At 43.3% G+C, this 144,179-nt stretch overlaps 6 protein-coding genes across 7 annotated transcripts; 2 read left to right on the plus strand and 4 right to left on the minus strand.

Moving 5' to 3' along the window:
* Positions 1 to 28,551: 28,551 nt before the first annotated feature.
* On the minus strand, positions 28,552 to 29,223 carry LOC131288203 (NADH dehydrogenase [ubiquinone] 1 subunit C2). The gene is made up of 3 exons (XM_058317318.1): positions 29,035 to 29,223; positions 28,793 to 28,936; positions 28,552 to 28,698 (listed from the first exon to the last, which is right to left on the minus strand). Exons 1-3 carry the CDS (start codon positions 29,183 to 29,185, stop codon positions 28,649 to 28,651), a joined length of 345 nt encoding a protein of 114 aa, XP_058173301.1. The 5' UTR covers positions 29,186 to 29,223; the 3' UTR covers positions 28,552 to 28,648.
* A 1,414-nt stretch (positions 29,224 to 30,637) lies between these two features.
* On the plus strand, positions 30,638 to 32,916 carry LOC131286199 (lipid storage droplets surface-binding protein 1). The gene is made up of 5 exons (XM_058315122.1): positions 30,638 to 31,026; positions 31,099 to 31,303; positions 31,798 to 32,354; positions 32,493 to 32,558; positions 32,726 to 32,916. The coding sequence occupies exons 1-5, from the start codon at positions 30,661 to 30,663 to the stop codon at positions 32,855 to 32,857; spliced, it is 1,326 nt and encodes a 441-aa protein (XP_058171105.1). The 5' UTR covers positions 30,638 to 30,660; the 3' UTR covers positions 32,858 to 32,916.
* A 1,551-nt stretch (positions 32,917 to 34,467) lies between these two features.
* LOC131289872 (chloride channel protein 2) lies at positions 34,468 to 40,689 on the minus strand. Of its 2 annotated transcripts, XM_058319211.1 has the most exons (10): positions 40,455 to 40,689; positions 40,234 to 40,421; positions 38,503 to 38,610; positions 38,120 to 38,285; positions 37,415 to 38,045; positions 37,238 to 37,339; positions 36,937 to 37,171; positions 35,235 to 36,581; positions 35,069 to 35,165; positions 34,468 to 34,991 (listed from the first exon to the last, which is right to left on the minus strand). In XM_058319211.1, exons 1-10 carry the CDS (start codon positions 40,687 to 40,689, stop codon positions 34,717 to 34,719), a joined length of 3,384 nt encoding a protein of 1,127 aa, XP_058175194.1. In that variant the 3' UTR covers positions 34,468 to 34,716. The 2 variants fall into 2 exon arrangements, with proteins under 2 accessions (XP_058175194.1, XP_058175193.1); XM_058319210.1 differs by having other exon boundaries at positions 38,503 to 38,663; positions 40,227 to 40,689.
* A 21,101-nt stretch (positions 40,690 to 61,790) lies between these two features.
* On the minus strand, positions 61,791 to 65,989 carry LOC131286177 (heterogeneous nuclear ribonucleoprotein H3). The gene is made up of 5 exons (XM_058315096.1): positions 65,470 to 65,989; positions 64,717 to 64,861; positions 63,258 to 63,388; positions 62,962 to 63,195; positions 61,791 to 62,823 (listed from the first exon to the last, which is right to left on the minus strand). Exons 1-5 carry the CDS (start codon positions 65,987 to 65,989, stop codon positions 62,033 to 62,035), a joined length of 1,821 nt encoding a protein of 606 aa, XP_058171079.1. The 3' UTR covers positions 61,791 to 62,032.
* A 1,878-nt stretch (positions 65,990 to 67,867) lies between these two features.
* LOC131288028 (small ribosomal subunit protein mS23) lies at positions 67,868 to 68,488 on the minus strand. Its single transcript, XM_058317125.1, has 3 exons — positions 68,445 to 68,488; positions 68,215 to 68,376; positions 67,868 to 68,150 (listed from the first exon to the last, which is right to left on the minus strand). The coding sequence occupies exons 1-3, from the start codon at positions 68,486 to 68,488 to the stop codon at positions 67,868 to 67,870; spliced, it is 489 nt and encodes a 162-aa protein (XP_058173108.1).
* Positions 68,489 to 70,399: 1,911 nt separating this feature from the next.
* On the plus strand, positions 70,400 to 104,153 carry LOC131286488 (allatostatin-A receptor-like). The gene is made up of 4 exons (XM_058315448.1): positions 70,400 to 70,960; positions 94,315 to 94,584; positions 96,203 to 96,361; positions 104,052 to 104,153. The coding sequence occupies exons 1-4, from the start codon at positions 70,400 to 70,402 to the stop codon at positions 104,151 to 104,153; spliced, it is 1,092 nt and encodes a 363-aa protein (XP_058171431.1).
* Positions 104,154 to 144,179: the final 40,026 nt, after the last annotated feature.

A 144,179-nucleotide genomic window follows, 5' to 3' on the forward strand; every position in this document is an offset into this window, starting at 1 on the left:
CGGATGAAAATGCAACGAACAATAAATGGGGAATTGAAAAAAAAACAACCCATCCCAATTTGACTGACCTTTTTTCCCCGATTGCATGCCAACTTTGAGGGTAGCTCCCGCAATCCTCAAACCCGCCCCCGTTACGCTTCGAGTTGCATTTGGATGAGTTTCGTTTTCCCGACCCACGGGGTTCGCATTGCCGAACGTCGTATTTATCGTGCTGTCAACAATAAACTATCATGATTCGGGCCCCATCGACCCCCGTTTTGCATCCTTTTGCAACGCAACATTTGCGCTAAGTTTTATGAAAAAGCGCGCGAGAGCAAGAAATACAGCCCGTACCATCGACACAATCAAATTATAAGCTAACGAACTTGATTGATTGCCTTTGCTGGAAATGCATATTCGATTCGGGCGCATTTCGGTGGTTATTATTTGGTTGGCCGGCGATCGCTGAAGATCGCTGAAGACCAGAGGGTGAGTTTGCAAAACGCGCCGACCGGCCGGATGTCGAACGAGAAGGTTGGAGCTGGGCCGGCTGTCGACGATAGCCGTTCGATGCCGAGGGATGAATGGAGTAAAATGGAAAATCACCAAATCAAATCGATACTTTTGGGCTCTTTTGATGGCTGATGACACCGGTGGTATTTTGAGGCCACAACAGTTTTTTATTTGCTAAGCCATTATTCGCTCCGTTGGCGTAGTTTCATCGATTGATTTCGGGGGTTTTAAAATTGATAATTTTGGAACAAGCCAATATTACAATTTATTTATAAATATTCGTATACTGTTAAGAATTATTTTTCCTGCACATAAAAATAAATCCAAGAAGAAGAAGAATCCCCTAACGTAACACTATTCAATTTACCGTTACTTCTGGAAGAAATCAAAATTCCATCTTAACGTGCGAAAAATCTCGTTCGCTAACTACTTAGTTGCAACCACAAGCAAACGGCGGGTGTTAAAACGCCTTTAATGCTGTTTTCTGTAGCTCTTGCACCATCTCCATGCACGCCCCCTCACAACCTTTCTTCGGGGAAAAAGAGGCCCTTCAACCCCGATCGCTTGATCCCACTCTTCTCCAAGTGCAGCGAAAGGGATGAGATGGGCTTAATTTGTCATTCCCAATCCGGTTCCCGCACGGAGTGGGTCTGAATCTACACAGAACCGTGCGTCTTGTCCCCCGACAGTAACGGCTCTTGCGCTTTCCACGGCCCAGGGCTTTAAAGGTCCCATTATGGATGACATTCCCGGCGTACATTGTATCGTAAATCTCTGCAATCAGAGTTGCTTCAAAACGTTAAATCCATCACTCAATCAAAGCGCTCCCAAAGGAATCGCATGAAGCCGAACCCAAAGGGGGTGGAGGGACTCGCGACGGGAAGGAGGTCCGATGACATGTGGAGGCGCAAGTGGACACGATCACGATCCTCGACTCCGAAGGGGAAGAACATAAAAGGTGACCAGAGCACTTGGGCGAAGAACGCATACGTACGAAACCGTGATCCGCACGGCCTCGGCTAGCGAATGTGTGTCCCTGTGGTGTACGGGAACAATGATTCTTTCCCGTCCCTGCCATCGCCCAACCCGCCCCTTCGATGATGCGACAACGGAGGACTCCGTTCTTTTGCCCAGAACTGACCGAAGGCAAGCCGGGACGCGTCGCTCCGACGTTGATAACAGCAATAATGGCAATAAAAATAATGACAATAATAATAACAATAACGTGAAGCCATCATGTGGGCCGTAAACATTCACACGGATCATTTCCATTGGTCGACGTTTGCGAGGGTAGGACGGCGAGGCGAGGATGATCCTGAGACAAAGAAGGATGATTGTTGACGTCCGCGTCCGTGGACTGGACGCAATCGCGGTCTGTTGCACGACACGCTGCACGATACGTTGCCGGATGCTGTGAGTGAGCCACAACTGTGAGCTCGGTGAGCTGATGCGAGTGAGAAGGAGCAGTGAGCGCGAGTAGAAAGTACGCGGAGAAATGGCACACGATCGTGCTGCGATCGCGATCGATCCGCGAATCCCGTGTGCGGATGAGTTTCGAGTGAGCGTGAGCAGCGAATGGGAAGATGGCAACGAGCAAAACAAAAACAAAGAACAGAACGATCGGAGAGCCCGCGAACGGTCGGGCGCTGCCAGCGGGTGAACGACCGGTCAGGGTGGATGACTCTTTGTCAGGCGACCGCGCAGAACGACGCACCGTTTGAGGTCCCCGGTGCACCCTTCCCTTTCCTCACCCAACCGCTCGCCCTCTTCAACCACTCGATGAGACGATCGCGGAACTGTTGCGTGTCGCGATCGTTACGTTGCGATCATGCTCTACCTCGCGCTTCGTTTATATTTCTTCTGGCTCACCGCACCGCCAGAAGCCGCTATCTGTATGTGCGTGCGTGTGTGTGCATTTATGTGTGTGTATATGTTGGGGTGCAAATATAGATGGCTGCACTGCTTTTACTACCACCCTTTTTTTCCGTCACCCCACCAAGCAGCGGAAGGTTGACGGTTTACGGTGACAGTTTGGTTTCTTTAGGCTGCTCTATGCGATCTTTTGCAAAAAAAAGACAAATTACTTTCCCTCGTTGCCTTGTGTGAGTGTGTGTTTCCTTGAACACCCACACCCCCACTAACCCCCACTTCCCTGCCTTCGCTGCTACCCTTCCAACCACCCTTCGGACAAGGTTGAAGTTTTCTTACTTCGAACCACCACCTTTCGTCTTGTTAAAATGTTTTCTTTTCGTCGCGAACCAGAAGCGAGAAGACAATCAAGCGCGCACGCGTACCGGGCACACGTACAATCGCGTGCACACTACCGACTTTCTTCGTTCGGTTTGTTCTACAGTTGCGTTTGTTGTTTCGTCGACCGGAACGTGTTTACCTTTCTGACGCCGTCCACCGCGAAGCGATCTCATGCTTAGGTCTAAAACCCGCCTGTTGACTTTTCCTATATTTCCCTCCACTGATGAAAATCAAACAATATGCTGGGTTCTTACACTTTTTCTTTCTTTTTAGTGCGTCATTTGAATGTTTCCATCATTGAAACCTTCTACAAAAGTGCGTTCGTAAGATGATATTTTAAAAATTGGAGACCTTTTACAACTTTCTTGTTCAAATTTCTTTCGAGAGTAAAGTAATCGATGTTTGAATTCCGTTCCGTGAGAGTATCCTTTGTTCTGCCCATTTCTTCTACGACAAACACAAAACCTTCCCGTCCATCCATTTACCACTTTCAAGATTGTTGTTGTTCATTTCTCTTCCCCCGGCGGTTTCGCTAAAATCGAAACGCTTCCGATAGGCGGCAACCGTATGTAGGTTACGTTTTATGCAAATGGGCAAAAGACAACGAACCGTCGGCAGCGTCGAAAATTGTGCGTGAGCTTCGGTACTATACGAAGGAAAGTGTGTAAGGAGTGATAGAACAAATAAAAACCTAAAACACGAGAGCCGTCTTAAGATTGTCTTCAAATCAGTGCCGAATGAAAGCCGCAGAAGAAATACGCCACCGACGTCCGGGATAACTCCCGCGATCGTGCCCGAAAGTGGAAACCCATTTATGAGCTTTTATATGAGCAGGAAATTCGCGCGCCCCTAATCGCCGGGACCGACGTTCCCGACACGCAATGCTTAGTCTCGAATCGGGATCACCGGGACCACGGCGCACATGCGTAGTTTGCATAATTTTGTGCGTGCCATTAGTTGTGGCACGTTCGTAGCAATCGACGGCGGGAAGATTCGCAAACCCTCAGCCTTTTGTGGCCAGACGTTGATTAGCGATTCAGGAATGGCGCTGCAAATGATCTGCTTGGGCGTTGCAAATTGGCCAAACGATGGGGGAATACTAATTTCCCGCAAAATCGAATCTGGTTGGGGAATTTAGCGGATGGGATGTTTTGGCAATTAAAAGCATTTTGGGGCAGATTTTAATTTGCACCCGATAGCCAAACAGATTATTATTGCTAATTGATGGAGTGAGTAACTGTTTGTTTTCTGTATAAATGATACGATTCAGATAAAGTAAAACAATTTAACGTGAGAAGGAAGTCTGTTAGAAGAACTAAATTAACGATAATTTTCCCGTGTTTGGAAACCAATAAAATTCTAATCGAAACAACAAGCCCTCTAAGTTGAATTGAAATCTTCTTTCGCCAACGCAACTCTCGTTGTTCTACGCCACGAAACATAAGTCCGACATGAGCATTCGCATTATATTCCACAACATTACAGGCAAACGAACCGCGTCCTACAATCGATGGTACTAGAAGCAAGAGCGAATTATAAATTCATCGCTGAAACAGCAGGACATGTTTGCTTCTCCTGTACTCGGGTGAGGACGCGGGAGGCCCCGGCATCCCAGCACCTTCTAGCGAACCCACGAAGAGTAAGGTTCATTGGCCCTCCGTTCGGTCCGCGAGCGACCGCAAAAGGCGCGAAAGAGCGTTGGCCTACAATCGATGGAGAAATCTCCATCCTAGAAAGCCCTCCGGCGACGACGCCGTGCCGTGGAATTAATGCCGTTCTGCGAAACCTGGCGGCCGCGATGGGTGCGAGCGGAGGACGGGGAGAGGGAAAATTTAAAGCCCATTTTCTAGCCGTCCGCAGAGGGCTCTCCCTTCCTCGCCATCGCAGTCACCGGACAAACCAGCACTCGAGTCGTGAGCCACAGCATCACAGGATTGGATTTTCCTTGGCGTGATTCTGGCACAAAAGGGTTGGCTCTTTTTCTTTGCGACATCTCAGGGCTTCTTGCTGTCTCATTCCGTTGGCGGTTTGTTTTCTTGGAAGCCTACAGTAGACGCCAAGCACGATCGACGCTGGGTAGCTTGAAAAAGAAGCTTATGTTCAATTTAGAAAAATAAACAATGGAGATTATATAATATTTTGAGAACAACTAAGAGGCTAATTTAAGACTTCTTTTGGAAAGGTCGATACATTTTCAGTATATTTTTATATGAAAGCCGAGATTCAGAGGCTTTTACGGCTCTACGGAAGTCTAAAACAATCGAGCATAATTTTCCTCTCCGTTTTATCTCCCGAAATTAACTTCCGTCCATTCGTATATCCTTTCGCAAACCCGCCAAGTAAGAAAGCAAAACTAAAAGATCGTGCACGCGGCGTGCCAGATGTCATCTCGCATCATGATGCTGGAAGGAATTCGATCGCCATCGATACCGATGCGCATCGAATTTTGAAATCCAACCCAAAGTCCCGCGCAAAACCAGGATGGGGAAGTTCCACCCTGTCTTGAAGGAAACTGTACTGTGAAAAAAAAAGTCTAATCTTGCGCGTTATGTTGCCGTTTTTTTTTCCTTTCTCTCGTTTCGATTATCTTCTCTTCTATCGTGTTCCTTCTTTTCCTTCCTCTTCCTGCTACCATCCATTCTTCCATCGCCCCCACCATCCATTTGTGAAAGTTCGTTGACTTTTCTATGCTCGGACGGTGACGGGCACACATCCTTTGCCTAGCGAGATGTTTTATCTCGTCCAAAACGCTTATGCCCGGGAGTCTCGTTAACGTTCTCGCATCCGGACGCCGCCCGAACTCCAGCGTATCATGAAATGAGAAAATTACAGCCGAACGGCACGTCCCATTTTTTTTTTTTTTTGTGGCCGAAGATTTGCGATCTTTGGACTTAGGATTGTGAATTGATTCCAGCGGCCAGAGCCGAGGCAAGCGTGTGCCAATATGGTGACGTAACGCGCCATATTGCGGTTTGTGTTTCGATAGGTGCGCCGTTAGCCGCCTGTTTGTTTATGGGCACGTTACATTCAGGGTGAGTTTTAGTTTGTTTTTTTGTTTTTGCTGCCAAATCCAGACTTTCTATCGACCCAATCGACTCACACTGAACGGTGTTTGTTGAACGTTTGAACCCGTTTGGCAAAACGAGGGAAAAATAAATATCTATTAGCGCCATCCTCGCGCCCGGGAACTTCGCTTTCACCCGACGTAGACTAAATAGAGAGTGTTGGCGGGAGGATTAAAAATATTTTCAGCCCCGAGGACCACTTTCAACTCCAGGTGAGCCTTTGTCGATTATGGAGTGAATAATGTTTTATTTATGAGAGAAGCAAATTTCCAGAATCGATGTGAAATTGATTCAGGTTGTAGTTGAACAGCTCGGGTGGTCTTTTTGAAACCATATATTAAATAAATAAACACTGGGTGGTTACATAAAACGGAATGTGAGAAATGTAACAACAGATCATCAAGAAAAAAAATCCCAAATCCGAAGAATTTAAATTGATTTCGATTCTATGATGGTTTGCTTAAACAGAACCAGAGACCAAAACAGAGATTTTGATTCTACGATGGTTTGCTTAAACAGACCCACACGAAAAGTATAAACAGATTTTCTTTCGACTCAAAAAAGAACTCCCCAGTTGTGGCTTGGTTTGATCGTTTGCACAGTCACGTCTGTATAGACTTTTATTTACTCTATGTCTCCCTTGGCAGGAGCGACTAAAACGGGCGAACAAATCGATAAAACCATAAGCCCACCGAGAACCGTTATTGTGCAAATGTGCATTCTTGACCTTACGCCTTATCTAGCGGCCAACGATGCGCTGTTTGCATACGAACGTACTTTCCCTCGAGCATAAGACGAGTCAACCCTAGGGGGAAGGGTGGACAATCCATACTAAGAAAAAGAATAGATTGTATTCTTTACGCGTACCGTGTCGTACGTCAGCTCGGCAGCTCCTCTGTACTTTATTTTCCCCAAAGAGAGAGGAATGAAGTGATTTCAGCGTGATGCGGTTGCGGAGTTGGTCTATGCTGTGTGTGCAGCATAAAAACAAGACCAAACAAACGAACGCCACACAACGGATGGGAGCGTTTGTTTTTGCGCGCGGACGTCGCATCAATCGTGCACTTTGTGCATACGCAATTGCGCCGCCAGCTTTGTGCCAATTCTTGCCTTTCTAGAGAAGCGGCGCGCGCGCGTGTGTGTGTGCGATTTTTGTCTTACTTCACCACTTTTCCTACCACTTCAGCGAGTTTCTTCCCCGTCGTTCCGCTAAAAGAAAGCATCCAAGCGATGCAATGCAACACGGACGATTACAAACGACCGAAACCGCCAACATCCTTTTCCTTTGGTCGCGAATAAGCCGTGGCGAAACAGGCAAGCAAAAACAAAACTATGTTTCATGACCTTCTCAACCGGAGACTCCATGCACGGTCGTCGTGGCAAATCGCGGTACAACGAACCCGATCCCATCTTCCCCACGTACAGTGGGTTCCATCTTGTGCATCTGATGCCAAGGGTTTGAAAATTCAGCCCCGTAAAGTGCAACCCAACTACGCATGCGGGCTGTAAAACGCCGCAAAGCGTGTCGAAAACAAGACGGTAACGTTTTTATTTCCTTACACCGGTCTTACGCCACGTACGACTGCAGATCGGTATGAAATTATGGACGATACAACGTGTCGAACGTTTACGGTTATTTTCTGCAATTTGGGAACCCATAGAAAATGGTGTTATTATGAATTTTATAGTATGAGAGAGAGTTAGATCCAATATACTTTTCCGAACCTTGAGGAGAAATCCATCCCAAAGGGTCCATCCCATGTAAGCAACATTAAAACCATAGAAATTCGAACAAAATCCTTACTTTAAACTAAAAATTCAATCGAATAAAATTCTCAACTTTCTTTACGAAGATCTTCCTGGATGATCATTCAACCAACATGCACCTCGAAGGGTTGGATTGGTTTTGGTGAAAATATTACCAAATATTAAACAAAAATGTTGCGCAAATATTTGCCCCATCGTCTTGGCGAACACGGAAGACACAAGCAGCCATCAGTCGTTGTCGGATATAAGTGCTTTGACTCGTGCTGGACCGGTGCCATCTAACGGGAATTGCGCAAAGGTTCGAAGGTGCGAAGAGAATAAATGAATGCCGAGTACATTGGAAGCGGTAAAACTAATGAAGAGGTGATTAAATTCTTCATCCAACAAACCGTACGGGGCAGAAGAAACGTTAGTGACACAAACAAGGCGTCGCCGGCCCACTTCGGGCTGTGTTTGACGACGATGGAAAACATGCGCCCTGGAAAGTGTGGCCCCGAAAAAGCAAGAAAACCAACGAAGCAGGTTATTCTAGGAAGGGACGCGAGGCAAAACAAAAAGTGTCACCAAGGAAAAACATCCAAATGATGATGATGGTGGTGGTGGTGAGTCTGGAAGAGGGTGACGTGTGAGAAGCGAAAAAGAAAACTTCTCGTTCGAAAACAAGCTCGCGAAACACAATAATAATACGCATCACGATCGTCAAATCTTTCTCTCACATGCAAATGAAGGGAAAATAGTGGCAAACAAAAGCAAAACATTGGAAGAAAAAAAAAAGAAGGGAGGCAGCAGTTCAACATCCCGCAGGAGGTGTCCTGACACCCGTTGTGTTGTTCTTAGGAGGGCCTTCGGGAGACGCACGAACGAAAGGGCACAAAGGTGGCAAGACGAGGAAGGGAGGGGACCTGGATGATTCTGCTCCTGAAGTGGGGGAAGGGGGGTTTTCCAGATGGAAACATAAAGGACGGCTTCATCCCCCCGGGGTGTGTAAGAGGTGGAGTGGATTGGGTTGTAGTAAAACGCGAACACGCGATCACTTGCGAGCAGAAGAAGAAGAAGAACGCAAACGAAGCCCAAACAATAAACGAACGCTAGATAGAGAGCGAGAGAGACGAAAGAAAAAAAGATGCCAACAAACCGTGCGCAACCGGTCCAACGAAGAAGAGGCGAAAGAAGGAGCAAAACGTAAACATCACCCCAAACGCGTTACCCCCGTTACGAGAAAGGGCCCGGGGGAGTGCGCCCTCCCCCCATACTACGACGGGGCGATGGGGATGAAGAGGAACACTACACAACCGCCCGAGGACAAGATGACGAGCGTGATTGTGAGGATGCGGTTTTTTTTCTTCCTTAGTTTGCTGAAGAAGAAAGCTAAGCAGCCAAAGCAAACGGAGAAGAAAGTAGGCAACTAACGTAGAAAAGACCAACAAAAAGGAGGAATGGACGAACGAGACGAGGAGCAACGCAAAAATACAACCAAAAAAAACATCATTTGACAAGGGCGCAAGGGCGGCGGCGGCGGTAGAAGAAGATGATGCGAGGCGCAGAGAAACGTCAACAAATGCACAAAACGTACGCGGAGCGCAAGATAAGAGCGTACGAAGCAAGCATAGAAGGAGCAACCAACCCAAACGATGCCAACGCGACTCTGGCAGTGAAGTGGGAAGCTAAAGGGCCCATGCAAGAGGAAGATCGCGAGGGATCCGGCGGAGGGTAAGAAAACAAAAATCAAAACAACGCTCCACAAATCCGGGGGGACGGTAGGCAAAAGTTTCGCGGTTCTTTCGCGATCACTCTGGGCAAGGACCGGAGTTGCTGTCGAAGGATTTCAGAGGAGTTGTGAAGAAGGTCTTTGTTCGAGACACTGCAGGACAAGCACAAGATTGTTGGCCATCAAAGGGAACGTTTCAAATAGTTGTTAAAATTCGTAAAAAAAACAAATATAAAATGGGAAGTGTATTTAACTCAATGATTTTTGTTTAACCGTTCATCAAAGGGCTTAAAATAGAGATCAGCATACATCAACTAAGAAGTAAATCTAACATTATCATAAATTGTTCCTTGTCGAGACCATATTTAACTTAAAATGGTACTTAAATACTAATTTGATGCTTAAAATACAGAAAATTCTGCAATTCTATATGATGCAAATCCTTTCCTGAGAAGCATATTTGAATTTAAAAAAAATCATATAGTTTAGCTTAATTTTTAACTTTTTAAAAATTCTTAAATCATAATTCTATTACTTCATGACTCTAATACTATACTCATACTACAGTTAGTAAAATATACTTTGCTTGCCACAAGATTTACATAACGCGGGCAGTAGCGAAGTCGAATGAACATGTCACATTGATTAGTTTGAATAAAATAGAATCTCCCCAGATTCTATAGTATTCGTTTTGTAAAATTCAAAAACAATACATTTGCTTAGATGGGTGAAAACTCTAACAAGACATCATTAATAGCAGAAAATTACGTCCAGTTATGTCGAAAAGGTTAAGTAACAAAAACCCACAAAGTTCCCTCGTGATGCCCACTGTGCGAAGGCTCCAATTTTCGCAGGGGTGAAGAGAACGAATAAACAGGGATGAAACGGAACGCGACGCGAGACCTGCTCTTCCTTCCTTTCCACACACAACCCTTCCCTTCAACGCCACTGTAGGATCCAATCGTATCTCCCTCTCCCCTCAGGCTTCGCTCCCATTCTGAGCCTCGTTCCTGCGATCGTCCTTGCACGACACGTCGCCCGGCCGAGACGCTCCCGGAGAGCAGGTTTGTGTTTGTGCTGGGATTGTGTGGCGATTGGACGCGCGAAACCGACGCCAACCTTTGCTTCGTTTAACGGATAAAATTCAAATCTTCGACCCAAGCGACGCGCGTGCTCTGATGTGGACACAACTGAGTTTTGCGTTACCCGGTTTAGGTTTTCCCTGGCTTTGCTTGAAAGCAGTAGGTATTCGTTTTATACACAATCTGCTTCCGTTTGGAGAGAATTTTATATATTGCTTGGCAAGACTTTTTTTAATTTCATCATAAGATTTATGTTTTCATTCATCTTGTATGAAACCAACTTACTTAAACCTCTGTTACGACTCTCTTGGATGGATTATTTGTCATCCTATGCCCGTTTATTTTCCATCAAATCATCCGTCGGCCTCCACCGCAAAAACAACCGCCTTAGGGCAAGCCGCAAACGCAAACAGTTCCGCGTTGAAATGATCCACGAAAAAGAGGTCAACTCGCGCGAATACTACGCCATGCCTGCGGCAGCACGCCACTCCAGGGCCAAACCACGCCACGCCATCCGTATGGCACGCCATCTTCCACACACCCTCAGCCCCATCCCCACCGCACGGAACCCTTATCGCGTCACACTTCTTACAATCGTACGGTTTTCTCTGTTCCTTCCTTGCTCGCTGCCGTCATTCTTTGCCTCCCCCTTGGCGACATTTGAAGCGTCACATTTGCGCATTTACGCCATGTTCCAGTATGTTGCGCATCGTACACATATATCCCACACCCCCTCCCCCTGCCTTTATCTTTCCCTCCTCCGATACCACCCAATGTTTGTGGCACGCGGACAGAGTCGTCGCCGCCGCCGCCCGTCGGGTGAAGAAAATATTGTCTACATGAAGTTGTAACGCTACTACGCTCCGTACAATATTCTGTTGCAGCTTTACGACTGTTTGTGTCCTAACCACCTCATCATTCTGCTCCTCCTCGCGCCTCTCGTCCTAAACCGCCGGGTGCGAAGAGTGGAGCCAATTGAGGCCCGCTAATTGCACTCGACTGGGTGCATTACCAACCACGCTGCAGTTTCCCTCCCTGCTCGAGCCGGGATGGAGGGATTGTGTGGAGGGGATGAATTTATGATGGAATGATTTATTGTCCTACTTTCGACTTTGGCAGCAAAATAAAAAACCCCCACATGCAAATGGAAGCAAGGAGTGTCGAGCGTCTGATGTGAGCTGAACGGTCGAAAGGTTTCTATGAGCAAATCCACCCAACATGGTCCAAGTGGGATATTTATATTGATAAAATAAAGCACAAGTTGCAAAAAGTTACTTTTATTCTACATGGGATATCAGTAGAAAGGGCGATTATGTTGTCGGTAATCGGGTTTCTTTAAAAAATGTTCTCAACAATCGTGTTTACTTTATGCAAAAGAGGCACAAAACAAACATCATGGTGCAGCTGGGATTTCAATCGTAGAGTATACAATTCAGAGCAACAAAGCAAAACAAAAAAAAACAATGTGCTGCGTTAAGTGTGCTAAACATTGCTTGGAGCTACTTCACGCCTGTTTTGCGCCATAAACTGTGACGAATGATTCATAAGCTCGTTAGAGACATGCAAACAACAGTAGTCAAACGGAGATACCTCAAAGCCGTCTTCGAGCGAGTTCTTGGAATGAGCTCAATGTGATGTTGCTACAGTTGTTTTTCTTCTGATGTCGGGCACTTTTCGCCCGGCTGCAGCATATCTTGACGATGTTATGATTCATTTATATGAATTAAAACAGTTTCATGTTCAAGTTGTCAAGAATGTACAGCACACTTGTACTCCATTTCGTAATTTAATCACGACAACCCAGCTTCGATCAGCAAGATGCAAGACGGCCACGAAACTGTTCTTGACCTTCATCTTTGCAGACGCCTGATAGCGGGGACCACAACGTTAACCTTATCGTTCCGCCGGAGTACACAGCTGCACCGATACGGTTGTGTTTGTAATTGTGGTTGACCGTGCCCTGGCTGCAGCATATCAGCAATGTCCACCATAACAACGATGCCCTAATTTGTTTGTATATTTTCGTCCACCGCTTATCTCGAACAACCGACACGTTTGCATCTCTATTGGATCGATTGGAAGAGACAGTGATCAAGATAATTTTTAACGCTTGCGGGGAAACCTTGCGAACCGAAGCGTATCGGGATTAGAGCCCTGCCATTTAACGATCCTATGATTTGTGGTAAGTCGAAACGACGTTGCTTCTGGTGTTGAGCAGAAGCCTCCCAGACGAGTCGTTAAAACTGAAAGATCATTACTTTGACAGTTCGTTCGAGTAGGAAGAAGGGTTTTAGTGTGGTCCTAAACCTGCGTCTGTCTACCTAAATAACACACGGTGGCATTAAAACGAGGGCAGCTCAAGCCTAGATTCGTTAGACTTGTGGGTTCCTTCACTCCAATCCATCTTTTTCTTCACGTCAGCATCACCGACAGCTCCGGAAGAAATCGAGACAAGAACGGACCATGCAAAAGGAATGGTCGAAAAAGATGGTCGGGTGGTGATAAAAATTAGATACGCCTGATCCCTTTGCTCGCGGCTACCGGAATCCGCGGGAAACCCGGGGGCTTCCACGGGTTTTAACCCTTCCTTCTCCTCCTCCTCCCATAGAAAGAAGAAGGTGCGATCGGGCGAGACAAAAACAACGCAAAACAAATTCGCAACGCGCATCGCGTCGCAATCGGAAGCCGGCAGAGGATCTTTGTCGAGCTCGGAGGAAAGAAGAAGATCGCATCCTGGCGGAGAGGCTTAGGCTTTTTATTTTCCCCAGTCTTGTTCCGCTGCCCGCCTTCGAACAAATCCTTAAAAGGAAAAGCAATAAAGGAGACCTAAGACGGCCGAGAGCCAACCCACACCGTTGGACACGTTCGCGTACGCATTACGGAACTTCGCAGACGGAAAGCGTGTGGCGCGCGCGTCTTCATCGACAGTCGGGTGAGTTTTGGGGTTATGTTTTCCCTGGAGTTTACCCGGCCCTTCCCTTCCATTCCTCCCGAGTTTGCCGATCGGTCGAAAGTCAACATTCGAAACCGTTTCGTGATGTCGGTCCTACGCAAAACCAAACCGCAGACGCCGTTCTACCGGCCCTTCCTCCTCCTCAGTTCTGCACCATCAGTGATTACCGAATTTCAGCCCCTTTGACCCCCAATCCACTCGTGTCCCTCGTGCAGGCGTAACCCGTTTCGCTTAATGTATGAAGTGCTTGACAGTTTGAATGATTAGATTAATATTTAAATTTTTCTTCAACCCCTTCTTCGGTGGGGGGGGTCCTTCCGGCGAAAGGACGTAGGGAAAGGGACCCCGGGGGTAACCGATGTCAAATCACAAAAGGGCTCCAAAGCCGGGGCCGGGTAGTGCTCGGTGCTGAGCCCCAGCAGGAGGGACATCGATGCCGGAGAAGAACACTTTTAGCGGAGAAGTTATGGCCAGCCGTAGGTCGTATGTTGTCCCTTCTTTTCACAGCCGTTCCCGAAACTGAAAAGGAACCTAAGAAAAGACTGTACCTGTATGGTTTTGTTCCGCTGATCTGAGGTTCGGGGATTGGGATGGGATCAACTTTCCACGCGAGTCGATAAAACCCGAATCTTTCGCGCAGTTTGTGATGGATTGTTGTGGTGGACGGAGGATCAGCGATCTCCTGTCCTTTTCTTCCCGTTATTGGACGATTGCCTTCTTCACTAAACATGGCATGGAAAGGTATTGTGCTTGGAATTGTAAAAGTTTAGGTGACTGACAAATATTTGGTTCGAAAACATCCCATAGTAGATTAAACGGAAATAAATAAAAAGCTGCTGCAGGCAAACATATGAAAGGAAGAAAAACCTGTTAAAACAAAACAAATTGTGCAAGAAGTTTTAGGTCGTTTTCTTCGTTCGAGAAAATTATAAGAGAAAAATTGACGCCTGGATATATTGTAACAATTTGAATAAACAAACACCTTCATCCGTTTCGTACCCTTTCTGCACATAAATTAATGCATTAATCATTAATTCGAAACTCATTTTTAGCCTCTCGATCGTCTCGTGCACACCATTCTCACGACAATTTGTTTCTTCGAGGCAATAAACACTTTGCGATATTACATGGTTCGCTGACGATTCGCAAAAAAACCGGGTATTACACGAACGTTTGATAAGGAGCTTCAGCACCAGCAGACAATCTGAGTCGGTTACTGATCGATGGCAACACACGCACATGGCGGTCGTAAAGTTATTCATATTTTTCCACAAGATTAATGTATACGCCACCGCTTTCATGCTGTCGACCTTTCAGCGCACGAGGGGATCAATTTCATACCGGTCGGCAAAACCTTCGTAGCCACAAATAATGCCTGTTTGTACAGCATATTTGCCATTCCCCCCTGGCCCCGTGTTGGAGGAAGTGGCTATTATTTGCTCCGGTAGGCCCGACTTAGGAAGACTCTTTTCCTTTTTCCTACTAGGGCAAGCTTTCCCGACGATCTCCACCTCGTGGCGCATTTAAAAGGCGGCGTACGCAAGCGTGGCGGATCGTCCGGTGAGTTTGTGATGAGCATTAACCCAAAGAAGAAGCAATTCATCATGCAATAAAGCGCCTCCGAGCAAGATAATACCCTCGACCGCGGGTGAGGATAAGCCGGTGTGTGGCATTAGCCGGACGAGACTTTGTGGCCCGCACTCTATCATAAGTGTGAAGCGACGTGGAACGACCGTGTCTGGTGGAAGAAAACGCTTGCCTTTCAGCCTATGTACCTTTAAATGTGCCGAACGTTGGGGGTAGAAAACAAAATCGCATTAAATCCAACACGTGCACCACTTAAAAAAAGGTTAAAATATATATCTGTCCACACCGCAGGCCGGACTTTCACGAAGCCCGGAACGACTTGGCCAATTGCGGAAATGATCGGCAGCGTAACGCTCGGTGGGACACGAAAATTACCCACGATAGACCCAGCCTTATGTTATTAGCCCTCAATTACGGACGTGCTAACCCACCGTTCTGTGTTATTATCGTAAGGTTAAAGCGCTCGACAGACGGAAATACCATCCGAAAACTTCTCAGATTCCAAGAGAACTCGTACCTCTAGGGGATTATGGAGGGATCGGTGAGCTACCAGTGTCTCATGTTACGCGACAGTGTAAGACACAGAAACACACATCATGAACCCTTTGCCAAATCAACTTAGATCTACAGTGCTTTTGGGTGCGGTTTTTGGGTCGATCGGAGTTCCAGGATCTTCAGCATAACCTTTTCTGTTGTGCCTTTACTTGACAACATCAAACTTCCCGGAACATAACCCATAGATTGCCTTCTTTGCCATCGAAGTGTGGAAAGAGATGCAGCCGATTGTCTGCCGAGCAAAACCCTCTGAGTCACAGATGTCTCGACCAATCTCGCAGACTCGCGTGAGTCCGATATTGGATGCGTTGGGTCGTTCCGTTAGTCCACCCCTACGGTCTTCAACCCGCTTGGCCTCAACCCCGCTGGATGCCCGGTCCTGGAGTGTCGACGCAGCAGGAGCATAAATAACTAATGATACTTTGTTTAGCGAAACACCCAATTAATCATTGGGCTGTCGGGTTGCGTTTCGGACTCGGGAAGGGTTTGCTGCTGGCAAACGGCGAGGATATCCCTCGGTCGAGCCGAGTCGGGACTCGGTGACAGCCCAGACCCGATGGGATCCCAACGAGTGCAGACGAAGCCTTTTGCCTTCTTGTTGCCTTCCGTATATCTTAGCATCGGTAATGGTGGCTCTCCGGAGACGCTTTATTGCTCCTTCAAAAACCCACGACACATCCTCCGAACGATCTTGGCCCGTGATGGATCGCGTGGAGTTGGGTAGCGTCGCCTCCGAACGTGTTTCCAGAAGCCTTTTTCAGCGATCGTTATCTTCCGAGCGGAATGACAACATTGTTGCCCCACGTTGGAAGGAAGCAAAAGTGTGCTGAAGACGACAAATCGGGAACGCAAAATTGGCGCGAAACGAGGAGGTCGCGTGAAAAATGGTGAAGGCACATTTATTTGATTTCGGATTTCCATCATGCTGCTCCGCATGCTCCGGGGTTCCTTGGCAGTATATTGCTACTGTTCCGAGAAACAAATACATGGGAACAAAAGGGAAACATCCATTGTGTTCACAGGTGTACACAACTCCCAGGACCTGCGGACTCGGGGCAACAAATTTGTCTGGGATGCGATCGGATTGCGATTCCTTCAGCTCCGTCCTTCCGGGCGTGCCAGACAGCAGGAATTGCATATTGTGCGTTGGCGAGCGAATGCAGCAGCTAACGATCGCTCACCGGGAGAATGCACAAAATGCGTCTGCACTGAACGGCACGACCCAGGATCGTGCCAGCATAATGAGACGGCGATGCTGCCGGTCGGTGCCATTGTGAAGGTTGCATTCGGATGCACGGATTTGACGGATTTGAAAGGGAACTAGTTAGTATTTTAAATTAGGCGTTGGAAAGCAGGGTCAATTGTGAAATGAGTTTTGAAAAGAATATTTAAACGGTTCGTTACTGGACGATTTTTCGTAAGAAAAAGATTGAAGCTGTCAGCATGTTGATTCATTTGTATTATATTCTATATACAATACAAAATAATATGAGTAATATACTGAACTTTTCTTATACAAAATCTGGAAAGAAAAAATTTTAAAATAAATACAACCAAGTGTATAGAAATCTTTTTTTCCAAACATAATACACCTTTTGAAGCACTCTTTCTCGAAAGAAAATGAGGCAATCGAATTGGTTAATCGATGGAAATAGTGGAGGTGCTAAATTCAAATTAAGCTAATCTTTTTTCAGCACTTGAGAAAGGAAGTTTCGCGTTAGTTCAACCGACTAGGTTTCGCCCGGTTCCTCCAAATTTGATCTAGATGCGAAACATCCGGTATTATTACCGCATCATCCCGAGGCGATTTTCGATGCACTTCAAATTTCTATTACCGCACCACCGACCGATAGTTCCCAGAGTCAGGAAAGAGTGTTTTTGACCCCCCCTGAAGTCTAGAAGGTGAAAGAACTGGCCGGGACGGTGGGAGGAAGAAAAAATCTTGCAATTTCGCGCAAATTCGCGGTAGCCTTTCTCGCCGGCGATGCACGGAATTGTAAATTGCTACCCCATTCGGGCTATCGGCGGGAGCTTCTTTGCGGTTGGGTTACCCTCGAACTAATTTATTTTTTCTCGGTTACCCGGTTTCATCCACCCGGTCTTGATCGGCGGATAGTCGCGGACGTGAACGATCCGATCCGTTGGCCTTGGGACCCACCGGGTGACGATAGGAACGGAAGGAACTGCGGACGGTTTAAAACTAAAGAAAATGATTACGAAAATTCCCCAAGGAACAATCAAGCCAGTAAAAAAGAGAACGATTCTTTAGCAGGCGCGCTCGGCCTTGCTTTCTTGAGTCTTCGGTATGGTTTCGTTTAGGTGGGTTGAAGCAGAAAAGTAAAACCACCCAATGGAAAGGAGATCAGCTTCATCAGATTGTAATAAAAAGTTGTGAAGAGAGAAAGAACAATACCAAAACGTCACAAGGGGAGCCTTGAAGTTAGGAACAACAAATCAAACCAAACATTTCAACGAGATTAAAATAAGAAAAAATAACCTAAAACAAAAGTGTAAACACAAAAAAATCGTTCATCAACCGCCCTCCGGGTGAAACTTTCAAGGGTTAGAAGAAAACTAAAAATCATCCAGTGGAATGAAGCAACCTGGCTCTGGAAGATAATTATTTTCTCCCGGCAAGAGTCCCCGGTAAGAAAAACAAAAAAAAACGTAGGCTTTCTAAAGTCTCCCGGCAACTGGACGGCAGCAAACGGTCAGCCTGCCGAGGGAAGGGAAAATAAGAAGCTCGTCCCGAGCCCTCGGAGATAGTACGCGAGCACCCGTTTTTCGCGGCATTTGTGTGGCTGCAATTTTCGCCTGCCCCTATCGCTGAAACCCATTGTAGGGCGTTGATGGCCGGAGGGCAATGATAATCGAAGACGGCGTTTTTTTTTTGCGGCTTGGTTTTCTCCGTCCAGTTCTTCAATGCTGGATCATCTCATGGTCGATCAGTTTGGTCACTTGATCACCGCAGGTTGCCTTAAACTCGGGTGGCATGTTTTGGTTGCTTCCTACTTGGGAGCCACATTGGGTTGATGGAAAAGTTTATCATTTATTATGCTGTTTAAATCAGGTTTAAACTTTTTTTCTTTTTTTTTATTCATTTTGATATTAGAGTTATTCAAGAGTTGCCAATAACGTTAATTGACCAAATTTTACATAGAAACAGTCAAAACAAATGGTTAACGTAAGAAATATGGTTTACAGGTTAAAACAAACTGAAATATTCCTCACTAAACTGTGTTTGCAATAATAAAGATGTCAATAAAAAATGTGTGACAGAACTTATTTCCAAACCAAATCAATCTCCTGCCAGCCAAACCACCAATATGAAAGGTCTCCGCGACGGATTAGCAATTTTCTCTTCGGCAATCGCGTTGCTTCTGGTGTTTCATATTTGGCGTGCGGTTCTGACTTAAGCCACTTCGCCCGAACGCCCCGGATCAGATAATACCATGTAATGCCAACGCAAGAAAAAAAAAATACAGAAAAGAAACATGAAACCCTTTCGAGGGAAAGAAACCGGGGAGGAAAAGACGAAAAATAAACCCTCACGGAAAGGGCTGGAAACAATCGTCCAAGTCCAAGCCGCCGCTAACAACGCCGCTCAGGGTCACTGTACGGCTTGTGGCCTTCGAGATTTTCCTCTCCCGTTTTCCGGGCCCTTCCGAAAGGCTCTCGAAAGAGGGGGGTAGGGTTGCGTGGGGTGCACCGGGATGAAGTCTGCAACCTGTAACTTATGTGTTTCTGTGTTCCGTGGCTTTTTTCTCCCCGACTGCCACAGATAATCGAAGGGAGTGCGAACCCTTTCGAAGGGAGCGTTAGCGGGGTGGGCGAGGGGGAACTGAGGTGAGGGGTGCAAGGGCAGCAAATAATAGGCCGCGTAACGAACCTCGCAGCACCGCACAGCCCTTGAACGGCGGGACGACGCGGGGAAAATTGGGTGGGAAATGAGGTTTCTCAAATTGCCTTTTCGCTTTTCCGCTTTCCGCCTCCCTCCCGGAGGTTCCATCAGGCGGGAGGCAGCGGGCAGTGGTGGGCAAATGGGCAGCGTCGAACCGAAGCCCCAACCGGTGCCCTTCGAAAGCCCTTCCGGTCGCGGTGGAAGCGTGAGTTGCGGAAAGTGGAACCACCGGGCAGGTTCTCGGAGTCGGAGTTGTGGCCATCGCGTTGACAAACCATGCGCAAACCATGGCGTGACCAGGTGGGCAAATGTTTGCGAGTCACCCCAGGAGGAAACGGTGGGATGTTTCCCTCCCGGGGAAGGGAAGCGGAGGGGTTTGAGCTCAAAACCGGTAGCTTAATCGCTACCACCGGCTTAAGAGGCACGAAACGGAACGGAACGCAACGATTCGGCTCGAGCATGGCGTCGAATTTGTGTACAGTTTGTTGTTAATCTCCTTCCCGTTCGGAGCGACGACTCTTTCACGTCGCGTTCGAGTGTTATCCTGAAGGTACGGCAGCGAGAGGCAAGCAAAGTGAAGAGTCAGAAAGACGAGAGACAAAACGAGAGACAGAGGAAGAGAACAAAACCCTCCAAATGGAAGCGGAATCCTCGGCCTTGTCCTCGATGTCCTGTTCGCATCTTTGCATTTACAGTAGCCTTCAAGTTTGAAAACATTTTGGGATCAAACAAATCCAAGCTGTACATAAAATTATAGTTTATTTTTTATTCACTTACATAAAGTAATGATTCGTTCTCTAACTGTTTAGTTTGCCATATTGTTTTAAATCAATATAATATGGCTGATATTTCTTCTCCACTTTTGAACCACACTGTAGGTTCATGCAACGTAACGAATGGGATTTCGTCTCAAGATTTACGTTACTGCCAAACCAGTGCAATCAATGCTGGCTTATTGTAGTGTTGCGTTTCTCTCGCGCTGGCAATTTGAGCAATAAAAGAACGAAAAACATGCACATCGTGAAGGAGATCGGACTGTTACATATCATTCAACGGTGGAATTCGAATTCAAACCAGCGCCGTTGATTTGCAGAGGGAAGAATTGCTTGCGGGGGTTTTTTTTTTTGTTAACTTTTCCTTCTTCAACGCATACGAATTGCACCCTAACGACATAGAAATAAATCCTCGTCACAGGATCTGCCGCTTGCCCGACACGCGGGAAATGATTATGCAAATTCCTAATTTTATTGATTTCCGATCGTATTAGTTTACCCGCAAGTCGGTGGGGATCTACCGGGAGGTGGGGTTGGGGGGGTTGAAAGTTGATCCTCAAGGCTGCGCATATGTCCCATGGCACAAAAATACGTATCATTTAATCGTCCAGTCAAACCAGACAGAGGACTTATGAGGTACCTTTATGATCATGAAACGCCATTTAATGTGTTTGTCGTCTTCTTTGGTCAGATGGAAAACTGTCGGCTTTGGGGAGAAAAACATTTTCGTAAAAAACGGACACTACCAAAGCGAAAACGATATAATTTTAATAATGCTTTATTTATTTGATGATTATTCATGTATGATCGAATTCAATTTTAGACACATTCTTGTTTGAAATAAAAATTGTAATATCTTCGCAGACTTCTTCTACACTTATTTCTGACAAGATTTGAAAACAAACCCAGCTACAGTGACCGGCAGGAAAAAGTGCCCACTTCGAATTTTGTTGATTTTCGCTCAATATTTTTTTCTCAATCCAACTAAATATACTGCAAGTATTTTTAGTATATTGATTTACATATTTCATATAAGATCCACTAATGAGCAAGCGAAAACAAACATATTTTGATTTTGAGAAAAAAATAATAAAAAAAAGTATCTAAAAAAACAGTGACATGAAAAAGTGCCCACTTTGAAATTTCGAGTTTTGCATAAAGTTTTGCATTGAGGGCTAACCAATTTATTGCGTTTTAATATTTTTTAGGTTTGTTAGCACTATTTCTGACATTTATACACGTATGAACACGTTTTTAATTCATGTTTGGTTGTAAATATACAATTTGTTTATATTAGGTTTATCTCATTAATTTGAGTGTTACAAGAAATTAAATAGCATAAAATATGTTTTATGGCACTTATCTACATTAAAGTAACTTATTCAAAGCACGAAATCCACAACGCAGCGGTAGGAAAATTCATAGTTACATTTTAAACGCACCGATCGGTGGAGGATCGCCCTCGTAGAGGAGACAAGCGCAAAACAGATGCGCGCATGGACGCTAAGATCATTCGTGAGGTCAAGAAAAATTCAAAAGTAACTGTCAGGGAGATCTTGGAAATACTTCAGCCATCAGTTTTTGAAAGAATTATCCGTCGCCGGCTTGTTGCATACGAGTTCAAGAGCAGATTTGATAGGAGGCGCCCTTATATCAGCAAGGCCAATAAGGCCAAGCGTCTTAAGCTCGCTGAGGAACATGCTGCTGTGCCTCTAGACTACTGGATAACGGTTCTGTGGTCATACGAATCAAAATTTGAACTTTTTAATCGAAGATGGCATGAACGTATACAGTGCAGATCGAAGGAGGCAATGCTGCAGGTTCGCCACATCCAGGGCACAGTATGCCATGAAGGAGGCAATATGGTGGTGGAGTGGGGAGCCTTGGGAACATTAACGGTGTTAAGCTTACAGATTACAACATAAACATAAACATCCTGCAACAAAATCTGGAGATTTCACTGATCCTGACGGGCCTTGAAGAGAAGTTCGTTCTCCCGGCTGGGGCAAGTTCCACGCAGCCCGGCGGGGCCAAGTTCAACATACTGCCAAGAAGACGAAGTCTTTCTTCCCGTCTTGTCGGACAAAACTGTTGAAATGGTCTCCTCAGAGCCCGGAGATTAAGAATTTGTGGGCAGTTCTCGATGCCAGGGTGGACAAAACTGATGTATCGAATAAAAATGACAATTTTGAAGCTCTAATGCGCGCTTGAGAAGAATAAAGTCCCCAAAAACTAAAAATCCTAGTAGAAAGCATGCCAAAGCGCCTTCAGCAGGTTGTAAAAGCTAAAAGAGAACACATAAAATATCAAATTGCATTTATTATTTCTTATTTTTATGTATAATAATGAATAACTGAAGTGGGCACTTTTCCTTGTCACTGTTTTTTTAGATACTTTTTTTTATTATTTTTTTCTCAAAATCAAAATATGTTTGTTTTCGCTTACTCATTAGTGGATCTTATATGAAATATGTAAATCAATATACGAAAAATACTTGCAGTATATTTAGTTGGATTGAGAAAAAAATATTGAGCGAAAATCAACAAAATTCGAAGTGGGCACTTTTTCCTGCCGCTCACTGTATACCTGCTTTTGCTAAAACAGAGTTTAATAATTTAGCAAACATATTGATACCAAGTAATTTGTTCTACGCGTGATATGCGTGAAACGTATAAGCGTGTGATACGACAGGATGTTTGTTTTGTGATTCGATAATTATCAAGTACTTGGTGACCACATGGCTTAAGCTCCAGCCAACGGGGCCAACAACTAGGTCAAGGAAATTCCGCTCTGCTTTTCTCTCTCACCCCATCCATCTTCTAATCTACACACTCAGTGCAATTGGATTGATTCTGCAAATGATTCTCCTATTCCCCATTTTTCTGCCCCATCCATAGGTCAACAAACAAACACACTCCCTGGAAGCAATTAGCGATATTTCTTACACACATAACAGACACTAAGGAAACCCGAACCAACTTGATGTTTGAAGTTTGTTTATCGACCGCCACACGAAGTGAAAGTAGAACACGCGAACCCCAAAGGCGTCTTTCTTGGAGGTGGTTTTACTTTTACACGTTCGATTTTTTACCCATCCGCCTGCGCTGGCCGGAGGTTCTCATAGATTTTCCTAGGTTCCGACTCGTGCTAATTGGTTGCATACACACCCTGATAAACACATACATACACAGTATCAAGAGACCATGAGTCAATCAGTTGGTTTCCGGCGCATAGCTTGTGGCACACTTTCTCGAAACCCGTCCGTCAGATATACGACCATACATGCTGCCCAACGTAGATGAATGGGAGCGGAAAGGTTTGCACTGATTTGCATGCACGCCTGCTGCACGATTCGTCAAATGCACGAATTAGAATGTCCGTTGGCCTTGATTTGATGTTTCAACTCGTTTCGTTGATTATAAACAAAGGAAGAAAGGGAATAGTTTTGGTTACCAATCTCTTCCCATAACGTTCAAGACTTGGGAACATATTGAATTAATATCCCTGTAATGGGACAAGTTGTGTTAAACAAAAATGTGTTATATATGTAGGTGATTACGATCAGTCATAAACTTCTTAAGAGAAGTGTGATCATGGTGGGTGTTTGGAATTCGGAAACTTAACCAGCTCTAAGACATTACCTTTGGCTCCTATCTTAACATGTGGCAAACGATAGCTAAGTGTTTCTCAAACTATCTTTCTTGTGCTTCCATTGTGGCCATATAACATTTCTTATCTTAAAGTCCTGCCGCAAACGATCGCGCTTCATTTTTATGAAATGCCAAAATATCCGTTTTTATTAAACCTGCCTCACCTTCCCCGCCCGAGAGACACATTAAACGCGTCCTCCCGCGGACGTTACCATGAGGCTTATGTATTTCGGTAGCCAGCGACGTCTTAATGATCACATTCATTAGCACCGAATGGTGGGTCGTGGATCAAACCTGGCCCGTCTGCAACGAGCTGTGAAACCTTCACCCGCCAGACGGGGAATACCGAACGTAGGCGTCCTCTCGGAACCGCAGGAATAACACCACAACGCAGCCCCGAACCCAAAAGGGTACGCTAACGAAGGGGCAAGAAAACCTGTGCCCAGCTGCCAGAAGTCATACAGGCAGCGGAAAGAAAAGACAAAAAAAAAGTTACCAAAATTAAAACCCAGAAGCCAACGCCGAAAGACAGCACAACATCCCTAAGCCTCTTTCGGCGCGACTCGACGCTGAATTCCGGTAGCGTCAATAAATTAGCGGATTTCGCATTTGATCACCCCACGTACCCAACGACTCCACCCATCGTCCAACTCTCGACCCCCTAAATCCTGTTGGTTGCACGATTCGAGGATCCTCGCAATGGCCGTTTGAAAAGTTGTGCCTCATTTAGGTTAATTTGGTTTGGCCACCCGTCCATAGCCGGCATAACTTAAACGAAACACGGGTTTCGTCCAAGGTAGTTGCTAGTTTTGAGAAGATGTATTTAAATTTGGAGCTATCATTTTCGGGAGAAAAATTCGATCGTTAATATGATAAGTCCTGTAAATGATGTTAAAGATATTGGAGAAGTCGAAACCGACCGGTGCGTATATGATCCACTGCCCAACGAGACTGGTGAGTTAGGAAAGCCGCTTCTGAAGGTGTATTTTACAGAAAGTGAACCTCTGTGTTGATTCTCGATAACCTTCTAACCTTTAAAGAAACGGATATCAATTCCCCTTTATAAAACCAACATCAGAACCACGCTGAAATCCATTGTCCGTAGGTTGGTTGCTTCGATCCAGTCACGACGGAATCTGAGCCCCATTCCCTCTCGGCCAACCGTTTTCGAGGTTTCTACGAGGAATTTCTAGCCAACAGAGCCGACCTTTAGCCAGTCGCGAGCTGCAGAACTGACACGAACTCAGCTAGCAAGAGTCGATGATTGCAAAAAAAAACCGCATATGCTAGAAGCAAGACACGCCTGTAACCTTGAAGTTCGCGTTCCATCCACTACCGTGGGTGGTTGGAGGCTGAAAACGCGACGGCGAAGCCGAATGCATTCGTGTTTTATTTTTCCTGCATAAAAAATATGCACGCAAAAATTGCAGATAAACGGAGGGAAGAAACAGTATCATCTTGAGTCTATTTTTAGTTGCACGCGCGTGTGCGCAACAACAGCCCTGGATTCCTCGGGTCCCGACTAGTAGGGGTCAGAAGATGGCTGGAATTCTGCGGAGCGCGTGGGCCTCCCAGAGTTCTGGCGACTCCAGCTGAAGCCATTACCATGCTCGAATGGCTGCAATTGCAAATGGCACACACGTTGGATAGCCGACGGAACCAGAACCCGCGATCGGTGACAGTATTCGGATCATGAATAATGGAATCGTTGTCTCACGATCTCTTCAGCGCACCAGGCAGGCTCGTGTGAATTATGATGGCGTGAGGCCGACACCATAAATTAAGGAATTACTTCCTCGAGATCGGGATTAGACCGGGCCGGAGGGCGTTTGGAGCGTGCGATCGCGATGAAGGCGCCCGGTGCATGTGCACGTCAGCAAGCGTATCCATCAAGGTGCAGTGAAGCGCGGTAGACCCCCGAGCGGCGGCCAACGTAATCCGATACCGAAGTCGGAACCGGATCGAGAGCTGTCCGGCGTGTCGCTAATGATCCGTCAGCGATCGCCTATCGCTTACGTGCCTTCCGCGACCCGGTTTAAGGTTTCAGCGCTCGGAAGGCGACCGTTTGGTGGCGTTGTAATTTACTCCTAATGAACACCGCTTCACCATAACCGCAAGTGAAAATATGCCAGAACAATTTATTCCAGCCAACTAAATCATGTTACCCCCGTTTTTTGTCCGCTAAAACCACATGCAAGAAAATCTAAATCGTCCTTGCTATTCTGGCAGCAATCCATTGGACAATATATTTACGACCAAAGGTCACAACAGCCATAGCAATAAATTGATTAAGTGATGGCTGCATACGGTGCTTCTAAAAATATTCTAAAAATAAACCAGTTCCCTACGTTTCGAACCATTTACACGAGAAAATCAACGAATCCCCGGTTCAGATTCAGAGTCAGCGACATCCTCGCAGCATTTCGCCTGCGTTGCAACTTCTAGTGCCCAAGAAATGTGATGCATTTTTCATCACAACAGTGCCAATTCTCGGAGGGAGTTTCCTTTGGAGTTGGCCAGATCATCTGATGCTCGCTCCAGGGAAAAGATTGAGGGAGGTACTCGACACCCGCTGTGTTGAAGTCTGATGATGAATGCTCTCTAAGAAGAGCAGCGCGTTGAAGTGCGCACTAGGGAGTGTTGCCCTTTATGGCATCGATGCAAAAAGGGAAAAGGGGTTAATGCTGCCCGGGGGGATAGAGGTTGGGGTTTGATTTATTTTTAACCATTAACCCCACCGAGCTCATTTGGAGAGCTTATGTGCCATATCGTGCTCCACACACACACACACACACAGAAGGTTGTCTCGGAAGGGATTGGCAAGCAAAGGATTCGCGGTCTAAGAAGCGATACAGTTGGATGCAGTTGAATCTAGATAAACTGGCTCGTTTCCAGCGAGACCTTCGAACAAACTTCTTATTCGAGAATCCGCAGCTTTAAACGGGTTTATATAACAGCTGAACCAAAACGTAGCTATAGGTGGAACCAGTTCTAACGACGTCATTGTGTATTGATTGATAGTGTTTTTTTAAATAAATTAATTATAACCATATCCCTGTCGAACGAGCATAAATTATCCAAGGTAATTCAGAATTTAAGGTTAAAATTATGAAGTAAATAGTTTATCTGTCCAATAAACGCCACAATTGGTAAGAAGTCTAAATTTATGATAAGATTTAAAATCTAGGTTTATGATAAGTTTAGCAAACTGCTAAAAGCCTTTACTGCCAGAAGATAAGACGGACCAAAGTGGTTCACCTTGAAATTCTCGCTTTCTTCGCAAGATTAAACCCATAACTCCCGCTCGCACGCAACCGGCATCGATCGGTCGGTACGGGATGAAGTAAAAATAAAATAAACGTGCATGCAGCAGCAGCAGCATTTATGAGCCTGTCCAGTAATTCTATTTTATAGCGTTCGCGGAGGTTTTAAATTGTCGATCCACTGTGTACGATTTAATCGCACCGATGGATCCGATGGAGCAAGTAATCTGCTTCGTTTGATGTAAGAAGAGTCGATAATTGTTCCTTACTTCCACGTCCGTTAAATGAGACGGTTTGGCGAATGGATGTGGGGTTTTTAAAAAAGAAAAAATGACGCACATGATAGGTTTTAAATTTCAATTTCAACCAAGGATGTAAAGCTATAATTGTTGTGTGCCGTTCCCGCTAGGACCATCGTTCGTGGCGGCCGCACAATAAAACAGCATCATCTGGGTAGAAGGCAAAGACCGTGGGGGAGGGGGAGGGTTCCGCGGTCAGTAACATCTTTCGCGTTCGCTTCTACCCGCCGGCCGGGTTCATCAACCGGTGAGCGCGTTGGGCGATAAACTGGGAGGCTGGGTGGCGTCCCTGGTCCAGCTGGAACTAATCATGTGTACATCTTGCAAACGGGCTTGTGCGATCCGCGATCCAAACAGAGAGAATATGTTGAAGGAGCAGGAACGCGAAAGCACCTCTAAGCACCCCGAAGCTAAACGCACGTATGGTGGATATTCCAAGCAAACGGGGAAAGACGGGGTGCGAAAAGAGTGGGAGAAGGAACGAAACAAAAATCTGAAACACGCACCCGCGGGCGGTGAATTGTGCGTAGAGATCGCGAGATCGCGCACGCACCCGACGGACACTGGAGTGGGCCGTTGGAACGTGTCTTTTGCTAAGCGAAGACAGAATAAAAGTAACCGCGGATAAGAAGTCCCGTCCGGTCTTGCCAGCCCCTGTTGGTGACCTGATTGATTGGATAGAGTCCCCCGAGGCGAAAGAAAGCATTACGCATTGCGTTCCGCTAACCGAAAACGATCGTTCAAGCATTCCGGCAAAGCACACGACGCGTTCTATCCAATCGCCAGTCGGTGTTAATGATCACGTTTATGGTCCTCGTTATTATTGGTTTCAGGTCATTGCCTCTCACGTTTCTGTTTTTTGTTTGCTCCATGAGAAAAAAAATAAGAAATGCGATTTTTTTTAAACAAAACCGAGAAAAGCGTTCGTACGTTAGCGAATGGGAAGACGCCCTTCCACGAGGGGGGAAGGTTTTTAATTGTGTACTTCAGCAATTAGAACAATCACTTGCTTTCACGCGACCGTAGGCCGGCAAAAGCAATCGTTTGTGCCGTCAATCAAACCGAAAAGTTCTCCCGATCATACCCAGCAAGATCGTTATCGCGCGGTGGCAGCAATTTTTAATTTTTCTTTCCTCGACGGTTCTTTAATACGTAACTTCTACGCGGAGCGCAAAAGACGTTCTGGTCGACTTTACTTTTGATTTTTGTGTATTTTTTATTTACATTCACGCTACACAAAAGCCACCACCAGCACGACGGTGCGGTTCCATCGTTAACGGGCCAATGTAATGAGAAAGTTTACCTAACGAATCGGCTGCCAGTGTTCAAGCACATCAGCGAACTTTTTGCGTTCTGAAACAAACCAAGAAGAGAATAGTGGAAATTAAGTCACCATTTTAATGCGAAGAAAACCTCCTCTTTTTAACCCATAGGCCTCTTCACTAACCGGGCGTCGGGAAATCCTCGGGATGCAGTTGGATGTAGTGGCGGAGAGTAGCATCTTTTTCGGCAAAGTGGGCCTCGCGCCACTTGTCCACCATGGTGGCCGTCGCACCGACCGCTAGCGCGGCAAGAATATGCTTCTGGATACCTGCGGAACGGGGTAAGAATCGATAGTTTGATGCGAACTCTTTTCGAAACCTATGCGTTACATCACAGCCACAACAGCACGGTGTGTAAATACATTACCGCTCAATGGGGGACGACCGGTGCCATAGTTCACGTAGCAGGCGCCAAGGAATCCGAATACACTGCCGACGAGCGGTGCCCACTTATCGTGCAGCCAGGACTTGGAAAACGATCCCGACAGCAGCTCCTGGGGAGTTTTTCCGCCGTACATTTTTGTTTTTCTCGCGAACGATAAGCAATCCGGCGAATGAAAACACACGACTGACAAGCTGCCAAGCGATTGACAGCTGACCAGGCCGTGCTATAAACCGTGTTTAGAATGAAGAGTTGAGGTGTTACACGCAAGCGAAACACGAAAATCACGCGCAACACGTTCAACCCGTTTGAATCGACTGTTGAATTTTTAAGAAAATGTGATTGCCATTTATGAACTAAGATATAAAGAAACTAAATTAGTACTTGAATTTTTCTTTCTCAGACTGAGTTGATGTATTCAAAAAGTAAATATTTGTCAGTTTAATACACGAAAATACCAAACGAAAGTTTTCAATTATAAAATAAACTGAACATTGTCACCCCAGTTAAAAAGCCTTTTCAACAAAACTCTACCTTCGCTAGAAATTCAATACACTTTCTGAAGCCATTTGTTATGAGCTCATACAAAAATCACGGCAATGGTGTTTAAAACAACATATCTCAAACCTACATTATGTATTAAAATCAATCATCACCATCCGTCTTGCTGAATACTCCGTACAATGTTTTAGGTTTTTCATCCTATCAAAAACTCTGGCTGTAAAATGCATCTACTATCGGTCAGTATGTTGAAATAAAAATAAATCAAAACGTTTTACTTTTTTTCACCGACGGGAAAAGGAACTGAGATTGGACCTTGTAACCTCGCAGCTTTTCAGATTCGTTTCACTGCATTCCACTCGCGATGCAATTCCATCGTGTATAGACGGTGCTTATTTCCTATTGGTCACAAACAATCACCTACCAAGATTCCGATTTTCCACTGGAGTCGTAAAAAATAAATTTAAAAAAAAACAAGTGAATATTCTTTATCAACACGATTTGAGGAGATGCGCCGGTCGCTAATCTAGGGAGCGCACTCTACTCTCCACGATGGGGAATATCGTGGCACTTTGGACCCAAGTCAACCGACAAAGTGGTACTGATTCATGCCCAAGATTACCGCCGGCCCCACAGAATCCCCCTTGGATCGGTTCCGGAACTTGACCTTTCGGTACGGTCGCCCTTATAGAGGTTTTGTACATCCGTAAGTGGCCGCCGCTCAAATCGGCGCTTATCAATTTAATTAGGAGTAACTTCTGGAGGCCCGTTGCACGCGATAGTGGATGATCGTTTGCCATTGCTCTGGGATGCCAGTCGTTGTTGTGCATCGGTTACGATCGGTCGATTCTGAGGTTTCGTTTTCGTTTCGTGAAGTCGGCAGCTAGTGGCGCCCCTGAAGTAGTACAACGTTCCGATATTGTGGTGCCCTTCTTTGGGTTTCAAATTATTAGTCCAGTTGACGGGGGAGCAACCTCCTATAGTGTCTAGTGTAGTAGACAAAACATAAAAGCGGCTAGCTGTCAACATCCAGCCTCCGAGAGCGATGGGTCAGTCTGAAGGGTGGGGGGCAACAGCAGGTGCCATTCACGTGCACGTGCCCGTACCGTGATGGTGGTGATACGTAGTACGGTGTTCTTACTGTCGGTCAAATTCATCGTTTCAGTGCACCGTCAGCTGAAGCGGCAACACTCGGGGCTGCCCCAGATGGAGTCCCTGTCGCGGTTCAGCAGCATTCCGATGGTGGAGACCGGCATTAAGACCGCCGGCACGGTCTACAAGCGCGTGAAGACGAGCAACGGGCTGCTGACCTGGGGCTTCGAGACGGCCGAGTCGATCACTTACGCGCTGCTCGATTCACTTCGACCAGCCACCAAAATGATCGAGGGTCCACTGCACCAGCTGGACAGTATCATGTGCAAGAGCCTCGATCTTGTCGAGCAGAAGGTGCCTTCGATGTATCTCCCACCGGAAATGGTACGTACGATCATCGTACGATCATCATCCTACGTCGATCGCTATCATCCTATTCGCTTCACCGTTTTGTAGATGTTTTGGAACACGAAGGAGTACATGAACGATCATCTCATGAAACCGGTGCTTTCGAGGGCCAACTCTATGAAGAACCTGGGCCATGCCGTACTCGAGTCCCGTGTGTCGAACCGTGTGGCCGACCGGATCGACGGAGCTCTGGTCGTGTGCGACAAGTACGTCGAACGGTACCTTCCGACCGAACCGCAGGATCTGCCCGATTGTAAGTATTTTCGATGAACCGAGACTCTTGCTTCACCCATCACGATCCTCGCCTCGTTCGTGGCCCGTATACTTTCTCCCTTATCGCCGGTCTGTTGGCACGTCCCGGCCAGCACGCAATCATTCGATGTGCTGCCAGATCAAAGCACAAGCTTTATACCGGTGACCCTCGTGACCCCTGACGCGATGATTACGGGCACCGTACACCATCAATCAATACTGTGTGTTGATTGTCATGCAATCATTTTGGTCGCCGTGTTTCGACCAAACATTTTCATGACGAGTCTGATTATTAACAGATTTTGTTTGCTGTGTTTTCATTGCTTGTTTTTCCTTTTTTTTGCTGTCCGTTTTATTATTTTTTCTAATAAGTTTATGCATTCCATGCACTGGAACTTATATAATACGACGATCGTAGTCCTTATCTATATCAACATGACCAGAGAGACACTTTCGACTGACCAAACATCTATTTCTATCTGTCGAATATTTCAGCTGCAACCTGCACCCCCGCCCAGCCGAAAGACTCGAACGAAATGCACGTCGTGCAAACCTTCCATCGTGGTCAGCAATTTTCGCGCAAACTTAAACGTCGCCTTACGTTCCGCACACGCCAGGAACTGAGCGCCCTCAAGAAACAGAGTACCGAAGCGGTGCACGTCGTGGCGTACGCGGCCGAGCTGATCGCTACCAATCCCCGGCTCGCGATGCAGAAGGCGATCGAGCTATGGCGTTACCTCAGCAAAGACGAACCCGAAAACCAGGCCCGCCCACAAACGCTCGAACAGGTGGCCGTGCTGTTGACGCGCGAATCCGCCCGCAAGATGGTGCACCTGATCAACTTTGTCACCAACGGCGTGACCCGCGTCCCGAAGGCGGTCCGTGCGCAGACACGTGAGCTGGTGCACCATTTCCTGTTCGCGACGGAGCACCTGATGAAAACGGTCCATCTGGACAAGGCAAAGAACGCAACGCTTTCGGAGACGAGCGGTTTGGTGCATCGGATCCAGCATACGTACGACGATCTACAAAACCAGACGAACCTGGCGCTGGTAAGTGGAACCGATTCGTTTGAACTAACCAATAGTAGGTTCCTTCACTAATGCTTAACGATTTTTCATTCGAAATTTTAAACATACAAATGTTTCCCATCTTTTCTCACTTAAACACGAAACATTTTCCACCTTCAGCACGGTCAGCTTTCGCTGGCAAATATTGATCGGCATGATTTTATCCATTGGCTTTTGTTAAAAGTGGTAAGTAGCTCGAAATTAGCGGCAAAAGTAACAAATCTCTAGAAGTCTTACACTTAATACTAAACGGACTGAAATAAGTATAATTTAAATGAAAATTTATCCCATTACTCGATATGATAACTTTTTTGAAATACTATGTTCTTCCATCCTTTCCTTCTTTCTTCTAGGAACGCCTGGCTGTATTCCTCTCCGGACGTCTGGAGGCGGAAAAGATCACCACCAGCGGAAACCCTCGCCGACGCATACAACCTCGACCGAACAGCAATCCAATGAACTCGAACATAAACGGCGTTTGCTAGCAAACAGCTTGAGTTTGCGTGACTTTTAGTAAACCGAGAAGTTCTCAACTGATGTCACGCCTAGGCTTATAAAAATCCGAGAGCTGATCGGAAGTAGTTTCTTAAGTAAAGTGTTTTGTTTTTCACCCTACTTGTCCTGAATGTTTAAAACCGGCAAACGTACCGATAAAACCGAGTTTCTTTTTGTTTGAATGGTCGTAAAATATGTGTCTTTTATTTTGGTTCTCATTTTACAACTTCCTTATGGTTAATAGAATAAAATTACAATCGTTCACTAGACGACCATCGAATGGCCAACAAGGAAACCCACTTCCTTTTGCTTTTTCCTCATTTTTTGCTTACTAAACGCACAATTCTGCAGTTCTGCCAGATTATGGGAGAAGAGATATAATCAACATTGTTAACAAAAAGCAAACGAGATACGGAAGAACGGAAACTAGAGGAAAATGAATCCCATACAACGGCTTACAACTCTGATCCTGCAGCATCTTGCAATTTGCTCCCCTTTGGGTCACTGATTCTGACTAATTTTTGGCACTAGATTCACCACAACTCTGACTCGTATCGCTTTCGATAGGCTCTCGCTCACTTGGCCACCCGGAGCAATGGGAAAGCTCGATCCATGGCGTTCGATTATTTGATAATCCTGAACAGCACTACTTGTAACACTTAAAATATAATCACAATGAAAGAAATCTTAGCCCGAACTGCGATGCACCGACGACGGACGATCTGGTTGAGGTCACGGTGGATGGTGTTAGTTGGTCCTTTCCAATGCCATCACTAGAATCGATTCTTTTGGGAGGCAAATAAAGAAACAAACAGTTAAAATCAGTGTACGCTCTTTTTACACATAAAAAATACAAAGTGCTTTCAAACGTAAGCTGAAGACAAACGGTAATTTAGCGTTATGTGGGTTAACCAATGAAACACAATTAAAAATGACTATCAACCGTGCATTCGTCATTGTTGGGTACGTTCAAAGTTAAAAAACATACAATTTCGATGAGACTAAAGATAAATTGGTTTGGTGTTTTGGGTTTTCAAAGTTTTTAAAATTATTAATCTCTTTGCTAGTTTGTTCGAAAACAATCTTTCGTTGAGCTTTGAGCTCGCGTATTGCTGTTCCGAAAGGATTTGAATTATTTTTTTCTCTATTTTTTAACTTTGTAGTAACAGACCAGCATACACATTGTTCTACACAACGACAGATAAAAAAATAGATGAAACAAGCAAAACTAAACTCAATTTGCAGAGCTTTTAGAGAAGCGCGAGAGCAAAAACCAAGAAATGACCAACCTTCATATTGGGATTTTCTAATGACGCTGTTCGACATCCGACCCTCTCCGACTGTACTCCCAGTCGGAGTCGATGAAGAGAATTTTGCGTATATCCCCGGGGGTGCCAATTGTTATCCGGTGCTTGCAATAGAGTGCAACGTGGTGGTGGTGTGCGATGAAGGTAAGTGTGCAGTTGTTTAGTGGGACACTAACAAATCTTGCTGTGCAGAACTAGTAGAAAACACGTGCCCACGCGTGTACAAACCCCGATAGTGATGATCATGGTGAACATCCTTAGAGAATCGCACCGCTCGTAGACGTTTCTGTGTGTGTCTATGTGTGTGTATGTGCGCGTGTACATGCCCTATTTGAGCGAAAAGACACGTGACACTCGTTGGACACAAAACATTGCTTCCGGACTTCCCACGCTTTACGGCGTTCGAGCGTTGATAATAAAACAACGACTTATCACTCCAGCTTGGCTCATACTATTGCTACTACTCATACTACTACTGTTGCTACTGCTACTAGTGTTTCTTTTGGCCAATCTCTGTTCCTTATTCACAACCGTATCCGCCACTATTGCTGACGCTTTCCGGGATGATTGTTGCTGTGATGTTGCTTGTTAGTGGCAGTAATACTCGCAGCATTAGCAGTAGTAGTAGTTGTAGTACTAGTATCGCTTCGCTCGTTGTTCATATGGTCTAGTTCGATGTCGGAACAGTTGTCCGAGTTGGACAGTGCCGAGTCCATCGAGGTAATGGTATTATTTACTTTTTTGTCACTAAACGTGTCACCGGTTCGCTTCTGCAGCAGAGGATCTTCCGCCGAAATGCCATTATTGTTTTCCGTCTCTGCAGGGGAAAAATGAAATTTATTGTAGTTAGTTAATCGCCTGGATCGACTTTCATCCTCCTTTCCGATAACTTACCTTTCGCTGCTAGGGCACGTGCTTCTTCCTCCTGCTTAGCTTTCACGCTTTCCGGCGTCAATGTCCCACTGTTAACATTCTCGATTGCTGTACGAAGCTATGGGTATAAGGGTAAAAGTAATTAGTGCAAGTGATCAGTATCCGAACCTACCCTGCATCAACTTACCTCCTTCAGAGCGACCACTCCAACCAACCGGCCAACATTGGTCACGTACGCGTGGTTGATGCCGACCATCGAGAACAGCGAGTGTACCTTCAGGATGGACGTTCGCTCGACCAGCTGGAACGGTGCCGGATCGATATGCAGATGATCGACGTCGATCGACTTAGCCATCTCCTCCATCTCCCATGCCTTCTGGTCCTCCGGGGACATGTCGATCACACGTTCGCGCGGTAACTGAACCTTCTTCGAGATGCCGGGCGTAAGCGGTGGACCCTCGGAACCGACGATGCTCGGCGTTCCGATCGAACCGATCTCCGGGTCGGGCGTGACATCTTGCAGTGTGGCCGACTTGCGGAAGATGATATCGAACGCGGACCGTATGCGACTCTCCGTGCCGGTGATGGTCGTGTACGGTGTGTGCACCGGGCTGTGCGGTGACAGTGGGCTGAAGCCCTTCAGTGTGAACGAGTTCGTCTTCTTGAGGATCGACTTCTTCGGTTGCGTACCACCAAACACTGGTCCAACCGAAACGGACGAGTTCGATTCACGGCGAGCCAACGGTGGCAGCATCTCGTTGTTGGCACGCTCGCGAAGTTTCAGAATGTCCGGCGCGGGTACCACCTCGAAACGGGACGGACGACGCGTCTTCTGCGCCTCCTCTGCTTCGCGCTTCTGACGCTCCTGCTCTTCACGCGCCTTCTCCTCCGCTTCCTTCATCAACTTGGCGGCCACTTCGAGCCGCTTCTCGCGACCAATGTGCCTATCGATCATCTTAATCAGCTCGTAACGCTGCACGCTACCCAGCAGCACCCGATTGTCCGGACTGTCGACGATCGGCAGACTGCGCAGGCCTTTGTTGGCCTTCAGGATTTCCTTCAGCTGCTGGTACGAGATTCCCTTCCAGATGTAGCGCACGTCGCGCACCATAAAGTCCTCGACGTAGATGTTGTACATGCCGGAGCCGGACGGCAGCAGATCGGGCAGGTACGGAAGCTTCTTGATCAGGATGATACTGTCGTACATCGACGGCTGCAGCAAGGCGGCGACGGCGTTCGAGATCAACGCCGCTATCATGACCGGCACGATGTGCGTAATCTGACCCGTCATCTCGAACACGATCACGCCGACGGAGACGGTGTGCGTGACGGCGCCGGAGAACGCGGCCGCCCCGACCACCGAGTAGCCGCCGGGGATGATCGGGGCCAGCATGCCCCCGTAGCGGACGCCGTGCGGGAACGACAGGTGCATCGCTTCGCCGATTATTCGACCGAATGCGGCACCAATTTTGAACACTGGTATAAACATACCGGATGGCACGGGAATGGTTGAGGCAATGATCGACAAGAAGAACTGTGAGTTAAAAAAAGCAATCAAGGATTAGATATTTCATCGGTGAAGATAACAAACTTTGTTTAAAAATATTTCAATACAAAAATTAGGCATAAAAGTGACAAGATCTTGCTTTTTATTAGTTAGAAATGCCGTTCAAATTATTTTAATTTTACTCTTTACATAAAGTGTGTGGGAGTTGCTGCGAGTATGATAAGGAAACTGGTGATGATAACCGATTTCAAAATAATCTTACAGCACGTGCTTCAACGTAACAACCCCGGTATACTTGCAGTAAAGTGAAGTGACCGGAACAAGTACCCGAACCCGATTTAATGGCCCTCTCTCGACGATGTACAAACAGCTTGCCACTCACCGTGTACAGTAAATAAATAGTGAGGTTGGTAAACACGTTCGTGTCTACCGTGCGCCAGTTCGACACGATGGCCGCCTGCTCGACGGTCAGATCCTTCTGCGTCCAGGTGAAGTTCGAGAACAGCTGGTGCACCTGGTCGTGCGTGCTCAGCTCGCCGGCGATGTACTTGCCGAAGCCGTGTGGAAACGACAGCGTGGCCACAATCAGTGCCACAATGCCGGGATACAGGAAGCGGCTAGACGAAATGGAAAGGTGACGCTTTAGTGAATGGAAAAGAGGGATCCGCAAGTACAGTGCTTACTTTTTCTGAAGAAATTTGTTCATCTTTTTGTTGGAACGCATGAAGAGGACATACTTTCGGTGCACCCATACGTACAGCGCGCCACCGAGTCCACAGACGAGCCTGAGGAGCATCAATAAATCATCGGTTAGTAGTGGGATTTGTTTGGGAAAAAGGTTCCAAGCCCTCCGCACCTACCCAATGAGCGCAAACACAAACAGCTCCTGCGGATCGAACGGAAAGTCCGAGGTGAAGTTGGTCGAGAACATGGCGGTGACGGTGTCCGCCTTCTGGAACCAGACGGCCAGCAGCCGGAAGACGGTGGCGCCGCACACGGCCGCAAAGAAGCCGCGCCAGTAGTTGCGCACGGCGAAGTACGTCGTGGTGACCTCGATGCTGAACAGCACGCCACCGATCGGGGCCGCGAAGCAGGCGCCGACACCGACCGCACAGGCCGCCGCCAGCATCTCCGTGTTGCGCGACTCGTTCTCGTAGATCGATTGGAATGATGTTATGATCTTACTAAGCAGCTGCGATACTATACTAGCTATATGTACAAACGGGCCCTCCTTGCCGAGCGGCATGCCACTGCCGAGGGTCGCGGTCAGCCCGATCACCTTCGCGACCAGCGTCTTGAAGGTGAGGTACTCCTTCAGCGCGACGCCGCGCAGAATCGTCTTCATCTCCGGGATACCGGAACCGATGCTCTGCGGCGCGACCAGATGCACGAAGCCGGCCGAAAAGAGGATCAGGCACACCGGGAGCGACACCCAGGCCAGATACTGCGCCACCGGGTGGTTCGTGAGATCACGATACAGCCACACGCGTGCTGGAAGAAAATGGAGGACGTTCTAAATTAGTTTGGACCGGCCGGTATCCATTTGCCACAATTTGAGTACGTACAGTTTGTGCACATCGAGATGCCCTTGTCCATCACGTAGGATAGCAGCGCCATGATGATGCCCAGCAGGGCGAGGAACACCCAGTCCTCGCCGAGCCGGGCGAATGTGTTGCGCCACAGCCAGGATGCCCCCCGGAAGAACTTGTTGTCCCGCACGTCCAGCAGTTCCTGCAACGATTTCCATCTAGTTGTTTTATAATTTTTGAAATATTGTTCCATTCTCTGCCGCGTGTGGCACTGTTAAAGCGCTGGCGGCCATACATTGGCCGGTTCACTACCAGCAAGGTGTCAAAAAAAGGTGGGTGAGATACATTTCGTGCCTATTCGCTTTCTAAATCGCAAATCGGTTCTGTTTGCGACTGGACAGCGAACGGCGCGCAGTTACCTTGTTTCTTGCTTTATCGTCTTTTTTTCTTCGTCGTTCAAGAAGCCGGAGTCTTCGCGCTTCATCTTTGGCGTACTCTCCTAGGTCCTTCGTGTAGCGACCATACATCTGGGGAGCGGAAGTGAAACGGATTAATGTGGAAGCATAAAAAGGAGGACGCACTGATCCATCATGCCAGGCCATCATGCTGCGATACGTTTGGTTTTACTTTTTACAATTTTGTGACAAACAAGACATGCAACGGAAGCGGCAATTCATTACGAAAAAGATAACAAAAGAAGCGAAGAGAAAAACTTATGTACAAAAGAAAAACAGATTTAGTTAGTTTCTTTTCAACGTGAGGAAAATAGACATAAATTATAAAGCAATCGTTTATTTTATTGGTCAAATGAACAAGTAGTCGTGAGTAATGTAATGGACAGGACGCATTAGCGATGTTTCTTAAACTTAAAATAATCGTTCAGCAATCACCTTTCACACCTTACACTGTATTTCCCTTCAGCCTCACAATTACGCGAACCAGACGTGACCCGCATCATCGTCGCGTCTTAAATATCACCAGTAATATGACTGATGGCGGGTATCAGGCACCATTTAAGAATGGTGTCGCGCCTGGGAACTATTCGTCGGGTGGGTCAGTAGGCTAAGAATAGCATTAAAGAGCATCATTACGCCGGTGCTTTCTTTCATCGCGCCAGCATAGGCACATCGGTCGGTTCAGAAAAGGACAACCCAGCCTGACGGAAACCGAACCGATGTCCGTGGCGTAATCTTAGGGTTAGCGAATAATGTCAGACAGACGGGTGTGAACCGACGGCGTCCCTTTTTTCACCGATAATTAATTGTTACACATTGCCCTTGAATGTGTGGTGGTCACTAGTATACCGGCCGGTTTGAGGGACCGGCGAAGAGGTGGCGAGTGCATTCCTTTGGAACGAAGAATTCAAATTTTGTTGCAATTGACGTCAAACGCTGTTGGAGCGAAATTGGCATCGATTTGGTCACATGGTTTGATTTATTGTCTTACGAATATGTATTTAAATGGCCACAAAACAGATTAATTTAGTTTTTATTTGAAAATGTGCTGAGAATCGTGTTACCAAAAAACAGTAACTGTTCTAATAAATAAAAATAAAATGTTCTTAAAAAAATAAAAAATTGGGATGAAAAAGCAAAGAAAAATAACACAACAATTAGCATTTCAAAGAAAACTTATGGAGCAAATATGTAAATTGTACAGTCAATCAACACATGGAAGGCTGTCCGCGTAAGACAATCCCGAAAATTCGTAACCTTTTCCCGATATTGGGCGACAGACGTCACGAGGTCTGCCGTACTACGAAGAAGCATGTGTCGAAACATCGGAAGTCACCGACAGGACAAGGGTATACGAGACGAATGGCACATTTTGTTGTACCGAATGTTTCGGCTGACAAGTGTACGACGGGACAAACAAACATAGGAACGGCAGGGAAAAAGGAATGACGCGCAACGAAACAAGCAGGATAAATATTAGCTAATCGAAGCGAAAATAAACCGCCATTTTAGATTTGTTTCACACTCCATAAAAAGCCGTAAGCGGTCGGAAAGCTACATATGTTGGAAAATAATCTGAACGAAATTCTTGATTTTCATGTTGGAGTTCGCGGTGTGGTTCTTTGGGAAAAACTATTTGTTCGAGTGTATCTGTTTCTTGTGTGCGTGTCGGTTTTGCGATGATCTACGACTTACGTAGTAAAATTCTTCAATTTCGATGTCAACTACGCTACGCCGAATTTCCGCCTTATCCTCCGGACCGAGATCGTCCAGTGCGCTCCCGGGGGAACATTGATCGACCGGCGATCTGACCCACGATCGGGTGCTGAGAGCGATTGGCTCACACTCACCGCCACTTTGGGTCATTGCACCATCACCGCCACCTCCACAATCAACGCGAATACCACTAGTCTCACCTCCCCCGCAGTCCACCACGTCGGAAGAGGATCGCCGATCCTCGAGTGCACCGGAAATGGGCAGCGTTTTCGCCAGCACATGCAGGGTGCTCTGCTTGAGCCGCTTCCGGCGGCTGTTTAGGCGCTTCTTGTGATATTTTTCACGCTGGACGTCCAGCGAGTCCTTGCGACGCAGAATGATTTCCGGCTCGAACGAAAAGTCCCGCACGTACTCATCTTCGATCGGAATATTCATTGACGAGGAAAGGGTGCAGGGGTGGATCGTTCCACGGACGTTCGTTTTAAACTTGCTCGATTTCGTTGATTACTTATTTCTAACAGGGATACCTTGATGGTGAACAATTTTCCAAGATGGAAAAGTTATAATATTATCGATCGATCTGAAGAAACAATCCGTTATTTAAAGTTTGGCTATTTTTTAAATACAATTTCTTTAGCAATCGACGCGTTATAGTTAAAAAATGTCTACGTCACAAAGTGTGACTCACCGTTCATTCAAGTCTAAATCCTTATACCGGTTTCGCTCTCTTAGTCAACAAATGGTTCAAAACGATGCGATGGGTAATTTGAGTCCACCGCTTACACTCCTCCCCATGAAAACCCTTTCCAACCCAGTTTTCTGTAAAGCTTCCTTCAAGGAAAATGCACATTCAAGGACTTTCCTCAATGAAAACCCACGATATAATAACAAGCTGCACACGGATCCCACTCGTAACGCGCTAGTTTTTTAGTTTTCCCGATTGTTGCAAAATATGAAACAAACACGCGAAATACAAAAAGTAAAAACACCGCAGAAAAATGTCTCGCTGTGGAAAAGATGTTGAGCTCGGGCCAAAAACAAAATAAGACAAAACCAGATAAACGTTCTTCCTGTTTAGCTAAATTTTAACCGCACCGCAGCAGCCGCCGGGACTAGAGGTTTCCCGAGGTGACTCACGCGGATTAACGACCCGCGGAGGGCATTTTTATGTCCCAGCAACTGGTGGTGGCGAATGTGGCCAAACAATGCCATCATAAATATCTCAACGCTACAGGAAAGTCTGGATCGAAAAAATTTAAATCGCTACTACGATCTTCAACAAACCGATCAGCTAAAACGAAGCCAAGAAGCGTTTATTCAACAAAATCTATCTACGATGATTAGAGAGAAGAAGAAATCAGCTTCGAAAAAGGAAAATTACAAAAGTAAAATAAAATCTAAAACAAACTAAATAAGAACGCGAAAAAAAACGAATTTCAAATTGGTTAGATACTACATTGAGCAATGTTATTTTACAACTTAGTCAAACTGATGCGCCAACGTCGTGCAACTACTGTTTGTCATTTCCTGCAAGCAAGAAATTCTACGGTAAGTGTACGCGCCGAATAAAAACACGTTTAGGTTAGAAACATTACAGTGCTGTGCGCATTTTTCGCAAACAGCGGATCACAACGATCTGAAAATACAAACACACACAGACACACGCAAGTGCAGTGCGATGTCGTTTAGAGAAATCTAACTAATATGTCACCACGGCAAACACATGACAATTGGGAACACGGCGGACTCACATAAATCAATCGTTCGTCAGTTTGTTTTTTTTTTCGCGTGTTTACGATGGGTTGAGGATTTTTTCTAGATTCTTACACAAATCGTTGGCAAATTTTATTTCCACCAACCGTCGCCACCGCAGTGCGTGGGAACAATTAGGTTCCGTTTTGTTAAAACCTTTGATCTCCGCCCATTGCCATTTTGTTTTCTCACTCGATCACTTTCATTTCCCTAGACCGTTGCTAGAACGCTCTAATTTCCCAAACTAAAACACACACTTTTCCTTCCAATTATCAACTACGGAACCAATTTCGTCGTTTATATTGCACTAATTTTCATTTGGCACCATTTTTTGGTTTCCTATACCTCGTACAACGTGCTCTCGACAATCGCGATCGGTTGCAGTTTCCTGCCAAACAAATCATCCGGTGGATCGCTACCTGAAACAGCTCAATCTAAAAGCGAGAAGGAACACGAACATGAACACCATCACCATTGTGTTTTCACGATCATCTCGCCGTATGTCGTCACCACGGTCGATTATGTTCGTCCGATAGGAAGGGTATTACACTACAATTGTCGAATGGGTTACGGGGGGTTCGAGGGCGGATTATGATGTTCGAACGAAGGTTGCAGCTTTCGCTTTTCCGTCAATTCTTGGCAGACGACACACCTAAGGTGAAACACTGCCCTGTGAAGGGAAGGACTTCGGAGTTCGGTTCCATCAGAGCACCTTCCCCGACTGCCAACATTCTGCACATCACTGTTAACAGAGACACTGTCGATCCGACCATCTGGTGACTCGGGGACCGGTAGGGTACTGGGCAAGAAGCTCATCAACTCGAGTCCCTGAAATGTATGCTTGCTCGCCGGACGCGGTTTATTTTTACAGCGACACCCCGCATCCCCCGCACTCATCCGCTCGGGACACTACTACGGAACTGACCGAATGGCCCCAGGAAAATACTACGCGGTAATGATGTTTCAAGAGCGAGTCAGCGAGAGCCGGGTCTCGGGAAAAATTTCTTCGTACTCGAACGTCTCGAAGACGCTCGTTGGCGTGTATCTCAGTGTCTTGTTCGTACGCTTTTGTTTGCACTGGTTCATGGGCGCACCGTAGTGTCGAATTTCATCAAATTTTCCGCGTCCTTCATTTCCAACGGGCGGAAAAACCACTTCACGGTGCCACCCTGCCCTACGCCAAGATCAAGTTCACGTTCTAGCGGCCGAGGTCGAGACGATCGTTTTACGCTGACACATGGGGTTACTAGTGCATGAGGAGAGGATAAAGATTTCCCTTCCGTGCTATTGACCCTTGGCGAGGGGTTTTATGATGGATCGTGGAAAACTTCTGCTCTCACACCTGGCCATCATTACCTTGTAAGAATTCGCACCGGAAAGAAAGGGCAATCGCATACACACACTCGCACTTTCAAACCCGTTACATATTCGTTGCGAATTTGGCGCCTCGCGACGACGGCAACCGGAAGGGGGACGGGGGGGGTCCCGGGTGGCGTGTCCGACAATAGCGAATAATAGCCCCGGGAGAATCGCGCACAACGTACGTCCGTCGGGCGTACAACAGCAGCCCGGGATGACACTCGCGAACCGACTGACGGGAAAAAGTGTTTGAATTTTCCGACTGACCACAACCGACCGCCAGCGGACCTCCCCATCGGACTTCCGCCGGTACGCGAAACCCGCGCCCATTACAATACATCCGCCCACCGATCTCAGGGGCAAAAGGGGAGGAGGGAGGGGGACGGAAAAACGGTACGATGTTTCGCACCCAAAACAAACGTCCGTCCCCGAACCGGCGGGGTTCCGTCGTGTGTCGATCGTATGGCGTTTATTGCTTCACGAATTTTCACGAGAGCAGTGAAGGAAAAAAAATCCAAGAGGGATGGGAAGGGAAGGCTGAAAAGTCGGCAAGTTCACTGTCACTCACGTGTGGCGCGACGCGGAGGGGCACGACGCCAAAAAGCGAACGTCTCGCGCAACGGCGACACCGGCCATTGTTCGAAGGAACGCCGACGGTGACGACGGTTCTACGGTGAGGCCTGTTTCCCGCGGGTTTTCCTCGCGTGCACAGGTGTGCGCGGTTCGGACGTCATCGCAGGCGCTAGACAATTAGGCGGGAGGGACGGAAAGTGCCTAGGGATCTGTCTTTAAAGTTAAGTCACACCGAAAACTCGGTCTACTTTCTTATACTAACACTTGCACTTTAACTGCACAATTAAGACTTTCTCGGGAGTTTTCCCAATAATTCACATAAAATTACTTACTTAATAACTCACAAATAACCTTAAATAATTTCAAATTGTTTGAGTCGCACAATTGTAAATTATTTGTTAATAATTGGTTGTACTTCTTATGAGATATTTTTTTTTATTTAACTTGATCAAGTTATATGTTTCAAACGGAAAATGAATATTAATTTTAGGAGCAAACAATAACATAGAAAATTTAAACAGACCAAATCTAGGGTTTCATAAACTCAATCTAATACGTGTTTATAAGAGTTGTGTAATTTAGATTCAGATTCATGAATCTGAATGATTCTTTGTGTCTTAGAGATTCTTTCAATGAGAGATTCATGCATCCCAAAAAATCATCAACTGGTAAAAACTGATGAGAAAAAAGGGTAGAGTAACCCCCTGTTTTTTTTTGTCGCATGATCCAGGCCAATGATAGAATCATTGAGATTCGATAAAGATTGAAGCAAGATTCATAAACGTTTGAAGTTTCGAATCCCAAAACATTCATGAATACATCTGAATGAATCTTAGGTGAAAAATTCATATTAATGAATCTCGCCAAAAGATTCATAATTTTTGTTAACTAAAGTTTTTATTATTCTTAAAATTATATGTATCGTTTCTACTTATTTTCAAGTTCCGAATTTGTTCTCTCCGAAATGATATCAAAAAATTTAAATTAAATTTCACTTGGTTTTGAACAACCCCACCTCTTTATGGTTCACCCCCCCAAAAGAGCATGAAATGAGATAGTACGTAGTGACTGAGCAAAAAAACAGCGCAACAAATTACTACTTTTGACTTCAATTTAATTAACCGATACCTTACGGTTATGCACCATCAATACCCACGGTCTCCAACGGTCAATAAACGCCCTACGATCCGGGGGCGAGGGGCGCGGTAGAAGTTCCCATCTCCTCCATCACCACCCGCCCACAAGCAGCACGAACAGTTTACTACTTCCTGCCATTTTTGTGGACCGATTTATGCATCGAAAACCGGCCCGGGGCCGTTCCAACTCAATCCGAGCTCGCGGAATCTATCAATCATCAATCGCACTGCATCTGTTGCAACGCGGCGCAGCCCGGTGCTGGGACGGATGGATGCGATGGCCGGTTGCGGAACGGGAAGAGCACAGCCACACATACACACACATCCCTCCTCGGGGGACGGTGCCACTTTGGCTCATCAATTCGCAAGCATGTGTATATATACCCGCCGGGACCAGCTGATCCGCCCGAGTTTCGTTTTTGTTTATTTTTGTGCCAGCCTACATCCATCCAGACTGTTTACGGTCGATTTAAATGTGTTTGTTGTTCTTGCTCGTTTTTGCTTGTGTTTTGCTAGCTTTGACCAGGAAAATGATTTACGAGAGGACCGTTGGGAGCCGAGATGGGGGTTTTTTCCCCCCACACCGACTTGGAAGTCGGTTTGACATTCTTTATGACGAGTAGAAATAGCTCAGAATGAATTATACATAGCTTATAATTAGAAACGGCGAATAACAAATTGGAGAATGCAAATAAGTGCCGGATTGCATTTGTTATGTATTTAGGAATGAATAAGAAAACAGTATTAAGTAGTGTTTCATATGGAAAATAATTGGTTACAAAGATATTTATAAATAAAAAATATAGAATTTTGTATAAAACCAAATAGCTGAAACAAACACTACGTTCTTTTCTAAAAAGGACTAAAGATCTAGTTTTAGCAGTTAAGAAGATGATTTGTTTCAGACATGTGTATCTACGTCTACTCTTTACGGCATGCAAAAGAACATTCAAAGGTATAGTAACCATCATGCCCCCGGAATAATTGTTCCGCCAACATGGCAGACTTGACAGATGTTACCCCGGACAAACGATCTCGTTGTGATGATAAAAATGAACTATCTAGTGGTTGACAGATTGCAGAAAGCAACCACGCGACATGCTCGCGGTGCACGTGCACATGCAGCACCACTCGGCGGGAGTTCATAAAATGCGCGCTTACGAGTGTTCGAATGTAGCCATCCTCGTCCGTCTCGTACGCCTCGTCGCTGCTGCTGACGGAGCTGCTGTCCTGATCGTCGACCGTGTCGCTCATACTCGGCATCGGCATCGGGTAGAACGCCTGGGCACGCCGTCTGCGCGACGACTTCTTCTGCCGCGGCAGGTTGTCCATCGACGCGTTCAGCAGACGGCGCTGGCGGAACTCCCTTTGTTGTTACCGGACGGAAGAGGAAGCGCATCAAAATTCATCGTGGGATTTATTATGGCACACTTGGATAAGTCGACCCCACATATGGTATCCCGAAATACCAGATGTAACCTAACCCGAAAGTTCCAGGCGCCCAGTATTACCTCAGAACCCGCTCGAAGCTGGCCCATTCTTCGTCGACCAGCTCGACGTTTTCCTCGCCAAACTCTTCGTCGTGGAAGATCCGCTCGGTGTAGTCGGTGCTGTTGGCCCGCAAGCGCTCCAGCCCACCTTGCGTCGACAGGTTAGAGCCGCGGCCCTTACCGGTACGGGTCGTGCCCGCCTTTCGCCACATTTTGTCGTTCAATCTTGCAAACTCACAGACCGGTTCGCAATTCGTTACTTCGTATGACGTGTGAGGCACACAATTTTTCGCACAATATTCATCCACAAAATGATCTCCAGAGAGCGCACCAAACTCCGGAGCCCTGGTTTAAAACGTATCCCGCTGCACAAAGGACTCTGGCACCGGGCGAAGATTGAGTAAGATTAGTGATCGAGTAAACGAGTGACGTCGGTTGGCTATGAAGCCAAAGGCCGGCCCGTAAGCGACCCGTCGCTCGGCGATAAAAAAGCAGGAACTTATTTAATTCGGTACAATTTACTCTCAATTCACTGCGTCGTCTACATGGAGCAGTCACACAAACGGCGCAAGAGTCCAATGTCTTGACAGACTTCGTCTATCTCTCAAACTTCCTAAGTCGTCATCCGGTTAGGAGCTCAGATATAGGTCAACTCGCCAACAGGCGATTGATTCTTTGGTCAATCACAATTTAAAGTGATCTTAATTTTTGTCAAAAAGTTTGGAAACCCGGAACCGCCACTTAATGAAACTTTCTCTTCACAGATTCGATCTAACACACACTCGATTTGAAGATTTTAGGAACTCTTGGTATACAACTTCGTCCCAAAACTATACGAAAAATGCCATCGCCCGGCTGCACCGGAAGTGGCCACTTGCACTTGCTGCAAAAAAACTGCACGACACAGGTCACCGAAACCGTGGCGCATGCGCCCAGATCGCACGAAGTACGGCTCGAAACTGATCTCTCGAGTGTGACTTTCTTTGTCACCGGTTGGCACACTCTGGCAACGGCGGTCGGGGTCCGGTGGTAAGATTTAAATTGATGGATTTTAATGGGAAAATTAGCGGTGTCGGCCACGACGGAGGAACAGACACTTGAGGCCGGCAACGAACGGTGCGCATAAGAGGAAGTGGCTAGCGGGTTCAAGAGTTACCTCAACCGTAGAGTACTGGCTGTCCCAAAGCAGCGGATGGTGGCGTCTGGTGCGCTCTTTGCTGAGCGTTTCCGTGCGACCCATCGTGGCGTGGACTTCCCGGTTCCAGCGATGGTTCGCACCGGAACAGCTCCACGACGAGTGGTGAAAACTTAAATTTTGCAACCAATTCTAACTGCCCCTGCCGGGGGGTTTTTATAGACTTTGGCCACAGCCACGCCGGACGTAAGATGCGATCCACGACTCGATCTTATCGAAGATTCAATATTTGGGCTAAGCCGATTTTAATTAAACTTGCACGCGCACGGCCGGGATGTCCTCGGTCGCGCTAATTGCGTCATCTGAACGCACCGCGTGCGATATTTGGATAGGAAGGAAAGTCCACGATCGCAAAGAACCGTTATCATCTTTGGTCAATAACAGCATGCGTTTTGATTAAACATGGTTTAGAACAGGCAACACCGCTTTTCAATAATACATGGCTTGATTAGTATAGTTTTGTTAAAAAGATCGTAACATCATTTCATTCTATCGAACGATTGAAAGTGTTCAAAATGGACGTTAAAACCAGAAGTCTATCAAAAGTGAGAACTCAAACGAGAATTAATGAGACACAAAACAAGGTGTATGCACAACATTGACGAAACTACCACAAAAACATGTTATTATTTAATAAGGTAATTTAACAAAATGTTTAGTGATATATAACCACCTAGCATTTTATTAAAAATTACATTTTAATGATCTTCCAAAAGGCACAACCATAGACACGAAAACAGAACGATTATATCGTTAGATTGGGACATTGTACCGTATGAGTAATTTGCCCTGCCAGTTGTACAATAACCAAAGCGCGGCATGAGATATGAGTCCATTAAACAATTACAACAGAACCGTGGAAACGGTCACGAATACGAAATCGGGATGATCTCGTCTTGGCTGGCTGCGAGGCACGATCATCGCTTCCCTTCGGTTCGCGGCCTCATGGCCCGTCAACGGTGTTGTGGGTGGGTTTGACATGCAAATAAATTTCCCTTTCGTTCGCCTGCTGACGAACGTGGCCTAGGTCGGGTTCATCGTTTGGATGCACCATTGGGGTGTCCGGGCACGGGACGTATCATGTACTTGGGTACAAACGGATGTGCGATACCGATGTTTGCTAGGCCGGCAGTCTGCGTGGTATAGAGGTTCATTTTTGGCATCAGTTTCGTTGTTGTCGAACACGTCGTCATTGTAGCCGTACGTCTGGGGATTGATTTGGCAAGGCAGTCGAAAAGATCGCTGCATCATTGCGGGGCAATTATTACGAACCACATGACTTTTTAAAAGCAAGGTTTTCCGTTTTTTTTATCACTTTTCGTCGGTTTAAATGAGTCAGCGCAAGCAGTAGCAAATTGCAATTTTGTAATATTTAAAACATTGTCTACTTCAATTTATTTGTTCCGTTCTAAAATGTTGTGTAAATGTGTTATGTTGTACAAATTTCAAAAAAATGTAGACAACATTAACAAGATTCTACCTATCATCTGGTAACATGAGCAAAATTAGAGTTGTTAACGATTTTCACAAACATCGCCAAGCAATCAACTCTCGGACGATCACCACGAGGGCACGCGGAACGGATTTTAATGGTTCGCGAAGGCTAAGAAAAAATAAAAAAAAACCCAACCCCTCTTAATCCACGATAGGTTGGTTTAATTTTTCGCCAAACTGCTGATGAACTCGTAGCGCACGATTGCGAGCATGTGCGTGACCCTCGGGTTCCGTCCCGGTAGCACAAATCAAATCGGATGGATCACCATCTTCTGCCCGGGAAGACCTCCGCGGCAAAGGGGGCCATCCTGATAAGCGACCACCGAGCCCAGGCCACAGTGGGCTCGGTATCAAGACGTTAATACTTTTATTGACTTAATTAGTGAACGGACCTTAATCTCGGGCTTAGCGGGCACCTCTTCTTCGGTCGCGCGGTCAGGTTACCAAAACACACATTTATTGCCATGTTCGTAAATGCTCTGTTTGATATGGAGTCCCAACCTGCTGGACAGGTGTTTCACACACAAAAAGAAAATACATCAAACAAATGCACGAAATAGTAAAAGGAAACATATTTCAAATATTTTGCCACCGATTGATTGTAAGTGGAATGTACCAAGACGATAAAACATTGCAAACAACGGAGTTATTTATTGAACCACAAACAAGTAACTTTTCTTTGCTCGTCACCTGTCTCAGCAGCTTAAGGTGCCACCTGTTTGTCCAACCTTGAAAGGGCCCCATTCAAGAACCTAGATTGTGTACCGAGGGCCAGGGTCTATCATTTTTCAATGGCAATAAAAAACGTTTCACTAGTAAAAATGGATAAAAATAAGTGTAGAATGCAATGTTAAAATGTCTCGTAGGAATAACGTAAAAGGATAAGTAAGTTTTCACTTCTTAAGCAATATACACACTTATGTAAATTTATTGAATGAAACTCAACTTGAATCATATTTCAAAACAAGATTTTTTTTGTAACCCCATGTTATTGAAACTTATTCTTACGCTCAATGTAGACGAGTAAGCTTCCAATTTAGTCAACGTATCTAAATCGGTTTCTTACATCATGTCGTTTTAATTAAACAGCTTGTCGCTTATTTTTAATTCCATGAAGCAACACCTCAACCGAGGACGGCATTACAGGTGCGATATGGATTTGATCAAGGTGTCGTATCAATCGCAAGCCTTCAATCGGTTTTTGCACCGGATTGAGGCCATCAGCGTGAAGGCCATCGGACGGGCGCCGCCTAAACCGAGGACTGCCCGGAACCTTACGCGATACGCAAACGGCAATCGCAATGGCCCGGTGCAGCGCCGATGCACCGCGAGCTGCAGTGTTTGTGCGTGTACGACAAATCGTAAACACCTCCACACCAGCGCACATGGCGTCTTTTGCGGCGATGGTGGTGGTGGTGGCGTAGGAAACCGGTTGCAAAATCGTAACTCCAAGACGGATAGCATTTTTAATTCTTTATGCAACGATGCGACCGGAATGATCGCATGTGACAAACTCGTCCCGGGCGAGGAGGGGGAGGGGTGGGGCTGTTGCATATTTAAACGCGAGAATGCAGTCACGTGCCGGCGCTGGAATAAATCGCTTCCTTCCATGTCGCTATTAACATTTGGGCACTTCCCCGTTTCGTCACTCCAGCAACAAATCTGAACAGTTTCATTACACGCTTCGTTTAACAGAATTGCCGCCTTCCAGACGGTTTTCCCCAAACACACACACACGCAAACACTCTGCCTTACCGTGTTTTCGTTGCTGTCCTCGCCATCCCCGTGGCCCTTGTAGCCGATCTCGTGCAGCAAGGCCGTCGTGTACCGGTTCAGGCGCCTCGGATGATACTCCGGTTTGCCGTCGATTTTCATCGTGGCGTACTGTGTTCGCAAATTTTCCACCACAACCCGCTTTTCACCACCGTTCACAGGGAAACCAAAACCCACTCGGGAGGCAGCATAATTCCACCAGGGCCAGCGCACCGAACGTTACTGTAGTGACCGTGGGGCGAAAGTGAATTTCCATCGATAATTGATACTGGCCCTCGCAGGAGCCCGTAAGACACCGGACCCGCAAAATTTCGATAAAATCTAACCAACGCGCGGGGTAAAAGCTTTTCGATGCCCGCGGATGGGCGTGAGAAAAAAAAATGGAAGGAAAGATATCGCCCCACCGGTTCCGTTCGATAGCACGGGCATGATTTTTTCGGGAGGACTTCGGAGCCGATGACTCGATGCGGCAATCTGGGGCGGAAATCAGCAAAGGTTTCGGTCAGTGGCCACTTTCTTATCGACGGCGGCATCGCGTGTGATGGGAACGATCGTGCGATAGCGCACGAGAGTCGGCGTTATCCTGCCCTTGTCCCGGAGATTCCCGGTACGGGAAGCGATTGAAGTAACAGTCCAGTGTCAAGTTCAAGAGACGATGGCCGTCAGTGAGGAGAGGAACTTCCCAGAAGTGTGAAATAGGTGATTTCATCCTTTTCTGGAGAAGTGAGTTCATTTAAATCAGAATGTCAACAGGTAAGAAATAAAGCTAACTTTTATTTAATTTATATTTGAATAAGTTAATTTACACTACATTATAACGAATTTAAATTACGTACTTTCTTACGTATTAATCGGTGAACATAGAAAAAAATCACGTTAGACAAAGAAAACATGTTCAAACACACCCACGTACTAAGATCCTCGATAAACAAAACGAGGAAGTACAATAAAAATTCGACGTATTTTTTATGATTTCATTGTTAGTTTTCAGCGCTACCGTTTTGTGCGCAACAAGCCAATAAAACGGTGCTATGAACTTAGCCAGATAAGAAGCTTAGCGCGCTTGTCAATTCATTAGCAAAGCTGTGTTTTGACTAATTTCGGAACTGGTTGAAATCAGGACAAAGCGGTGAAGAAATGTGATAAGCGTTATCTTTTGCAAGATAGTCTCATCGCCGTGGTGGGATTATGTTTTATTTTCTTTTCCGCGGAACCGTGGCCATATTTTATCTACGCTTGACAACAGAGCTCACGTTTTTCGTTCCAGAAAGCATGCAGGTTTTGTTTTGCCTGGCCGCGTCTGTTTTGCAACAACACATAAATTTGGCCAGTGCCAAACCATAACAGGTTTTGCCGGTATTCAATTAAATCATACTTCCTATCGGCTTAAAAAAGCTGAAATCCATCCGCGAAGCAGAACGGTATCACAGGTGACCCGATTCGATGGACTGGCGGCGTCGTCGTACCGGTCCTATCGATATTCGCCAAACATCCAGCCAAACAGATAGCGACCCCGCGAGGCAAATATGAACCTGATACCCTTATCGACGATGCATGGCATGCGGCTGCGACGCGGCAGACTAGGGTTTCTATTTTTAAGTAAACCATTTACTCCCCCGTCATGATTGGCCGCGATATGTGACAACCTCAAATTTGGCAAGTCAAGTGCACGGTGAACCGTTTAGGAGCGGCAGGCTGGCGATGCATTTTCGGCCGGCCAAGGTTTGGAGCCAAGGAAAAATATATTACTAAAGGTATTGCCCTTTTTCAACAGAAAAGAAGCTTTTAATTTAATATAATATTTTGCAGCAAGGAATATGTTGTACTTTATGGAATAAGGAGAAAAATTTAAGTGAAGCACCTGCAGTCGAAAATTATGCCACCCAACGAATTAATACCAGTAACGCATATTAATAACTTTATCGAAGACACGGAGGCGCAAACGACGCGTGCGGCCACGTACGTGAAACCTTCGCCCAACACTTCGACCGACGCTGGTGGTTTTGGTTTGCCTCAAGCTTATAGTATTTGCTGGTCGCTGTTTGGTCACCTAAAGCTACCGTCAACAATGGGACAGCTTGTTCAAACGCATGTCGAGCCACTTAACGCATGGCGGGTCGAGCATGTTTGCTTGCGGCAGAAGTTAAAAGGAGCTGCTCCAGAAATTCTCCGCACCACGCGGTCTATCTTTTGTCGAACAAATAGTAAGCTTAAACCAAAAGCCAAATCGGGGACTGCCAAAAATATATCCGTGTCGCAGCATGATGGCATGGAGATGGGGTTACGGTTCGGGGCCGACCGAAGCGTATACTTACCAGCGTGTGTGTATAGCCGAGGCCCGGCTCCTCGTCGTCGATTTGCAGCTCCGCCAGCATTTGCTTGACCGGCGTGATCTTCGTCGGCACCGTCAGCAGATCCATCTCGGCGCCGACGCCCGCCATACCCAATTTCCTGTTCTTCATCATGCTCACAGTCACGATAGTTTACGTTATGGTTATTACTCCACGAATGTAGTGTTTTCGCTGTAAATCATTGAGGCTGGATATTTTTGCTACGGCGAACAATATGAGCACATCTGGCCCGCGACCGGACGACGTCTGCAACGGAATAGAAACAAATAAACAAGATATGAATAAGTAAAGAATGGAGAAGTACAAAAAAAACCGATTCTGTCAATCAGATCGGTCAATAATGAGCAACACGTGATGCAATCCGAATGCTGACGTCGCCTTGTATCAGATGATAACGGGTACATAGTTGGGTGATAATGAAATATTCAAGCCAGTACGTTTAGCGACCAAGTGCAATACATTTTGATATATTCTACCAATTAAACCCTCTGAAGTTATCAGCTATTAACTCACGAATTGCTGAATGCTTTGGAAAAAAAATCTTCCCATTCCATTTCTCGTGGTTCTGACATTTTGATTAATTTGATATCACGATTTTAAGACTCGAGAAAAAGTAATTAAAAATGCGTGATTTGTTAATAGTGTCAAATACAATTAACATAAAATCTACAACTTCCTATTTCAACGATTTCCCAGTTCTAACAAACCGGAACATGGAAGGCAAGAATATAGAATGATAATCGACCTCGATTGAGTGATAATTACCGCAAGATTAAGGACGTTAAAACTAGAGAGGATTCTAATGGCTCACGCAAACATGATTTAAATGTAATCATTTTAGGGAATCTAGTATCGTGATCAAAGCTCACCTCAAGCGTGATCCACGGAGGATTATGAAACCTAAAGCGGGTTTCGTTTCAAATGGCACGCGAGGGGGTTTTAATTTATCTCGGCGTCAGTTGATTGCCATCCGATTGCCGCATGTGAAAGGTTTGCAATTTGCTACCTTACTTAACGGTGGATTTATTTTCCTCCGGGAAAAATTCCCTCCATCTTGCTTAAAGGACTCCCTATTGCCTGCATGTGTCGTTTAGTTAAATGGTGGCGTGATTTTTAGTACGATTAAAAAAAATCACAGAGCGGCATTACAATTTTCCATTGCAAACAACTTTGAGGGAGTTTTGTTAAAATTACAATACGCTTAACATATTTAAGGCAAACTGAATTGAACTCTATGGTTAAGTACTTGTTCTTGTTTTTCTCTAGTTCTGTGTCCTACGGCCCTGTTCGGCCTTTGGCTAAACGTCTAGCGTTGTAGACGATGACAACATTTTGTAAATACCTTACTTAGTATTTAATATGCATCACACCCTTCATTGAATCTCTTCTTCTACAATCGCTTTAAGCATGGAGCCGCCCAGCTGGAGACACTCAGATAAAGTCGTTCGTGTGTGGCCTCCGACAAGGGCAACCATTGATTGCATATACCACCCGGCCGTGCACATCAGACCCGGCAAACACACAGCCTCGCATTCTCCGATAGTGCAACCCTTCACCAGTCCCCTTCGTGGACGCAGTCCACAGCCCAGAAAGGAAGGAAAAGCTTTTCTTCCGCACAATCGTTATGCGCACCCGCGTTCGCGTTCGCGTGCGTGCGTGCGTGCGTGCGCCCATCGTCCCCTCTTTACCCGCCGACCTTTACCCGTGTGTGGGGGCTGTTGGGTGGGCAGGAACAAAAACCCTATCTTCCACACCGCCTTTCCCTCCACGCCCCTCCAAAGTGTGCCACCGGTAGTGTATGGGTTAATTCCTAATAGCCGTGAATGGTCCGGGGCAATCGGTTTGACAGATAAGATACCGGCGTGGTCGGCTCGGAGGTTGTTCTATTGTGTGTCGGGCGTTTAATCTGTCACCCGTGCGTCGCCTACGGGGCGCAATGTGGTTTAACACCAGCCCATTCTTGTGTTTTTATTTATTTCTTATTGCTCTGTATCTGTGTGATTGATTGCACTATTTGACATCTTCCCGGTAGCGGTCCCGCCCAATGATCCCAATCGCCCAATGATAAATGTGCCTTTTTTTTGGTAATTTTACAATCGCATCAAAACACACCTTGAAACCGGTCGATCGCAGTAAGTTCCGGAACAAAATCTACAAAACAGTAGCAAATACCGTCGGGCAACAGTACTACGGTAACCTAGATACCAACGCTGGAACCGGAACACAAACACACACAAACACAAACACACACAAAATAACAATAACAAAAGAAACTTTCCAGCAGGAGCTTCAAAGGCGTCCGAGCGCGATAACAATATCGGGATGCACCGACGAAACTTTCACCCGCGCTCGATCAAACGTAAAGATCACCATCGACGGACGCAAAATAAAAGTAATGCACGCAAAATAAAAGTTCGCAGAAATCAACACAGGACGGTCGAAATAAATAAAACAAAAACACCACCACACCGAGTGGCTCGCGATCGCGGAAGATCGCACACCGGGCGACACACAACACCGGAAACCGCGAAGCCCGCGATGTTCTTCGAGATCTGCTCCACACGCCGTCAGCTGTTGTTGCGCGCTCCACCGACACCGATCGACGACTGACTGAATGCCTTGCCTGAATGCCGCCCGTCTGCCATGACGGATGGGACGGACGGACGAGTGACGAAGTGGCCGATTCCATCTGTTTACATCGTCGCCCTTGCCGCGGCCCCGCTGCGCCTCGAGCCCAAATAGCCCACGCATGGCACCGGGCCGTGACCGTGTGTGTATATTGGCAATTCCGCAAACTTCGGGATCAGCCCTTCGACCGTGCGCGTGCACCGTATCGGAAACCGCTTTCCAGCCGTGCTCACCAACACACGGGTTGGGCGGACGCGATACGCGAAACCCTGCGCGATCGGTCAACCCCAGGGGTGGCGCGGGGTGATACGGCGACGGAGTGTGATTAACACATTCTAATGACACACAGACGCATCATAGACACGGCCGCCCGTCCTTCCCAGCCTGCCCTCTTGTCTGCTCGCAAACAGACCAGAACGTACCACCGGTGAGGCTCACGAGCATCTGTACGGCGAGTTGCCTTTTAGGTTGACACAAGAGTTCATTATTCATGCAAATCATGTTACCGTTTAAATTCTTTAATCACTAAAATTCTGTCAACCCCCTTGATGTACTCGATATTTAAAAATGTGTTAAATAAACCTTCAACTCAGGCATAAATATGCGGGTTTATAAATTTAAACATTTCGCTTTAATTACCCTCGGTTAAACCTTTGTAAATCATTGGGATCGAATGCCTTTTTCGCACTTGTATCGAACGATAATCTGTACTTGGCTTACTTTGCCGGCAACTCAACGATCATCCGGAATCTAGCTAAAACCTTAGCTAGGTCAACACACACACACACTCGACCTCAGATGTGATAAGAAAAGCGAGAGAAATGAGATGAAGCCTTATCTGGCCAAAGGCACCGTAGACCTCTCTCGCTGAAGCAGTAGACAGACATTTAGAGCAGCCGCCGTTACGGTACCGTACCATGGACAAGGACACGTTTGTTTACCCTGAAAGATCCTTAACACTGCCGACATCGGCCTCGAGACCCACTCGGCATCTTCCGCCTAAAGACGTCTGTGGTAATGATCCGAAAAAGCATTGGCGAAGAAGTGTGAATATTCTTCTTCTTTCGGACCATTTCTCCCCGGCGCCAACGAACAGTGATTAGATGTCTTCGTGCGGGAAGGTTGCTGCTATGGGACGGTGGCTTATCTTTCGGCTTCGAGGATCACACATCATGCACATCTTCCAGCAGTAGGTCAGTAGTGGCAGCTCATCAAGACAGTTAAATACAATTACTTAATGTTTTTTTCGCTTCTCCAACAGTGGATTCCTTAGGAAGATCGAAACAAGAGATATCATCATTTTGGTGTTTGATTTCACGATCTTCGGCTTTACAACATTTTTGAGGTTGGGCCCGGCTTCTAACCGGTTTATTTGCCACCGAAAGCCGTTGTCCTTCCGATACGGACCGTCGGTGGACGGCCTGTTGGTATGGGTGAAATTTAATCATATCAACACCGGTTCGTCCTTTACGATGCGACCGCCCGAGCAATGGCCGACATTGGAGAGTGGAAGGACCACTTCTTTCGTCAACACCTACACAGCGTGAGAACTACGATTGACGTCATCGATGCGGTTTACAATACATTATTCGACCGGTATAATCCGGATTCGAGTCAGATTTTTTTGAAATTTTATATCCGCGACAAACCAGATTGGGCTAGATGAATGTGCAAAATACCGGATTGAGGAACGCTGAAGGAAGTATCGAAGAGGAAGGGCAGAGCCCACAGGTAAGGCTGGGTCAATCGTGGGGAATCACGTGATGCAAGCAAGAAGAATCAAAACACATGTAAACAACTGCCGATCCGGGGAAGTCCACTGAAGCTTGTTTTTCAAAAAACCATATCCAAGTGCAGTATCCAAACAGAGGTTTCAGTGGGTTTCACCAACAAGTAGGTAGCATAAAAGAGAAAATAATATAAAAATCCCCTCAAATTAATCCAGGCTATAAAGTTACGCACAAACTGTTCATATTTCATACTAATGATAATAAACAAGGGTGCTCGCTTAAGATACCCTATAACCCTAATGTGTATATAACTCGGAAGCTTCCTCTGTCTCGTTATCAACCTCGCAAAATTAAAGTCGTTAAAAACCAGACCGTTTTTTTCTTTTTGTTGCTTATTTTTCGGTATGAAATCAAGTGAAAATTGCTCGTTACGATTTGAGTAAACAACGCATGATAAGCGCATGTTTGCAAGAAGAGGAAAAAATCAAGCACACTAATTTTATTGCTCGTTACACTAACAAGTAAAACAACAGTTCTAAAGCATCGCACACAAAGTGTTACATCACTGTGGCTCACGTAATGATTACAAACGGGCGAGGTACAAATCGCCAGCCAATTACCGTAATCATCTTAATTTATCCACTATCATCTAAATCGAGCGATAAAATACGGCCAATTATAACGTTGCAAATCAATCGTGCATCAACTCTTTAAGCTACCCCGGCGCGTCTGATCTCACGCTATTTGCTAGATTATTTACTATCGTATACGTACTACATTATCTTGAAAAAGATAACAACGATGCGATCACGTTTATTTCGCGGCATAGAATGGTAGCATTTTTGAATTCCTTTTGCAATTCACATGGTGTTTGTGTAGTTACTAGTATTTTCCTTACAATGATCATATTGTGCAATCCGCCCGGAAGCTCGGCGCAATACTCGTGGGTTGCGAAACGGGGTGCGACCACGACTTATCGCCATCGACCAACCAAGTGCCAAGTAAGTGCTGGCAGATAAAGGCCGCCTTCGGATTGCGTTAGGCGCATTTGAAAACTATCGATATGGAAAGACTTACCTCGGTGGAATTAATAATAATCGCCAGCACGCCACCGCTAGACCCCGGCGGCCAGCGTTGCAAACTGTGACGCAATCCGCAATTCGCCAACAGCTCCAAGTCGACGACACTTCACTTCACGGGCGACGAGAACCGGACACTTTTCAAACCGCTGGCGCGAAAACGTTTTGGAGCGAAATGTAGGACCGACCACCAGTGGCCTCGCCGGCTGGGGGAGGGGGCGGAGATTGACAAGTTCAGTGTCACACGATCGCGCGGGTCGCAGACGGTGTCTAATTGCTCCGCACTCCGTCGAGGTGGAAGGGATGGGAGGGTTTTGAGGGAAGATAGTTAGCGATCCGGTTAACGGATATGCACGTTTGTGTGCCGGGCGCGGATGGGGATCGATGGAGAGGGGGGAAATGAGTGCGATTTTCGCTTATTTGCCAGTGGGATTGTTTCTATGTTTCTTCCTTCACGCCAGCTGACTGAATGTAACGAAGCGATCGTGTTCTGCAGGGCATGCGGTACAAACGGTAGAATTTTATTACCTGTTCCGGTTCACCTTTCCTTACTAACGCTCAAACAAACCCGAATCGTGCGGAACGTTTGATCACTTCACCTTTTTCGACGTTCTGTGTACAATATCCGGAAACGATCGTTTTAAGGAAACGAAAAAAAAACACACTTTTTGTATGATCTTCTACACAACTTCATCCTCCACAAACGACTCTCGCGGTAACGTGACTGGACATTTTCATCTACCCGGCAACGTACGAACCCGGCTACTGCGCGTTTGCACTGAACTACTTTCAGTTTGGCACGTCAGGAAAACTATTATTTGCAGCCGAAAAATTCCTTCACGACCAACGCGAAGAAACTCAAAACACACGAACGATGCGATGCGCACAACGTCACGCTGCAGGCCGTGTGATCGTTGAAAAGATCGAACAGCGTAAATCGCCCGGCTTCCTTCACCACCGAAGGAGACGAGGCGGGCTGCTAGCGGAACTCAGGTGTACCGGCGGCGATCAAGCGCACAAGCGGGACCCGCGCATTTTTGCACCGAAAAATCGGGAACGTTTGAGCAAATGCGATCGAACCGATCGAATCGAGGTGCAGCGGGCGACTGATTCTTGAATGATCGGCGCAAACCGTCTCCGGCACGTCATCGTCTTGAGGACGACTGGTGGTGGTGGAAGCGAGAGTGCGTGAAACCGTCGATCGTCATCGGTTCATGGGGACCCCCGGACAGGCGGTGGCAAACGCGTTAGGGAAACCGGAACGATGAAAGGCAGAAGCGACGTAAAAACGACACGACAAAAGAGACCAACCCATCGCGAGGTAAAAACGGTAGCAACGGTGTTAATATCTTTCTTTTTTTTCTCGACCCGGTGGCGCATCGGCACATCTCAACCGCGCAGACGAAGCGATGATCATTGGCGAAGATGAAAAATAAAAGAGGAACAACGAGATTCGGAAGAGATGATGGAACAAGAATAGCCGGGCTGGAAATCGGTGCTGACCGAATGCGAGGAAAAGGCACGCCCAGCGAGCGCTCCGTGCGGTTCTTCGTTGGCAAAACATGATTACATGTTTGCATGCCATAAAATGAAAGAAGAAAAAAGGTATAATTATGTTAATGAGATGTATAAAAGAATTTTTTAAATTATTCTACCAACTCAATGAAAATTGACAATGCAATTTGAACGTTTTTGATGAAAAATGTTAGTGTTAAAATATAATTGGAGTTGAACAATTTCGTTAGCAGCCCGGCCAAATAATTATATTATGAAACCAACATATAATAGTGATAAAAAATCATTCTCTAAAATGGTCAATACGAAGATCCGACTCAAACAAAAGTCCCTTCAAAAATACAACATTCCCTCGTCCATCAAAAAACGAAATCCAATCCACACCAGCCAACGACGGCAGGTTCAAATTGCAACCGCATGAGATGGACCGCCGGCAAAAACCATCCGACACACCTTGCTAAATAGTTCACACGTGTAGATTTCTTTCCCGGAAGAGGCACCAAAACCACCACCGGACCGTGGCGGAAGGTATTTTGTTTTGGAAAACGGAGACGGTGTTGTGTGTGTTTGTGTTTCAGCATATTTATTTCTGTCGTTTTATGTCAGCTTCATCTCGCCCTTCTCGTAGCTTTACAGAATCGTACCCGAATCTTGCGAAAATTGCGGACCAAACGGCCGAGTGTGGGAGCGTCGGTTGCATCTCATTAATATTATCATTGAACCATCATAAAAGAAAGTGTCTTATGTGGAGCGACGCGCAAAAACCGGAAGCTAGAATCGAACCACTTCTCTTTCGCATAACTTGCTGTGAGAAGGTCTCTTACCAATTAGTAAAAAAATGGTTAGTATATTTGTGTTTTCGTTTAGCTAGATTTTGTTTCGTTCGTCATTAAGTGTTTTATGTTTCTTTTTTCTTGCTTTCTCATTTTCTTTCGCTCTATCTTGTACTTATCCCATATGCTCTCTCTCTCTCTTTCCGATAGTAAATATGAGTTTTATATCGTGCCGTAATAATAATTGAGTTACTTTCTCTTAACCACGCTACTAGCAGCTACTATTACGATGCTCATGCTTCGGAAAAACATCCAGTCATCTCTCGGAGTACGTTGGATTTAAATCTCTCCCACCCACCACCACCACCACTGTTTATCGATTATCATTAGCCTAGCGGCCGCAAATGTTTCGCTTGCTCACCTATTAGTTAGAACAAAATGGGTTGCGAAACACTGCAAACCTAAACCAACCGCTTATCTTCAAATCCGAAAGTCAATATAGGGGTGTGTTTATTATGTTACAATTTTTCTCTGATTATCGCTTCAATATGCTGTGTCATAATGTGTTCATTTAAATTTAAGAAAGGAAAGAAAACGAGTGTTAAGAAAGGAATATGTATAGGAGGGCGCACCGAAAGCGAGATGCGCGTGCGTCAGTTCAGATTAAAAGGCTCAGAGTGAAGGGGTTCCTAACGCTAAATGGGTCCATGTTGTGCCCTTCCGCTAGTTGGCACACGAAGTCCAAAGGAGGGGAAAACATGGTTCAGACGGATCGTGGGCCCGGAAGTGCCCTTGCACGGGACGAAAGTAGCATGTGAGGTATTGTTGATGGATAGTGAACTTCGAAGACGAACTTAAATCTCTTGCTTGCGTGGTGCGTCTCCCTTCCGTGCCCGGGAATGGCCCCGGGAAAAGGGGATCGGCCGAAACTTAGTTGAAGTACTTCTTGGGGAACGAGTTGACGCTTCCACCGATGCTGCCGCCCATTCCGCTGCCACCGCCCCCGACGCCACCCGCCGCGAAGTTGCGCTGGCCGGCGAACAGCTCGATGTAGCGCGTGCCCATCTTCTCCTTGTCCTTGCGCATCGCCTTGATGGCTTCCTCCTTCGTCTCGAAGTACGCGTCACCCTCACCGGACGGGCGCTTGCGGGTGTTCAGCTGGATGACGCACTTGATCGGCCGGAGCGGCATGAAAAAGTCGTAGATATCCTGCTCGTCGCAGCTGAACGGCATACCGCGCAGGTGGACACAGTACAGATTCGGCTCGTCGCTCGAGAAGTCATTGTTGGAGTAGTTGTTCATGGAACCGTACCCACCGCCGCCGCCACCGCCGCCTCCCCCGACGCCGGAACCGTACCCGTAGCTGCTGTTGTACGAGCCCATGCCGGAGCTATTGCCACCCATACCACCGCCGCCCATGCCGCTGCCTCCACCGGACGAGTAGCTGTTGTAGCTGTTCGACATCGGCCCCGACGAACGGTAGCCACCACCACCTCCACCGTTGCCACCTCCACGGTCCATGTTCATCATCATGTCACCACCGCCAACGTTTCCGCCCGAGCTGTATCCGCCTCCGCCGGTGCTGTAACTGTTGATGCCCACGCTTGCACCACCGCTACCAACTCCACCACCACCACCGCCGCCGCCACCGCTGCTCATGCCCCCACCGGAAGGACTATCGCCACGGCCCGATCCATAGTTTGTGCCTCCACCTCGCTCTACTTGAGCAGAACGAAACCATAGCAATGGAAAACAATAAATCATCAACTCAATTTTCTCAAACCTTAGCCTTAAGCATAATCAAACTACTTTGCACGAACGACAAACGGCCAGGAATCGACTGAAATGGAAGTACTTACTTAGCTGATCCTGCAGCAGGCGCAAGATGTCGATGTTGCCCAAATTGTTCGACAGTCCCGAATTGTTCGGGCTGCCATTGTTGTTGGACGAGTACATCGGACCAACGCTGCCGGAACCGTTGTTCGACCCACCGTTGTACCCATTGCCACCATTGCCGTACCCACCGTCGGAGCGGTCGTTCCATCCACCACCCATTCCGCCACCGGATCCTCCCATCGGGCTATCGGAGTAGTCTAGAGAAGAACAGGTAAACATGAATAAACCAAACCTTGGGGCAAATTTATCAATCCCTTACCTTGACCATAGTTCTGCGAGTAGCCACCGCCGCTTGAGCTGCGATCGTTCCGTCCGTACGGGGTCATGCGTCTCATCCGTTTTTCCGCGCGCTTCATCTCGCGCGTGTTGCTGCGGAATATTTCGATGTATCTGCCGATGGAACCCGGCCATACATTGTTCACCACCAGGACGGGGAGGGGAAGGAATGGTCGCAAAAAGGAAACATAAATGTTGTGGGATATCACAACAACACACGGGACGGGTTGGTGAAGGAGAGGGAGAAAAGAGAATACAAATAAAATTAGACGATCCGACCAGTACAGCGTTTTTAAATCGTTTCCATGAGCGATGGGTTTATCATTAAATCCGTACAGATGTACTCCTGTCTTCAATAAAGTGAATCAATTTGTGGCGAAAGTGAACGGCGTTTTGCTGGCCCACGGAAGGAAAATGTTTGTTTCAGGTATCGGATAGCGTAATCTGCTTTACATTGCCTCCAAAATTAAAAGCGCGACTATTAGTGTCGATACGGTACTATATTGGCGGCACTAGACCCTCTGCAGTTTATTGTACCAGTTGCGAAGAGAGGAAAGAAAAGTGACGTTTCTTATAGAAAATTAATGCATGCAAATAAAGCCATTTGTTGATGGTAGTTGATGGAAAATCGCTCATTTTTATCTCGCTCGTACGCTGCGTGATGATTATATTGTGATGTGATATGTAAGTGAATTTTAATTGAAAATCGCACCGTCTAACAAAGCCAACCCGTGTTTCACCAGTGTTATTAATCACAAATTTCCACTCGATCGGTATCGACAGTTCCCTTATTAGGTTTTCCAACAAACAAACAAATCCAACGTTCCACCGACAATTGATGCCCACTTCCGACGAGCGCTAAGTGCGCACCCCGATCAGCAGCCCGATACCCGGTGGAAACCAGCAGCTGCAGCAAGCGAACCTTTTTCCCTCGGAACAGGAGAAATAAAAAAAACACCCGCGACACTGGCGTGTCCGGCATTGTAATGTAAGCAGTAAGTACCGGGAATCAAGGGGGTCGCGCAAGTGGAGCGCCTCAGTAATTATGCAGCGTTAAAATGTCGTTAAAGGGACGAAGGGAAAGAACGAAAATTTTGAGCACATTCGCCAGGGAAAAAACCGATAAATTACTTAAGGGTGTGCCAGGAAATTAGTACTCTCTTCCCAAGATGTTAAAAAAGATGAGAATTTAAAAGGATTCTGTTCTGTAGTAACGTAAAAAATGACCGCTAGTTGGTTAAGGCCGCGTTCGAAATGTAAACCCAGAGGGCACGGTATTTTCTTAATTATAAATTAAAAATTTTCGCAAGGACACTTATTTACTAACTACTTCCTTCAAGGGTTTGCTCAAAAGCCGGTATTGGTATTTGTTGTAACTTCATTTCTTTTCCTGTTGTTGTTTTGTTTCAATTGATAAAAAATAACAAAAACGAACCACCCACCTGTTCCCAATCTTCTCTTTGTGCTTGCCCATGGCCGTTTCAGCATCGGCCTCGGATGCAAACTCAACAATCGCCTCCCCAGATGCCCGTCCCAGGTTGTCCAGTAGTAAAAGTATCCCATTATAGCCATTCTTAATCGTCAACCCTGTTGGAGTGTGGTTAGTTTTTTTTTCACGTTGATTCTGTTTGTTCCATTCATATCTTGATAATTGTGTATATGGGATCTATTTTGGGTTCGGAAAGGATGTGATGATCGGGAGGGGCCAAAATTTCTGATTGTTTTTTTTTCGTTGCAGGAAAAGGGAATGGGATGAGGGACAGATGCTGGAACAGAGGAAGGAATCGTTCGGAAGGAGATGCCCAGATGTCCCTCCGGCAGACGAACCGATGCCCATGACAAAGCTCACGCTCATATGTGTGCGAGTCCACTTCGCAGCCTTATCCCACACCCACGAGCCCATCCACACCCTGGCCGCCGCCGACGCCGCCGAAAGCCGACGAGGCCCAAGAAAGACCCCGCGAATAGCCGGCAGTAGATGGGTGAAGGAGGTGGTAGTGAGAATGTTTTGGGTAGGGTGAGGACAACAGCGGACGACGTGTGTGTCACCTCCAGTCCTACGCCCATTTAATGGGGGGGGGGGAACGTAGTAGAGTGTGAACGGTGCATTTGTTGATGGGTGGAGGAAGGCCTTTGGTTGTCGGAGGGTTTCCGGTCGGTTTCGGGCGACACGCAGAGTGGCCCGCCATACTTACCGCAGAAGAACATCTTGATGTCATCCTTCGTGGCGGACCAGGGCAGGCCGCGCAGCTTCACCACCGGCCCACCGTCTTCGCCATCGTCCACCTCCTGCAGGGACATCTCGAACTGCTCCTCGGTGACGTTGAAGATCTCAATGTACCGGTGGCCAATGTTCTGCTTGTTGCGCGAGAACGTGTTGTTGCGATCCTGGACCGAGGCGACGCGGATGTACGCGTCCCCCGTTTGTCGCTTCGTCTGCGGGTTCACGCTGATGTGCACGTGCAGGATGTTGACACCGTGCAGAAAGCTGCGGATCTCCTCCTCCGTGATGCTCCACGGAAGCCCCCGAAGCCGCAGACAGCACGAACCATCCTCGTTCACGGGCGGGCCTCCTTGGCCTTGGTCGTAGCCGCTCATGTTGCCGACACCTGCTGCACTGCCTGAACCAGCGTCGTCGAGACCAGCACCACCGCCACAGTCACCGGCGTCGAAGCTGCTATTGTCCTGTTGCTGTAGATTAGCGATATCCGTCATTTTGTGCTGTGTGTGTAGATTGTAAACAGAAAACATTCAATCCCAAAATACAACCCCGCGACGACGCGCTTCCCGCGCCGACGACAACCGACGAAAACGGTGAGAAAAACAAAGCGACACTAGCGCCGCCAACGGTGGCCACGGGAAACTCTCGCCAGAGTCCCGCCTGCCGGTACTATGAAGAGGAAAGGAAAGAGAAACGTATACAAGCCGCTCTTTCGCGCTCTTTTTCGCCCACCGCTCGCCTACTAAAACAGGTAACCCTCGAATGGACGCCATATTGGCGCTGGCAAACGGCGAAGCCCATGACCTACGATTGTGAAAATTAAAGTTCTTCACAACAAGAGGAAACCATCGAGTTCAGATATTCTTCCAACATTCACTTTCTGCGCGTTTCGTGATGCTTGCGATCGCCTAAACACAAACCATAAATTCGAGGGGAAAGATGGACAGACAAGCAGGCGTACTTTTCCCTCGTCATGCCAAGCATCCGAAGATTCGGGGCACAATTGCAACACGTACCTTTCGGCGTCAAATCACAGATAACACGACACGTTTTCTTCACGCGGGACGCTTATGCCGTGGGTTAATCGAGTGTTCGTGGATTCGTGACGAAACTTTCACTTCAAACTACACAATAAGCGCACTTTCGCTCGGTCTAACGCGCTCCGACTTTGCAGTGAAGCAGTGAAGAAACCTGTGTGGGAAAGGGATAGCACCAAAGAATGAAGGGATCAGAACCAAGGTGTTATGGGAGAAGGTAAAGCCATCCCGTTACCATGGCAGCCATATTGAAATAAATTTTTGGGTAAAAGAGTAAATGAGGCCCCGGCCGCCATGTTTTCGATCGTGGGTACACCTCTTGTAGACGTTTAAACTGAATGTATGCAATTGGTGATACATTAATTCGTTAAATTCAACCTACGAGTATTTGAATCGTAGTGTGTACCGTTAATTTCGGCTACGCAATCAACCTACGGGTGCGGTATGAGGGGGGCCCACGGGCCCCCCTTATTTCTCAAAACTATAACAAACTCTCTTTTTCGGTAGACCTAGCGCAGTCCGCTCGCTTCGCTCGCTGCGGGCGCGCCGCCGTTTCCAAATCATTTCTTCGGCTAAACTCATTGTTTCATGCTGTCCATCATGTGTGGTATAGTTTAGTTACTAGTAACTTACAGTAACTTAACATGTAAAAGTATATTAACCCGCATTCAACCTCCACTGCGTGATTAGTTTAAACCGTTATGTTCTTTTAAGCGAACCGTTAGCGATCAAATATTTGAAAAGTATGCATGCGTCGTGCTTTGCATAGCTTCAGGCGCTTAATGTGAACCAGTAGGAAGAGGAGAATCTAGCCCGGGGCCTCATTTACTCTTTTACCAATTTTTGACTGTCACTTTTGATATCTTTTTTATTTGACCAAAGGAAGAGAATTGAACGATCTTTTATTTGATTGAATTTTATATTTCTCTAGTATGCATCATGCGTACCACGAAGATGAAACGCGCGATTTTTCATTGTCGATTCAGCATTCTTGATTAAGACTGAATCACTCTACCTCCCATTTAAATGAACTTTGACGAATGCGCATGGTTTTTGGTTTATAAGTTTTGGTTTGAAGTTTCAACTAAATGGCTTCAAACTAGATTGAAGCTGCTTGAGGCAGCTTCTTTAATCCCGCTCAAGCATCCAAAGGCACATTGTAAAATGTGGAACAATAAATCGAGATAGTTTTATCTCTAATTTTAGTAAATAAGAAGTTATTCTGAAATATTTTGATGAATGTAATAGCGTACGAAAGTAAAATGTTTCAGCGACAATAACCCTTTTCAACACAACCTGCCGTGAATAAGATAGAACTACGATTTATTCTTCGATTTAATCTTTAAAAATATCCTGCAATTTTACCGTATTATCCGTATCTGTTGGTGCAGTAGTTACAATAGGGTCTTGAGGTGTATTTTCTGCAGAACGTTTCTCTCTTTGTTGACGCATCTTGTCTTCCAGAAGGTCTAACGCCGTCTCGAACACCTTTTGTTCGTCCAGTGCACCCTGACTGGCCAGGCTTTGATAAATTTCAATGAACTGTTGAGTTGCCGAACGATTATTGTTATCCAACAGGTTTACAGCAAACAAGGCTTTGTTTGTTTTGTGAAACTTCCTACGAGGGGACAGCAAGATGATTAACACGTGAAGAACAATACATTCCTATTCCCAAAACTTACGCTCGGATAGTATCTTCTGCATAGAAAATTGGACGTACAGACACATTTGGAGCCGGACGATCGAACCGGGGTTCGTCTTTCGGAGGAAAAGCCGTCACAACATCATACCACAACGGCCGCTCGTCGAATTTCAATGCACCGGACTTTAGTAGACCCTGTGTTCTGTGGGCAGAAAACAATGATTAAGGTTGGTTTTAGACATCCTGTGTTAATGGAACGTTCATGTTTACCTAGTGATTATTGTTCCGATCTTTTCAAGCCTGCTGTTTGCCATTTTCGTTAATTTCTACACCGATGTTCAGCAGCACTGCTGTTTCAGCTCCCGGCGTATTGTGTTATGAAACCAGAATGACAACAACGTTGTTTTGGTTTTCCATTTGACGGACAATTTGGCTGACAGTTTATATAGTTGAGTTGAAGCGGAATTGAAACTCCAAGCAAGCTTTAATTTCTGACGGTAATTCAAAGTCCACCATCTAAATCAACATAGGGAATGGAGTTTAGTTCAAATTAAGTAAATTAAGTTTCTAAAAGCAAGGCAAAGTTTTGCCTGAAACAACTAACATATTGTTTCCCATTAGCTGAAACATAAATTTGACCAAAAACATCAAATATCCAGATGTTTAGGGTTGTTTCTGTATAATGTGAAAGGAAGTTGCAGCACCGATACATTACCAGCTAGTATTTGTAAAAAATGTTCCTTATATGCAAGTTCAGAAGAAGGAGCTATTGTCCCTGTAATGCTTGTTGTTGTGAGAATGACTATTAGAATTACTCAATAGCTTCCGTTCTGGGAACAGTACCTTAAGTTAAAGCTGCCTGAATGCCATATTTGCCGAGTACAAATGATACAAATCCTCAACTCTGTAGCTCTTTAAAGAAATAGAATGAAACTAAAACAAATACATGATCGTATTTTCATTACCCATACGGTCTGCAAAATGTTTTCCTCCAATTTATATTTTACCAAAACACTCCTTCAAACGATTTACTATTTCACAGAAGCCATCTTTTTTATTCAACAATTTATCTAAAATGACACACGTGGGCGATGGAGGCGCCCAGTACTTGTATCTTGTATGTTTTTATTTTGAGGTTTTTATCCATTCTATGTTCTCTAATGCGTTTTCTCTTTCTTCAGCTTAAATCCTTCAAGGACCTTATTATTATGTACCAAGAAAAAATGTAGCTTTCGGTTACTTTCGGAAATAATAGAAACCTCCTCTAATCACGTTCCCTAGCACGTGCGACCACGGTAACAGCATAAGTCAAACACACGTCCAAATAAGTGCGTGAGCGTTGGCTTCATTCATAACTCGGCCTCAACCATGAACGACAGCTACGCCGACAGGACACCCCCGCATTCTATCGAAGAAAAGAATACAAGCCAAACCAACCAGTTGATCCCTTCGAGCGTGTTTCCGTATTTTCCTCGGTAGAAGGAGCAAAAAAACACAGAAACTTGAACCTTCTCACTCACTGCCGGCCTATTCTCATCGCGCGTGCTCTCCATTTTCATCGTTCGCCTTCGGTTTCTCGATTTTCACTTTCCCATTTTCTCGCCCGAAAGCTGTTGCTTTCCTCCGGTCGGATCGCTGACCGTGCTGTCAGTTTACGTTCGGCATCCATCGAGAGTTGTGGTCGAGTTGAGTGCAAGTCCTATCGTTTAGTGTACCTGGACGCGTTAATTAAAATGGAGTGGTCTTACAGCAGCAGTGCGTACGGATTGGTCGAATCATGATAGTTCCGCGGCCGTTGTGAACCCTGGGCCGTGTGATGATCTATGAAGTGGTTCAGGATTCACGGTGAAAGGAGAAATGCCGACACTCGAGTGGAGTGGCGATATGAAGTTTTGAAGTGCGCACAATTTTCCCCTGTGAAACCTCTATGATGATTTACCTGTTCTGTTCCAACCTGTTGCTTCGGTGAAGAATGTCCCAGTTGTACCGAGGGAAAGGAAAAGCCTACCATAGTGGAATGTTTTTATTGAAACGTGAATAAATTACAAGCTCCCTGTAGAGGGAAAGATTAATTTTACGGCTCAACGATGGCGAACTGTGTAGCGTTAAGTCGTCTTGTGATAAGTGCAGATAAATTTGCTCGATAAATTCCCGAATCCTTGTGACTGGTGGTAGATTTGTGTTTTCCTAGTATCCAAATAATATAGCGTGTTAAAACAGCAGACATGGTTAGTGAACTGCAGAACTACACCCAGCAGCTGGTGGACATGGCGAGCAGGATCAACCTGACCGCGTCCACCACCGTCGCCGGGCCGACCCAATCGCAGGAGGAGGAACTGCAGACGGAGATGATGGTGTCGATCATCGTGGCCGTCTTCTTCGGTTTCATCGGCATCACGGGGCTGCTCGGGAACGCTCTGGTCGTGCTGGTCGTCCTCTCGAACCCGCAGATGCGCTCCACCACCAACCTGCTGATCATCAACCTGGCCGTCGCCGATCTGCTGTTTGTCGTCTTCTGCATCCCGTTCACGGCCACCGACTACGTGCTGGCGTCCTGGCCGTACGGTGACCTCTGGTGTAAGAGCGTGCAGTACCTGATCGTCGTGACGGCTCACGCCAGCATCTACACGCTCGTGCTGATGTCGCTCGATCGCTTCCTGGCGGTGGTGCATCCGATCGCCAGCATGGTCATACGGACGGAGAAAAACACCGTGCTCGCCATCACCATCCTGTGGATACTGATCATCACCACCGCGCTGCCCGTGTCCTTCTCTCACGGTATCAATGTAAGCAGGGGCCCACATAAAGCCATTGGGGAAAATGGGAAACCAATCGGGGGTCATCTGTCATTCGCTCTACTTCTAAATAAATAATTTGTTTGTATTTGGCCTCGGTGTCGAGATAAGGGATCGGAATTTTATTAGCCTGTAATTTCATCGTACCACTCGACGATGGCGATGGTGGAAGATGATAAGAATATCCTCGAAAAAAAACAACATTCACTCACATACATACAAACAATCGGGATAATCTTTCGTTACCATCATCGAAATCCGATCGACATGAATCGATGCCGAGCGCATGCCTTTCTAAGGGCTCTTGTGGCTGGATGTGTACATGTGTATGTGTAAGTTCGTATGTGGGTCGGACGGTTTGTCTGCCTATATTGCGTGTTAGTGCCGCTGTCCGGTCATCGGGCCGCTCCTTCCCGTTTCCTGAGTCCCGGAGGAGACTGGCAGCGCGTTTTGTTTTATTATTTCCTTTTTATTTTCCTAATGGCGCATCACTTCCCTCTACCCCCAGCGTGTCCACAATCATCCAGTCTGCTAATCTGCGGGCGTACAAGTGTTCCGTAACATCGTTTCGATGGCCAACCGTTCGCCCCGATGTTGGTTCGACAACAACAACAGCAAAAAAGGGAAATAAATAAAACCGCGAACATGATGCACGCGGGTGACGGCTATTCGCCATTGTGCCCGCCACCATCTGGCCGTTGTTTTGGGGATGCAATAAACCAACGGACGACGTTGCGGAGGACGCCGGTAGACCAGGAGTGGCAGGATCTTGTCATGGCGTGTATCGCTATCAATTCGCGTTGGAAAAGCGCTGGCATTCAAACCCCTCCGCTTTCGGGGTTTCTGTGGGTTGGGCTTGGTCCCAGTTGTTATTGTGCGCCTTTTGTGTTGCAAGTTTCGTGGAATGTAATCTCTGTGTAAAGCATAAACGAGGCAAGGGAAAAACATTGTACTACAATGCACGAAGCACTCCGCCGCTTGGAGATTGCAAGCTATTGATGATGGTGGCTTTATTTCGCACCTTCTATTGCGCGGAAAGCGACACGGGTGGTTTGGATTTTCCAAGAATTGTAATGGCTTTGTAGTTTTATTTTCAGATATGGCATTTCCATGTAGGGCATTGAAAACATGATATTAATCCAATTAAAACATGTTTTTAAGTTGTGGTGACACAGAATGCACCATGGATCAGATGCAAAACCAATTGTTTTAAGGGTGTTAATTAATCCACTATATCATGTTAGTGACACGAACGGTGTTAATTATTCAAACATCAATTGAATATTGATCAGGGTTCGAATTGCACATAAGTTCATTAGCGATGAACTTGTTTGTTTTAATTAAGGAGGAATAATGACACTCTGTCGATTGATATGGTGATTAAAATTCAATTGGTGCAAACATCAACTATAAATAAGTGAATATCAAATTAAAGTTTGATGTTTGTTTGAGTCTCGTTAACGTTAAAACGAGACAATGCAAATGAACCATCATATGCATGTGCTAATTTCATAACAAAACTGATGAATAAATTGGGACACGTAAACCAAGTATGAGTGTTATGGCAAGAAAATGCAAATTCGAGTTTTACTGATTCGATTAATGCACTTGATTTCCTTTGAATATGCGTTCGATTCAAATGGGAGCACGCATTGTAATTATGTTTAATAATTCGCTTTCATGTCATTCATGTTTTATTTGATACACGCGTTACCCTGTGGTGGTGTAAAAGGGTCGATATTGGGGCCTATAGAAAAATAAAAACAAAAAGAGGATCTCGTCCTCGACACGAAGAAAACTTGATTAACCGAAACAACTCTGATGCATAATATGACATAAAGCTAGCGAAAATGAAATGTAATTGTGACAACAGACACGCCAGGAAGCTCTAATTACGGACGACTCAATTACACTCTGCGTTATATTGAATTTGGTTCGTTACCGTGAGACGAGTCGTCAAGTTAACGCAGGAAATCAGGCTTTGATCTCTTCCACAGATTCACAGTGTTAAAGTTAAAGTACTCACACATGCACACAAATTGTACAATCAAGGGAATGTACTTTGGTAATGGTAAAAAGTTTTGTTTATTAAGGACTTTTTCGATACCCTGTGATAGAAGAGCATTGAAGTGTTGTCTGTGTTGTTCATTTTTGTGCAATTTTCAATGCAATAGGGATGTTGAAATTTCTTTAAATTATTTTTAACATTTTGTTTCAAATCAAAAATAACAAATAAATTTGTTAAGCTTGATTGAATGTGGGAATTATCATTCAAAGTAATGCAATTATTCACGACCGTAAATTACAGTTCGTTCATCAGGTATGTCTTATTTTATTTGCAGTTGTAAACCTATTCAGCCAATTGCAGCGTTTCGTTGAGCGAGGAATAGATAAATCGTGCGATCTGATACTCTGAAAAATCACAAACAGGTCATTAAGTCCCAATTTTTTTTTTTTTTTGTACGGCCACAGCAGGCTGGAAAGGAAAAGCGAATCGTCCAATTGATGCGTACCATTGGGAGAAGTGCGCATGAAAAAAGTCATTTTGATCGCATTAAAACGTTCCAGCGGAGATTCATCGGGCTGTTTAGCATTCTTGGAAAATATCGTACAAAATCCGTAAATAACCGAGAAAATTCAGCGGACGAACGTTTTCCCGCATCATTTACCTTCCGCCAGCTTGGGATTCCTTTTACTTCGAGGTAACCGTGGCCAGCATTTGCAGGCTTCGAAATTCGTTACGAATTTCGCTTTTCGCCCCAGCTTCGCTTTTCAAGGGCAAAGTTTTCCACGGTACGTAGGAAGCTTGTCGGAAGTAAGCGACGGAAAGGAAGCTGATGATAAAAAGTCCGGTTTTGAATTCATTTGACTTTTCCGGCGAGCGCACGGGGGCTGACTTTGTGTCGCTAATGCCAGCATATTCGCGAATTTTTCCTAAGCATCCGGGCGCTCCTTCCGGTTTGGTTCAACTGTGGCGATGTTTCTCTTGATCTCGCTGCCATGGCGTGTGTGTGCGTGCTTGTTTCTATTCCCCAGGGCATCAATCCAAGCTGGATTGGCTCTTAGAAAGAGGTCGGATGCAGAAAATATAAAAATTGTACGAGTACGCCGTACGAATGAAGAATGTTGAACATCTCAAATATGTTAAATGTAGCTAAAAATGTTGTATGCTCCTTTGCCTTATGCACCAACTGATGCCTCAACTAACAGAACTCCAGCAATGAATTAACTAAGGAATATTTGAAATAAATTCACACCACGTAAAATTGTGGTCAGGATTTGATTAAAAGTTCGGATGGACTTTTAAATACAAGACTGAATAATTCCCTCTACAACGGGCATAAATCTCTAAGGGATCCATGGTTGTTGCCATGTAAATGTCCGGTTTTACGTGGGCTAGAACCTGCGAAATGCTTCGATTAATTATCTCGCCATGCACAAGGGAGTTTTTGGGGGGAAGAACATTTTCCATCCATTTCTCTGTTCCACCCCTGGGTGGTATAAAATCTCACGGCTCCTACGAGCGCCGCTGTCGAGGGCAAATTTTTTTTATTCCGCGTCGAAAATTTCGCTCCGACTTGCGTACCGAGCTTCCGATTATAAAAGTTTTGCTGCGTCGCAGAGACAAGCATACAAATGTTGGGTCTTGTGTCCGGTAATTAGATAATTTTTCATTCCGTTTTCCTCCGGTTTTCGGTGCACCATTCTATCGTACCTGTGTGGATATTGCTCCAGAAAAAACGTGCAAACTTTTCGCGGGAAGGCAAACACTACGCCCGACAGGAAACAATTATCTTGAAGCTATTGCCTTTCGGGGGAGGATTTCGTACGAAGTTTGTCCCGTTTGTTGGTGAAAAGTTGGTGCTCGGTGCTTGGGGGTAATATCGCGCCGAACCTGAACTTACTGCAGGGCAATAGGAAATTAATAACATTTTGTACTAGAAATATTTACTCGACTTCATAAATGCTTGTGCTTCCTTAATTTCCACGTTCGACGGAAGCTGTTCTGTTTAAGGTTTCGAAAACCGGAACAAACTTAGCATTATTTTTTCCTTTCAAGGACATACTCGGTTGATGATGGCAAGGTATAAACGAGAGGAAGAATGGTCGAGAGATAAATTGTTGGCTTCTTAGTATTCGACTGGAAATCGATACCAAACACTTCTACCAGATCTCATATGAAGCATCCAAAAGTATGTCATTCATTCTCTTCCTCACCTTCCACTCCGTACAAACACACCTCCATGTTTCGCGAAACCTCCCCAAAACACTTTCGTTACCACCCCCTTCCGGGCTCCCGCGTGGCGGTGTATGTTAGAACAAATAATTTAATCAGCCCGAGCCGGAGCGTAGTGAGTGAGTTACTACTTGCTCCACATCCATAAATCTCCATTATTGCCGACGCTGGTTGTTTCGACGTTCCGCTGTTAGTTTTCCAATCGGTGTGATTTATTTGTTTCGACCAATGCATCTGACATACGGCGTTTCTTCTCAACGATGGAAGAAGGGGCAATAAGCAGAAAGTAATTCTCGTAAATTACAAGACAACGGCAACCGCACCGCTCAGGGGGAGCGAGGGGAGGAGGGGAATGGGTTTAGTCATTACTCGTAAATATTTCAAAATAAATACGATAATAAATTTTATATTAGATCAATCAACAAACAACAATCGAACGTTGAAGGTGTGCGGACAGCCGATGCATAAGTGGGTCAAGGATGGATGTAGAGACTCGATAAGACGAATTGCCGATGAACTTCATCATTCTATTTAATGCAATAAGATGTTAAAAATAGTTTTTCTTTAATGTGTATAAGTCAATCTTAAAAAAAGTGTTTTCGCGGTGTTATTTTCGAAAAGCTGTACAAAACACAGCAAAAACATGAAGAAACAGACCTTGTCAAAAACATTCAATCACAAGATAGAAAACATCACATTGGAATGTAAAACATGCTCGTCCGATGAGAGAAAAACCCAGAACTGCTCGTTTATCAAACCCAAACGACATGCCAGAAGACAGTTTTACGGTATTTCCTAACATTTTAATACATTTCCTACCCTTTTCAGCCAGAAAAAAATGTCAGACAAACAAAAAACCACTACTGAAATGCTTCTTGTCGTCGTGCGTTGCCAAGTGCGATATTGTTGAGCCTTTTCTATTTTATCTTGACGAAAGCTTCGAGACCTTATTTATATTCACTGTTGCCTTATGCCCGCGGCAGGGTTTTTATCTAGAAGCCAATGAACCGTTTCGATGAAGTGATTAACGTTCCCTGATAACGATGTTACTAGTTAACAGACTCTTTTTTAAACATCGACTTCAGTGTTGTCGCGAAGGATGGCACTGAAAAATGTTTATGCGGGCACAAGGAGCACAAGAAGCGCCGGAAAAAAAGCTAAACACCATGTTTTTACTTCCAGACCCCGAGGTGAAATCCAAGTCGAAGTTGTGCGGAATGTTTACAGTTTTTGGTCGAGTTCGAGTTCAGGTTTGCTAAGCCCTTTTCTAATTTCGCTCGCTCGCCGCTGGCACAATGCGCAGAACAGTATACTTAAATTTTAACGCAAATGAAAACGGAACCACCCCAGAAACGAAGCGAAACGCGGCTGGAGAGTAACGTGAAACCGTCGGATTAACCTAATTTTCGGATCGGGCTCTAACGGAGCGCAAAAGGGGTTAGCTTCTGGTTGCAAATTAGCCAACCGGGAACCGTAATCGACCCGAATCCGTGTTCCGCCGGGCTGTACCGGTTTGCGGCTGTGGAAATGCGCTTTTCCCAGCGGGCCTTTGTGTCGGAGCTTAATTCAGTCTGTAGGTTTTTATTTTCTCGCTCCCAACAAATATTAGATCACAACGCGCAGAACTTTGTTCACAGCTTCTACAGGGATCGCCTGGTACGAGTGATATATAATACATTTGCTTTCAACGGCGTGCTAACACCTTCTCGCCGATGTCGATGAAAAATGTTCGGGTGTTTTCTCCCCGCAGGGCGTAACGACGAGGGCTCGAACCCGGTCGAAAAAGGGTCCGCAGCCCGTCCGGCTGTTGACTAACTTTCCGGCTAAATCCCTTTTTTGCTCATGTGCGCCATTTAATTAGCTGCCGTTTGGAACGCTGTTTTCTTTCTCTTTTCATTAAAATTTTGCGTCCACTTGGAGTAGAAAAAAAAACAATTCCTTTCAGCAGAAAATAAGGGGTGAGTAAAAATTCCAGAGCAATTGTACCCGGCAGCAAAACGTGTTGATCTCCACGTGCCCCCCGAAGAGGAGTTGTTGTATGTGCGTGTGTGTGTTTACGATAATGCTTCCGCTTTTATGCTGTACTTTGTATGGCGCAACTCACGGCATGTTCGGCACATGGTGTTTGATGTGGAAACACGCGAACACTTGAGTTTACTTGCCCTGCAGCTAAGTTTGCTAATCACAATTACGGTTACAAAGTGATTCTTAGTTCCCATTGCCGCAACGCGCACTTGGATGGATTTTTCTCAACCCACGGAGAATGGTTTGCGGGCCATAACTTAACCCATGTTGTCAGACATTCTTAAAAGAGTTCTCCGAAGTATAACGCAACCTTTTCAAAAAGGTTCTCCACATCCGAGGGTTGCGGGCGTTGAAAATAAAATGAAACAATGTGGGTCTCTGGGAAGTAGCGTCGGGAGGATGTGTTTTTTTTTCGTTTCACTGTCAGGTTTCCTGCTCATGTTTCATGATTCATGCATCAGTACCCGCCACAAGAAAGAAGCTCTCACTTTAATTAAAATCTACGATCGACAGCACAAAATGAAGAATAAAACTTTGCGCCAATACTTATCGCCAGCGCGTATCATAACTTTACCATAAGTTATTCAGCCACCCGCGTGGTTCTCGCTCGTGCTCGTGGATGGCATAAATCTTTGTCTGCAATTTTAAGAGTGTGTAAAAAAAAGTGAAAACGATGGCTTCCGTGCGACAACACGAGATGTTCCTTCCCGATGGTGCTCGATCGAGCGGGGGTGGTGGATGAATTCGCTTTATTTTTCGCGTTAAACCCTGCCGTAAATCAAACCGGCTATAGAAAAGCGTGATGGTGGTGGCGAGTATAAAAGAATATTCTTTCAAACTTCCCCTCTGGTTTCCACCGGCGACGGAAGGGAGGGAAGTTTATCTGTTGCCGTGGTTTCCAGCTTTGCCACGGGCAAATGATAAATAAGTGGTGAGCTCGGGAAACGAAACGGATCACCATCAATCATGGACGCAAAGCTGAAAGTGATTTTTTAATTAGGCTAAATCATAGCGCTGATGCATGAGCGATTTGCAAACGCGATTTCGAGTGGGCTTCCGGTCAAAGTGGGTGTGATTTATTTTGCTTGCATTGTCACCTCTCCACCAAAGATGTCGACCACGTTTTGGGCGTGCAAAATTTGTTATGGAAATTGGTTCCTACAACACTCCAGACGTCGTCACGGAGCTGTTTCTACATGATGACTACATTTCCACGGCACTTTTTAACCACTGCAGTCCATAAATAAACCACAAGGGTGCTTGTGAACGAATTGCTTCACCACTTTTCAGCTTCGACGTCTAACACACAACGATCGCAACATTGAGTGTGTACTAGCTTGACAAACACTTTCCCATCCGTGTTGGGTCGTATCGACGGGATGTTCGGTAAAGAAACATGTTGATTTATGAAGTGACATTTGTCTGACTGAAGGGAAGCTCGGGAGAAGCCATAGATAGTTGATGGACAGACTTCAGGAGAAGTTTTCATTTACCGTTTGTAGAATTTGTTTACCCACTGGGACTTCAAACAATTTCTTTGAAAAAAGTTTTCAAATTTAATACTGTAAGCTTCTCCGAGCTAACAAATAGTTTGTTTAAATATTCCATGTCATAAATAATTTTCCCATCAAATAAACAAAAGAATATTCACAAAACTGTCCTAATGACGAAAAAGTTCGTGAATGCAAAAATTTGGTTTTATCAAAATGACCGCAAAAAGGAACGTCCATTCTGTCCCGCCACCTGAGAACGAATTGACAAACATCGCATTTTTCCATTATTAATGACTGGTCGGATGGAAAAAGTTTTTTCTCATTTCCGTCAGTATCCTGGACGTCTGGCGGGAAGTTTTGTGGATGGAAATAAATTATGCCCGTTCTGTTTCTGATGGTGTCCACTCCAAAAGTGTGCTTTTTATAGAATGTGGAGAGAGAACTGCAAACACTGAGCCCATCGATATGCCATCAATCATGCAACAAAAGACAACCGCAGTATCGCCTGATCCAAAAAACGCTCGGCGTATATTATTAAACACACGATAATAGCTTAATAGTGAAGCTAATTAATACCATTTCAGCGTGAAAAAAGAGTAAAAAAAGAAAATTAGGGGACCTAATGTAGTTCACAGTATTGTGTTTTTATAAACTGTAGAAAAACAATGCTCGTCCTTGTTCAAACATTTCTATTTTTGAGTATGTAACCACTTTGACATATTTCCATAAACATTACTTCTACTAAAGTTATGTTAACAAAATTTGAAAATATCGTATAAAATTCTCGTTTGTCTAGAAAATAGTGACTGTTTTTTCTTCTAGAAAATTTGATTACTATCCGATCGTTTTCAACATGGCGCCCTCAGTGAACTTGACTTTATTTTTTCTGGACCAAGTTTCATCAGCTAAATAGAATCGCTTTTTCTTTACCTTCCCTATGATGAGGACGTGTTTTGGGTGAAGTGAGCTTCTGTTAACCTTTCCGGTGGAATGGGAAAGCCTGGAGCATAGCAAAAACTCGAACCTTCAATACAACGCTCGATAGTTCAGCGGCAAAGTGGATGAAGCTAGGTTTCTGACCGTTTAATATTTCGTAGCCAATGGCACATGAAAGGGAAATATTTTGAGTGCGTTGGGGTTGAGTATTGCTGCGTTTATTTTGGGTATATTTTCGTAGTGCGTATTCAGAAGCATGGTCAACAGCAAGTTGGTATTCGTAATCGCTCCCGTTCCATCGACAGACGATGTTGTTTTTCTAACGAGTCGAACCAGCCGGCACACCTGAAGGGCAAAGTCAATATTGTTATAGGGCTACATTGACCAAAAGTGTAAGTGAAAGCCATGAAAAACTCTCCACCCGATGGTCTGCCGGACGAAACATAGTTGGCAAACATTAAGTTTCATTGAAATGAATATTCGGACATAGCCAAATGGTCGCAGCTTGGGCGCGTGTGATACAGATGAGCATTGATGAAGCCACCCTCGCGCGGTACATTTTCCAGGTGCGTTTAATTTCCGGGGAACCCACATAAAAACATTGTCGCGAGCCCAACTTCGACCCGCTTTTTATCATTAATGTGGTGTGCTGTGTTTCTCTTTGTTCGCATTTTGTTGCAAAACATTGTTTGAGGGCTTATGCGGTCAAATTTCAAGTCCATTTCACAAGTGAAGTCTTCATCGTTGGAGCTTGGATTGTATTGCTTCCATGGGAGCGATAACAACGCTTACAGTCATTAAACAGGATATGGGATAACTTCCAAGCTTATCACAATGTATCTAAACGATTTATTAAATTGAAATCCTTGAAATTATACTCGTTTTTAATTTCTTCCAGAAAATGAACTGTGTCCACTTTTCAAAATTGACTGCACAGTTCAAACAGATAATGATCAAAGGCATATTACAGGGTCTCTGTAATTGGAATATATGAAAAAAATCCAAGAGAGTGTTCCACTGTGCTTGAGTTGAAGATTTTTGATCGTTTATTTCAAATGCTCCATCATTTGACCAAATTGATTGCTTCCAAGCAAACGAGCTGCTAGCATGATTGCGACGAGTTATTTCAGTATAATGGCAAACAGTCGGGAGAGCCCTTTTGGATGAAATATTGAACGTCAAGTATTCGTGGAAACGAGTGCGTACCGGGCTGGCTCTTTCGTGCAAAAATGTCACAACATGGTAAACATATTTGAAATTCATGAATTGCCCACATCCTACATGAAATGTCAAAAGCCTGCTGAGCCGGCACGATTAAACCGGTGCCCATTGTAAATCGTCGCACAAGCTTCACAATGCGCAATGCGATGATGGAATCTGCAGCACGTGGCGATGGCAACGAAGGCTTCAGCTAGACAGATTTCGATTTAACGGATCAAAAACAAATCCCCTTTTTGAAACGCTTTGCATATAAGCTCGGCAAACATCAAAGCTATCTGATGGGATTCAAAATGAGTTCTGCTCAGGTCGTCCTGTGTGCTGTCAGGTTCATTTTTCGATATGATTTGTTTTCGTTTTTGTACCGGTTTTCCTTGCTTCCATCTCAGCCCACTCAGGAATCGAAATAAAATTCCTTCCTGCTTATCGTCGCAGTTGTTTGATAAAATGATATTTTTTCCAGCGAAACCTTCTATTATTGAACGACCACTTGGGGGTGGATGTTGTCGCTACCGAATAAGTCTTGTCGAAATTGGTTGCTTACATGAGATAAGATGTTTACTTGATGTGCTATCATCGTGGGATGGTTTGAATATGCACGAGTCTGGTTTTGAATATAAGTGAAAATATTCAATTCTCAGAATGTGAAACACGAAAGGGCCTCCACGAGAACATTTCTACCCTTTTTCTCATGTTTATCTTTATAATTAATGTTTATTTAAACCATTGGATCGTATTACATTCTTATGTTATACTGAACCGTGATTCCATGTGTATTAATTGAGACTCATTAAAAACACCGCCAGCAGACAGAGAATCTTCTAATCGCGTGTAATTAACATTAGTTTTATATTTGAAAATCACGCATTGTAAATACTAAAAAATAACAATAACGAAGATCTATTCGAAACACGACCGAACGCAAACAGAACTAAATTAATGTTGAAACTAGTTTAATTGAAACACATTCAAATTTAAATTAAAAAGGATGTTTGATTTGGGTTTGAATTTATATTTTAATATATTACGTGTGGTTGCGTTTTTAACTCTTATTGTCTCTCTCAGTAAAATTTCAGCAAATTTGGCTTGGGTTATTTTACTTAATTGAGCAACATTCATGCTAATATTAAATATGACAAGTACTACACCAATCAAGAAGAGTTGCATAAAAGGTGATCAATTTTGAATTTTGTTCTTATCAGAAATTATACCAACTTTGTAAATCATCAATTCACTGGTTGTGTGCGTGCTTGTGCGTGGTTTTTTTTTTCTTTTTCTTTGCTTCCTAAACGATGTTTCCGATCGTTAAAAAAAGTCGTAACCGTTACAAATCGTCATGCCGTGTGAAAGTAAAACCCATTTTGTTTGATTTATGGCTCGTTCGTTTTTTTTCCCTGTACGAAAAATATATGCAAGTGCGTAAAAGATATTTCCGAAAACATATTTGTCCTCCCTTTTCATACCCTGCATCCTGTTTATTTGCATCTGTAAAACACACACACAAACTCATACTCAAAAAACGTCCTGTACCAGATCGACAATCCCGAAAACAAGTGCTGACAAACAATGGCACCCAATTGGGATGTGATCAGTGTCGGACCGCGTAACCATCCCGTTATTTTCCTCCTACGTCCGGATAACTCATGCAGGAACAAGTTCCTCGAAAATGCCTTTTTCCGGCTCATGTGTCAGTTTACAGCCTCGGGGTGAATAGTTAAGCCTCCAGTATGTGTCTTGTTTTTTTTGCGTAACAGCCTGGAAATTCCCTTCGGCCCAGAGCTTTGCTTATAGAAAGATCTGTGATGTAAGAATAGGGCAATTTCGGTGATTGAAAAATTGAACCTCCGTGGAGAGGGGACGACAAGTGACGAGTGATGATAAATATTGTGTCGATGGTACGAAGGGATTTCCTCGGTTGTTTTGGGTCGACATTCTTTTTGAACTGTGACTTACAAGAATCCTTCAATCGGTCGTACACAGATGGCTAACCGTTGGACGATCTTTTCGTGGCATGCATGGGTGCTCCTTTTGGTGCGAAAAGGTAGTAATAAATGAAAAAAAGATAGCTATCAACCGAAACGGAAGGGATCCTTTTTCACGGGATCCTCTCAGCCGATATTTGCATGGCTCGTATCCGTGTATCTGTGCTCGTCGGTTGAGATAGATTGCAAGATAAAAATCCAAGCTTAGGAAACCCAATTTCTAAGAAGTCCTTCGCTCCACAGTAAATGTTAAAAAGTTTAGTTTGCCTCGTCCATTTACTTTGGGAGACCATTTCTACTAGGATTGAAATTATCTGATCTAAATGTACGCCCGACAAGGACGGTTGAATATAGAGAAAAAGATGCTGCAGATTTACAGAATAAACAACCTTTTGGCATTAAAATGATCTAGCTAGCATGTTTTCCCGTTTGAACAATTTTCTATGCAAAAGTGAAACAAAATTTATTTAAGCTTTTTGTTTCAATTTTTCAATATTATCTGCATCGGTAACGTCGCTTCCTTTCCGCATCGCAAGGCGGGAACGGATGACGGAAAGGTGAACATCACCTTCTGTTCCCACGTTCCGCTTGAGTGGCCGGGTGTTGAACCGCTATGTGGAGCGCGAATTTCATTTTCTGCCGATTTTCCGCTCACGCTCGAATACATTTCAATCGAAATTGATCCAAAGCCCCGGAACGGACACACCCGGCTCGTGTCGCCTGCTGTTTGCTGGGGCTGTTGGTGGAGTGTTTAAGGCGACACGGCAAGAATTGTTTTTTCTTTGCGTTCCCGAATGCGGGGACGAATACTTTAAGTAATCATTTCGAAGTGAAATGGCAAGTAAAGGACCTTCGTTTCTCTCCGTGAAGAGATTCCACGAAAAAACGGGAACTTGGGGGCGTGTGGCGGGTGTTGTTGTGTGTTTATATGTGTGTGTGGGAGCGTGTGTGTGTTGAACCTGTTAATTTTGACAGCTATGATGGCCGTGTTGGGTTTGGCACTGCTCAAGCCACCCCGAACCGTTTGTCCGGGAGGGCGTCGGATGATGATGTTGCAAAAGCCGGTGGCGTTCGAAATAGCAAAAACAAACAACATCAAATGATTTGCTCATCCGGCTGCTTCTGTTTCTGCCAGGACTGACTGTTGATGACCGTTTGTGAGTGTTTTTCCGCATCTTTCGGTGCAAAGCCCCAGCAGGCGGCAGGGATGTTTGCTTTGGCGTGGAAAGTGAGCATTATTTTTTCCATTTTCCGTAGCCATCAACGTCCGTGCAAAAGAAATGTAAATGGACATAATGTCACGCGAAGAGAGCAGAAGGTGGGATGGAAATGGCATGATGTCTGCAATGAAGCGTTTGATTGGAAGGTGGCAGACGGTGCGTTCCGTCGTTATCGGAGAAAGGACCGGGCGAAGGTTCGAAGGTGAACCGGTGATGGAGTGTGATAGAGAAGAATCAATTTGCTCAGCGGACTGGTAGAATAATGATGGTGTTCCGTTGCAGCAGGTCGAGTTTTTCCTCATGCCGATGTAAAAACGCCCCTTGGCACCCCACGGCGTCGGAGAGGTTTCACCAACGTGACTTCGGTACCGCTAACGGCGAAGATTGAGACATGAAGTAAGTCAAAAGATGGATAAGTTAGACAACCGAGGTGGAAAGCTTACGCTTCCTTCATTCCCACCAGCAAAACGTGCCCGAAATGCGATGGTGTGATATTCATAAATTCGTTTGCCCCAAACAGTATAAATATCCGACAGCTCATACTCATACCACCACAGGTCTGTGCCAGAAACTAATCAAAGCGAATCCATCAAAATCAAATTCACCCACTTGCAAACATAATGCACGCACTGGCATGCTGTGGGACGAACGGATCCATGCTCTTCCTCTGGTTTTTTTAATGGGAAAGATTATTTGAATTTGATTACAAACAAATCAGAAAGGAAACATTGATTGCAGAACGTTTCAATTTCAGCCGAGGACTGTAGAACGACTTGCCGAAAACATTTGCTGCTAATGGAATAGACTTCTTTATCTAATGGAATGTTGAATCGTCAATCAGGATCCTTAACTTTGGGCAAACGATGTTTGCAAAAGGTTTGAAGATGTACAAGGGACGATCAGTTGCTGACTCAATTAGGCTAAATAGAGCAAACTCATACATAATCGAATTTGCTGGGGTCCTGATTTTTGTGTTCTAAAGAGTGTTAAATGTGTTAAATTATATTTCAGAATCGTTTAAAATTGTAAAATTTCAATAGTTTCGAGTCGTAATAAGAGGCATATCTTCCGATACGGAATTTAATTTTGTACATTCTCGATTCGTGTGACCCAACGGTCTGTGGGTCTGTCATGTGGTTGCTATAAAAGGTATGTTTAGTGAAATACCAGGCGCCTCCATTAGTCCATGCTGGAGGAAAGAGTTTTAGCCTCGATGGTATTATTTCGTGGGGGCGAGAGTATAATTAAATTATTTAATAAATTTTTTAAAGTTTATTGATAAACATTAAAATAAAATAATCGAAATTTATATTTGTTTACAAAACACCTTACGGCCAATATTTTCCGAAAATGGAGGCGCATGGTACTTTAAACTAAATGAAACACAGTCAAGGTTGAAGACAATTATTTTTGTGTTTTTATCGAAAAGGACTACCTTTTCCAAGAATATGCTTCAAACTAATTCACCAATAAAGAACCATGTCGCCATCAAGCCATTAGTGGACCAAGGTCGTATTACGCACAATCACCACTGATTGATCATATCGCGTTGTACAATATGTAAATTAGACGTGCAGCTCGTTAAACTATTCCAATTTATGGGCACTTTTCATTCTTTACCGTACAGTCACGCCTTTTATGCTTGCGTGTTCGGTCATAGGTCAAAGGCTTAGATTTTAGCTTCTTAGATGCCATGATAATCTGTAACGCATTCCATACTACCTTTGTGAACTTCATAAGCTTGCTTCCCCCGTCCTTTTGCAGGTTGCAATAACTTTACCGGAGGTGCTCTTTTGTGGGATGGAAAATTTCAATAACAGTCAGTGCACGCAGGTAATGAAAGTTCTACTTCACACGGTGTTGCTTCATCTCCAGGAACCGTACGGTGGAAGATAAAAGAAGATACTTTCTAGTTGCTGGTCACACACATTCAGCTGCGGTTCAACTGTTGGCTGCTGTGGGATGATTTGAGCACTCCCATAGATTGTGTAATTTTATGTGGATGCAAAAGAACAAAAGTTGGGTTATGAAAAGTATTCCCCCTTCGGATCTTCCAAAAGGAAGGCAAGCTGTTTCATGTCCGGCCCAATGTGTGGATCGCGTTAATGTGCTCCGTTATACGCCGGCTCGCATGGACGTTTATTATGGAACGATCCAATTTACACCATCTGCCTCTTTTCACCATGACCAAGCAACGTTGGAACCCCTTTTTCCTCGTACGTTCGATAGGAAAAATAAACAACCGTAATACAGGTGCTGTCGTTTGGATTAAATTTGCAAATTTTCCTGCCGCCCAAGCGAACGCTTCTGCACAATCCCCCTCAAACACACACACGCACACGATGTCATGTGTATGAGCTCATGATGTGGACTATCCGATTTCTTGTGCAAGCGCATGCTTCAGCAAACATGCCGTGATTGTTTCGTTAGGAATGTGTACGGTTATGAACCGCTCCCCGGGTTTTCCTTCCCTTTGCTATACCGTTCCTGAGTGCATCGGTTGGGTAGTGGTGTTTGAAAAGTGTTCGGGCTTCTGTGCCTTTTTTGCCTCAAACCCACCATACTCAGAGCTTAAAAATTATGGAAATATTGCCCATACAAACGATTCGACAACGCTTCAGGAGCAGGTTGTGGAGCGTTGTCCGAAAAATGCGGCGTGTCGATAACATTTTCAGGAAAAACTAGTATGGCATGCATGTTGCAATATTTCTTCTTTCGAATATTTGTACAGTTGCGATGGTTTCCACCTGACCTGATGTGCATCGGACTCATGTTTCAAGCAAGCAGAACCTTTGTGTAACCAAACCTAGCACTACTTTTTCAATCTCGAACAGACGCATTTGTTAAAACTTATAAATCAAAGAGCTTAGCGATAAGGAAACGGTATCAGTGAAGAACGAAAAACAATGCTAGCGGTGTAATGGAGTTTTCCCTTTCCCATCTGGTTGAAACCCGTGCTTGTTTTGAGCATTGGAAAAAGTTAATTGCCAAGCTCGCTTTACGATGTCGCAATAAGAAACTGTAAACTGGTTTCCCCGTTAGCAGCAAAAAGGACAATGCATTTCTCCTCGTAAATAGGTCATGCTGAAAGCGTAAACACACACAATTTCCCACTGCTTGCCGTACATTAAAATCCAGCAAATTGAGCAAAACGCTGCAAGCGCTTTGTTTACCTTTGATCCCCGATGCACGATGGCTTGGTTACGTCGGAACTGCGGAAGCAGAGGCGAGCGGGACGAAATGAGGCCACAATGAGGCTAACCACAGGTGGTTTGTATTCCGGTGCATAATTGCAGTTTGTTTTGGGGTCGGATGTTTGCTGTTTTATTTCCGCTGTAATTTTCCGATTGGCATCACCGAGAGATGTAACTGACATTAATCGGGATATTTTACTACAGCTGCTCACATAACGGAAAGTTACGAATGTACCGCACATGCAATAATGTTTTGAACTACCAGAATACGTGTATATGAAAGAAAAATGTTGATTATTGTGAAACTGTTTTGGAAGATATAAAGTGATTGAATTTTATGATGTTTCCCGGATGTATTTCTCTACATTTGAAACCGCTTGGATTAAAAGAGTTACTTGCAGAAAATCCATTCCACAAATCGAACCCAATCATTCGAAGTATGTTTCACGAAGAAAACCAAAACAAATTCTCTCCCGGAAGCAGACAGCGTCGGCTAAGCGCTCACGTCGAGGTTCCAATACGTGTTTGGAATCCATCGGAAACCGAAGCAGAATGGATTTGGGTTGATGACCGTCCGAATGTCTGTAAACGCGTCCTTATGACGTCCGTAAATGCGTCTAATGAAAATCACCATTTTACGATCGTTAGCGATTGGCCACGTCGACAGATGGGGCAATCCGACGGTTCCGGTTTTTCCCACGGTTTGCCGCGATTCGCATCAATGCCGACAACGGCTCCCCGGGGACCGCTCACGATGGGTTTCGACCGATTATTGGCTCCACCGATACGACACCGGCATTAATCTTCCCAATCGGCGGTCCCCGTTTCCGGTTGGTATTCTGGGTCTGCGAGTAAAAAACAGAATTGCTATCTGTTTCTTCGTTCACTCGTTTTCATAAAAAAAAACTTGATCCTTTCCAAACGACCTGGCTAAGACACTGGCATGGCTCCCTTTCACGGCAGCCAAAGAGCACCGACCGTGGCATCGGGTTACCCGTGGGCAATAAAATTATAAATTACCCTACTTTACTTTACCGCGCTTATCCTTTTTTTGCCCTCCGATCCAACGACTCGGTGGGGTTTTTTTGTCTCTCGAACCTCCCTTTTCTATTGGCGCTATTGTTATGCTCCGTTTTCGAAAGTTAAAGTCACCATTTACGCTGCCTTTCAGTTTTTATGTGGCATGCAAATTGGGGCCACTGAGGCGAGCTTTTGAGTTTGGTACAGATTTTAAGCCCAACTTATTTCGCGATACGAAGAATATACCATTCGAATGTTGATCACGTATTTCGCTCCTGATAATAGAACTCTGCCAAGCAGATATGAAGCAAGGTTTGATAGCTTATTTACATGAACCTGTACGTTCATTGACTGTCTTTATATTAGTGAAATTTAAATGAGTTTTTTTTCAAAAGGGGTATACTTGTTCTGTTTCCAAATATATTTCTAAACTATCCCAAAATATGAAATGCTTCAAACAATATTTCTTCGGTCTTCGGTTCGGTTCGCTATTGAAGCTTCTTCTTATGGCTATTTTGGTTCGTAAAAATTATCCAACACTTTTTTCTACTTTTTGCACAACGCAAAACTTTCTCGACGATCCAAACTACCGCCATTTGTCGACAAAAATCGAGCGTGGCAATCGATAGCAAAATGGATGATTTACGATCGTAAATGATTATCACGTCATTCACCAATAATCATTGATTTTCTTTTTCGTTCGATTTGTTGTTTTATGCGGGCCGAAAACAATCGTCTCGAAGAAATTGTTCGAGCTTCCGGTTCATTTGATCCCGGTCTGGCGTGAAACTTTAATCTCGTAATCAGTAAAAAGATACTTACGTGCAGCATTCCGGGAATATAAGCAATTACTTGGTATGATTTGCGCAAAATGAGGTTTCTGTAGTATTTGTTAAAATGTCTAGTCTATTATCTATTGTTTCAAATAAGCTCGGTAGAAAAACCTGCGGAATTTCAAAGCGTGACTAATTACACCAGAAAAGACTTGATGGTTGGCACTTAAAGAGCTTCCCTTATGCGATGACTGAAACAGGACCGATTGTCAGCAGTGAAACAGGCTGGAAACGACATTCCACGCGGTTCCGATTGCGGTCCGCTCATTACAAAGCAATACATAATGAGTTTATCAAAAGGGTGGAGTTGGCAAATGGCGGACAAAACTGGGGTTTCCTTTGTTATCTACATTTGTGTTCCACCGTCTGTCTGTCGGTCTGGATGGCCATTCATCGAACAAGAGTTTGTTTACCGGAAGAGTCGCAAAGAAACGTACCTTGATTGAAATTCCATCCGACATGAAACCAGGGCGCCGTCACCGTTTCGAACGCGAAGATGTAAAACTTAAATGATTTTGATTAAATTAAACCCATTCCTCAATTACGACCGAGACTGCTTGCTGACGGACTGCTTTGGCTGCTGAGCGGCTTGGAAATGTTTTTCCAATCCAAATTATTTTCAATCGCCTTTTCTTATAAATGTAACAAGGTGTGCGAAAGACGAGTAATTTGAACAGATTTTATTAATGAGAGGTTTATTAATCTTCTGTCATTGAATGTGATGGGTTTACAGATTATCAGTATTGCCGTACCTTCAAGGTATTTTTATTTACCAGGACGAATATTTGAGAACGAAAATAACATCAATTTCGCAAAGCAAAAGAGCTTGCGAGTTCCATAGATTTCTACAATCTATAATTCATCAACTGGATTAAAATTGGAGATCACGCCGTAATCATGACCGTTGCTGGGTTTAAATGAAAACTAATGGAGAAAAACAGCACGGCTGCTGTTGGCTTAATGAATAGCCTTAATTTTCCTACACAAAAGGCTCGCTCCACTGGATACCATTGTGGGTCGAAATAAAACCCGCACGAGATAAATTAGGCACCATATAATCAAATTGTAGGTTTCGTTCAAACTTTTCCATTTACTCTTGCGGAAGTTCAGCATGCTGAAAGGAGAGTTGACGGACGGTGGTTTGGCAAAAACCAAACCCAAGAAAAAGGAATCGAAAAGGTTTACCAAGCGAACCGCAGTTCGTTCAGGAAAAATGGGTACGAAAGAGAGGATTAAAGAGGAGCAAGGGTGAAGACAATACACTTTTCCGTGAGTCGAAATGAAAATGGGAAAGCTGGCCCACGGTCGAGGGGTTTCGGTTGAGTAATGGGAGCATTAAACATCCATTTCGGCAGATCGGTTAGGAAAACAGATTAGCAAAACGGATCGGAACCCGAACCGCCGACAGTAAGCATTACTTTTACGAGTTAATTTTTGGGGTTCCGGACCATCTAAACCAGCTAAAGAGAGTCGACAACAGGTGTTTACCTATTGGTGAAAACCCTTCGAGAAGTTCCAAACCCATTATAAGTGGTCGCTGTCAGTGCGGTTTTCTTCCGGAACTGGTGGTTCTGGTTGGGGATAATCTTGAAGTTAATGCTCCACCGACAGGAAAGCACTTAAGGTGTGGCTGACAGGAAAAATTAGTTCGCTTTCTGCGCACTTTAAATTTTCAAATGCTTTCGAGCTTTTAAATTTGAAAAGTTAATTCAGGAAGCTCCTTGCTTAAGGCGTTTGTTGACACTAACGAAACTGAATAGATCAAAAAACAAACACCCGACTGGTTGGGCGCGGATGCTTTCTCACGGAAAGTGGGAAATACTTAAACTATTGCAAAGTGCGTGGGCCTTTATCTTCCGCTGTTCCGGAAATGAAGGGTGTTTGTTTTCCCAGTGCTCTAGCGCCCGAAGGCGCTCCGATGCTACAATGTTAATTCAACTTGAACGGTAGAGCTACTCAAGTCGGCATTGGTTGAATCGCTGATGGCATCGGAAATACCGGCTAGCTTTGCCATTTTGCCACAACTGCCCACGCCTAGCAGCTGCTGCAGAAGGCAATGAATGAAAGTCGTGCCACCGGAAGTAGGAAGCTTCCTGTTTGCTGGAAGGGTGGTCTACTTCCAGGATGTAGGGTGACATTAACAAAACAAGTGAGAGGAAGTGAGAGAGTATCATCTTGGCACTGACTGGAACCAATGACTTTCCCTTCGCAAATTAAACCATGGTGTTCGAGTGGAACGAATCATGTGGCGATGTCGGCTACAGGGAGCAGTTAATTAATTTTCATAAACCATAGAAGAGCTCTCCAAATATTCGCCACGAAACGGAGTGTTCGTACTTGGCTAGAGAGTGTGGACCTTTATCCTGTTCGGCAAGTGTTTGCACAGGCTTCAGCGTGTCCACACATTTCGTTAACGTTAATTAGTATCGATTGCTTTCGTATGGTCGACTAAAGTTTAGCTAACGCATATCGATCGCAGACGGTGAGGTGATTAGTGTCATCCTAGACCATCAATAGGGGTAGTCTAGACGAGTTTTCACAGAAAGCCAGCAGGGAAACTCGTCAAACATGTCCTTTGGTTAATTTCACATGAGCTCTTTCCGTCACCGCTCTCTGTCGTCAATTAGTGTGATAGCAATTTAATGGAAGTTAATAGCACTTCTGCTGTGTAGTGCTTGGAATGAGAAAATTTTTCATGGCTGAGTGTGGCGTGGTGGCAGTAGTACCATTTGTCAAAGAGACCTAAATATGCTAAGATTTTACTTTTTGTAGCAATTAGTGACATACGTGGAGCTTATAGCAGCATTTTACAACACCGTTGGCAAATTTTGCTGATAATTTGAACAAAAACTATTATAAGAACGGAGAAGTTCACATCACGAACTCTTACGATAGTAATTTTTAGTTGAGTTGGTGAAGTTTTGCTCCTTCACTGAAAGGTTCTTAATGTAGGCGTTACCCACGCTCATAAGATTCTATTAAAATATATGTAAGCCTCCAGCAACCCTCTGGTATGTGTGGTATGTGTGGTATGCTTGTTAAAAACACTACAGATGAAGCTTTAGATGATAATATTCTACAAGCCATAGGATTTATTCTTCCCCAAATGTAGTGATGCTAATCTGAATTGCTAATATTGCTACCATGTCTGGTTTTGCTTTTATGCAGTTTTCTTTATCCTTACGGGCACTTCGTATGACTCGAACACAACGAACACCAAGAGACGATAACGTGGAAGAGTTACTTCAGTCTCGTGTTGCGAAAGCGATCCATTGCATTTTCCCCAACATGAAGCCTACTTCATGTATTAGCATTCTCTTACACAATATGAAACCCTCGCTATGCTCATCGTGCCATTCACCCCGTTCACCTTTCCTTCGGTCAAAACCGCTTACTGCTGGATTGCGGAAGAATAGGCTCAGCGCTGAATTTGATAAAGATGCTCCGCATACATTAACCACTCGGAGCAGAAGTGATAGCGTCAAGTGCAGGGCCCTTTAACGTTGGTAAGCTGTTTCATTGAGAACTCTTGACTGCTTCATCTAGACTTCATTGTTAGCGAAATCTTGTCGCACTGGGAGGTTGAATAATTTATAGGTCACATTGATCCTATCATTGACTCTTTTGTGTTCGAATTACCTCTAGTTTGGTTTATTCAAGTTCTTACATTATTAAGAAGTTTATCTAATTTACTGTATTAAAACTTCTTTGCTTTTTAAAGATGAGGGCTGCTTAAAAGATTGGGCTTATTTACTTTATAAAAGCTTTCTGAAATTTGTTATTAAGACTTAACATGTTTTTTAAAGATCTTTCTTTGTGAAGACGTCAACGACATGAACACAATAGAGTGCTTTTTGCTTGAAATGAACTTTATATTCGCCGAACCACATGAGGAAAGCTTGGAGCAAAGAATTAGTTCAATGCGCTCTTCTGATTTCAAACTGATCCTGTTTTCCATGAAAAATGTGTCTAGCTGATGATGAATGGTGGGAAACCTCTCACAAGCATGTCCCTTAAAGTTCGTGACGTATACTTCTACACTGCGGTCGTTGTAGTAGAAACATCTTTTAGCAAATTATTTTACTTTCACTATGGGATTGACATTCAAGATTGTATCCCTTCAATCATGTATCTCGTTTATGAATCATCACTCCTTCGTTGAATTTACTCTGATTATCTTTTTATTTATTTTGTATCCCTGATGGTTTTCTGAAGCTCCATGTTTTGTATGTCTTGTTTCGGATTCGAACTTCTTTCCACTAATTAAATGAAATCTGATCCGGCTTGTTTGTTACATGTACGTTTAAGTTATCTACATACACTCTATCGTTTGCTTGGATATTTCTAAAACAAACTTTTCAACAATATCACATCCATTCATTCCATAAAAAGTTTTATTCTTTCTTTATTTTCTTACGTTAGGTCGCGTAAGTGGATTAAGTAAGAATCAAAGTTTTTACGTTCCCAGTTAAGTTACTCTTTCCGTTGGTGTATATAGACATAGCATGAGATGTTCTGATGAGACAGAAATCCATCATAACGACTCCGCCTGAGCCCCATTATGACCCCCAAAATTCTCACACACACAAACACATCCCTACGCTGAGATTCATGCGCCAGACGTCTTTAACCCCGGGGCTTAAATCAGGTTATTAAATGCAGCGTAAATTTACGACCCTTTTGATTTACGACCGAACGAGGTTCGTGGCATCCTGCAACCTAGCCGACATTCATCTTTCGGTATCAACGCCCGAACCCGAAGCGAAACGATAGCGAAGATGCGTTCAAGCGTTCGTAGGTAACGAAATTATTGCACCCGTAATTAAATATATTAAGTGTTGATTAATTAATTTACGCCCTCGGATGTCCTCGGTGCGAAAGGCGTTGTTGTGTACAAGATATATCGACGCGCACAAGGATGATGATGATGGTGATGATAATGATGATGGGCGAGTATCGCTGAACGGATGAGACTGTCGGTAGTAATATATCTGGTAGTCCGACACATGCGATCCCCTCTTGGATATCCAATTTTGCTTCACAATTTATCAGAACTGAACTAAACGCGGCGAATGGATAGAAATTATGACTACAATTTTGGAGCAATGTATTGTTTACCTTTTTTTTATATTTTACCATACCCAACCCTGAGACTGACGCAAAACGATTTGCATTTCTAATTTGCAGGTTTACAAGTACGGCGAGAGGGAAATCATAACATGCGGCTTCCTGGCGAACACGGACTTCTCCTGGGCAGCCTTCCACATCGCCTTCTTCCTCAGCTCGTACGTCGTGCCGCTGATACTGATCAGTGTCCTGTACATGTGGATGCTGTCGCGGTTGTGGCGAAGCTCGGTCGGCGGTCGCTCGGCCGAGTCGAAAAAGGGTAAGAAGCGTGTAACCCGGCTGGTGGTGATCGTGGTGGCGGCGTTCGCTTCGCTCTGGTTTCCCATACAGGTAGGTTGGACCAAGGGGGGGGGGGTTGGTTGTTTACAATTAGATGCGTAATGTGTGGGTTGACGCTCCAATTCACAACCTTCATTTGTTAAATGCAGTCAATTTAGTATACAGTGCAACAGAAACTGTAAAACAATATTTACAAAAAAGGTGGCTATTCATTACAAATACCGTTATTGTACAGGGTCTTTTTGCCATCGGTTACATTTTCCGGGAAATTTTTTTTAGCGGTCAACTGCACCAGACCGTAAACGCAGCGTTTGAATGCAAACCAAATAATGCCTTCTCTAACCATCAGCTAATGGTTGTTTGCTCAACCAGTGTGGAACGTTTCACTTTCCTCGTGGTCGAACAATTTAATCCGACAACCGTACCGTGTGCAATTTGCTAGCACTAAATTTCTCATTTGTTCCCCTACAGATATGATTAGGATCATTTGCAATTCCCGGGAACTCCCGGTCCTTCCGGGCAGTTGGGCTCAACCACTGGGAGAATTCGTTTGGTTTCACTGCGCAGCCCGTTTGGCCCAGTTTTCATCCCGGATGGTGTGAGGGTGAGGAAAGATTGCCCCTCGGGAGTTTAATAAATTGTAACAAATCAAATCACGGCCCAGATTGGACCGGCTTACATGACGGTGCGAATAGATTGGACGGTGATTGATTGATGGGCTGAAACGTTACGAAGCATTAGTTTCCCAAATGTGGGCGTCATTTCCGCCTTGATTGATATAATAGCCCGCTGTTAAAGCCACCAAGGTTTTTTTGTGTCTGCATTAAAGTGAACGGATATATTGTCTATGTGAAGGAACAATTAGTGGTAGACGAAATCCACTTAACGAATATCTGGATTACCCTGACTTCGCTTCGCATAATCGCTTTTATCATTATGCGTGCAGAGTAATTAATTTAAAATGTTTATTTCTGAGTTTGATGATGCAGTTAATCCTAGAAGCAATAAGCAAAGCAATGTACCAGTATGTTGGCGAAGAATGTTGGTCGTTCGTGCATAAAACGAATTTAGATACTTCCCGAAAAAGCATAAGCACTTTTAGCAGGGTTGCAATTAAACGAATACCCTTTTCCGTGGCTGTAAACCAACATGATAAACACTGCTGCTGTTGGGCAAAAGACCATTTGGGTTATCCTCCTAAAACAACCCACAACTCATGTGTAATCCAACTACCACCCGGTTTGACGAGCAGTTTTCATCAGAAATTCAATTTTATGCTCTAGGAAACTGGAACCTGTAAAACATTTCGCTACATGTTGGCTGTAATGGGGGTCTCATTAAAATGATAATTGCTTTGCTGACCGGCTGCTATATTTGGTTGCCTAAATGCATCAACTCCCTAAGCATGAAAGGATTCGGAGATGATGAAACTATGCTATAAATTGGAGTTTTAGGTGAACAACAAAAACTTTGATATTGGATTATTTCTTATAATTTTCTATGATGCATGAGTTTGGAGTTTTCGAAAATTTATTTATTAAATGTAAAAGCACTATCATTTCCACGCATCTAGATTGCAGATGAAAGTGTGTTTACACGATTTTAATGTATAGAAGAAATGTTAAATCCGATTCACCGATTTTAATCGACTTTGATATATTATTCACAGGTCATCCTGGTGCTGAAAAGTGTCAAAGTCTTCGTGCCGGACACACATTTCAAAATCTCGCTGCAAATAGTCTCCCACGTGCTCGCGTACACGAGCTCCTGCATCAATCCGCTGCTGTACGCGTTTCTTTCGGAAAACTTCCGGAAGGCGTTCCGCAAGGTAAGTTACATGGTAGGGAACTAAGGTACCCCTGGACGGTTCATGTGGACCCTTGTCACCACCCTTCAGAGACCTAATCGAACCAAAAAAGGGCAACTAATCGCCGGATCTCTTTTGGGATAGTTCTTTTCATCTCCGGTTTTTCGAAGTTATTTACGTTCTTTATATTCGCCATTGGAAGTCATTTGTCATTCCATTATGCCACTTGGATAGACTGCGTTGTGCGGGGGTGTGGGTTGTTTTTGTAAATGTGTATATGTAGGGCGAACTTAAAGGCATTTGCTGGAGGCGAGTCAGAAATCAGAGACGATGGTTTTCGACTCACACCATCAACAATACTTTATTCAAGTCAAAATGTTGTGGATTAGTTGTTACAATATTAAGCGTAATTATTTTAAACGAACTTTTGAGTGACTAAACTACATTCCTGCCTGCAAGCCTAGTGAAGAAAATATCTTCTTACTCTTAAAAACGTTATTACGCTTAAAAATCTCATCTTCAAGTCACGTAAGGTAACAGATGATGGTATATTCTTCAGCAGTAAAATGCTTTTAGTGCACCCGAAACGCTGATTTTGCATCATTGAAACGATGCCTTGCAAACGTGACTGATGACGCTTCCGGTTGACGTGAGCCGAAACACGAGTCTTGATGTCGATTCGGTTCGGCTAGCAACGAACTGTCCCTCTACGACGGTTCGATTTCTTTGTCACGTGAAACTCATTTACATTTGCACTTTTAGCACAGGAGTCCTTAGTAAACAGCATCAGGGTTTTGTGATGTGCTTTGTCTCGGAAGCCTATATTGTCGACGTGACCATTCGCTTGATGCCGAGGTGCTGAGACGAGCTCATGGACGCTGGATTAAATTTGTTTCGGAACAGTAAAAGCAGACCTTAGTCTCAGATTAACAAACGAGCAGATGTAGTCGACATGGAACAAAGGCAAATAGTGCTCTTGATGCCTTTATTAGCTTTGCTGGGGTTGCCTGTATCAATGAAAAATATTCCTATCCGAGAAAAGAAACAAAGAAACATCTTTCATCCCGTACAAGGTTTCCCCCGATGAAACATATGGTCACGGTAGCAGGAGCATCATATTGCTTTGAAAAGGTTCCAATTGGAAAGCCTTGTCACCAAATCTTAAGCGTTGCTTCCACAGAAAAATTATACGCCATGGATGTTGGTTGTACGATTGTGGTACGAACAATGGTACACATCGGACTTAGTAATTGTTGGCAAAGCATTATTTCAAACAGTACAAACGAAACCCTAATCCGTACGGACTGGATCCGTTTTGATTGCCATTGCTCAATGGGAAATGCATTACTGAAGAACTTCATTGTCAAACCAAACCTTCATTGCACAATCGAAAGCATTTATCAGCATAAGGTAGAAGCTCGGTGTTTTTCTCTTGAAATCTTGATTTGACTGTATGAATTCATAGACTAGAGTAATATTTTATCGCGTCTATGCAAACAATCGATAATAGACATTGTTATGTATCTGATTGCAGCTGGTGAACATGCTGAAAGTGGCCAGATAGTACATAAAACCAATATACTATGCTCAATCATGAATTTATGAATTTGAATTATAAAAACAAGTCTCACAAGCGGCATAAGCTCTATTCGATCTTCTATCAAACACAATTCCTTGAGCAACGATAAAATCGATGACTATGTAAGTAATTCTATGGAATGCGTCCAATTAATATTTATCTATAGGCAGTGCTTAGGTGGGAGTACAAAACATGCGCCCACGTGATATTGTATTCGTTTGCTTTCAAAACGGCTCCGAACTCGTATGTTCAAAATGTTGAGTAAGCCGGAAGAAGTGTTTAGGCAAAAAACAATCTAATTTTTCCACTCACTACAAAATAATCTGAGGAAAACCAGATTAGGAGCTACCAAAAGCAATCTGGATACTTTAAACTTCCAGTTATGCGATCGCACTGAATTTCAAGAGCTGTTTCATGTCAGTGACATTCCATTTGAAATCTCACTTATATACATCCTGTGGGTAAGCTGTGATTAAAAAAGGGAGAGAAAATCTCATGCTCGCTTTGTTCTAATTATGTGCTTGAAAGTAACCCCGAATAGGTGCATTTGCGAGTGTTTAATCCGTTCTATCAAACGACAGGGCAAACAGCGGATGACGGCTATTTTCCACCAGTTTTTGGCAAAACATTTCTGCTTCTTCATGCTCACTAAGTCATGCAATCTCGCGCATGGGAAAGTGGAATTCCGAGACTGAAGTTGTTTATTTAAAAATCTTCCAAACGACTGACGGCCGCTGGTGATGTGAGACCCGACGTTACCAAGCGCACTCCATCGGTGTTTGTTTACGCAAAACGAGTGCGTAAATAAGGCGGCAAGATCTGAACGTTGGTTTCAGATTAGATAACTTCCCTACATTTCTCAAAGGTAGTGAACACACGTATGGATTCGCATATTCGAGTATCTTTCGGTGTTTATCCGCCAAAAGAGTTTAATGTCTGACACAATGAACATTTATGGTCACATGTGCCATTCGTTGCATACATAGTTTATCGATGGAACATAGTTCTCTCCTTGCTGTGATTGATTGCATTGTACCATCTTATTCCAGCAAGTCGGTTTATACCGGTTGTTTCTGGGTCAGAGAATTCATCAACTGCACTCGTACATCGTACCCAGACAAAGGTGCAGACAAATTGCATTCGTTTTCCTCATTACATTTGCATGTCGACTGCAAGCAGTCCGCGGCGTCGGTGCAGATGTCATCATTACGACGATGGGACGAGTGCTCTGTTTCTGGGAAATGGATCTTGCGAACAGGAAACGAACCGTTCGCGACATCGCGCTGGCGAATCGCAATATATCCATCAACTTCCAAGGGACGATGTTGCATGGAAAGCTGGCGTACCTTGGAAACTGTCTGCATTACCGTACGACTTAATGTAGATACCCATTACAGGTTAATGTACGTGGTGGACAACTTACAGCACATGTTCATCGTATCTTCTTCTGCATTTTAATGAACCAATCTTGTGTAATGATACCCGACTGCAATTGCTGCATCATGTTGGGTGTAAAGGTTGTTCATAATGAGTTGAGTGTCGAGAGAATGGATTCTCCGGTCGGGTGTACATCGATGATCGATGTTGCGGGAATCGCAGGAAGAGTTTGGAAAACTAATCTACAGGTTCAATATTTACAGCCATAGCGTGTTTTCTCATTTGAGAAAACAATAGCAAGAAAATCCACCTCCTGCAAATATTATTGTTGCAATGTCAACGACAACGATGACAAGGATAAGTTATACACAACAGGATGGACTAAAAAAAGATAAACTAAACTTTGAGCGCTAAACTTTGATCAAACGTGTCAAACAAACTTTTGCAGGAAAAACTGCAAGCGGAAAAGCAATTTCAAAACCACCAACATGTTAAGCGCCGCCCTGGTTTGGTACGCTCGGGTTGTGATCGACCGAGAAAGCAAGTTAAATTTGAAGGAGCAATTTTAAACAGGCAGACGAAGGAACCCACAAAGGGACAGCTCGATAATGCCATCGCCAAAAAGGATGCGAAGCAATTGCAGGGACAGCTTAGTGTCGGTTCACCGAAAAAGGATCGTGCTTTTAACTCTTTACCGTAACTGTTGAATAATTTATGCCAAACCAAATCCGTGCACAGAGCTTTGCAGCAACGGAAAACAAAACAGCCTGGTGAATATATTTATGATAGATGGACTTACAAAATATTTTTCTGTTTTGTAACTTGTATGTTACACTGTTTTATGAATTGAATCTTAGTATTTCAGTCTTCCACTTAACACCATGGCTCACATTTGATGACGCACCACAAATTATGACAACAAACGTCGGAATTATTGGACAGTAACATAATTGGATTTGTTTCCGGAAGTCAACCATTTTCTTCCCATCCTGAAGACAAGAGCCGACCAAAGAAATCAGCGTTATTCATGTCTTATGACGTTGACCTACTTTTCCGCGAAGTTATGTCACATTCTCAAGCATCACTACCCTTCCTCCTTTGACGCTACAAAGGTATCTTTGCCATCTATTTCTGAATAAATAGAGGCCTGAGTGTCAAGGACACGCGTTTGGCAAATCCTAGGACACGCTTAACAGCTCCCAGCTCAAGGTAAACTGATGTTTAACGAGATAAATATTTAATACGTGAGCCGTTTTGGCTTCCCTAATGTTCTACCAGCTCTGTCTACTCCAACACAGGATGACAAAAGTGATATGACGTGTTAGAAAAGGAAGACAGGCGAAATAGTCTTAGCTACCGAGAATGAAAGTGACTTTCTAATACGCCTCAACCAAGCGCCGTCGTTAGTATCATCAAAGTCGAGCGCAATGTTTAGTAGCAGCTCGTGCACTGTCAAGAGGACACTTTTCCGCTAACTTTTTAAGATATTCTTTGTGATATCATGCTTTCTCTACAGCTGTTTGGTTAGGATTATTATTCTTAAAAGACTTTATGATTCCAAGAATGTTTGCGAGATATTATTTCCCACTAATTCTCCGATTTTAAAGGGAGGAAGTCATGATTCTCCCGTTATACAGTTTGTTTTTTGACACGGGAACGCTGCTTTGAGATGTTCAAACCAATGGGTCGGTTTATCATATCTTTCGCATCGTTGGAATAAGGAAAGTTGGACAGTTTTTGTTCAATTGGAAGACACAAAAGTGTCATGCCACTGATGTAAAAGCGAATGGCCTGGGCGATCGTCTTGGGAGATGTCATCCGTTGTTTTCTTGTACACTTGTTACAACTTCTGTTGTCACACCAACGCACGTTGCTCGAGAATTGGAGAGATTTTTTGTCCAAAAGTGAGCTGCAATATAGAAATAAAGTAAACAACAAGAAAGCTCGACTGTCAAACATTTCTCCCAGGATATTATGGGATCTTCTCAGCAGCTCGATACTAAAAGACACCAATTTATGGATTGCTTTTCGAAAAAGGTTTTGGTATCGATGGAAAAGTTTGCAAAGTATTAATAGATTTGTTAAAAAGGTAAGGTAAATTATAAACATACAATAAAATCTTTTTCATAGGTTTCATTCGTTTGTGTGATGAGATCTATTTATGGAAAGATCAAAGTTCGAAGTTTGCAAACAAGTTATTTGCGAACGTGGTTATGCAAACGATAGACGCTTTTAACCATCACCACATGTCACTGTAGAACAAGGATGAAGTTGACTCGTTGCTTCGTCACATTTCCGAAGAAAGTCAGGGTTCAGGTTATGGAACGGAATTTTAATCAGCTATGCCAAAGAGAAGAAGAGAGAGAGCGAGCCATAAACATAAAGAAGGACGCCGAGGGTAGTAGGAAACACGCTGATGAAACTACGCTCGTGCTCCAGTGAACTAATTGCAGATGCAGTTGTAATTGCCATCGGCTGGCGCATGCTACACGTGCACCAAGGAGAGAAAATGGAGTTCCTTTGTCACCGCAGTGGAATCTAACTGGAGCAACAACGTTGTTCCTACACGCATTCGCCAGAAGATGACTTTGGAAAACAAACCACCAAACAGTTACCGGAGCTCGGGTGGCATATGGCCACTGGTTGTAGCAAGGATATTTTCGAAGAGAGCTACCGTTTCACACAACGGCGCTTCGAGAAGCAATCGCGAACCAAATCGGGCCACGAGCAACCGAGCCACGATAGCATAATGCTGACATGTATTTAATGTACTTCGTTGCACACTCTTAATTGCACTTGTAGCATTATTGTGGCTTAAATGATATTAAGCGTGACATGGCATGCAATTGAATAAATGCCAGAGCGTAACTTCAAATAAATATAAACAGAGCATTTGTAGTGAACGACAAAGGTATAACTATTCAGCACAACGTGAAGAGCTTTTTAAGTGTTTCGTTGCGTTTTCGTGCTTTACACTATCAAAGAAATAAAGGTAACAAACCGTATGATGAATAAGCGGTAGCCAACCTTTGTAAGAAGCTACCGAATGCACCATACTTCACTATCTGCGTGTAACCTATGAAACAGCAGAAAAGAAATGGTGTGAAATGATTTATTGCATGATTTTCTCTTTCATTGAATCAACACAAGCGAAACTAATTTGAATGATAAATGACGGACTCTCTAGTGCATAAAGTGGATCAATAGATTTTACCGCTACTGCCTTTTTATTTTCCACTCTTAATGGATGGCTATATTTCCTTTTCGTTGTACATCTTCGCGTCCCTTACTCACATTTTACTTTGCTCTCTATAGTTCAGTGTTGAGATCAGCCCTTTCTCTTAACACCATTTTACCACAACAAATTGCATACATTCTGGTGTCACCGAGGGTCTGCGGCTCAACCTTTGGTTGTATGAGGAAAGAAAATTATGTTTTTCAATTCCATTTTTCCTGCTGACGTTCGTCGTGCGCTACCTAGCGAGATCCCAGAGCGGCCAGCATCAACAAGCAGCCAACATAATCTTATTCCGTCATCGTCGCGTCCTCGTCTACCATTGTTCCATTGTGGGGCTTTCGTTGTTTGTACAAAGTGCATAACGCAAGGGAATGGAATTGTGTTGATGGGATTTTTTTATCCACCAGCAAAAAGTCTTTCCTGTTCGCTGGATCGCTGATTGAAGCATCTGCCGGTACGTCCAAGATTAAAGCACAGATGCCCCCACGCCTTTGCTCTTCATCGGTCTCAAAAGGCGTTGACGAATGTGTGAGTGTACTTTGTGGATGCTACCTTCGAGATAAATATGATACTGCAATACCAAGTGAAGGTGTTTGTCGTTAGCCCTTCTGGGCGCTGCTTTTCACATCACGTTCCAAAGGAACAGTAGATGAGTTTATGATTTGCATGAAAAAGACACAGTATACCAATTCAAGGACGTACCATGATGACCTGAAGGGGAATTCGTGCAGTATGAAAAGAAAAACAAACATCAATCCCACCGGGAGGATATGAGCTAGTTTCAATTTTGCGGTGCATCCGGTGAATCGCATTCATCAACCAAACGAATCTGGTTTTTCCCTCACTGTTCAAATGATGGAACGAGTGTACAAAAATGTCAGAGTGTCTCCGGCAGCTACGAAATGTTAAGTTTTATTTGTAGCGATTGCAGCAATGTTAACGTAGAGTGGAGCTAGCGGTTATGCAAACAGAAATGGTGCATTTCAGGTGAATACCAAATGGACATTTTTTATACGTTTGATGAAGCGTTTGATTAAAACAGAATCCAATCATATCCAATATGCATATATCCAATATGTATATCCAATAAGAATTCTACAAGCATAATGATATCTCCCACAGAATAAGTAAAATAAATGTTCATGCTCGAAACGTTAACTACCATGATTTAAGTGCAGCCTGCTTCATTCGTAATTAATCCGTGTAACAACTGTTTATTTATCGTGATGCGCTATCCAATCAATGTTTTGTTCCTCCAAATAAAATAAACTAAATCACCGTCAGCAATTCCACCCTTGCCTGCAAGGTGTTGCTCGTATTTTAAGCTGAGATTATTGTAACAGTAATGAAGCTTCCAAATAAACAGCCTGTACCGAGCAGATTGCAATTCACTAGAGGAAGTTTTCTCCTAGGAAATCTGGTTTATGCACATCATGATTGCCGACAATCCTATCCCGGTTTCTTCTCGCCCATCGCAAAGTCTACAAATCGTTTCTCCATCCCGTTCTCTCTTGCAGATCGTTTACTGTGGTCCCGGAAGTCGCCGACAGGGCAGCCAACGTCACATGCCACTGCCAACGAAAACGACTCGCACCGGTAGCTGTCCGGACATTTTATAACCGGAAGGGGTTGAGGAAACGTCGGTCACATTTCTTTAAACAGCGTTCGTCATTAAGCCCCAAGCCAGGTCGTGTCCACATCATTTGGAATTAAGCAAAAACCAGAATGTACAGTGAATCAGAGTTCTACAAACGCCTATTTTCTCGACTGTTAGACAAATCAAGTGAATGCCCATGAAAGGTAGGATATTTGAACTCACTACATTTTAATCTAAAATCAAAACCGAATCTGGAAAGGTTGGGGAAATGTATTTATATATTTGTAGAGTCAATGCTTTTACTTAAACTAATAACAGAACCCAACGTTAATTGACTTTTGCCTTCTAAGCGCTTTCTCACATTTTTTAATCTTATGAATTGAATTAGTCAATAAGTAAACATTGGCGTCGGCACCAGGTAACAAGGAGAAGTTACAAAAAGTTCATCATAAGCCATTTCTGAAAACGTTAAATCCGATTTGGGTTACACTGTTTACGTTCTTTCAAATAAACCTCGTTTCGTGGAATAGAAATTACGTGGTTAAGGTTCTGTTGGTTTTGTGTCACGGTGATTACCCAAGGGTGAAGTTGTTGGGTACTTTTATGTTGACCATGGGTAAATGAATTTACACAGTTTTGGGTAAATGAAGTGATTGGCTTCGTATTTTAAGTTTCTATCCTGATACCGAAAATACGATTGGTTAGAAGCAACCATTAAAAGTTAAGTTATCCCTTGAGGCAACCAACACATTTGTCAATACGTTGTTTCACTTTGAACTTCATTTTATAACCAACCTTCAGGACATTCCACACCCCAGAAATGGTCCTTACATATCAGAAGAAATGATTCACTCAACCATCACAAACTATAAAGATGGAAAAAATAGCGAAAACATTTAGTCGTCAATTGTTTCCGCAAACCGTAAAGTTTACCGTGTGAAAAATTTCAATTTTGTCCAAATCATCTTGCCACAATCATTCCAAGCGGCTCTTTGATTTTTTGATACGTTTACAATTCGCGACTTCGTAATCGTTTTCCTCAAATATTTAACTTTTCAACCATATTATCCAGTAAAGAATTATTTTGCGATTACAGAATAGTAGATCAAATCTTCATCGGGTTGACATATAAAACACAGCAAACGAACTCCGTATTGGTGACCAGCACTTGCGATGTCTCTATCTTGTCGATTCATTTTCATTTACTTCGATTGCTCGTTGTGAGTTTTACTGCCAACGTATCACGAAACCGGATGCAACCCTCATAAACATCATAACCTGAGAGCAAAAATAAAATGTGTTGTCCGGTGGAAGTGGATAGAAGTTTATAGCAAAATAAAAATGCACAAACCCCATTGCTGGTGTAGACTCTTGCTGTAAGGTGAAGACTATCTATCCGAGTTAAGCTACTCCAAAGAATTCCGTATCCTGCGTGACACCCATGAAGGAACGGGCCTTTTTCAATCTTAGCTGAATCACAGAAAATGGAAGAAAAGTGAAAAAGAAAACATACCGAGTGCCTTTTCGTAATCATTGGCCCTTCGTAAAGGTCCGAACCAGCCTCGCTACGGTTGGTTCCATTTCCGCCCTGGATTAATATGGATGGATAACCTGGAATGGTTCGGACGAGAGCGAGATACTGGCAACATGGCACGTAAGTGAAATTGTGTGTACTTTTATCGAACTTTACGAGTCGACCGTGGATGGAATGATTTCGAAAAAAACTCATCCAACATGCCCCGCATGTAACATGTAATGTTTAGCGAGTCACGCTTTCTTCGGCCATCGTAAGAATTGTCTGTTGATATTTTTTCAACTTCAGAAAATTTTGAGCTTAACTATTGTTTTATTTCATTCGGTGAATCAACGGTCCCAGACTGTTTTGTGTTGTGTGATTCAGAACATTTTGGAAGTTACCAGCGCCATTATGTACAAATTTTCTGAAAAGTGTAAAATTTCAAGGTTCATTTAACATTAGCTGATTTAATCTTAGAGGAAATTGAAAAAGAGTGGAACGATTGATTCAACGATTGAATGGAAAGGAACAGCCTGGACTCTAATGGAGGCAAAAACTCATTAGACTGTGTGCCCTATGGTTTCTCTTCGAACTATTGGCCAGTCCGGATGTCCTCTTTCCGGGACCGGATGCTTTGTTCTTTGACGATTAACGTACGGTTTGTTATGACCACTTCAATCCTGCTGATGGAAAGATTGATCAATCGAGGTCATCACAGCCGAGTCAGGATAAAAACCCAATCAATCGCTGAAAGCTTTCAAAACTAGCCATGATAAAACATATCCTCGGCAAAAAATAAATTGTTTCATTGATGTTGCATCACCATTTCGATATAAAATGAACTGCTCTAGTTTTCATACGCATTACATACTTTAAAGTAGATGCAATGACCGAGTTTTAGTAAATTACTTTACTATGTCAAAGTACAAATATTTTCTATCCATTCTACAGGCAGTCGAACACCTATAAACTAAAACAATTTCCCCGAAAAGGGGTTATCTGGATAGCAGTAACTGAAGCAAATTAGGAATTCTGACGATCAACGAAACGCTCGACGTGGCAACAGTTGCCTGAAGATCATTAATTCCTCGCTTGCGTGACAGTAACCGTGACACAATCCAATCCTTTTACGCTCGACCACGCTTTCTTCGGGCGGTTTGTTAGTTGATTAAGGAAATGATTAATGAGGACCCAGTGGCACCATAACCAGTGAATCTTTATTATACATTCGCCGAATAGTTTTCCGTGCGATTTACAAGCGCTAGTGCTATTGTGCCCTAGTTTATCGGAACAAACAGTAGCTTCAAGTTCATTTGATGTAAATCACTAAACAACTATAATTTCTGGTTCAAGCCCTTGCAATTAATCTGTTTCAAATATCAATCACGCAAACTAAAGCTCGTTTATTTTGGCTTCCAATGCGCTGTGTTGTTTAGTACAGAAACTTGCTATAAAAAGGTATTGAACATTCAAATATCAATTTAAGTTTCTGAAGAATTGTCGTTGTAAATTCCAGGTAGTTTGCTGAATGCGTGTTTTCCATCATTCCCAAGTCTCATTCAAGTATAATAGACATAGAATATTATTGCCTCGCTGAACATCCGCAGTCCTCTCCACAGAGGTGATCTTGAGTATCTGACGCTGAACACCCAATTTCAGTGAAAAGTTTCTTGAAGTTCTAAACCGAAGAAGGAACTTTTACAAGAGGTACTTTCATTCAGTGGGATATGATCAAACAGCACAAATCTTAGTAAAGAGAGATTCTGAGGGCGGGCCGGAACTTGATGTCACTGAGACCGACGGGTTGAAGTATACCAAACTCTACCTTTTTCGTTCTCATCTATTCTGTGATGCTCCACTTGGTTGCCTTTTCCTCAATCGGATGCGGCATAAACTGCAGAAGTAGAAACACTATTTCCCGGGCTTTTGAAAGCTTTCTGCTAAACCCTTATCTGCTCCGTTCCCTTTTACTCGTTCTTTTCCAGTGAACAGAAATCCCGACCCAGAGAAACACCGTGTCCCAGTCTTTGTATCTTTCAATTGTGTCCAATTTTATGTTGCGTCCTTTTTTTCTTAATGCCAATTGCGCGGGATCCAGAGTCGGGTTGGCGTTAGTGAAAGTTAAACATTGCGCAGTAACACCGGGGATAAACTTGTCTTTTTATGCTTTTGAATGCATCGAGTCTCACTAGTTGTCGAGAATGTCGTTACTTTCCCTCGCACCAGGAAGTAAGTCGTTGATGTTATTCACAGTGACGTGCGTTTTAGCCGCGGAACGGCTTTCACTTGGAAAATTAAATCCATCCTGTTCATGCAACAAGAACGAAACTATTTTGGAAGTGTGGGATGAGGTATGTTTTTTGCCTTCCAGGCAGTTTCTTCGTGCCACGTGCCACTTTGTAACCACTGGTACTCCTAACTGGATATTACCTTGGAAAACCATAGATATGAGAGTAAACAATGAATTTCCGTTTTTGAAAATGTGTATGATACGTCATGAATTTAAGTTTGGATTTATTAAAAATACGGGGTTTCTTCGTAACTTGTACAAAATGTTTAGTCACTGACTAATAATCGCAAACAAGTGGCAAATTGAAAAATGTTCAAATATAGATGTATTAAACGCACAAATGTAGTATTTAGAAACGGTGTCAATTTAACATTTCAAGTTATAGTACGATATTTTGCAACCCTTGGTAATAGCAAAACTAATATTAGTGTGAAACTCTACCTGTGGCTTTTATGGTTTAATATTTGACTCATAATTATTTTAAAAAAGCAAATAACGAGATCGACTGTTTTTGAATGATTGACAATCAAAATACAAATTTGTTTTTTTTTTATTTTCTTATACACAGTGTTTATTCATGAAATTTCAACTAGTGGGTTTATTTGAAAATAAGAACAACTTAACGCACTTGCACTAATTAATCTATTTATTTTATGTTCTCCATTCTCGTTACAGTTTTTGCAGTTATGATCTGGAGTTTTATTATTGAATTGTTTTATTATTATTCAACGAATGTCACACTGGTTTAAACAACAATACTTTTTTTTTTAAACTTCCTTAACCACTCCCGAATTTGTTTATGCTTATGAACATCCCCCACTTAAGATCCTGAACTGTATTACGTTTCAGTGTATTCAACGCGCACAACGATTTCAAATTCGAGGATTTGAGTCTTCGAGGGACCCTTTTCCGTGGCTGTTGAAGTGCTGTTTTCGATACGGTAAGCGTCGGGGTGGATTTATTAAGAGTTTGAAATAATAATATAAATAATCATTTGCAGTGGTTCCGAGAGTAAAAAATGATAATAGATGATAATAAGCAGAAAAAGTGTAGAAAAAAAAAACTATGTTTCCTACATTTCCCAAAGCTGTACCTTTCATAAGCGCGAATTCCGGAAGTAGGTTTTTGCGGAAGAGAAACAATTTAATAGATAATTGATAGAGATTGGTTGTACAGAAGAAGTTAAAAAATAAACCTGAAAGGAACTAGAAATAATATAAACCAAGAAAACAATAATGATAATCGTCAACGAGTATCTCTTTGTTATTTAAAATAAATTAGGCAAGATAAGGCTAAACACGTTGGTTTCAAAATGTATTAATGTGCAAAAGAGATATATTGGGGTAATGAACGTTGCTTTTGTTGTGAAAAAGTTAACTTTCTGCGCAGCATAGACAAAATTGAGCCCCTTCGATTTCTCTGGAAGATCCAGCTACGCAACAACGGCCTTTAGTGGTGTTTGAAAAAGTGTTTATGTAACTAGCTTTTCCTTAAGTTATGAGAATGGCTGCGAAAGGAACAAACCCAGTACGTGGCATCAATCATGCCTGTCCTTATGACCTGATCCTTTAACATCTTGTTTCTCGCTTCATCAAACTCCGTCTAGCCTCCAATTCCATCTGCTCCCAGACTTCCTAAAGATCGCTACTGTTACGATAGATACGCTCATTGCATTCTTTATTTCGGGTGCTCTTCAATCTTATAAATTCGCGCTATGTTTTATGTTCTTGTTTACTGTTTGCATTGCGCGCAAACCCCGACAGTTCGCACGCACTGTGGCCAAACTGCCAAAAAACTGTTTCCATCATCATCATCAACACCGTCAGCATTGTCCTCTGCATTGCCATCAAGGGTGTCGTGCATGCGTTGACGGAGTGGATTTTTCACGGCTGCACAAAGTACACCAAAGAATGGCGTCGCGGGTAACGTGGTCGATCTGAGAAAATTTCAAATTTTTCGCATGCCGTCATGTAACGTGAATGTGTTTTATCCCAACTTGCACATAAATCACTCCTCGTTTTTACCACTCTGCTACCTTCTTTCCGCGATGGAAAGACATGGTTGAACGTGACAGAGCGAAGAAAAAGTTACCAACTGGCGTTGCAAAATTCTGCGTACATGTCATCCCGCAAGGATGTTGGTTTAATCCATTCATCACATCAACCAAACATCAGCTGGGCCTTACAAAGCTCGGTTTTATGCCGCTTGGTAATGAAATGTCCTTATTGATGTATTTATGAGTTTGCTTACTTGCTCGTGGAAAATCGCACATAGATAGTTAAACCCTCTATGCATATTTTGAATTTGGTGTTATTTGCCTCAAGCATTTGTCATACACATTTTCTACTGCCGTACTCATCTGCTGGAGAAATCGTCCAATAGTTGCTCAAGAAAGTGATTTTCATGGCAAAAGCAACAGAAGGGAACCAAATTTGAGTGAAAACTTTGAAAATGCAGCTGAACAAGAAAACATGCCTGTTTTTATAGGTAATTTAAAACATTTATCCACATCAAATACACCAGCGCGAAATAGTTGAACAGCAGAAACTGCATAACGTTGTTCATTAGATAGGGATGTGGTATGAAGTGATGGATGTTGGAAAATGCATCCTCTTAGAAGAAAATAATTACATATGTGTGTAACGGGAAAACGTTAGTATTAGAAAAAAAACATTGACAAAAATATCTTTGTTAGTCTAGTCGTACGTCAAAAGAGTTTAAGCAAATCCGATATCGATAAAAGTGATTGGATTAGATTAGAACGAAAAATATAATGGTTTAAGTTGATATCGTGACACAAATAAAGTATTGAAGATTCTAACGCATGGGAGGAACTTAGATCTTGTGCTTCAGAACTGTAACGCAAATAAATGAGCATACAAACTCATCAGTATGAGTGAAGAACTTATTAACGCCGTAAAAGTCTCAAAATTATGTAAGATAAGTAGTTTAAAGGTTGGCTCGGCATAGTTGCGCTCTAAATATATTTTGATCGGTGAAAGTAATATAACAGAGACTGCTGCATTTTGTTCGCTCACCTTTGGTTAAAAAGAGATAAACCGGGTAGGAAAGAAATTGTTTACTAAAGAAGGGTCTACTGCGCAAAGGCTCTAGTTGTTCCGAACAAAGCTGCTTCGGTAGTGTGAGTACCTTTTTCCGCAGGAGTGCCGCAGGAAGTGAGTACAATTCCTTAGCAATTGCAACATGTGGGTCATTGGATAGAAATCGTATCAATTTATCGTACAATTCAAGTGAGTCGAACTGTTTGCTGTTGGTTTCCGCTAGCGATATATTTACCTGAAACACACAGCACTCATTCTAGGTGGGTAGCATAGAAGCAATGTGCAAACAAATGAAACACACAAGAGTGGAAATTTTGCTATATGGTGCGTAAAATCGACCGATGGCTCCTTAAGTCTTGCAAACTGAAGCACAATTCAATGCAATGCATTTTCATCGAAACGTGGTGCCAACAAGAGTGGAAAATCAAATTAATCGTCGGATGATGCGAATAGATAAACAAAATACGTGTGAAAGAAAAGGAAATCCCATGTTGAAGCGTTGTTTCGTAGAATAACGTATTAGCAGGTGACCTACCTGGAGCTAGAAAACACATCAAAGAAGTACGCTGCTTGAAAATTAAGCATCAAAAGATTGAAAATCTCTATTGTTTCCACATCAAAAGAATAACAAATCGAAATTCAATTCATCGAGTAGTAACAAATTTATCCTCCATCAACTACGCCAATGGGTAATAGTGATTGTAAAGAGTTTAAAGAACGATTGTACTGTACAGTTTGTAGCATCATTCACTTTAACAAACGAAAACCACTTTTTTACCTGCAGAATAATCAATAAACGATCCACACACAAATAAACTACTTAAACTAACACGCTACAGTATGCTGTCATGTAAAATCGTAAAATTGACAAACACTGAAAAAAAACCGTTAAAGATGAAGTGGTAAAACAATTTAACAAATGCAACCGAACAGGGTTTTATGGAAAAAATACGTTTCGATAGAAGCACTTTTTAGCAAGTCCATCAAATTATTAGCTCAGCCAACGGCAGACGATTTCTAAACACGCAAATTCGTAGGGTTTTTAAATCTTACAGTTGAAATAAATTCTCCCCCCAAAAGCACACAGGCTCGCGTTTGGTACTTTCATTGAATGCAATCCGAATTTATTTCACCCGAAAACTGTTCACATGAAAGGCTTAATTGTTGCGTAGAGGTAAGTTTTTGCATCTATAATTAAGTAAATGTTATTTTTTCTAAGCATAAAGGTGAATTTGTTTATAAACTATGCAACATGGAGCACTTTGTAGAAAGAGCTTGTGGAAATTTACTTTAAAATTTTTATTTTTGCTTGAAGGTAACCTAATATTATTCTACTCCTACGATTAAGCCTGTACATCACGATGAGGCGAATAAAGAATCAAGGAGGCTTGAAAGAAAGATGAAAATAAAATCTTTCGTTTTCTTCTTTGTGCGCCGTAACAAAAACGAAACGAAAATTGTCTCTCGATCATGAGAAATAGGTCTTCGCGCATGGGTTGATTCAATAAATATTACTTCAATGCACTGCTGGAAAATTATCGCCTTTGCATAGACTATGCAATACAATGGTATTTTTGTGTTTTTGTGTGTTTTGAAGAAAATCGCCTGGACACAATTTTCAACGCTACACCACGAAATGAAGGTATGCTGTATAAAACAGCGCACCATTCATTGCTATACATTGTTGTACAGTGTAATAAAGTGAAATATGAAAAGTTTTGTAAATTACTCACGCTTCACGCTTTGAGTTTCATTGGTAGCAAACAGCATTTCAAAGAATCAAGTCGACCCTTCCTCATCATATCATGCGAACCACCGACGGTGCCTCTTATTTTACTCGCTCAAAGTTGTGCTACACTGCACAAGAAAACTGCAGCGTCAGCTGAATCAATTCAATATGACATCGAACTTTCATCTCGCCGTGAACGATGAAGACGCACGGTACCATGGCCTTGGAAGACATTGAAAACAAACAGACTGAAAAAAACAACGCTCGAAAGACTCTCCTTGCAGCTGTAGGTACGAAGTAAAAGCTGCTGTCAGTAATTTTTAATTAAATTTCTTATCAACCGAAAGCTCCAGTGCGCCGTGCAGAGGCGGAACAAATGGTGAAAGTATAATTCTGCTCAATTCACTACACTAGAAGCGCACCGAACCGGCGTTTCAAGCGAAGATTCGGGGTCGGAAGTATCCTAGGTGGTAGCCAAACATGCCTCACCACTTCAGCATAGATCGTTCCACGGGCCTGATTAAAGCTCAATCTGGCGGAAACAATCTGGGCGAGCAATTACATCGAGAGGGCGAAGACATTTGTTGGTTCTAGGAAACGACAACAATTAATTTGTTTAATTAGCAGCAAGCTCTACAGGCTTGGCGAGCAATGTGCGGTCCCGGCAAGGACTTTCACTTAAGTGACATATTTACCAGCGAGGTATGTCGCGACGGAAAAACCACTTCTAGGATGTGCGAACAAATAATTCGAAGCGGAAGAGGAGACAATTACTGACGGTAAATGTATTTTAACCCCGGCAAACGAAATCAAAAGATACATAAGTGCGCTTTTCTATATTTTTGATAGTAGTATCTTTTCGTTGAAAATAATCACATTTGCTAAAGGAAAACGTAACCCTTGAAACAAAAAATCAACCTCTTGGGAAAGCTTTAAGCGCTAGAACATCTCGTCTGGCTTTTGCTTATCTAGGATTCGTTATTTCTTTCGTTCGTACCCGCAAACTCTGCACTTCCAGTGGGCCCATTTGCTCATTCATGGTATTCTGTCCCGTGGGATCTAATACCGTCTCGGCAGAAACGGTGCGTAATCCGAAGCTCTATCAATTCTTTCCTAGAAGAAGAAAATGATGGAAAAAGATGGCCATAGTCAGCCAATCGCCGGTGGCAGGGAAACCAACTTCCACCGTAGCAGTAAGGCTTGCGGATAATGGAACATTTTCTTCGTTTCACTTCCTCCGCTGTCTTGTTCCATTCCTAGGGCGGCTAGTATTTTGACATGCCAAAAAGTCTTCACCCCCCCGGGGGGGAAAAATTGACCTCGAAAAGCCTCGGCTAGCGCATTCACCGGTCCCGGGTTTTTCCTTCGGAAAAAGTGAAATTCACCCAAATCGCTGCCAGCTGTTTGTCTACTCACCCTGTTACTTATCGTGCAGATAATCTCGCTGTCCCGGCGGACACATTTCCTACGTCTGGCGGAGTCAATTGTGACACTTGTGAATATGTTTGTGTGTGTGTGTGTGTGTGTGTGTTTTACTTCGCATCGTGATAAAAAGTATATTTCCAACCGAAGCAACTTGTTGACGGAAGTTGGTAGGTTAGCTAATTTCAGTTTTAAACTTTGCTGTAGGGAGGAAGGTAACTTTTCTCAAATGTTCAGATTGCTTTCTTTATCATTGGAAAGAGAAGTTAAAACATAAACTTCATATCAAATCTTTTCATTCAAATTTAAGCAATCAATTTGCCTTAGGCATCAAATGATTTGTTTTTATTCTAAAATAAAATAATTGACTGCTAAGAGCAAATGCTTTCAGTTATAAAAGATAGATAGATAGATAGAAAGACAAAATTTTGAAGGAATTTATTATACTGCAAAGGTAATTTTATTCAAAATTTTATCGAAACTACTGAATCATCTCTTTTTTAAACCCTTGACACTGTTTCAGCTCATACATGTTCGAGACGTCATAACTTCTGGGCTCGTCCTTTACGAATCAAATTAGGAATACAAATGTGACCACTTACAAAATTGGAGTTTCGTAATGGCAGACCCAACCACTTGAGGTAATACAGCAATAATGAGAAACAAGTCGTTAATTTAAAATAAGCTGACAAGGTCCCCGGTTCTGCTGTGACTGTCGTGGGAGATAAATGTCAACTATGTTCCGAATCTCCCTTTGAACCGGCCACGACCGAAGGGGCAGGTCAAAGCACCTTGGCCCTCGATGCTACCGGGATCGGGCCAAACTGCAGACCGAGACCCTCATCACTCAAATTAACACATCCAATCAGCTGCCCGCAGCGTGGCCCCATCCCATGAACCCTTTCTCTCGGCCAAACTGCTCGCAGAGGGAAAACTCCGAACGCGGTGAACGACTGGTGACGGGAACGGGGATTGGATTTCCAGGGAAATCCGTTTTCAATCTGCGGTAAACCCCTCGTAAAAGAAACCCCAGTTAGAAGACGCCGCAAACCATCCCTCAATTGCGAATCGGAGGCAATCGATGCGGAGACGATAATGTCGATGCCCGGATTTGATCGACAGTTACGAAATTTCGTCCGGTTTTCGTATCTAATCGGCCCGAGCCGATATGCGTCGACCATAATGCAAACCGTACGTGGGCAGACGTACAAAATCGCGTTTTACCTTCGCGTTAAGCTGTGGATTGGTTTGCGCCAATCCGGCATCTATTCGCTGGAGGCTACGCGAAGTTGGGCGACATATGGCAGAAACGTGACGGCGTTTGGGTTGAAGAGGTTGATACCCTGCTGTACCCAGGTTCCTGGTAACATGGTCGATAATGTTATCGTTGACATTAAATGTGTTCAAAATTCCTACCGTGTTCAAATAATTCCACGTTGTCCACCTTCAAAGTGAACCCGGCTTCACTTCGAGTGGATATGCGTTTGGTTATTTTGACCCTCTTACTGCAAGGATTTATAAAAGAAAATTAATAAGTTTTATTTGGAGAACTAAGTTTATTCCTCAAATTTTTATAATGAACAAAACAAAACTTTTATTACACACAATAAACAATGTATCTCACAAATCAGTTTCTAAAAATCGATCCAGTTTGTCAGAAAAAAAACGTATCCCTTACGTCTTAACGTGAAGTGAGTAAGCAAACAGTCAAACTTACCCCCATACATGAAAACGAAAAACCTACCAGGAACACTCGCGGAAGATTGTTTTCCCAAACAGTGCGTGAAAGTATCGAGAATGGGATCAAAAGTTTGTCTATAACCGCAACATAGGAGGGAGAGAAAAAGAGAAAGAGGAGCAGCATAAGGATTGGTACGTGCGAGTGTGCTTGTTTGAACGTCTTAAGGCAACTCTTGAGCTCGAGGTTAAAGTTTGTCCAAGATACACGATCGATCAGCTGAAGTGTTTACTTTCCAAATGGACACACATCCTCGAGTTGCCCGTATCGATGTTTGACCGGCGTGCGGCGGAACGTTGAATGACCCTCTTCATCGCCTCTATCCTAATCTTTGGCTGTTTTCTTGTCCATGATACTGTGTGATCAAAAACCGATAGGAAAGTTCATAACATGAATCGGTTGTCGATTACTTCATCGTGATGTTGAAAGGATGACATTAGGCACAGACGGTTTGCACATCATAGAGAACCATTTAGATCGACCTGATTAGTATAAAGCGTGAAAGATAATAATATAAAATGATACATTGACGGAATCAAATCTCGAGATCTATTTTGGACTTATCTACTACGTTTAATGGCAATTCTTCAAACGGTTAAAATTTTCTCCTTACTTTGAATTCAATTAAATAATTACTTTTCCCAACAGACACGCCTCAACCCGCGCATGGTGCCTCCGATGACAGTACTCCAATGGAAAAGTTTCCTCTATTAATCGGAGCACATCTGCCCAAGACGGTAACATCTAACAGATCCCGTAAAAGCAAACACAGCTAAAACCAATTTCAATATGCTGACTAACCACAGAATCAAATTGATTCTTCGCACAGACTAGAGAATATGCTTTCGAACGTTTTCCACCGGAAACACAAAACCACTTATTTCAAGCAACGCTTGTGCTTGACGTTGCCAAATGGAAGGCTATTTGGGAGATAATGTTTGTGAAAATTGCTCGCTCTAGCACGAAATTGAATAATACTATATTTTTCAACAATGTAAGAAAATACGCACACATTTGCGCAAGAAACTCCAAAGCACAGACTCAAGGCTTGAGCTAGCTGAGTCTCCAGCTAATTATTCAACCGGAAATCCTCACAGGATGGACTTTCTGCTTCGGCGGCGATGGGCGTTTCCCATCGAAGGCGTCGCCTGCGTTCAAGCGTAGCCAACAATTTCCGGCTAGATTTCCGGTGAGAAATTATCCCGTTAGCTAATGGAGGGATCTAAATTTAATTTCACTTTCATCACACTCACACACCCCCAGTTCTCGTGGATGTAAATGGATCGTCGCAACGAGCCAGCTAACTTTTATTTTTCTTTTCTGAACGTCCAACTGCACTTTACGTTGCATTAAGAAAGCTTTTCTGCAGCGCCACCAAAGTAGTGCAATGCAGCCGTTAGTCCAGAGGGAAGACGCTAGGAAACTGTGGCTATAACAAGCTATCATCCAAGCATCGTAGAGAAGAAGTTAAAATTAATTGCATTAAATGAACAGCAGCCTTACCGATGGAGTTTGCATTGAAGGTAATGGGTGAAAATTTGTTTTATGCCGCACAGTTAAAACTTGTTCAAACAAGACTCAGTATTACGTTGGTTTTAGCGGTTATTTTAGCCATTTCATTAAAGTTGCCTTTTTTAAATTTAATTTTAAGCAAGAACTACATAAATAAACCATGAGATAGATATAGCCCGGACACTAAAGCAGTAAACGGTGAATTCTCTTAAATATTTTTCATTCTTTAAATTCTCTTCACCAAGCTTTTCAGCCTGATGAGAAAAATCGAAAGAAATAGTTTAATTTGTGTGCATTTGAGCATCATGTGGAAGCATGCAATGGGGTTCTTAAATTGTCGTCGGTTTAATGTTTCCCAAACGAAGGAGTGGATTGTTCAGGTTGGTTCATTTTTACGACCGATAACCAGCGACACCTACTCGAACTGGTTTGCAGTGAAGTTGAGTGCACATGGGTAACGAACCGCAAACTGGCTGCAGTTTATCTTTCTCTTTTTTTCTCTCCCAATGGTGTAGAATGTGTCATAGAAGAACGATAATCTGTGTTTAAATTGTAGTCAAAGACGGAATACTCTTTTTATATGTGTTATATACTACGTGCACTCAATTTAACCATCATATGTTGCACTCATTTTTCCTGTTTGATACATTTTTACGATATGCAAAATAAATTCAAAGATCATCAAAAACGAACAACATATGAACACATTTCGATAAATTTGTAAAATAATAATACCCATTTTTTTAATGAGTGAAAATCATACCATTCTATCACGTTAACTGCTTTCGTTACAAGTGAAAAAACACATTGCCAGTTTAATAGCACCCTATCGTTTTTTTACATTTCCCTCCATTGCTGCGAAGTTCATTGTCACTGAGGACATATACCGACGGAAAAACACGTACATGCCCCTCATACCTGTTTGAATGTTTGCTCAATTTCTCCGTACCTGATAATGACACGGTTTATGATCAACATTAAACGAGTTCATTCATTTTCTGACCCGTTGGTCGTTGCGATCCAATCGGTGATTGAAGTGGCACGGTGCGAACGGGAAAATGTAATTAATCTCGTCAACCCGACAAGTGTTCTCGTTATCGCTGTGGTGCAAAAGTAATTTAACAACGCTCGTGAAGAGTAATTTCCGTCATTCAGTCATGATGTATCGAACATTTGCTACATACTGGTAAAGCCCCAGAAACATAACCAATTTTACGTTTTTCGTTCTTTGAATCTTTTTCGTTCATATTCTATTTAAAATAAATGTTTTGATGTTCCCAATCAGTTCGGCACAGATTTTGTTCTTCCATTATTGGACATATGAATCAGTAGCATCACTAAAAACTACATTACACACATCAAAACGACATTAATTAATGCCTTCGTTTCTTCTCTTATCTTTTTCTTCTGCACACGCATTTTTGCCTTGTGATTTCGTATCCCATTGGTCCCGTGTATTTGTTACATGTATTCACACACTGTTTCATACCAGACATTAGTGCAAAGCTTTTAGGTGTTGACAAACATCGGTTTCTAATTTTAGCTTCTTATCTACCTGCCCATTGGCAACACATTTGGATTATATTACGTACGCTATGAGTGTGGTGTTAACTCGGTGATATTGATAACCCGATACGACCGTTTTTCTCCGAATGAGTGCTGAGAACGGGTTGCTAGTGGTAATTCAAAGAAAAATATTGTAATACTTTAACATGGTTGGATGCTTTTCTAAGACAACAGCTATTAAATTAATAGAGGTATTATATTCATCAGAATTACTTCAAAATCAATCATCCATAATACGCTTGATCGTTAGATTAAAATGCCATATGTTTTATTTTAGGAAATTATTTCCGATATAACTAATTTATAGAAATGTTTAAAATTTAGAGATATACAGATGCCACAAGTTCAGGTCCATTATCAATTGCAGATTGAATCATATTCGTAAATCGCACTCACATGTAATTTTTTCGACGAAATTCGACGAATATACAAATGGAGGCGCCCAGTACTTGATGTAAACAATTTTCATATGATTTAGAATTAAAATGGAAAACAAAAACACATTTTACATGAAGTACATACATTTTTCATGAAATACAAGTGATATATTTCTATTTTATATTTGATAAACGTGGGTAAACTTCCTCACCTAATCTGCCGAGCCCAATAATAAATCGCAACCCACAAATACACACACGCCCATAAATACCAATGCGCGTGCATAGAGTTTCATTCATAAATCGCAAACAACCGTGAACGAACGACGTGCTTGGCTCTGGAAACGACATTATCGCTACCATCAACTGGAAGAGCAAGCTCACCACCACCAGTTGATACATTCTGGTAGAGACTTACTCACTACATATTTCTCTCTTATGATAATGCTTCACAGCGAACACATCTCACTTTCCTATTGTTCACTCACACGTTCACTTTCACTCCGGTACGAAACTCCATCAGAGCTCTCGTGAATGCTGTCTGATAAACTCATGTCCAAGTGGTTCGTTTTACGACGATGCTGTCAGTTTTGGTTCGACCTCCACCTGAGACGCAGGTACCTCACAATCCTACCGTAAATCTGGTACGACATCATGTCTCGCAAAAAGTGGTGTGGCTGCACTATACATATGGCATAATGTAAGCTGTTTCACCGAATTGTGTACGAAGGGTTTCTGTGGAACAAACAGACAGAATGAGTGAGCCATTGTATGCTTGGCGGCAATTTCGTTTGCGTGTGCCTCGTTGAATCGGAGACTTTCATGCCTAATCAGATTTAGGAATAATATGGCTAATCACAAACGTAATTATGATTAATTGAGCCTTAAAATGCAATCAAATTCAAATAAACACATCCACCGACACTTAATGCTAAGTTTACACGGAGACGTGATTGAAATTGATTGGTCGATAATAACTATAAAAAAACTTCTGCATTCAATTAATTTTGTGAAACAAAAGTCCTTTTCCTTTTTACATATGGCGCTTTTGTGTTAAACGAAAGTTACTGACGGTAGTTACTTTCCAAAATCAGAGCACAATAAATTACTCTCATTTATGCAAATGAAATCTTAAGTGTTCGCTATCAGAGCAATTGAAAAAGGTTTCCAAACACAGACCAATAACAACCATCCGAATGCTGAAAATAGCACAACAAAAATCATGCGTATAAAACAACTTTAATTTATTCCCCCTTCAAGTGCTTGTTCAGATCGTTCGAAACGAAGAAACGAAACGAACCAGCAAGGAAAAGATGTCGATACCGATCGGAGATTGCATTATCAAAATTGCATTTGTGTTTTGTATTGTTTTTACTATCTTCTTCTTATTGCTAATGCTGTAACTGTCTCGACAGCTTGCTTCATGCTTCCAGAAACACAGCATCGAATGCCAGACCCACCTAAACGGTGGGCGAATAGCACTTTTTGTTCCATCTTGAATGGGAGGGTTTATCGCACAACCATAGCGAAGAATGCACTAAAGCGTATCAATAGATACGGTTGACGAAGGTACAACCATCACAAAGGTGTCTTGAGAACATTTGATACCTCCGCATCAATTCTCTATCTGAATGAAAATGGTCTCGATGTACAGAAATGAGTATGAATCTTATTTTTACTTCACATGCTTGCAAAATCCTGCAGTTGTATATTTCCCAGAATTGAATACTAAACCGCCTTTAATGGAGGGTTTTAAAAATATTGTTGTTAACAGAGTAAGCTACGATTAAAGCCTTCACACAAGAAAAAAAATTGCTTGAAAATGTAAAGGAAATTTGGATCGTTGTTAAGTGGCGAAACAATATTATTATTCCATTGGTTAGTTTCCTGTCAATTTCTAGTCATCGCAAAGTATGATTAAATTACATCGTTATTTTTCTCCTGTCGGTCAATTTTAACTAACATAATCTTTTGTCAATCGCCTAAGCATAGAGACCACTACCAATGCTTCCAAAGTGGATGTTTGCTCTAGGAAATTCCCCGTATTTTGGTCATCGTAAAGGGAAAACATATTTTGTAACGTTTTCGCTGACGAAAAATGTCAATGCAAATGGTCTGTTACTTTTCCCGAAAATGGCTAATGAAAGGTTTTGAACAAGCGACGACGCAAGGCGTCTCACCTAATATTTATTCTAATTAGCTGTCTGTTCAATGAAGCCCTACGGCATCAAACGGCTCAATGGCAAAACAGGACACTCTGAATACTCCTCAGCAAAAGCTCCTTTGACCGATGAAGTATTTGGTACTTATTTTCGTTAATCTGCTAACGAATGTTAATTTATCACCAAAGCCTGTCTGGGCCGAGAAAGCGTGGCGGTATTAAACGGATTTTAATAGCTTTTTCGACGGAATCCAATGAAGATCAAAGCGTATTTCATAAACATTCCGAACCAATGGGCTTGATTGAGGGGAAGTTAATTTCTCCAGAAACCAGGCGGAACCGCGAAAGAATGTACAATGTTAATTAGAGTCACGTGTAAGCAAAGGGCTAGCAAAGAGGTGGACAGATCGGTTGCAAGGCATTTGAGGAAAGCCATTCAAATGAAACCAAGAGACAACACAATATTCGATGAGCAGGAATATAATACTTCTTCACAGCTGAAATGTTCAAAGCAACTTAAGAGCAATTGCATTGAATACTTCCACTATAATACCATTAGTAACAATCACTGCTTTTAATAAGCTCATCACTTCTTTTGTTCAAAACTAAAAATTAATTAGCGAAATGTAAATAACAAGCCTGAAGCTAAAACGAAGAAGAGCGTTATAGAAAGAGCTTTTCAAATGTTAACCAAATATATGACTTAAAGAGAGTAAAGTACTGGCGAATAACAATACTCCCTCTTTATCTAGAGAGTATTACTTAGACTCATTGATGCGTTCATGCATTCGAAGAGCTTTCCAATATTTTGTTTTTTTATTCCACCGGCTTTCGAATTAAACTTCGTTCCTCTGAGTGCGTAAAAGTTCACAAAAATTTTCCCCGAAAGAAGATTTCCCCGAAAAACTGGCCTTTGGCATTCCACTTTTTGAAAATCAATCAATTTCCTTTGCAAGCACGTTCAGAAGCCATGTGGCATACATCCATCCATTCATCTATCCATCTCTCTGATGCTGAGAATCGACTTTATCTTTCGTACGTTTCGTTTCGTACGCAGCTCAAATTATTCGGAAAAATTCAGTGCACGACCGAGAAAACTTTGAAAGTTATAAGAAAGTTGATGAAATGGTAGTAAAGAAATAGCATGCCTACGTCAGCCTAAGGCTGAGGTCATTAGCCTGAGAAGTTTATTTATTCGCAACATTTTCAACCCACACTTTTTCGGTTGTTTCTAGTTCCGCTTTCCCTGACCGTACCGTTTCCGGAATTCCGGATTGATTTACGCCTTTTGCATCATGATTAGGTTCGGCCTTTGTATTTAGTTTGTACTAATTCTTCGGACACCTTTACATTCTGGACGTGTTAGGTCAATCCGGTCAATTTCCTTTTTTCGGTTACTAAAGAATCAACAGATATTTTACCCCGTATGGCATACAGTCTTGAACGGATAAATTAAAAAACTTAAATATACAACTGCCTGATTAGGTACATACCTTCCGTTTGTAGGATTTTTAATATTAGTAGAATAATGAACATCCATCTAATATTCCTTTATTTCATTAACGGCTTTTTATTGCTTTTTTGCGCTAGTAGGAAAATTGTTTCACCACCAACGTAAAAATGTATCTATAAAGTGATATAAAACTGGTCCTTTATTTATGTTGCTATTCGATAAAAAGCAAACCACCGAAAACATAAGCCACTAGGCATCTCCATTGTTTCGGAATCGGCAACGAATTTTGAACCTTTCATTCATATCGCAGGTCTTAAAATTGAATAAATTTCCTATTCTTCCGAATAAACTTGTTTATGTAGCACAAACTTTATCGTACTCAAACGCCAGATGGGTCTGAACGGTTCAGAGTTGTTTTTAACTTGTAACAAATTCGCATGGAAAAGACTGTCAGTGTTCATTATTCTTCGTTTGAGCGAACGCCAGGACAACCAGTAAGCAGTAAACCAACAATGAAACAAGACACAAAAGTCACGGACAAATGAAATTGAAAAGAGACCAAAGTTGGTTATTGCATTTTCCTGTCGTCGCCATCATGCACTTTCTGTTCTGTCCGGTGAGAGTATTTATATTCAATTTTACTTATTTTTTAACGGTTGAAAGACAAAGTAAACATTTTGCGAAACTGTTTGCGTTGAAGCAGAAAGCAAACACAATGGTAAAACAGCATCACCTGATACTAGGAAGCATTCTTCATGAGATTGAAATAGAATGTTGAACTTTCACTTGCACTTGCACTGTTCTACACCTAGATGCAGGATGCAGCTTAACAGGATAACGTGACTAGCTAAGAACATACACTACAGTACCCCACTGAGAAGAGAAAGTCGAATGCAACCATCCATCGTTGGCACTATCACACATTTTTCATGGTTAGTGGGATAAGAATCTGCAAAGAATCTTCAAAGGCGAAAGTGAAAGGCTTATAGCGAGCTTTGAAACGAGCAGGAAAAAAGACACTTCTTAGTAAGATGATGGGTTGAATGCTGGAATAACCTAGAGAAGATACGGCACTCCTAGCAAGAAAAAGGAGGAGTTACGTATACTTCAAACCCTCAGGCTCGTTGAACAGTGGTTCCGGTGTTCTCTATTCGTATGCTACGATCTCTGCAACTGATCCTTGAAAGAGCCACTTAAAGAAAGATGGTATGATGAAACCAGCGGAAGTCTTTGTGGTTCACGTTGGAATGGAGCTGAACTCGTATCTTGAACTCACCGGTCGCCAGATCGGGTCATCCTTGTGTGTGTCTGGAAACTATTTCACTCAAGAGCGAATTGAAGATGTGCAGTGATGCAATAAAAATCATTCACCGAACACTTGGCCGAGAAGTGGAAATGATGAAAAACCGGCAGCTGTGCTTGCTGAACTACTTCAGGCATCGATGGGTGCTGTATGGAATCATTGAAGGTAATTTAAAACAAAAAGCGATCAAACTATACGTGTTCCTTCGGCACACATTTTTCACATGTACAAATGTGTTTTCGTTTTATTTTCATTGATTTATGCAATACTCATCAAAAGAATACAGAAAAATTTATGGGAAGGATAATTGCATATGTTAACAAACCCACATGATATGAATGTTTTCAGTACAATTAGCATAATTCTAGGCAAATTAAATAGTTTTCTGCATTCAAGTTAGAATGCTTAGCTCTGCAAATTTTTATGCCAGAAGGTTTAATGACAACAAATTAAAAGTCAAAAATTGGTTCAAGATCAGACAAACATAAAATAAACAGGAAGTTATTGATGAAGAGAAACAAAACAATTGTATTTATTGAAGATCAAACTATTGTTTACATGGAGCATCCACATGCCATATTGATATGATTTAAGATAAACCCAGATCAATTAACTATAATAAAAAAAAACTGTTTCCATATTGATGTTAGCTATTTCATTCAAATAATGAAAATAAAACACTTTTACTGCAGGTCGGTTCAGCTATCAACCATATTTTGAATTACATCAATTCATTCCATGATCAAACACCTCAACATCATCAAATGAATTAAAATGCATGTGAACCCAGCGACTTATGTTAGAAAATCGACAGTTCTCTCCGGTGGCCAAAGTAAAGATGACTCGCTAAACATTGCATGTTACATGAGGTGCATGTTGGAGGAGTTTTTCTCGCTTTCATTCCTTCCGCGGTTGATTCGTAAAGTTCGATAAAAGAACACACCATTTTACTTACGCACCATGTTGCCAGTACCTCGCTCTCTGCCGTACCATTCCAGGTTATCCATCCATATTAATCCAGGATGGACACAGAACCATCCGTTGCCAGTCTGGCCCAAGCTAAACTAATGGTCAATGATTACGAAATGGTAGCCGGTCCGTTTTCCCACTTTTCTTTCATTTTCTTTAATACAGTCAAGAAAAAGAGCCCTTTCCCGCGGTGTCATGTAAGATGCGAGATTCACTGGAGCTGGTAAAGTCGAACATATAACCTAAAGTTTTTATCTCACGGCATATACCATCAGCAGTGGGTTTGTGCATTTTTATTTTGCTATAAATTTCTATCCACCTCTTCGCCTTGACCACACATTTTATGTCTCGCTTTCAGGTTATGATGTTTATGAGGGTTGCTTCCGGTTTCGTGATACGTCGGAAGTAAAACTCCAAACGAACGGTCGAAGAAAAACAAAATCAACCGCCATGATAGAGGGATTACCTTACTCATCAGAAGCAGCACCTAATATTTAATGTATGATAATGATTTGAACATAACCCTTTCTTCACTTTAGTTTAAGTTACCCCTGGTTTCAAACGCCTTGTGTATAGTTAGTGCGTTTGAACTACAACTTCTTTCAAACATCTTGCGGAATTTGGACAAAGTTGTTTGTTTTTAACATACTTTGCAAAACCTCCTCATTCAAAGTTTGATTTTCAAAGTCGAATCTTCGGCAACAACGAGAAATTCAATTACTAAAAAGATCTCAAACCGCTACCGATTACTTTTGTCAAGTTGGTTCAAACAAAAGCGAGTTGGTATTTTGTGTGGACAGGTGCTGTCATGCCAAACTTAGTAGTCTGCCTAGACTTTCTGGTGGAGAAAATGGTTTGAAAACTTATTTTCTCTTGGTTGAAAGTTGCAACAAAAAGAGCACGTCTCCATTCTCAATGGGAATGGGGTGATGAAATATAAAGTTTTAATTTAATCTTTGCAGATGATGCAATTATATTTATGGTAAATATACTCGTATTTGTTTTTGTTTTTGTATTTTGTATTTTATTTTTATACTCGTTCGTTATGCTTAAAAGGACCCAATAACCATCAAAAAGTATGTCAAAAACTTCTCAACATCTTGCAAAGAACGTCATGCAAACAGCTACATCAAATGTTCTGCCTCAAACCTCACTCGACGATAACATTGCTGCAACCGCTACAAATAAAACTTAACATTTCGTAGCTGCTGGAGACACTCTGACATTTTTGTACACTTGTTGAAAAACATCACTTGAACAGCGAGGGAATGAAATATTTGAAACGAAAAACCAAGTTCGTGTGGTTGATGAATACGATTCACCGGATGCACCGCAAAATTGAAACTAACTCATATCATCCCGGTGGGATTGATGTTTGTTTTTCTTTTCATACCGCACGAATACCCCTTCAGGTCATCATGGTACGTCCTTGAATTGGTGTACTGTGTCTTTTTCATGCAAATCATAAACTCATCTACTGTTCCTTTGGAACGTGATGTGAAAAGCAGCGCCCAGAAGGGCTAACGACAAACACCTTCACTTGGTATTGCAGTATCATATTTATCTCGAAGGTAGCATCCACAAAGTACACTCATACATTCGTCAACGCCTTTTGAGACCGATGAAGAGCAAAGGCGTGGGGGCATCTGTGCTTTAATCTTGGACGTACCGGCAGATGCTTCAATCAGCGATCCAGCGAACAGGAAGGACTTTTTGCGGGTGTATAAAAAAATCCCATCAACACAATTCCATTGCTTTGCGTTATGCACTTTGTACAAACAACGAAAGCCCCACAATGGAACAATGGTAGACGAGGACGCGACGATGACGGAATAAGATTATGCTGGCTGCTTGTTGATGCTGGCCGCTCTGGGATCTCGCTACGTAGTGCACGACGAACGTCAGCAGGAAAAATGGAATTGAAAAACATAATTTTCTTTCCTCATACAACCAAAGGTTGAGCCACACACCCTCGGTGACACCAGAATGTATGCAATTTGTTGTGGTAAAATGGTGTTAAGAGAAAGGGCTGTTCTCAACACTGAACTACAGAAAGCAAAGTAGAATGTGAGTAGGGAACGAGAAGATATACAACGAAAAGGAAATATAGTCATCCATTAAGAGTGGAAAATAAAAAGGCAGTAGCAGCAAAATCTATTGATCCACTTTATGCACTAGAAAGTCCGTCATTTATCATTCAAATTAGTTTCGCTTGCGTTGATTCAATGAAAGAGAAAATCATGCAATAAATCATTTCACACCATTTCTTTTCTGCTGCTCAAAAGATTACACGCATATAGTGAAGTGTGGTGCATTCGGCGTCTTTCAATAGTCATCTTTATAGCATGATTGGCAAATTTGTTACCACTATTTTTTTATGATTTGCCGCCACTATTTCTTTGGTAGAGTAAACCACTTAAAAGCTTTGCTGGAAAACGCTTAAGAAACTCTTCACGTTTTACTAAACATTTATAGTCTTTTTGTTGACTACCAAGTATCTGTTTATATTTATTCGAAGTTACGCTCTGGCATTTATTCAATTGCATGCCATGTCACGCTTAATATCATTTAAGCCACAATAATGCTACAAGTGCAATTAAGAGCGTGCAACGAAGTACATTAAATACATGTCAGCATTATGCTATCGTGGCTCGGTTGCTCGTGGCCCGATTTGGCTCGCGATTGCTTCTCGAAGCGCCGTTGTGTGAAACGGTAGCTCTCTTCGAAAATATCCTTGCTACAACCAGTGGCCATATGCCAACCGAGCTCCGTTAACTGTTTGGTGGTTTGTTTTCCAAAGTCATCTTCTGGCGAATGCGTGCAGGAACAACGTTGTTGCTCCAGTTAGATTCCGCTGCGGTGACAAAGGAACTCCATTTTCCTTGGTGCACGTGTAGCATACGCCAGCCGATGGCAATTGCAGCAGCATCTGCAATTAGTTCACTGGAGCACGAGCGCAGCATCCTCCTTTAAGTTCATCTCTCTCTCTCTCTCTTCTTCTCGTTGGCATATGAGATAAACATTTTGTTCCACAACCTGAACCCTGACTTACTTGTGAAAAGTGACACGACGCGACGAGTCATTTCCAACTTTACCCTTGCGCTACAGTCACATGCGGTGGTGGTTAAAAGCGTCTGCATAAGATAGCATACTGGTTTCGTTTGCATAACCGCCTTCGTAAATAACTTGTTTGCAAACTTCGAAGTACTGCTGCAGTAACACTGGCACATATTGCCATGTGCAGGAAACATCCATTCGCATGGAAATGATTGGGATCTTTTTGCTCACGGTTCAATGAAGATTGATCCCGGAAACTGCTCATAGGCGTCATTGCACGAATCTCGAAGCAGTTTACATCGTTTTGTTTTTTTTTAACTCTCTCCAATGCGTTGTTAGAAATGTATTGCTCCATCACAACGATTTAAGAATCCACATAAGAGTTCCAAGATTGATGTAGCTTTATTTGAATACCCTTAGTCGCGATGAAATAATTTGCTTGAATCTTCAATTTGAGCATGTTTTGATCCTACCAAATCCTTCTGATTTTTCCATTGAACATATGAATGTTATCGCCTTGGGAGAGTGCAGAATGTAAGGTAAAAGGAATTGCTTTGGCTCTGTGCCTTAATCTAGGATTTTGAAGCATTTCGCTCGATGCCTACTGTTTGGGATAGGGCGAAGCATTCAATCATGCATGATATTTTTCAGTTCGTTTAATTTTTGAAACATGAACGATCAGATTTCTATAAACGTATGGAATATGATGATGCTGAAAAGCTTGAGTTTGCATGGATGAATTGATCTGCTTCGCGCAATCAAATACAGCGTAGTCGGTCTCCATTTCTATTCGGAGGTACATTTTCCCGTATTGAATGTGTCACAAATAATGTTGGATTTCAACAAAACATAAAAAAAAATATGAAAAAATCATGGGCACATTCGCTTAAGTGTGTTAAAAATAACCTATTCTGATAATATATTACTATTGACATTTTTTATAACACCATACACAGGCGAATTGAATGCATAATCTTTCCTTTGATGATGATACTGGTTTAATACTAGTGATTACATGCAAATAAAATTCAACAGAATATGTCCTTTTCTGAAGCCTTTGAACTTACCGGTTCAAAATACGTACATTTTTGCACAACGAAATACATTTGCCACTCAGCAACTTGTTACTTTAGTTATTGCAGTTATTAAAAATTCAAAAGACACTTTCCCGGAGAGAGTTTTACTAACTGAATATCCAAAAAGGCAAGAAAAGAGGAAAAACCTTTGATGCTGCGGGCATCCCAAAAGATGCACCGACAACAGGATGCCAGCCCATAAACATGTTTTTGAACAGGACGCCCGAAAATCATCTCCCTGTGCAACGTTGCGGGAAGCACTTTAGAGTTCTCCGCCAGTCCGGAAGAATGCACCCGAGGAAAAGCGATTTAGCAGCGCTTTGCCTTTTTTCATTGTGAGTTCTCTTGCTGGTGCCAACGATGAGTTTCGCTTCGGAAAGACTAGGCGAACTGCACGAAAATGCCTTTTATCATTGACACATTTGAAGTTTAGCTGAGACAGGCTCACTTTTCTCGCCAGAAGAACCTTTCAACCGTCTGCGTGGCTGGGTTTGGGAAAAGTGGCTAGGACATTATGGAAGCAGAAATGACTCCCGTATTAAATATTTATCAGGTTAAACATCATTCCACCGCTTCGGCAGGGTTGCGGGTGGTTGGACGTGCGCTAAGGCACGCTTTCCGAACGTGTGTCCTTGACGCACGGGACGACGTTTCGGCCTGCTTCACGGTGAAACCGCGCGATAGCTTTCGTGAACCAAACGCCAGTGCACAGAAAAGAGGCGTAAATGTGCCTATGAATTTGACATCAGTTAATGAAAAGTAGGTCACAGCCATCAGACGCGATTATCGCCGACTTGGCTCGTTCGTTAAGCTACAGGATATGGCAGAGCCACCGGAGAACAAATTTGATAATATTATTTGAACATATTTGACATTCTTTTCAGAGGCTATTAAAGCATCTTAAGTGCTTGACGAAAGCATACACGAAAATCTCAATCGACTAAATGAACTGTCATATCAATAAAATATTATGTAAAGCAAAAATATGTTTCTCAAATACATTGTAAGCTGAACAAGAAACATACAACAATTGCGAGTGAAGATCAAAACCACATTTTGTTGCATTGACTTCGTTTTGACAAAATAATTTGACTCCGGAAATTTGACTCCGGAAATAATTGACTCCGGAGAATGTTTCAAACAGCCTTCTTGTACGAAACATACATATAGCATAATTCTATCTTCTTGTATATTTTCCATGGAAAATATTCTGTCAATGATAATTCCAATACGATCAACTCCTAAACCTGTTTTGAAAACGAAACCCAGCACATTGACAACACACGTGCAGCTTCAAGGCATAGCGCTGACATTGAATGGATTGGATTTGAAAAGAATTCCTTGAAATAAAGTCAACATAATTGGCAAGGTTAGGTCACATTGTCGTCAACAACACCGCAAACGGTGGGCCGCATGCTCCACGCGTCTGCTTTCAAAGCAGGCAGCACCGGATTTCATGCCGGATGTGCGTTTTATTGGAATGCGACGTACATGAATTCGTTGGAGACGTTTCCAGATGCTGCCAAGCCCGATTTAATGGGGAAAGCCATTGAACACGTGAATAGCTGAGTGAAGTGCTACGACTGTTGTATATGCACCGTAGTCTATTGTGAGGGGTTTTCATTGGCTTGTTCAATTATTTATTATTTGTTCGTAGAATCAACGTCTTTATACTCACGATTCTATGCCAGAATAGACAATCATCATCGGAAAGCGTGGAAATGGAGAGAATTGTACTCCCCTCCCTTTCGATAACGATTTTGCCTATTGAAACACTGGGCATGTATCCATATTGGCCTGGCCTGACCTGAAACGTATGCATCATTCAGCTGATCACTTCCGTTCGACGTCACGTTGTCGAGGCAAATTGTCAAACAAACATCATACACCGGCACTGTTGACTGAGGATTCGGATGCCGAAGGTGCGAATGTTAATGAGCTTCTCGTGACACCTTGGCCGAAGCAATCGGACCGATACGGGACTCTATTTATTGCTGACTGGACCGACCGGGCGATCGAAAACCAATCGTATTTCCAATCACGTCGACCGGAACAGTCATCAGTGTGGAACGACAAATACAACACGCTGGAGTTCTTTGATGAACCTTCTTAGAAGACAAGTTAGGTCAACCTTGATGGCAAGAGGGCTGCTGTATGGAGTGTTGGTGAAGGGTTTTTGTTGCTTTTGACCCAATTTGAAGAAAACATGTCTTTTGAATAAATAAATAGTATCTTTGGCTTGTGTGTCGAAAACACATCCTTATTGACATAGAAAAAGAACGACAGGAATCTAATACAATCTAATAATAAAGTGAAACAAAATGCAAGCTAGCGTCTAACACAGCACGAAAATAAAGTGCAAAGCCAACGCAGAACAAAACACCAAAGTCACATTACGACAGTAACCACGATAAAGCTGAAGAAGATGAAACTAACCGCAAAACCATAAAGCTTTGCATGAAATTCGTTGTGCTCGCGGGCCCGTCGGCAAATGCCCATGCCCAGACAAGCAGAGAAAAAGGAAACATGAAAATCTTACCCAAAATACCACCGTACCGACCATCATAATGGAATGATAAATGATTCCCCATGGCGAGATGACTAACCACGAAATAAATGCGGGAATGAAAGGAACAATCCTTGCGGGATTCGGCCTGTCTCTTTCGACCCCACAATGGTCGATGAAAAGTGTGCCCCTTTTCCGTAACACACACACACCCACATACACCCTCAGAGACCCATACGATGGATAAACCATTTCCCTCGGCGAAACGCCCTTTAGAATACTTCCCAAAAGGGAACGCATCGGTTTGAGACCGGCGCCTTAGGACTCAGGATACAATTCGTAGTCTAAATGTCTTGAAATGTTTGTCCAGTTGGAAATTATTCCAACCCAAACCAGTGGAGTTTGATAACCGGATGGAATCTTTCTTCAAAATGCATGTTGATAATAGAAAAAAAGAACGAACAACCCCTTTAAAAGCATCTCTGTGAGGCTGTACTGGGACCGATAAGGAAAAGGTCTCACAGCGAGCAGCAAAAGTATGCTTTCGTTCCCAAGCTGCCCGTTGCGTTAGTTTTCCTCGCCTTTTACTTCCAACTTCGAAGCCACTTTTGGGGTAAACCAGATAGTGAACACGGACAGCAAAAGCAATTATCATTTTAATGAGACCAAACATACAGTTAACCGGAAAGAAAATACTTTCACGTTCCAGCTTTACGGAGCGTAAAATTGAACAACGAATGTACGAACATGAATCGGTACGCAAAGTAGAGCCAGCAAGGATGAGATATTTATTCAGCAATGTTCTTTTCAAATCAATGCCTTGAGACATTCGGTGCATTCAACAACAGAAAATAATAACTGCAGTCCTGTGTCATTCTCAAAATGTAACTGATCGTGATATCTTTCTACGCAGTCGAGCGAGCAAATCACAGACTACAAAACGATTCACGTGCGAAATGAAAACTTTGACAACAGGAAAAGCGAAATTAGAAACCAGTAAACCATGTTTTGGAGCATTCCTACCCGTTGACGCTAATTAGTAGCACATTCATCCATGGCTAAAATTTCAATGGTAATGTTCTTCCTAAAGAATTCTCGTTATCCATCGTTTCGCCATGCCAACATGTTCCAATGGATACGATGCTGCACATTGAATAATTGCACAGTTTCTATCCCTTTCTCGAACCATTGGAAAGGATTGAAATGCAACTTTTTAATCCATATTCACATTCTGTAGCATGCGATATTGAATTACTTTCTGTTTGTTTAATTTTGGATATTACCATTTTCCGGACTATGTATGACAACTCAGTTCAATTCAAAAAAATGTTTTCTTCACAGTAGCCTAACTGTTTTTTCCTATATCGAACAATTTATTAGCCTTCCTGTTTTCTTTTTCGGTGGCCAACTACCGTTTTCATGTTGAACCATGTGCATTTCCAAAAAGTAAATTCATTGAAGTCACAAATTTGAAACACCAATTTTCCACGAGTACGGCGTTTTGAAAACGATATCGTTGCCCGTGATATGGTTAACAAAAATAGAATGAATGGCGTAGCTTACGTTTCACGTTTGTCAAATGAATGCTCGATAAAGTTTTGGTCCATCAATCAATCAATCACAGCCCATTTATACGTATCGTCATTGCACCAACGTAGTTCAATCGTGGCCATGATTTGATTCGTTACAATTTATTAATCCTCCACAGGGCGCATCCCACGCATTCATGAAGGAAAAAATGGAACAAAAAACGTACCAAACTATGTGAAACTAGCTATATTTTCCCACGGGACAGGCAAACGGACTGGTTACAGGGTTGAGGAATTGAAAACGTTCGTTATCATGAAGTTATCGCAGGTTGGGTCGATGGAGGTGCTGAGAAATTCCAGCCATCCGACTAAATTGTTCTACCTGAAGAAGCTGTTGCGTAATTTTTATAGGAATACCCATTACCTGATGGACGCTAAACTCCTCGAACACAGGTCACGGCCACTTGCACAGGGTTTACCAAGGCTAATAGATTTCATCTGAAGGAATGCAACCGCTACAGGTTAACGAGATATTTACTGGTCAGTATGCGATAAAGTGGCTCTTTACGATCTTGGTTTTTACGATGATGAGTTAGTTTGCATTTACGCAGAAGCTTGCAATTTTACTTTTCGGTGTGTTCGTTTTTGTTTGTGTTTAAACATGTTTGTCAATTTGTATATTCAAATGAAAAGCATCTGAAAATTGTGAGAATTTGTTGTACAGTGTAGGATTTCCATTCCTTTACTTATCTATCGGTTTTATAAATGTTTCCACCCCAAACAAGCAATGTGTAAAGCAGTTCCAATAAAGTCATATCAGTTATGTAACAAAAGTTTGAGATACTTAGATTTTCTAGAAACCAAATTCTACTTGTTTAATGATTAAAACAACCAGCACTACCATAAGCCTTTTTGGCTGTAAAATTACTCCAGATGCAGACACGTTGCATTCGGTGTATGGAGCTTACAGAAACCATTCGATGCTAATGACATACAACCACCGGTAACATAAATCCGTTGATGTAAGCTTTGTTCACGTCCATTTACGCGAAAACCTCTCTGTTTTTGTTTGGGTTTTCCGTATCGTCGCTGATCCTTGCAGTGAAAAATCAAATCAATAGAGTTCGGCACTGATTGGAAACTGAAAGCATGAATAAACTAATTATTCGCCTGGCATCAATTGAAAACTCGTCCGTTTCCGAGTAATTCCGAATGCCATTTTTGCTATTCATGCCAACGTCAAATCCGGTATGATGGCTAAATTAAGTTGCAGGAATTCAATATGATATGAAAGTTTTCTCCGAACTGATAGGCAAACGGATAGCCAATGAACACATTTTCCGATTGGTATGAACAAGTGGTTGTATCATGAATTTTTCATTCTATATTTTTCAAATCTATAGTGCATATAGTTTACAGAATAAAACTAGTGCGTATCTAACAAAATTTATGCAAATAATATTTGGTTTTTTCACTTTTCTTTCAGAAGAAAAAAAGAAAAAGACTTAATATCGCCTCAATATATGACAGTTAAAAAATGGAAAACCTTGCACACACAATATCGTTTGGCTGCGATAATTGAATTTAATATTCATGAGCAGCCTTCGCGCCGTACATTGGCAAGGTTTAAGGTGATTTTTCCGGTATTTCGCAGCAACGTGTCTAGCACCGTACTACTCTCCTGAAAGACCTCCAATTGTCCCCAAGGGTGAATCCGATTTGGGGATTATAAATTACCAATTACGTCTCGATGTTAAAAACCTCCGACGGATATAGGAGAAGCCGAAAATTTAATCAAAATGTTCAACCAATTACCTTTAGTCTTTAAATTCATCTTTGGGGAACGAAACAATTTCCAAATAAATCAACCTTATTTCCGGAAGCCTGAAAGAAAGCAGACGATTGATTGAATCCCAATCGTGTAGCAACTGGCTACATTCCAGCACCGATTTTTCCATTCACCTGACTTTGCGTCCAATCGGGAACGCTTTGACAAAGGAAAACCTGGATGAATCGCTTCGACACCTTTTCGCATCGCTTTTCCTGGAGAAGAATATTGGCATTTCTCACGCCAGAATGGAGACTTTGGTGATGGTTTACCTTGTCAACGCGGGTCGGTACCACCGTTGTTGCCCCGTTGCGAACCGATCGGAATGCTGAGACTTAATCAAACTGACAACTAATAAAGAACCGTCCAGGACGCACCGTGCCCTCACCGAATCAATCCTGTTTCTTCTCCTTCTGGGAACGAAAACATAGAAAACATAGAAAAATGTTTCATCAATTCCATTCTATCAGTATGGCTTTCGTAAGACTTTCGGGAGAATTGACAAGTCAAGCTTTTTTTTCAACCATTGTAAGGTTGTTGTAGTACGAAGATATTGAAAAGAATTGGGGAAACCTATTTAATGTTGATTGATTTTCAATTCACCGGGAAGAAAACAAATGCCGTTTTGCTAAGCTTAGCAAGGAATCCATGAAGTATCAAATCGATTTTCAAGCTAAGTAAGTAGTTAAGATAATAATTAAATCCTCGCTTTCTCATTGAAATAATCCCAAAATTGTATCCTGCTTTAGCGTATTTAAAAGATTACTTAACTGCACGAAAAAAAATAAACTATCACCCTTTAAACATCATCGAACGAATGGGCATGGGCACAAACATAATAAACGACACTCGGTCTTGGACGTTGTGGTGTCGTTATATAAATCGGTATTTTCTACGGTCAACAAGACTCTCTAATCGCTCTAGCCGCTGTTGGTAAATCATTATTTGTGTGAATCATACTACATTTATTTCAATTGCCAAACCACAGAATTCAATATGCTGCCCATTTGAAGTACTGCATCGTACAGAATCATCCTCTATCCATTGCCCTGATGAAATGAACCTGTAGAACTTCTGGATAAAACCTATTGGATAACATATAGCAAAGATAGCAAACAATGGACCTAGTTCTTTGGGTACGTAATCCTGAGACCTCAGACAATTCACATCTTGAAGACTGTTACACAAAGTAGCCAAGACACGTGAATGGCAAGATCATAACGGAAGTTTCATATTGTGCATGGTATTGTGAACACTTCGTTCACTGGTTTTCTGCAGAGAAATGCATAAGGCCTGCTTTCTCAAGGCCCTAAGCTTAAGTAGCACTCCTACGATATCGTACCGAAGACAATGGGGGACTACTCTCACGACGTGCCCGTGCGGATGACGAAAACTGCAGAGTCCGGCCTAGACCAACGTTGTGGTTTCGTATTAGCAATTCAGATTAGCATCGCCCCATTTAAGGAAGCATAAATCCAACGACCATCCTGAAATATCATCCTCTCGAAGGGCGGGAAAACTCGGCGTCCGGCGTAGTGTGCGTTAACAACCGAGGCGGTGTACAACCAGAAGGAAACATGAACCCGATGCTTAGTACAATCTTAATACAATTTACCATAATTTGCTTGTCGAGAACGCCTACCACCGGCGGCCGACCGCTCGGCGTGTGAACGAGCCGAGTGCAACGTCGGAAAGGCTGAAGAGGATGGTTCACTTGAGAGTTTATTCCGACAAATCATATAACATCACGCTAACCGTGCGGAAAATAAGCTCTTTCAGGATGCATTGAGCGTGCAGTGAACAAGAAAAGCCGGTAGGGGTGTTCGTTCTTCGTAATTCAGGCGCAGCATAAGGACGTAAGCTTGTTGCCGATGTTGTAACAGGATTATGTACAATCTAAAAGTGTGTTGCAATTTGTGTTAATTTAATACGTGCAGTGCAGGATTTGAAACAAAACTTTCGTAATTACAAAAAATTATAAATAAAAATTATGTTGCTTTATCGACGTCAAATGTATTTATTTCTGGCAAGTAGTAGCACTGGCCCCATTCCTGAAAATGGTACAAATGGTTATTAAACTTGCATCAGAAGTGCTATTAGCAGCCATTAAATTGCTATCACACTAATGCACGACAGCGAGCGGCGATAGAAAGAGCTCATGTGAAATTAACCAAAGGACATGTTTGACGAGTTTCCCTGCTGGCTTTCTGTGAAAACTCGTCTAGACTACCCCTTTTGATGGTCTAGGATGACACTAATCACCTCGTCCTCCGCGGTCGATATTCGTTAGCTAAACTTTAGTCGACCATACGAAAGCAATCGATACTAATTAACGCTAACGAAATGTGTGGACATGCCTGCCGAACACGAGCACTGTGCAAACACTCACCAAACAGGATAGCCAAACATCGACACTCCGTTTCGTGGAGAGTGTTTGGAGTACTCTTCTACGGTATATGAAAATCAATTAATAGCGCTCTGCAGCCGACGTCATTCGTTCCACACGAACACCATGATTTAATAAGCAAAGGAAAAGGAATTGGTTCCAGTCAGTGCCAAGACGACACATTCTCTTAATGTCACCCTGCATAGTAGCTAACACGAAACTATGCTTTCTCTTTCCGGTGACATAACTTCATTGTTTCCTTGTGTAGAGACTACAGAAGTGTGCGCATTTGTGACGAAGTTACAACAGACTGCCTCTGGATAGTTCATAGCTGAGAAAATATACACTATCCAATTTCCGGAAGGACTAATGGGTAACTGAGGTGTAGTTCCCATGAATCATTTAAAGGATTGCTGTGTATATTACCCTTGGAAACGACACATATTCACCACCAACAGTGTGAACCGGTGATGTTTCTTAGTAAGCTATTTTATGTGTTTACAGTTAAACAACGATAAATGTATTATATGAAGCCAGAGAAACTCGTTTTTCTCATGAGAACCAGTCCGTAAGTGGTTTCTTGGACGGTAATCATTACCTTCAAGACCATCCTTAACCGGAACCATCAGTTTTGAGGACAACCGCACCGACAGCGTCCACTCACCTTGCGCTTCGGAACATTTCGAGGGATTTTCCAATAAGCAAACACCTGTTGTCGACACCCTTAAGCAGTTTCAGATGGTCCGGCACCCAAAATTAACTCGTAAAGTAATGCTCGCTTCTTCGGCTCGGCTCCTACACTTTATGCTACCTTTTCACTAATCTACTTTCCTAACCAAACCGCCCGAAATGGATGTTTAATGCTCCCATTTCTCAACCGAAACCCTTCACGAGTTTACCTGTTTTTTTCTCATTTTTATTCTGCTTTTCAGCACCTATCTTACATTTTCACCAACATGTTTTCTCGGTTTGTATCAACGTCCCGAACCGTTCGTAAGCTCTTCTTTTGGGTTAAATTTCCATACCCTACCCGGAAACATTCACCTTTAAAACCTGGGAGTGGGAGGAGACAAAATGGAAAGGAATGCAAGAAACCTTCAATTTGATTACATGGTGCCTAATTTATCTTGTGCTGGTTTTATTTCGGGTCGAAATGGTCTTTATCGAACCGGACCTTTTGTGTGGAAAATTAATGCTTTTAATTTTGAAAACAGAACCCTCCTGTGCTGTGCTCCCAACTGCTCCGATGTTTATTGGACGCTCATGATTGCACCATGATTAACGATTTAAATCTGGCAGGTGAATTGGATTCGGCCAAAATTATTGACAATGTAACAATTGTAAGGTATTTTCCATACCTTGAACTAATGAAACAGTAACAAGACGGTAATTTTTTTCGTTTTTAATATAAACAGAAATGAGAAATAAATATGAAAGAAACAATCCCATCAACTCCAAAAGTGAGTGGTATAAATGTGGTCCTAAAACATTACGAAAAAGATCCAACAAAATCGAATGCTCCGAAAACAGACAAGCCAAACAATAAAATGTGGCAATTTATAACTTTATTGCACTCCAAAACGGCTCTAAGCACAGCATTCGGTGGCACTCTCAGGTGTCAAATTTTGGCGGGTTTGGATTCAGTTTTACTGCCATGTAGGAAATAAAATATGAAGAACAACTCAACCATTCCTACCAACACCACAAACGGAATGGTCTGGAAAGATTAATATCAGCTACGCGTCATCGGCAGAGCCAATAATCGCTGCAGACCCATCCAAGAAGCATTCCCTTGGGAGCCATTTTTCGCCAGCCAGGCGCACTCTTGTGCAAGCAGTGGAAAAGGAACAACGTACGTGTGTTTCATCTGTCGACGTTGCCAATCGCTAACGATCGTAAAATAGCGATTTTCATTAGGCGTATTTATATCGATGCCGAACTGGGAGGAAGGTTTTTAGCCGAAAATACTTTCCAGCAGTGGGAAACCCGGGAGAGATTCAGGGCACGTACCGCAAGCTCAGCAGAAGCATTGAGACAAAGCCCGGTGCAACCTGTTGGATTTGGAGAGGGTTGCTTTATCGGCTGTCTTGTTATTTATGTTGCAGAACGCTTAAAGAATGATTGCGCCAGTTTTATGAACGGGTGAGAGCTGCCATTCGTTTCGTCCCGCAACAACGTGCGGGACATCTTGAAAAAATTATCGTGTCAGCTTTTCTTCAACTTGATCATCTTAGAATGCCTATGTAATTTTTATAATGTATACGTTTTTTCCGAAACCTAATGGTTTGAAATGAAAGACAATTTTAACGAGATAAAGCGACAACGGTTCCTCATCAAATTATTCAATGTTTGCATAGTTTATGATTTTCTTTAAGACCTTCCTAATGGTTGTATGAAGAATCATTCAATTATCGTCAGCTTCTTCAAATGAATAATAAAATCTAATGGAGACGCATGGTGGTTTGCGTAAATTTAATTAGCCATTAATCGATAAAAGGAAGTCAGCCGGAAGTCATTATTTGAGGATTTGTTTGCTGCGCTACGAAGATTTAAAGCTATCTAGAAGGAGTAATTATCGCTCAACTTGTGCAATCCGATAACTATCCAACCGTAGCGAGATATCTATAAGAATCGTTTGCAGCTAGGCTGCCCAAGATTCCTGATCACTTCCGGCCGGTGTCAGTATTATACTATTCGTTTCCTTTTGCCTTTTGTCTGCAAGCCGTCGGAATGATCATCGCTGCCGGAAACGCAATAGGATCGTCACGTTTTTGCACCAACCGACTGCACAGCAAAAGCGCAAGGAGGAAAAACTACGACGTTGATGACCTGCTGCAACGGAACACCATCATTATTCTGCCAGTCCGCTGAGCAAATTGATTCTTCTCTATCACACTCCATCACCGGTTCGCCTTCGAACCTTCGCCCGGTCCTTTCTCCGATAACGACGGAACGCACCGTCTGCCACCTTCCAATCAAACGCTTCATTGCAGACATCATGCCATTTCCATCCCACCTTCTGCTCTCTTCGCGTGACATTATGTCCATTTACATTTCTTTTGCACGGACGTTGATGGCTACGGAAAATGGAAAAAATAATGCTCACTTTCCACGCCCAAGCAAACTTCCCTAGCGCCTTGTGGGGCTTTGCACCGAAAGAAGCGGAAAAACACTCACAAACGGTCATCAACAGTCAGTCCTGGCAGAAACAGAAGCAGCCGGATGAGCAATTCATTTGATGTTGTTTGTTTTTGCTATTTCGAACGCCACCGGCTTTTGCAACATCATCATCCGACGCCCTCCCGGACGAACGGTTCGAGGTGGCTTGGGAAGTGCCAAACCTAGCGCGGCCATCAAAGCTGTCAAAATTAACAGCTTCAGCAAACAACACACACACACACACACACACACAAACACGCACTGCCGACCACTTCCCTTCTACACCACGCTGGTTTTCGTGGAATTCCAACCTGAACAATATGCTGCAGAATAAATATCCCCCACGCGCCACCCGGTTCGGCCCTACGGAGAGGTCGCGTTAAGTATCCACCCACGGTGTCGGAAAAACATTCCATGCTGGGACTTCTTAAAAATGCCATCATTGCCGATAGATAGCCGGGTGCGTCCGTTCCGGGGCTTTGCAGCAATTTCGATTGAAATGCGCTCGACCGTGAGCGGAAAATCGGTTGAACGCGATATTTTCCATACCGTGCGGCCATCGTGAAATCCGAAAGCTTCCAAAGCGAAACGTGAATGAAGCTGTTTATTTTGCCATGCGCTACTTTGCCGAATATCAGTAGCAACTTGTTGTGGATAAATATAGAAAATACATATTTGCACTGATGCTACATATAATATGCCGCTAAAACAACATGGCAAAGTGGTTTGGACGTGTCATGTTTCTAATTCCAATTTTCCAATGAAATTTAAATAATCTGTTTTTGTTATTTTTATCTGGATTGTGAATATCATTTATTTTTATGCTCTTAGACAGCCTTTTTTAAACGATTATTTTTAACATCCGGATTAAGATTAATAAAAATATCACTAAGCACAATATGTGTGGGACAGAAAACATTAAGTGTACCATCACTTTCGAAAGAATACTTTTCCAATTATACCTTCTTAGAAGCGAACCCACAACAAAAAACTGTACTCCGCTGGTTGCTATACAACTTGCCAAAAGGTCAACCATCTGTTCATCCGTTTGAAAACGGATTGATCGATTCATGGTGGGTCACAGTTCACGGAAAACAAACCCACCCGAAACCCTTTTTTGCCCTTCTGAAGGAAGAGAGGGCAATCCTTGCAAACACTTTCTTGAGCTTCCACTACCGCGTCTGATGTGGGTTCCTTTTTTCAATCACCAATGTTCTCTCTTTTTTGCATCGTGTATTGTTAGCAAGGGTCGGAAAAGATCACTCTATTTCGGGGGGTGAAAACTGTCAAGCTAACGCGATACCCGGGGCGTGCACAGGAAAAAGGTACGGGGTGCATACAGAGATCCACTCAAGTGGGCGTCCTGCATGAATTATCGGGCAGTGGCAGACAAACAACTCAATAAATGCGATATATTGGATACATCACAATTGGATATGGGTTTGTGTTGAAGTATTGGGACGGTTCCGATAGGATTCGGCAAATGTCCACCTTTTCAAACGGTTAGTCTAAGGGCGATCGAAATGTTTACCGAAATCGAAAACTCACTTCTGTTTTATTATGAACCATGAAGTCCTTAACAGGGGTTTCACCACGCATTCATCATAACAAACCATAATATTTTGGATGTAAAGAATACAGATTTTTAGGAGCTGTCAGAAACACAAACCCTTGCTTTAATAAAACCGAATATCAGAAAAATCAAGCCTAACAACACAACATTAGCCTATCTGATTTTCCGTTTGATGTTTACCACATCTGAAAATGCTTCAGAAAGTTAAAATTTGAAACCAAAATTAAAAGCTTCCAAGAATGAAGCACGTAAACAGGTTGTTTATGGTTTACGATATGAACTGCATGAAAAATCTTTTGATGTCGGTGTATGCTTGTTTGCCTAACACATCAGATGGGATGTGAGTTTGTGATCCGTTATATCGAAATTGTAAATTCCCACAAGAACCCATTTGACCTGATTCGTTAATCGAAGGTCAAAATCAGTGCAATCATACGCACAATGGTTATGTTTCCTTTTCAAAAAAAATCTTTTATCGTGATATCCAATTCGATCATAATTTCTTTTTTCGAACTTGAGCGGCACTTGACGTCAAATCATGCGTTGAATTGAAGGATACACTTGCTTTAAAATTATTGTTCAAATATTGAAAGGTTAACATATTTCTTTTCATGTGCAACCACTCATTCTATTCCATCTCCATTTGAAGCTAACCATGCTAGCAGGGTTGTATTTTTATGGCGAATAGTTACATTCTCAGAAGTAAATAAATGCCTAATCAATTTATTTCTAAAAATACCAAAAGTCATACCGTTTCAAAGAAAATATTCTTTTTCAAAGGAAATTCAATTTGGTTTTAGTTCTGAAATGACGCCAAAAAAAAATGACAATTTAATATTGATGAGCAGTGGTAGCATAAACATATTTGAAAACGAGCGCCTCGTGTTGCATCCATTAATAAATATTAGTACCATTTTCGATTCAGAACCGAAGAAAAATGCACACATCCATATTAATGCTGGCCAATTAGCATTTACCTAGAAAATGTTATACAGAGGTTATATTCCTCAGGTCTTGTGCTCTTGATATTGTCTAGCATCATGGCAGGATGAAGAGAAACGAGTAACTCATGCCCCAAGAAGAAAGTAGAATAATCCTTTGAAGAAGTTTATCGTGCAACGGCAAAGTCTTGCAGCTTTGCTCGTCGTATCGAAATACTCTCCATGAAATTTAACGACGGCCAATAATAATGAGGCAAGGTAGCGAACCTGTGCGGAACGAATGATTCTCCATCATATCACCGAATCATTGCAAAACAGCGGAATACTGCTAGTCAAAAAGGGGAAAATAATGTTCACACTATCGCTTGTAGACTACTTTTTCCCTCGTCACTGCCGCCTGTCTTTGTGGGGATGATTGATGGTTAATCGATACACGCTTACCTTTATTCCCATTTTCCCCCGGCGACACGCTTCGGATCACACGGAAAAGCGTTGTAGTTCCCGTCACGTCCATCAATAACGGCAGTGTTTGCTCTTTTGCTATAGTATCGCACTAACCTAACGCTGCATCCATCACCTTGTAGGCTCTTGTTCGCTAGAGAAAAGGGCTAGGTCAAAAGGTCCTCTACCGGCGTATGAATCATTAATGTTTTAGAGTTTGTATGATGGCTGAATTGATGGGAAAACTTCTTCTGCTATAGAAACGCAATCATTAATAATAACATTTATTTTATCGCATTTGCGTTGCGAGCGAATGAACACAGAGGAAAAACCACCACCTTCGCCGAAATGAATATTGCTTTCAAAAATAATTATTTCACTCAAGGTAAAAATAAATGGAAAATGGAAAGCTTTCTGCGTTTTGCTGACAGTGCAGAGTAGTAGCAATAGATCG

Source organism: Anopheles ziemanni, chromosome 3 (assembly GCF_943734765.1).
Source record: "Anopheles ziemanni chromosome 3, idAnoZiCoDA_A2_x.2, whole genome shotgun sequence".
Lineage (NCBI taxonomy): Eukaryota > Metazoa > Arthropoda > Insecta > Diptera > Culicidae > Anopheles > Anopheles ziemanni.

Excerpts from the sequence above, each read along its gene's own strand:
- LOC131288028 (XM_058317125.1), bottom strand. The coding sequence starts at position 68,488 with ATGGCAAACAGCAGGCTTGAAAAGATCGGAACAATAATCACTAG. Across the intron at positions 68,377-68,444 it reads ATCGGAACAATAATCACTAG|AACACAGGGTCTACTAAAGT; the intron begins GTAAACATGAAC and ends TTCTGCCCACAG. Across the intron at positions 68,151-68,214 it reads GCAGAAGATACTATCCGAGC|GAAGTTTCACAAAACAAACA; the intron begins GTAAGTTTTGGG and ends GTCCCCTCGTAG.
- LOC131288203 (XM_058317318.1), bottom strand. The coding sequence starts at position 29,185 with ATGTACGGCGGAAAAACTCCCCAGGAGCTGCTGTCGGGATCGTTTTCC. Across the intron at positions 28,937-29,034 it reads CGGTCGTCCCCCATTGAGCG|GTATCCAGAAGCATATTCTT; the intron begins GTAATGTATTTA and ends CCCGTTCCGCAG. Across the intron at positions 28,699-28,792 it reads CGAGGATTTCCCGACGCCCG|AACGCAAAAAGTTCGCTGAT; the intron begins GTTAGTGAAGAG and ends GGTTTGTTTCAG.
- LOC131289872 (XM_058319210.1), bottom strand. The coding sequence starts at position 40,689 with ATGAATATTCCGATCGAAGATGAGTACGTGCGGGACTTTTCGTTCGAG. Across the intron at positions 38,664-40,226 it reads AGAATTTTACTACGTAAGTC|TGCGTCCTCCTTTTTATGCT; the intron begins GTAGATCATCGC and ends ATGATGGATCAG. Across the intron at positions 36,582-36,936 it reads CTATTTATTTACTGTACACG|TTCTTCTTGTCGATCATTGC; the intron begins GTGAGTGGCAAG and ends TTTAACTCACAG.
- LOC131286199 (XM_058315122.1), top strand. The coding sequence starts at position 30,661 with ATGGTGGTGATACGTAGTACGGTGTTCTTACTGTCGGTCAAATTCATC. Across the intron at positions 31,027-31,098 it reads TGTATCTCCCACCGGAAATG|ATGTTTTGGAACACGAAGGA; the intron begins GTACGTACGATC and ends ACCGTTTTGTAG. Across the intron at positions 32,355-32,492 it reads ACCAGACGAACCTGGCGCTG|CACGGTCAGCTTTCGCTGGC; the intron begins GTAAGTGGAACC and ends TTCCACCTTCAG.
- LOC131286177 (XM_058315096.1), bottom strand. The coding sequence starts at position 65,989 with ATGACGGATATCGCTAATCTACAGCAACAGGACAATAGCAGCTTCGAC. Across the intron at positions 64,862-65,469 it reads CATCAAGATGTTCTTCTGCG|GGTTGACGATTAAGAATGGC; the intron begins GTAAGTATGGCG and ends ACACTCCAACAG. Across the intron at positions 63,196-63,257 it reads CTCGCAGAACTATGGTCAAG|ACTACTCCGATAGCCCGATG; the intron begins GTAAGGGATTGA and ends GTTCTTCTCTAG.
- LOC131286488 (XM_058315448.1), top strand. The coding sequence starts at position 70,400 with ATGGTTAGTGAACTGCAGAACTACACCCAGCAGCTGGTGGACATGGCG. Across the intron at positions 94,585-96,202 it reads CGCTCTGGTTTCCCATACAG|GTCATCCTGGTGCTGAAAAG; the intron begins GTAGGTTGGACC and ends TATTATTCACAG. Across the intron at positions 96,362-104,051 it reads TCCGGAAGGCGTTCCGCAAG|ATCGTTTACTGTGGTCCCGG; the intron begins GTAAGTTACATG and ends TCTCTCTTGCAG.